Source organism: Lycium ferocissimum, chromosome 6, assembly GCF_029784015.1.
Source record: "Lycium ferocissimum isolate CSIRO_LF1 chromosome 6, AGI_CSIRO_Lferr_CH_V1, whole genome shotgun sequence".
In the NCBI taxonomy this organism is placed as follows: domain Eukaryota; kingdom Viridiplantae; phylum Streptophyta; class Magnoliopsida; order Solanales; family Solanaceae; genus Lycium; species Lycium ferocissimum.
Window position 1 is genome coordinate 8238350 of NC_081347.1, and position 139702 is coordinate 8378051.

A 139702-nucleotide genomic window follows, 5' to 3' on the forward strand; every position below is an offset into this window, starting at 1 on the left:
TATTCTACGTATGTTGAATTTTTAGAAACAATTGCAACACAACTGAAATTGGATAAATTCCGAAAGAACATATACGTAAACTACATTGTTGAAGGTGATGAAATCCCAATTGAAATTCACAATGATATGGGTGTAAAGGTGTATGTGGAGTTGAAGAAAGAGAATAAAGCATTACCGATGTATCCGCTGTGTATAACCTCAAGTGATAGGAGTTTGGAGATATGTTTATCCGGAGAGAGTTATGTTCATGGTAATCACTTGCAAATCGGTTACACGAATCAGTCATCATGGGGAGAAACAGTTGGTTCGGTAGAATTAGCATCATCTAGTTGTAGACAGGATGATGTGTTGTTTGAAAACAAACAATTCATGGTTATAGACGACCTAAACCAAAAGGTAGTTGCTGTCGATCAAGTTTACAAAGACAAGGATACTTTAAAAACTGTGATGGAGAATTATGCGATTACAAACCGATTCAACTTCCACACAGAAAGGTGTAATGCAATAAGGTATTTCATTTTACCATGTAGATTGTGTATTTGAAATTGTGACTATGCTTATTTCTAATGTCAGTAACTGTGCATGTTTAATTTACAGTGTATGTTTAGATTGTATTTTTTACAAATTTATACGTGCAAACAGTTTTCTTTTACATTATGTATTATATATTTCAGTATTTAATAATGATTTGATTATATTTATTTGTGGTCATTATTGTATTTGACTTTAATGTATTTTTAACGCATGCTCATTATATGTAGCTACACACTTGTCTGCGTATCTGATGATTGTGATTGGAAATTGAGGGCGTCAAGTATAGGGAAGTCTGAACTTTTTAGAATTAGAGAGTTTCAAGATAAACATACATGTCCCCTAAAGGAAAAGGTTTATTCCCAACGACAAGCTACGAGTCAATTGATAAGTGAAATTGTTAAACCAAAAATAGCAAATCATAAGAGGAAATACACTCCTAAAGACATTACAGAGGATATAAAAAATGATTTTGGCATGGATGTTTCATACATGGTTGCGTGGCGGGCAAAGGAAAAGGCGATGATTGATTTGAGGGGTACAATGGCTGAATCGTATAATCAGCTACCTGGTTACCTATATATATTGGATAAAACATATCTTGGTTCAAATATAAAAATGCGTAAAACTAGAGAGAATGAATTTCTGTATGTTTTTATTGCTCTCTATGCATTTATCAAGGGATTTGAGTGTTGTCGATCAATTGTGGTTGTTGATGGTAGCCACTTAAAAACACCGTTCAATGGGACATATGTATCTGCAAGCACATTAGATGGTGTAGGTATGTCTAAAATTCACGATGCCTTTTGTTTATTAATCTTAATAACTACAAATACAATATGTTTTTTTACGTAAGAAATACTTACATATATGCAGTAATATATCGCCCTAGCATATGGTGTGCTTGATTCTGAGAATGACAAATCTTGAATGTGGTTTTTCGAGCGTTTCAGAGAAACATACGGAGTAAGAGAGAACACGTGTATCGTATCTGATAGGCATGAGAGTATAAACAAAGCTATTTTCAGAATCTATCCAGAAGTCACACATTATGCATGTATATGGCATCTATGGGGTAATGTATGTAAAAAATACAGGAAAAGCCATGATATTTTGTCGCCTATTTTTTATTCAATGGCAAAAGCATATACGCAAGATGAGTTTGATGAGTTGATGCTTAAGGTTCAGAAAGTAGATATGCGGGTTGCAGAGTATTTGGATGAAGCTGGTAGGGATAGAGTTTATGCAACTGTTAACCGAGGTTGGACAATGACTTCTAACATTGCGGAGTGTATTAACAAACACCTTTTAGCTGCTAGAGAACTACCGATATATGACTTTCTGGAAGAGGTTCGAAAGATGTTTGATAGATATAATTACAATAATAGGAGAAATGGAACATACACGTTCACCACACTTGGTAAAAAATTCCTAGAGATCTTTGTCAATCAATGAGTATTTGTGTCTACGAATGACGGTATGTTTCAAAATCAAGTGTTTTTACAAAAAATTAAATATATTTATAAAAAAAAATTAATTCTAAATACTGTTTTTTAATAAGGAACTCTGTTTTTTTATTGAATGTATTTTTTATCTTAAAACGGTTTATATTGAAAAACCTTCAAATACATGGAGGTTTTTTTTTTTTTTTTTGTAATGATTGAAAAAAAAAACATTTTAGTTTTTTTAATCAAGATGTTCGATTTTACATAATGAAATCGTTTTTTTATTGAATGTATTTTGTTCTTAAAACGACATTTTTTATATTGAAAGAAATTTAAATACATAATGTTTTTTTTTGTTTGACGATTGAACCATCAACAGAATTTGTGTACACGGTACATGATGGACGAAGGCGTTTCATTATTAATCTGAGTAACAAAACATGCAGTTGTCATATCTTTCAATTAGACGAAATTCCATGTTCACACGCATGGGCTGTTATAAAACAGAAACATTTGGTTGTTGATGATTATTGCTCTAATTTATTCAAGCCGGAGATAGTTGTAAAGACATACGATATTGCTGTGGATCCTTTACTAGACGAGCGTAAATGGGAAATTCCAAAAGACATCTTGGATGAAGTGGTGTTGCCGCCGAGATACAAAAGACCACCTGGTAGGCCAAAGAAGAGGCGTAACAAACCTTTACATGAATTAATGGCTGGAAAAGAGACATGCTTGCAGTACTTGTGGACAACTTGGACACAACAGGCGTTCGTGTGGTTTTGAGCCTAGGAGGAAATGATTTGGTTTCAATTATGTTTTTATTATCGTACCCTTACTTAGGGAAATACTCCGGGTTTTTTTAAGAATAAGGACAAATGTGTCAATAATTTCTATTGACACTTATTATCTGTATTTCTATAATTCTTGTTTTGTATAAATGTTTGTCGTAAAATTCATTGATTACTATCAACATATGTACAAATACATCTAGTTTACAGTATAAAAATCATCAATAATTCATGAACAGAGGTTAAACAAACATTGAGATTAAATTTGGTATTATAACATACTTGAGTAAATAACTGTGTATGTCTGTTAAAGAAACTTAATGTGAATACTTGAAGATTATTTTTCTGTTCATTCAAACATACAACAAACATATAGTATGTGGATTACAAGAACATTAGGTTTTTATATCAAAAAAATGATATGTATTTTTAGCTGTTAAGTTAAAAAAACATTATGTATTTGTAAAATACATAGTTTACAGATGTTAATGATGTCAGTATTTGAAGGCCACTTTTTGATATTCAATGAAATTTTCTTGTTTCCGAATAGTATGTTCAACAGTTAAATAATTGTCAACATTAATAGTAATCTTTAAAAAAAAAGCTGCACATTCATTTCACAAAATTATAATCCAACATCAATCTAATACATCTAAAGCAACAAACTAGCTACTAAAGAAAAAAAAGAACAAAAACATCGTTTATCCTAACATAATTGTTCAAACATCATGAACATCAACAGTGTTGTAATATATCTCAGTCCTAATTGGTCTTGGTGGAACCTCACTATCACTCTCAGCATTGTTGGCCAACTTGACTTCGGTGTATCCCCACAAAAGAGTGCCATATCTCATACGCAGAATATGTGCATCAATATTATCTGGTATACTCCCAGCCGTGATCAAATACTCAGCATATGCTGCCACAAATACACCACAGTCCCTGTGATAAAAAGGGATATACATGTTAGTTTTTAATACTAACTATAATTAAGGATAAAAAATGTTGTAAATATTTTTTGTAATGAAACATACATATAACAGAATGTATTTGAAAAGAGTATTAAAATGTATGTTTATATAAATCTATATGACTTATCTATTTGGATATAAACACCATGTATGTTTTTTAAAATATTTATGTATTTGTGTGAATAGACATCGATGCATCCTACATGTATTTGTTGGTTAAAATAACTTTTTAATTTGGAAATACTTACATGCTATCATATTCTTGCTAAGGCAGATTTTCAACATAAACAACATCAAGGGTATCCATCTGCCCCTTATCGTAAGAAGTTGTATCCTTAACCAAACTGAGACGTCTTCGATTTACAAAGAATCCCGACATATTAAGGAAATGCGGTAGTAATGTGGCCAGTTTATCAACTTCAGTCCTCACAACTGCTGTGTGCCAAGCAAAATGGTACGAGTTGTAAACATAAAGACGCCTGTCAAAATTTTTATTCATTTTTAAAAAAGAAAAAGAAACAGGAATCAGAATATCAGTAAACATGTATTTTTTGTAATATTTAAAAGACAAGTGTTAACCAAAAATACCTGTCTAAGAATGACAAAACAACCAACACCCAATGATTTTCTTCTTTTATGTTGAATGGTATTAGCATATTGTCAACCGTATGCCATGGCACATTCGCAAGTAGTCTGTGGCCCTTGACATAATCGATCAAAGTAGACTCTTTGTTGGCAACATCGGTCTGTGTTCCAATGTTGTGGAATGCGTGATAACAAACATCAAAGTGCTGCTTGAAAACACAATCAACAGTGGTAAAAGTGTAGTTGTTGTTCATGTCATATTTTCCTTTCTTCCGAAAGTAGTAGAATATGACATCAATATGCTGAAATGATTCAAAAATACATGGGTTAACTTTAGGTATGAATTAATACATATTTTTGGTAATTAAAATTGTTATAAAAATTACCTCGTCATTCCACAACTGACCATCCATTGACAAAAGGTAAAACCAGTTCTTATCTTTAACAGTTGTGACAACAAAATCGTATTGGACACCATCCTCAAAAGCTGCCATGTTTTTCCTGTAATGATCTTCATAATTTTTCCTGGAAAAACAAAAAAGAAAACACAAATACATTATGAAAAAAGGGACACATTCATAATTATTCCAAAATTCATAAAAACCTTACAAACATACTTAGCATCATGCCTTTTGAGCATTCCCTTGTTAAGCCATTCGCAGAATTCTTCAAATACATCGAGGTCCAACACATCGGTAATGGGAAATTGATGAAAGGGGTGTTTCTTGTCAAACAAAGGCATTTGTTGCTTGCCCGAACTGCTACCTATTTATTTGTGAAAAAAAAATCAACAGTTGCTCCACTTTAAAAATGTACAACAAATAACATACCAAATTCTGTGCACCATGGTGAGGTCTGGTATTTTCCGGGCCATATAGTCCGAGGAACTGATGGATGAAGAATTGTTTCTTTTTCAGTTTCTTCTTCTTTCGCAATCTCTTTTCCAGGAGTTTGACTTGGCCAAGCTTCGTTGGGTAGATACCACTCAGATATAGGTTGAACGTCACAAACTTTTGCACCAGGATCCACAAAATCATTAAAGCTAGTGTTTCGCACATTCTTTTGTGGTGTAACTTGTTCTTTTGGATGCTCTTTTGCTATATCAGCCAATACCTATGCAATAACCTAACAAATACAGACATATAAAAATGGAAAAAAAATAGATTGGTTGCGAATTAAACGTATTCAAGTTTAATGCATACCTCTTTATCATTTGAATCATCGAATTCTTTTTTTCTTCCACAGTTTCTTTGGCTGTCTCAACAGCCGGACATTCATCGAGAATCTTTTGTTCTCCCGAAAGATTACCTCCTTCCAAAATCTCTTCTGTTGAAACTTTGACACTATCACCGCTTCCATTGTCATTATCCGCTTGTTTTTCATGATCATCACCCTTAATAAAAAATGCCATATAATATGAATAAAAAAAATGATTAAAAATAAATCAACAAAAACATAAAGAAATAAATCATGAGAGAAAATTAATTGAAAAATACTTGGCAAAATAATCTATAACATACCTCGGGAAAAGAAACATGAACAGTAGTAGTATCCATTTGGATACCATCATCATGGTCCATGTAGGCATCACCTGCTTGATGTATGTTCTCGTCACGAAATTGAGGATGTGTTTCACTATCAGCCCCCTACAAATACAATATGTATTTATCAAATAAATTTGAAAAAACATACTGATTCTATCATTATTGACAAATGTATTAGTTAAGTTAAGATACCTTTTCTGAATTTTGATTCAGTTTTTTATTTTTCAAAAGCTTTGTTAATTTTTCATCCATCGCAAGATGGAAATCCTTTAATTCAGTAAATACAGACTTGAATACATCAAGAACCTAGAAAAATCAGAAAACAAGATCAGGAAGATTATAAAAACATTTTTTTAAAAACATAAAATGCATCATATAGGACAAAAACATATTGTATTTTTAAACATAAAATGCATCATATATGATGGAAAAAATATAAAACTTACATCTTGTTTGAATTTGTTGAAATCTTCCCCCAAAGATTTGATGTCATCCGATTTGTTGGTGGATGAATCATCAACAGATGCGCAGTGTGTACTTGTACCAACTATTTCTTTTCCTTTTGATTGAACGGGCTGAACTGGGACAGAAACTCCTGTTGGAACTAACGGAGGGATGATAGTTTGTTGGACTGTTGATTGTCGATTTTCCATGGGCAACAGTGTCGTTGACATCTTCCTAGATTTCTTGCGTGGTGGAGACTTTGAAGCGTCTTTCCGTTCTTTTTCTTTGGCAGCAGCAACATGTGGTGGTGTTGTAGAGAAATCAGCATACTCATCCTCCGTTTCTTGTATTTGCGTAGGTGAAACAGGTCTGTCTACAAAGAATGGACGCAACCCGAGCTCTTCAACTTCATTGGTCAGAGGAACAATGTTCCTAAAGTTAATGTGATCCTGTAAATTTGGAAAACATTGCACATATCAGTCATGTATTTGTCAGACCTGTATTTGTCAGTCATGTATTTGTTAAAATACATTGAAATAGAAAAGCATGACTACTGTCAAACAATGTATTTCTGTGAAGATAGTAGTTAAGAAACATGTATTTGACAAAAACATATTATGAAGGATCTAATTTAGTAAAGGATTAAGTAATAAGAATGTATTTTATTTTAGAAATTCTACCTTGGAAACACCTTCTCTGAACATGCCCGACATGAGTAGGGAAACCGTTGGTTGTGTGTTAATTGTTTTCCAGTTGAACATTCTTGGAATTCGATTTCCTGTCTTAACAGCTAAATTGGGGTCAACGTTGGAACAACACTCGTATATCCAAACTTGCATAGCATACGGAAAACCCCGAAGACAGTGAAGTATGTTTTGCATCCTGTTGTGAACACTAACAATCAGATCATCGAATGCTTCTTTACCCCATGTATAATCTACATATTGTCCACTCACAACCAAATCAAAATGTTTTTTTTTGGTATCGTCACGTTTTCTCTTTTCACGGACAAGTAAATAATTATGGATGAAATATAATATCGCAGTCCTAACAGCATCTCTATCAGCATTAGCCCCGACACTCCAATCCTGATCTTTAAAACACTTGTTTAACGACATCTTTAAAACATTTTTTGTTGCCCCAGGAAAATACTTTGTCATGAATTTGTTCTCAACATCCGGAAATTCAATTTCCTCATCATAACACTTGAGCCCAGTAATTAATGCAAAATCAAATAGAGTAAACGTGAGTTCAGTCCCATTGATATCAATAACAAAAGCATCCTTCGAACTACGTTTCAACTCCCTAATCATCAGACATTTAAATAGTTGACACTGAACCTCGGATTCAACCGGCATATCCAAATATTTACCAAAAATAGCGTTCTTAAACACCTCAAACTATTCATCAGTAAGTTTGTCCCTCAAATCATCTCTGATTTTTTGATTCATGTATGCTTTAGTACGTACTGGAGCAGTTGGAGGACGTTTCAACATGAATTTAGATCCCTGAAAAAATAATTAATAATATGAGAACAAATACACATCGTATACTAAAATATACATATGACTGAATATTAAAAAAAAACAAAAAAACAAATTACTATTTCTTAAAATTTAAAAACTACAACACAAAATAAACATACATACTTTAGAAAAAATGTTCCCATAAGAAGCAAGTTAAAAAAACAACCAAAAATACATAAACAACAACACATATATATTTAGACCTAAGTTTTAGTTCCAGAAAAATAGACATACATATAATGAAAAAAAAATCAGAAAGCGAGAAAATCTTTGGATGTCAACAAATACACAAATACACAATAAAAACTGCAAAATACAACATCTATCTCGCAAAAACATACGAGTCTCACAACTAAAAAAAATGAACGCATACATTCATATAGATTAACGTATGTGTTTAAAACATAAATATAAACTGAAAATATGATAAATCCGACATAAACATGAAAATCAAAAAAAGAATAATCAAAACATACATTCATAAAAAATTACGTATGCATTCAAATACATAATCAAAAAATGAAAAAAAAATTTGAAAAAATACTTGATTCTTCACTGATAATTTTGCTGCTGGTAAATCTTCATCAACAACAACATTCTTCCCCTTTTTAGCAGAATCAACTTCAGATGTATTTCTCCTCTCTGATGTTGTAACATAAGCTTTTTTAGTCTCAGAAATACGTAGTTGAAGACTCACTTTTCTCTTAGGATCATGTATTTTCTTTGATCTAATCTCAGCATATTCTTTCTCAGCAGAAGTTGCATCAACATTGATTTTTTGTTGAGAAATACCCAAATCAAAGGTCGAAAAATCTAAATTTTGAACACTATGTGTTATGCCTCTAGTTACTCTCCTATTAGGTGTGGTTTGATCAGCTATTAGAATAATGATTTAGTGATTAACACCTGAAAATTAAACTTTGATTTAAGTTAAAATTATAAGAACAAAGAACATTAAAAAACGAAAAATACACAATATATATAAAAATACTTACACAAATACACAACCACCCGAGAATTTAGGGCACAAAATCGTGGTTGAATCGTGGATGAAACGTGATTGAAGGTTGAAAGTAATGGAAAAAAACTGAAGAGAAAAAAACGGCTAAAATTTTGATTAATTAAAGAGAGAGAATCCTAATTAATGTGTGAGTATGTAATTGTACCGTTAAAAGGGGAACAGGGATTGGGCAACGTGATTTTAGGTGTATTTGTGTATGTTGTACCTTTTTTTACCATGGTAGCTATAATTGGTAATATTGAAAAGTTTTAAGTTATTATTACTAATAAAAACAAATGGTAGTTATGTTAATTAAATATGGTTAAAAAGAAGCTATGGCAAGTAATTTTTACTATAAACTATGCCTTGTCCGGCATAGTTTTGTAGAAATTAAGTTATACTACAAAACTATGCCGGAAAAGGAACACTACTAGAAAAAGAGTTTTTCCCACCGACATTTAGTGGTAAATTTATGCTATAAAACATGATTTTCCCACCTCATTCCTATCGACAATCTCACTAGGAAAATGCATGATGAGAAATATATTCACATTGAAACGCTGGGAAACTTCATAATTTTTTCATGTGAAAATTCTACTATTTATGTTTTTCTCATCAACATTTAGTGAGAAATAGCCACTGAAAATTTTTCAGCAGGAAAATAGTCATTTTTTAGTAGTGGAACTATGTAGAAACTATGCTTTAAGGCATAACTTTTGCCCGAATAGGCATAGTTTGCTATGAAATCTTGCCTTGATTTTTTTTTTTTTGCCTCTGCTGAGGTTCGAACCCGAATCTCTGGTTTCATAGACCAACGAATAAGGGTACTTTGGCCCACAAATTTTCATTAAATGAGAAGTAGAGATCAATAATTAAAGAACACCGATTTGAGGAGCAAAAATTAAAGACCAATCCATACAAAGGCCAATCAGCGCAATTTTTTGCCAAAGTTTTTAGTTGAGAAAGAAATTCTATTTAGGAACCATATGATACAGCTCACTTTAGAACTTGAGGCACAAATATCTAAACTCAGGCACAATGCATAGCTTCAGACAAAATTATAACTTCAATAATTAAAATTGATACACGAGGAAAAACTGAATAATCATGTACCAAAGTTTTAGCTAACAAAATTTTTTGTTTAGGAATTATAATGATAAACTCACTTCAAAACTTTAGGTCCAAATGCATGAACTTCAGCAAATACATAAACTTTTGCACATATGCATAAGGTTCAAGCACAAATGCATGGACTTCAAGCACCAAAGCTGAACTTCAGACGTGTTTTGTCTGAAGCTTGTTTCTACAAACAATATGTCACGTTTCAGACAAAATTTATAATTTTATATGCGGATTTGTGCTACTTTCATGATGTTTGTCGAAAATTAATTATAAAGTGGTTAAACTTATAAAAATTATACTTCACGCATACTTGAAAAGACAAATACCGACTTTTCCTAAATATTATTTTGGAGAAAGAAAAAAAAAGTAAGTCAAGTAAGTCATGATTTATAAAGTAGGGCCAACTATTCAAAAAGTTCAATGATACCCCCAAGCCATTACAACCACAGAAAAAAGGAGAAAATGCAGAACAGTAAAAAAGAAAAGGCCAACACGAAGCCAGAGAAACATTATCTGATTTTCATAATGTCAACTCTTGAAACGTGATCATCAAAGGTTGTGACGGAGTAATAAATACATTTAATTAGAGGTTTCGATTTTAAACCTGAGTATACAATCGCCTTTTATAGAAAAAATTTCAATACAATTTGGATTAATCCGGTTCAAAACGAGCACTGAACACCAAGTAAAAAAAACCTTTTGAGACATGGAACGAAAATAAAACTTTTGAGACGTGGAGACTTGTCCGTAGCTGAAAGGGACGTGGTGAATAATATCTTCAACCCATTTCTTTCTTATGGGGGCAATTGCTTCTGGTGAAAGATTGTTCCATGTTGTACATGCCAATAATTTGCGGCTGCTGCTGCTAATAATAATAATAATCACTGTAATTGTGACATTTACAGATAGATAGATAATCGTCATTAGACCAAATTCTGTAATGAATAGACTGTGTCATATTTTAGAAATAAAATATGTAAGAATAATTTACTCTCTTTTGAGAGGCGAACTATGATTGTCATTTTGCATAAAAAAGGATTACACAATAAGAAAGTTGTTATTAATTTATTATTTATCATAAAATATTTTTTACACGTAAGATATTATGCTTGATTATGACAAGTGTTATTATATGATATCTAAAAATTCATGTGTGTATGTTTATGAATATTGAATAGACAAAAGGTATTCTTTTGTGTGGTACGCGAAAAAATTATATGCACTAGGTGCTTCTAACTAGGGCTGTTCACAGTTTTGGTTAAAACCAAAACCAAACCGAAAATTTAACCAAATCGAATAAAAAAACCGACATTTGGTTTGGTTTGGTTTGGTTTGGTTTTAAATTTGAAAAACCGATAGTAGTTGGTTTGGTTATGGTTATAGTAAAAAATAACCGAATAAATAACCGAACCAAACCGATAATTATATACATAAAATTTATAATTATTTATATGTATAATATTAACTTTTCATAAATAATTAAAGATATTTTATACCTTTTAATTATTAATTTAATTTTGGTCTACTTATTTTTAAGGCCATGTCTTAAAAAGAATATGTAAAATCAATAATCCGCCCAACTCTAATAAGTCGTATGCATAAGGGTAAAAAGTAAAAATCCTACTATCTCTTTTCATTTTACATTGCCATCGGCACGTATTTCCTCAATATCGACAAAGTTAGCCGCTTGTGGTAGTGAGAAAAAAAGCTTCATAAGAAATTTGAAGAATGTAGAGAGAGAATATTTGAATTGTCACTTTTGGTCATAAATTGAAAAACCGAACCAAACCGAACCAAACCGAAACAATAACCAAACCGGTGGTTATTATTTTACTTGGTTTGGTTATGGTTTTAGACATTTAAAAACCGACTAAATTGGTTTGGTTATGGTTTTAACCAATAACCGACCCAAACCGAACCATGAACACCCCTACTTCTAACAACAATAATAAGAGTCCGCGACTTAAGTGACACAAAAAAAAAAATTTGGAACCAAAATAACACAAAAAAGAAGAAGTTATAAAAGTAGGTTTCACGAACAGAACCTGTGCCTGAAAGAGGCTACTTTTTTTTTTTTTTTAAAGCTATCAAAATCACGTTTTTTTCATACTTTGGGCAAAGATTAGTTGTGTTTCAAAATCCCGAAATATCAATATTTTATATATAACTTAATATATTTTTTTACGTACAATAATGTCGGCTCATTACATCAAGTATAACTAAACGTTTGGATCGTCGTTTTAGGGGTTGTAAAGTGCCCCGAAGTAAGTTTTGTTTGTTTGGAAACTTGTCATCTTTAAGTTTAAGTGTCATATTTTATAGAGTTTTGATCTAAGTGTTTTATTATTTAGTCAAATCGAATGTACAAATAAAAATATTATATTAAAAAATAATTCATCCAATAGGAGAGGTTCAATCAAGGTATAATATATCTCATTCAATGCTCCCACCAAGGTTTGATCCCATGTTGTTGGCATAAAAAAGAAGTAAGTAAAAAAGAGAGGCTAAACCACCAAGCCAAATTGGTGAAAGCAATAAAGTAGACACTTTTTATTTTTTGTAATGTTCACTAATGCTATCTAGCTCGTTTTCATAAATTGAATTTCGAACCTCGAAATTGACATTCAAAACATCATTACCACGGGATTAGCATCTCGAAATAGATTTTTTATCATTAGATTTTTACTAAAGATGAATGAAATTTTTGCACAAATTTGGGGCAAAATTCAAATTGAATGGGATAACAAGTGTTTTTTTAAAAACCGGCTGGGGTATGGCGGTTTGCCCGGCTAGATCTCGAAAAAATACCCTGAGTCAAAAAAAAAAAATCGCGTAAATTGGACATCCGAGCACAAAGTTATGACCATTTAAAGTTTCAACAATTTACAACTAGTTTTCTACCTATGCTCCTATCCTTATTTTTTATTTACGTCAAATCTTCTATGATACATAAATTAATTAAGGTCATGCCACAATGTTAAGGGTTTGGAGCTACTCAAATTTAACATTTAACATGTGAATATGTCAATTTTTTTCGTCCCACTGTAAACATAATTCAACATTTGTTTCCATCAGCAATCATAAAAATGCAAATTTGTCTCCCTCTATTTGGATAATTTTCAATGTATATACCTCATATGTATGGGCAACACGTTTTTTAGCCTCTCATTTTTTGGCATCTCGTGTGGGCAACAAGGCCGTGGTGGCGCAAGTACGTCTCGTGGTGGCAGAACATCTCGGAGTAAAAGAGCCTCTCGTACTTGAAGTTTTATTTTGAATATTTTGGTATTGTAAAAAATGATGTATTACTTAATGCAATGAATTATTTTTGAATTATTTTGAACCTCTCGTATTGGATGAATTATTTTTTAATATAATATTTTTATTTGTACATTCGACTTGACTAAATAATAAAACACTTAAATCAAAACCCTATAAAATATGACACTTAGATCTAAAGATGACAAGTTTCCAAACAAACAAAACTTACTTCGGGGCACTTTACAACCCCCAAAACGACGATCCAAACGTTTAGGTATACTTGATGTAATGAGCCGAGGTTATTGTACTCAAAAAAAGATATTAAGTTTTATATAAAATATTGATATTTTGGAGTTTTGAAACATGACTAATCTTTGCCTAAAGTATGAAAAAAACGTGATTTTGATAGCTTAAAAAAAAAAAGTAGCCTCTTTCACGCACAAAATCTGTGGGTGAAACCTACTTTTTTAATTTTTTTGTGTTATTTTGGTTCCAATTTTTTTTTTATTTTTTTTTTGTCACTTAAGTTGCGGCCTCACAATAATAAAACAATCATCTTAAAAATCTAACTAATGAACCTACATGTCATTTAATTGTGGTTGAGTAACAAAAATGTATATGTATAATACATGTCTTGCATTCAGTAAATAATTTGATGTGAATATCAAATACTATATATTTCTTGAATTCTATTTGTCTTTCATTCCCAAAAAAATGTCCTATTTATATTTGAAGTACAGAAAAAATCCTTCTTTCATCAAGATTTTTCAATTACATATTTCTTTCACTACTTTTCTGACTTCTGAAATGTTTGTCTGAATTTGAAGCTCATAATTCATTTTTAAATCATTAAACAAAACAATTTAAGTTAAAAATATGTATTTTATTTTCATTAAACGAGTGAATATTAGCTACCAAAATTATTCATGATTCACAAAGTAAAAAGATTAATTCAAAATAAATGAACTCGTAAAAAAAATAAAAAAGGAGAGGGGAAAAAGAAAATAATGCACAACAAGTAAGAAATGATTTCTAAAATCAGCTTATTTTAAAAAGTGTTTTTCAAAAAAAGTACTTTTGAAGAAAAGTAATTTGTGTTTGACTAAATAATTTAAAAAACACTTTTGAGCTAAAATAAGTGTTTGACCAAGTTTTTAAAAGTGTTTCTAAATTTATTTTCTTCAAAAGTGCTTTTGAGCAAAAAATTTTTTTTTTAATTTCTGAAAAACAGCTTCTGTACATCAGCACTTATTTTCTCAAAACAGCGCTTATTAAAAAAAGAGGGAAAAAATAAACTTGACCAAATAGGCTATTAACAAATGACGTAGAGACAAAACTAACCATAACATTGTTTTGCATATTGATCAATCAATCAATTTGGTCACGTTTATTTGTTGAAGAAGAAAAAAGGGAAATTATTTTGTTCACGTTTGTAGAAATTGACAGCAATTATATACAGCTTGCAACTAAACTAAACAATAAAAATCTCACACATTTGTCCCAGGTCCTTTCAAGTTTCAATTTCTTCATCATATATTTATAAGGTAAATAAAAATCAAAATTCTAACTTTTTTTTCTTTAATTTTGTGAGATTTGTTTTTTTTTTTTTTTTTAAACCTTCATTGAAGCTTAATTGCTTAAAGTTTGGAACTTTAAGCTTGTTTTTTTCATTTGATTTTCATGCATGTCAATTGGGTTATTGTTACAATTCAAGATTCCATCTTTACTTGTTATTCTAAGAAGTAAATACCCATGTTGTTTAAGAATTTTTTGTTTTACTGTGGTAATTATGTGAAAATTTATTGGAAAAATTGGATTTTTAGATGACTTACTGTTGGTCTCATGTTAGTATGATTGCAATTTTTTTTATCAAGATTTTATTATTGAGTAGAACAATAGGATATTGATTTGTTTTTACCATTAGTGAAGGCTTAATTGCTCAAAGTTTAAAACTTTAAGCTTCTTTTTACATTTGATTTTCGTGCATGTCAATTGGATTATTGTTATACTTCAAGATTCCATGTGGGTCCATCTTTATTTGTTATTCTAAGAAGTAATTAGTCATATTGTTCAAGAAAATTGTGTTTTATTGTATACCCACTTGGAAATTAAGTTAAAATTATATTGGGCATGAGTAATTAATTGGAAAAATTGAATTTTTAGATGATGTAAGTGAATATTTTGATCAAGATTTTAGTATGAGCAGAAAAAATAGTATATTGATTTATTGTTCATTAGCAACTATGGGAGCTTGACTGAGTTCAGATCTTGTTCACTTTTATTTTTTATGATCTTGGTAAATGAGGAAATGCCTAGATTCTGTAGATTTATTGGCTTTAAATGAAATGTAATTTTGAATTCGAATTGTTTCGGTTGTCTGATGAAACAATGTCCTCCTTTTGAAGGTCTCATATGTTCAAGTAGTTGCAAGTAACTTATTCTGTTTTCAAATAGCACTTTATCAATATCTAGTGGACTTTTTAGCTCCATGAAGAATACTATAAAGAGGATTATTCTCCCATAATGGGATGCAATGAGAAGCAAATAGCTCAGCTCAGAATTTTATTCTATCTGCTTTATAAATCGACAAGTCTTTTTTTTTTTAATTTGGTTGAGAAGGTAAAAAAACAAACTATATAAATCGGCAAGTCTTGTATGACTATGTCCTTTTGGTCTTTGCTGCCAATCTCTTTTAGTGGACAGCAAATAATTGAATAGAGCCGAAAAGTACTCCCTCCGTCTCATAATAAGTGTCATCTAAGCCAAAAATACGCATATTAAAAAATCAATAATGCAATGTGAAGTTTACCAAATTACCCCTATATAATAAAAATAAATTATTTTATCTTTTGATTAGAGCATGCACAAGAAGTAAACCTTTTGACATTGGGAATCCAACAATACCAAATTACTATGTGGCTTTTCCAATCATCATTTAGAAGTTACTTTATTGTCTAAGGGTAGAATTGAAAAAATTTTGCCAATTTATATCTTGGTTTCCTAAGATGACACTTATTATGGGATAAATTTTTTTAGTTAAAATGATACTTATTATGAGACGGAGGGAGTAACAGTCAAAGTAACTCATGATGTGGGGCCAACTGTTCAAAAAGTTCAACCATATCCCCAAGCCATTACAACCACCCAAAAAGGAGAAAATGAAGAACAATAAACAATAAATTAAAAAAGAGGCGAACACCAAGAGGGTGTTTGAATTGGCTTATTTTAAGTGCTTATTGATTTTTAAGCTCTTTTTTATTTTTTATAGTGTTTGAGAAAAAAAAATTTAATCACTTACTTTTAGGCTTAAAAGTATAAAAATAAGTCAAAAATCAAAAGTTAGGTAATCAACTTATGACTTTTAACTTATAAACTATTTTTAAAAAGTCAATCTAAATATCCTCTAAGATAGAAACATTATCTTGTTTTCATAATCTCAACTCTTGAAACGTGATCATCAAAGGTTGCGACGAAATAGTAAATACTTTTCTATAATTTCAAGCCGCAAATCTCAATATACAATCACCTTTGATAATTTTTTTTTTTAATATAAGTTGTGTTAGTCGGGCTCAAAACAAGTACTCAACACCAAGTAAGAAAAAACTTTTGAGACGCGATAGGAAAAAGAAAAGTTTTGAGGCTTGGTGTCTTGTCAATAGTTGAAAGGGACGTGGGAGATCAATCCATTTTTAAGGGGCCATTGCTTTTGGTGAAAGATTGGTCCATGTTGTACATGTCAATTGTTGATATTTGAAGTATACGAAATGTTAATTATGGTTGAGTAACAGAAATGTATATGTAAAAATTAAAATACATGTTTTGCCTTCACTAAATAATTTGATGTGAATATCATTTTTTTAAATTTATTTGTCTTTCATTTCCAAAAAATTGTCCTATTTATATTTGAAGTACGCGAAATGACGAAATATCCTCCTTTCATCAAGATTTTCCAATTACATATTTCTTTTACAACTTTTGACTTCTGATATGTTTGTTTGAATTTGAAACCTTTTTCATTTAAAATCCTTAAGTAATACGATTTATGTTCATTAAAAAAAAGAAATTAATCAATATTCAACTATAATTAGATTAAACTTGATCACTTTGACTGTGCTGTTCAATGTACTTTTTTATTTTATTTTCATGGAACGAAGTGATTATTAGCTACCAAAATTATTCACTGTTTACAAAATAAAAAAGATTATTTCAAAATCAATAAACACGTAAATAAAAAAAGAAAAAGGAAAGGAGAAAAAGAACATAATGCACAGCAAGTAAGAAATGATTTCTAAAATCTTATTTTCAAAAGTGTTTTTCAAAAAAATACTTTTGGCGAAAAGTAGCTTGTATTTGACCAATTAATTTAAGAATCACTTTTAAGCAGCAATAAGTGTTTGAATAAGCTTTTAAAAAATATTTCTAAATATATTTTTCTCAAAAGTGCTTTCTGGCAGAAGCTATTTCTTTTAACTTCTGAAAAACAACTTCTGCACATAAACACTTAGGGCCCTTTTGGCCATGAATTTTTTTCACTTTTTTCCAAAAAACGTTTTCACTTTATTTGAAAATCAATATTTAATTTAAAAAGTACCAAAAAACTTGTTTTCACTTATTTAACACTTTCAATACATTCAAACAATCAAATATTCTTTGCAAAAACTATAACCAAACACAACTCCATCCTCAACTCCAACTCCAAAATACAAAATAAAGTGAAAAATATTTGGTTTTCATGGCCAAACGCCTACTTATTTTCTCTCACAAAATCACTTATTAAAAAACTAAGCACTTTTAGGGAAAAATAAAGGCTATTAAGAGAAACAAAAAGAAATATTAAAAGAAAAAAAACCAAATGACGTAGAGACAAAACTAACCATAGATTGTTCCCATATTGATCAATCAATTTGTTCACGTTTATTTGTTGAAGAAGCAAAAAGGGAATTGAAAGCAATTGTGTGTATATATATATAAGCTTGTAGCCATAACTTGCAAGTTGCAACTAGTAATAACTTATACGCCCGCCATTTATTTCTTTATTCATTTCCATCCTTAAACAATAAAAATCTCCCATATTTTTCCTAGTTCCTTTCAGGTTTCAATTTCTTCATCATATTTTTATAAGGTAAATAAAAATCAGATTCAATTTTTTTTCCCTTTATGTGAGATTTGATTTGTGTTTTTTACCTTCATTGAAGCTTAATTGCTAAAAGTTTGACACTTTAAGCTTTTTTTTTTTTCATTTGATTTTCATGCATGTCAATTGGGTTATTGTTACTGTTCAAGATTCCATCTTTACTTGTTATTCTAAGAAGTAAATATCCATATTGTTTAAGAATTTTTTGTTTTACTGTGGTAATTAAGTGAAAATTGATTGGAAAAATTGGATTTTTAGATGATTTACTGTTGGTTTCATGTTGGTATGATTGCAATTTTTTTTTTTTTTATCAAGATTTTAATATTGAGTAGAAACAATAGGATATTGATTTGTTTTTACCATTAGTGAAGGCTTAATTGCTCAAAGTTTGAAACTTTAAGCTTGTTCTTTCATTTAATTTTCATGCATGCCAATGGGGTTATTTGTTACAGTTCAAGATTCCATGTGGGTCCATCTTTATTTGTTATTCTAAGAAGTAATTAGTCATATTGTTCAAGAAAATTGTGTTTTGCTGTATACCCACTTAGAGATTAAGTTAAAATTATATTGGGGCATGAGTAATTAATTGGAAAAATTGAATTTTTAGATGATGTAAGTGAATATTTTGATCAAGATTTTAGTATGAGTAGAAAAAATAGTATATTGATTTATTGTTCATTAGCAACTATGGGAGCTTGACTGAGTTCAGATCTTGTTCACTTTTATTTTTTATGATCTTGGTAAATGAGGAAATGCCTATTTTCTGCTGTATTGTTGGGCTATAATGACATGTAATATTAAATTTAAAATGATTTGGTTGTCTTATGAAACAATGTCCTCCTTTTGAATGTCTCCTATGTTCAAGTAGTTGCGAGTAACTTATTCTGTTTTCGAATAGCACTTTATCAATATCTAGTAGACTTTTTAGCTCCATAAAGAATACCATGAAGGAGTAAATTTTTGGAGGCGTGTGCTCCCAAATGGGATGGAATGAGAAGCAAATAGCTAAGCTCAGAATTTTATTCTATTTACTTTATAAATCAACAGCTCTTGTATGACTGGTCTTCTTGGTGTTTGCTGCCAATCACTTTTAGTGCACAACAAATAATTCAATAGAGCCGAAAAATACAAGATTCTACCGGCAGTTTGCCGCGTATCATAAAAAATTACCTGGTTTGATTGTTTTGCTTTTAGTGGTTCCTGATATAATTCAGTGTTGTCAAAGGCGCGCTTAAGCCCTGAAGGGAGGCGCAACATGTTGAGCGCTTCACCTCGCTTAGGTGGCGCTCAGTGTTGTCAAAGGGCTTAAGAAGGGAGGCACAACATGTTGAGCGCTTCACCTCGCTTAGGTGGTGCTCAGTGTTGTCATCAAGGCTCTAAAGCATACTTTACCCTGCCAATGAACGTAATCCTGAAGAAGTGAGACTAAACAATTGATATTTCACTTTATCGTAATTGTTTTCAAATTTATTGTCCATATATTTTTTATTCATGCTTATAATTATTAGTCTTGGACTACAGATACATATTTGTTCTTTTTCCTCCATTTGCGCCTTTCATCAAAGCCCATGATTTATTTGCACTTTGCGCTCAAAGTCCCGATGGACCTTAGAGCTTTTTGCACTTTTTGCCTTTGATAACACTGTGATATATATGCTCCCTGTTTGATGGATTATTTTCAAGTGTCATTTCATTCTGATAGTAACCTATCCATGAATGTCCAGTATCATCAGGTATCTCTCATTGGAATTGGATGTATTGGATTCTTGAGAAGGATCCTGGGCTTCCTCGTCATTAATATCTTTGCTCGCGGCTCTGTTCCTTGCCTCGACATCAGGATAGATGGCCACATCTGAAGCAGTTCTGCAAGTTTTAGGTGGTTCGCTACCTAGTCTTTTTGGATCTGATAATTCTTTTAGGAAATTGGGATCATCACATAGCTCCAAATCCTTCATCAGATACAGAAAAAAGAGGGGTCCAAAGTTTGTGAATTTTCTCAACTGTTCAAACACAAGACGACCTGTGCATGGTAATGTTGCTCATTCCTATTCAAGATCTGTGAAGTGCAAATGCCAGCAAGCTGACAGTGCGAGTAGTATTGCATCAGAAAAGGGAAACGGGGCATGGTTTGTTGACAATGACCAGAGCTTCGATACAATCAATGGTAGTACACCAAGCATTCTGCAGTTTGAGACAGTACGAGAGGCTAAAGTAGGAGAGGAGGACTTTCAATCCAACGGGAGCTTACCTCCAAATGGCTCTGTACAAGATGTCTTGAATAGAATGGCTGGAAACTCCCTTGAGGATGAAGCATGGGAACTACTACGGGAGTCGATGGTTTATTATTGTGGTAGCCCTATAGGAACAATTGCTGCAAAGGACCCAAATAGTTCCGCCGCCAATGTACTAAACTACGATCAGGTCTTTATCCGTGACTTTATACCTTCTGGTATTGCTTTCCTACTGAAAGGAGAATATGAGATTGTTCGCAACTTCATCCTTCACACTCTTCAGCTGCAGGTATTATGCTACTTAACTTGCACAAAAGTTTGTTTTCTGTACAAAAAAAATCAGTTACTGATATTTTCTTATATAGTCATACATTTGTTGATTGCATTTTTCTTGCTTGTATCTCATCATCTAGTTTCGTATCTCATTGAGAAATCTTGCTATGGATGTTCCTCGATGGCATTGCAGTTAAGGATGGTGGGAGGAATAGCGTGTTGTGATATACCGCCCTTCTTATTTTCATCCATGGATAAATTCCTGGGAAAAATTCATGTTAATCACTGGAAATGTATGCTAGGATGCAACTTTTGTTTGAGTAATCTTCTGGAATTAATGGTTGGATACTTATATTCCTCTTAAAACATTCAGCTTGATGAGATAGTTGTATTGTGGGTATACACCTATTATGTTTTATGTCTGCCAAACAATTTAGATCACTGTTTTTTTAGCTTCTGCTGTTATACGTCCCTCTCAGCATTCTGATGGTTTTGCTTTTCTACTTCAAGGTAAAATAACAAATTTTTGGATTATACATTCCTTTATGTAAAGGATATTTTAAGCATAAGTCTTCCTCTGATTTATCAAGGTAATATTAACAACATGATTAAACTAAATGATGACTGCCTTATTTGTTTGTTGGCTGTTCTTTTACAATGAGGGAGGGAAGGGAAACCCCTAAGCTTTACATGAATGGTGTGTTCCATCAGGGAGGACAGGCTATTATCACCTAATTCCCTTAGTTGGTTCGAGCCCCACGGTGGGTTGTTTGCTGTTGATCTTTTTCCTTAGATTAAAAAAAAAGATGGCAGCAGTTAATTAGAGTAAGATATAGATAAAAAGATTCTTTATGAAAGGTTTATTATCTTCAGTTCCCTCAGTTGCACTGGGATACCTCTGTTGTGATTAGTTGGAGGCACTTGAACAGCATATTACAAGACTGTTTCAGGCAACCCCGGTGTTATTGGTTAATGGGTGGCTGAAATTTGCCTTTTCAAGGATTATATGATCTAGTTGCAGATAGGTGTCCGATATCCCTAGTGGTAGATGGTGATAAATAAAGCTGGTGGTAATCTGGCAAAAGTTTCCCATACCCTTAGTGCCCCAGTCCTTGGGAACGTTTCATTTTATGATTTTTTATTAATGTACTGGGGCACTCAAGGGTGTGCCTAGTGGTTAGTGAAGAGGGAAAAGGCTCTGGGAGACCACAGTTCAAATCCTAATAGAGACAAAGACACAAGGTGATTTCCTTCCATCTGCCTAAACCTAGTGGGCAACGTTACCCTGTACATGTGTGGATGGGAGATAGCAGGTACCGGGTGAATTAGTCGAGGTAAGCGCATGTTGGTCCATAAACCATCATTATGAAAAAAAAAAAAAAAAATTGCCAGGCATTCACCTGCAAGCATTGAGCGCGTATCTTTGCAATTTTTGTTTTTGTGATATTTGTATTAATAAAATATACAGCTCAACTTAACTTATTGAGAGTTGAAAAGCATAGTGGGTCCCAAACTCAGATACAAGAGGAGGGTTGTGGTAAGCTGACAGTCAGCGTAAAAATTGTTATACTTATGATGAAACCTCAGAAATACTTAACGTGATATGATGAACCATCGATTAATTCAAGATTGAGTCATAGCGAATTGATTGTATCAGAAAAATATGCCTGCAATGCCTAATCATATATTGGTAAAGGAAAGGGCCTTTTGCCCTATAGCTTGTCTTATATGATAAAATAGAGCTTGGGAAGAAATAAAATGATTCATCGTAAGTTCCTTGTGCTTTCATTGGGATTTCAGAAGTAAATGTCTTCAACTACCGGAATTTTGTAAAGTCCAACTCCACCGCAAATTAATGTTTCAGAGAAGTATACCGATTCATATGGATCTCCTTCTCTTCTGCCTACTCTCCTTTCAGACGGTTCTCAAAGCAAACAAGGAAAGGTGGCAGCTCCTGTTTATCCTGCATGGGTGCTAATTTACTTTTAAACTCTGTAGTAAATGATTGAGTACTGTGGGTTCAACCTGCTAAGTTGTTTTTAATTTCAATAAAAGATGCTTCATAGGCTATAAACCTGAACATTCTCAATATACTCCGTAATCTGGTTAGCACTTTGTGCAGTCCAAAAATTCTCTTAATGGAAGTGGTTAATCATACAATTAAGCTTATATCAAATGAAGTGATTTTGATGTCAAGAGTAAGCTGTATGATCAAGCATCTTGTCCAGATTTCAGGAAAAAAAAAAGGTTATAAAATGACAACTGATATGCCATTATTCTGCAGAGCTGGGAGAAAACTATGGATTGTCATAGTCCTGGTCAAGGGCTGATGCCTGCTAGTTTCAAAGTCCGGACAGTCCCATTGGATGGTGATGACTCTGCAACAGAAGAGGTACTGGATCCAGACTTTGGAGAGGCAGCAATTGGCCGAGTTGCGCCAGTTGATTCCGGTAGGAAAAAGGTTCTCTCTCCAAAAAGAAAAAGAAAAGTTTTTTTTTTTTTCTTTACCTTATCATTCTTGTACTTATAGAGACCTCTATCTATTGTAACTGATAATCCCAGGACTATGGTGGATTATCTTGTTACGTGCATATGGGAAGTCCTCTGGCGATCTCTCGGTACAGGAGAGAATTGATGTTCAGACTGGAATAAAAATGATACTGAGACTATGTCTTGCTGATGGCTTTGATATGTTCCCAACATTGTTGGTGACTGATGGTTCATGCATGATAGATCGCCGTATGGGAATTCATGGTCACCCTCTGGAGATTCAGGTTTGATTTCAATCACTGTAATAAAAGAGCTGCCATACCTGGCAGGTTAGTTTTTAGATGGGATGGAAAAAATAGTTGTATCAATTGTGGCTGATTCATCGTGAGTTATCTTGGTTTGCTCCCTAATAATGTTGTTTAAGATTACATTTTTATTTGTTGCAGGCACTGTTTCAGTCAGCACTGCTTTGTGCTCGAGAAATGCTTACACCAGAGGATGGATCATTTGACCTTATTCGAGCATTAAATAATCGTCTTGTTGCCTTATCGTTTCATATTAGAGAATACTATTGGATTGATATGAAAAAGCTAAACGAGATTTACCGGTACAAGACGGAGGAGTACTCCTACGATGCAGTTAACAAGTTCAATATTTATCCAGATCAGATTTCTCCTTGGCTGGTGGAATGGATGCCAAGCAAAGGAGGATATTTGATTGGAAATTTGCAACCTGCTCACATGGATTTTCGATTCTTTTCTCTAGGAAACTTGTGGTCTATAGTCTGCAGTCTTACAACAGATGATCAGTCACATGCTATATTGGATCTCATTGAGGCCAAGTGGACAGATCTGGTTGCTGAGATGCCTTTTAAAATATGCTATCCTGCTCTTGAGGGTCAAGAGTGGCAGATTATTACAGGATGTGATCCCAAGAACACGTAATGTTCTACCTCGGTTACATTAAAAAATTTACTTCTTTGTCTTCTATTGACTCTTAATGACTGGTCCATTATCTTTCCTCATCTCACGTTACCTTCTTGTGCCTGATGCAGGCCTTGGTCCTACCATAATGGAGGTGCCTGGCCAACTTTGCTCTGGCAGGTAACATCCTTTCTCGATCTTGAATTCGGAATTTGGTGCTTGTAGATCTGATCTTCGGGTGGGAGATCAGAACATTTCATTTTATTTTGTTTCTTTACCAAGTATCCTTTAAACCTTCCGAACCTGATCTTTTGTTACTGTGCATGATGTCGTTCATATTAACATATTGTTACAACTTACAGCTCTGTTTTGTGTTATGTAAGGGCTGTTTTTGCAAAAATAACCAGTTTGTTTCATTTTGTCTCTGTGTCCGTCCATTTTTGGCGAGACAACCTTAATCCTTCCATGAAAGTAGATAAGGGCTGTTTTTGAAAAAATAACCACTTTGTTCGGTTGTGTCTCCGCATCCAGCCATTTTTCCTGGATAGCCTTAATCTGTTCGTGGAAGAAGAAAAGGGCTGTTTTTGAAAAATAGCTTTTATTCCGTTTTGTCTCCACAACCGATCATTTTTGCTGAGACAACCTTAATCCTTCCGCGGAAATCGACAGTTGTGTTACAAAGAATTACTTGAACTGCAGTGCATTCTTAGTTTTTATCTTGTGGATCTCGTCATTCATCCTAGGAGTATTTCTTTTATCATGTTAGCATCTAATGAAGTTACATAAGTCCCTTTTTAAGACAGAAAGATAGTGCTGAAAGTTTTGAAATTAATCACGTGACATATGAGGTTTGCTCGTCTTTTGTCCAGTAACTGAATTAGTTTCCCTAAGATATTATTATAGAATAAGCTGGGAGGAAGTTGACGTAATATCTCTTGGAACTTTTGTAGCTGGCTGTTGCTTGTATTAAGATGAATAGACCGGAGATTGCTGCAAAAGCTGTTGAAGTGGCAGAGAAGCGCATTTCGCGAGACAAGTGGCCAGAATATTATGACACTAAAAAAGCGAGGTTCATAGGGAAACAAGCTCAACTTTTCCAGACTTGGTCAATAGCTGGATATCTCGTCGCCAAACTTCTCCTTGCCAATCCAAGCGCCGCGAATATTCTCATTACTCAAGAAGATTCCGAGCTTCTCAATGCCTTCTCTTGTGCTGTCAGTTCTAATCCTAGAAGAAAAAAGCGCGGCCCAAAAAGTTCCCAGAAGACCTACATAGTATGATAAAATCAACCCCACAAATTATTGGATGTACAGTTCATTGACTAAAATTGGGCATTGAGCCTATTAAAGTGTAGGATAGCTACATATAATTGTTTTGCCTGGTGTTAACAAGCTGAAATTCTTTTAACATTTCAGCTTATATTATAAAAAAGTGTTCTTCTGTAAACAATTTGCTAATTGCAGTCAATATTAAGAAGCTTTCAACCTTGGACGAGTATGATGCCTGAATATGAAATGATTCATTATGCATCTTATCTCATAGTTCTCCATATGGGAGTGCCTAAAATTGTTTTTGCATGAATTATGCTGTTTTACAGGAGAAGCCAGTCTGGGAGAGGCCTTATTTTATTGTTTTGGACATTTTCTACCAATTCCTATGTAATATTGTAATACATAAGTTATTCCTTTAGCTCTCGTACTTATGTTGAATCTGCTGAAGAAAGCATTCATATAAAAACAAGATTACTGTATATATTATGCAACAAAGCAAGAATAGCATCTAACATTACATTTCTATTAGAAGCTGTAGGTCAATAGTCAAAGTTCTAAACTACAAAATTGACCAAAGTAGAGAAACCTGAATCATTTGAGCTGTAACTTGCAAACACTAGAAGACAAACGAGTCATAGTTAACATTAGTAAAGGGACTTGAAATCATATTAACTGAAGGAAAATCCCGCAAAATATTTATCTGCACTCAGTATTTATATTAAACCAAATAATTTAACCACAAGAGTCACAAATAAAAAATGAGATTACATATTACTTAACCATGATTATCGTAATAAAAGCTATTAGCAAGACACATGTCTTGTATTCATTTGTTCGGTGTAAATAGAGGACATCTAAAAAATTTTGAAGAACTAATTAGGATGTCATTATATTCCTTAAGAACAATATAGGTAAATTGTTTTCAATTTATGTAGCTTTCAGTATCTGTAGCTTAGATGGCTCAGATATGCATAATTAAACTATAGTTAATATGCCACCAAAGATGTACCTGAAAAGTAATCTATCCATAGTACCAAATATCATAAACTCTTAAATTATAGCTCATCTATAGTGATATAAATCTGTCCGGGCCATAAATGGGGGCTGCCTCCAACAGCCGGCAATATGACCCACAACCATTTTGCCGGCCCAAAAATTTACATTTCTTTGATCCTTCTAACTACCCTTCAAAACCGAATGAATATTTTTCCTCGCCCCTCCATTATAACTCACCAAACAATATTTCCATCATTGTATCACATCTATTCTCCTTCCATTCTCATATTTTCTCTTCTTCTCTCTCAAAAACCATGGAAACATCTTCAGTCCACGAGGACGCCAGCTCCTCAGCATCGCCAGCTATCAGCTCGATCACGTTAGAGGTGGGAGAAGTTCGTCTTAGCGTGGACATGGAGGTGGAAACAACCATATACAATGCTCATACTTCAATCTCATCATCTGCGAAACCCCATGCAACGTCTAGTGATCCATGCTGGAAAGCCATGCGTTGTGTACTCCAGACAGAAGTCTCGGGTTTGAGCCTTGAAGACTTTTTCTTCATCCAGAAACTTGGGAGTGGTGACATTGGTTCTGTCTATCTTGTTGAGTTGAAGGGCAATAAAGGGTGTTTGTTTGCAGCTAAAGTGATGGATAAAGAGGAATTGGTTAGTAGGAGCAAAGAAGGTAGAGCCACGACAGAAAGGGAAATATTGGAAATGTTGGATCACCCTTTTTTGCCTACCCTTTATACCACTTTGGACACTGATAAATGGTCTCTTTTGTTGACTGAGTTTTGCCCCGGTGGTGATCTTCATGTTCTCCGGCAACGACTGCCGGAGAAGAGATTTGATGAAGCTGCCGTCCGGTTAGTACCTCCTCTACCATTTACATCTTTTTTGTTTAACCATTCATTATCCGAAACCTAATCATACCGACTAATTCAGATAAGCGCTGTGTAGGACCATTAACAATATGAAAAAACACTCCCTATCAGTAGTTTCTCCATTCCCACGGCGAACCCTAGAACTCTAATTAAAGTTGGAGAAAATCCAGTTTCATTTCATCTCGACCACTAAAGCTAGGTTATAGCAAGACAACAAATTGTTAGTTAATGCTTATCGTGTAAAAAGAGGGCTCGATCGAGTCATCCGATTAACTGATACACGTCGTGTAGGATCCATTAAGATGGAGAAGCATTCCCTTTCACCATTTCCAAGGTGGAAGCCTAAAAATAATTTGAGCTAACCCAAAAAAAAAAAAATTTAGCTACTAAATTTGTTACTATCTATTCTATAAATAGTCCGTAGCTGACAACAACTTTTTATAATCCGCAGCTAATCCGTCATTAAATAGGATTAGCAACTGATTTTCATCGTTTAGTAACAAAAGTTATCTGTTATTAATTCCTATTTTTTTTTACTGTTAGGATTAACGTAGTAGGAATTCCATCCATCCCGGCCACCACACTCATTAATAATTCCTCTACCATTAATCATATGCCAACTATTTTATTTATAAACTATGTCTTGATGATTGACGTATAGACAATGTGAATGTTTGTCCAGTTTGCCAATGGGCCATTTTGGTAGACTTCTAAGATAATGTGGGGAAATAGATTTCAATATATAACACGCATGATATTTTTGATGTGTCCTACTCTTATGTGCTTACCCTTCTATTTATTAGCTGACTAATTAAATGTAACATGTGAGTTTGTCTATTGATGTAACAGGTTCTACACATCAGAAGTTGTGGTTGCTTTAGAGTACCTACACATGATGGGGATAATTTATCGAGATTTAAAGCCTGAAAATGTGCTAGTAAGATCAGATGGTCATATTATGTTGACTGATTTTGATCTATCACTAAAATGTGATGATTCAACAGTAATGCCTGAACTTGTTCAAGAAAGTAGTCCAAAGCTAGATCATAATTCAAATGATCAATCCTCCAATAATTCACCTCCATATAATTCTTCGTCTTCTTCGTGCATCCTGCCCAATTGTATCGTGCCTCACGTCTCGTGCTGGTACTCCAAGCATAGGCGACGAAGAAGAACAAATAATCAACGACCCCTGAGGTTGGTAGCTGAGCCAATTGAGGCTCGATCGATGTCATTTGTTGGGACCCACGAGTACTTAGCCCCGGAAATCGTGTCGGGGGAAGGCCATGGCAATGCGGTGGATTGGTGGACACTAGGGATTTTCATGTACGAGTTGCTTTATGGTGTGACCCCTTTCAGAGGACTTGACAATGAGTTCACCCTTTCGAACATTGTGGCTCGAGCCTTTGAGTTCCCTAAGGAGCCAATGGTTCCAACCATAGCTAAGGACTTGATCACCCAACTCTTGGTCAAGGACCCCACCAGGAGAATGGGGTCCATGATGGGGGCCACAACAATCAAACAACATCCTTTCTTTGATGGTGTGAACTGGGCACTCTTGAGATGTACGACCCCACCTCATATTCCCCAAAATTCCAAAAGTACTAGAGACTTTGTCTCATCTTATGATGATGATGATGATTATGTAGATTATTATTAATGTTGCTTATAATTTAAGGGCTCGTTTCGTACGAGGGATAAGGATAAATAATCCTGGAATTATATTTGAGATGAGTTTACCCCATGTTTGGTTGGGATAAAATTGCGGTATAATTAATTCTGGGATTGTAGTGTTATTTTATACCTGTGGGAAGATGGAATAACTAATTTCGGAATGACTAATCCTGAGATAACTTGTTTCCAACCGAACGACCCCTAAGATTTTAACTTCTGCGCATGGGCTTATAATAAAGTCACTTTACACCGTCCAGTTAAGTTACGTACAATATGTCACTATTTGTAGTAAGTTTGATACGGTAGTCCAGGTGATACCATCTAGGGGAACCGTAGTAACAAAAGTGAGTCGATGCCTGCAATGGTTGTACCTGGTGCAACTGGTGTAGTCCGCAGTTGTTGGAGAGTTGGTTTACAGAAGCACAGAAATATATAGATCGTAGATTATCTGATGTAACATGTTGAAATATACTGACAGTGTAACTTTTCTTACATTGTTTATGTATGTAAGTTAAATTCATAATTTAATATCTTCACTTGATGATATTCGCTAATGAACTGTATATGCCACCATATTTGGCGTAACAGTCATACTAATAATGAATTTGTTATATGAAAATTGTCCTAATGCTGTAGTCGGGAAAGTAGTTTTATGATGCGTCATACTAGAAGAATTGTGTCAAAATAAAATATTCACACAAGTCAATCATGATTGCATTAGAAAAAATGAATTATCTACTAAAAATTGAAATGAATAACCAAGGAGAAATAAGTTTTTAATCTACATAGATTATTTTTACATGAACTAACTAACTTGGTTCAAGATGTTCTTTTTCCTATCTCAAATGGGTCAATATCAATTGGTTCCTAAAAAGCAAAGCAATTACATTAATTTTGACTCGTTACTGACTTACTGCTATGCTAGCCTTGTTTAGAAAGCTAGCACAGCTAATGTAAAATAATTTGTTGGTAGATTGTTTTATACAAGGTAAGAAAACTTACAGTCTAGATTACGGAGATTATTAATATTGAAAATATGACTTACGGAGATTATTAATATTGCTTCTACGATTGTCATAACTACAGGAAAAGGAAAGAGAACTGGTGGGGCAGAATGAAAATTCATAAAGTCTGTTTTCCACATTTAAGATTTAACCGTATACCATGTATTTTTATTCGTTAAACCCCAGTTTTAACCCCCACTAAAATATTCATGTTATATGTCCTTTACGTTTTTTAATGTTTCTTAAAAATATCATATTACTTAATAGCCTTAGTCATAAGAATATTTATCTAAACTATTATTTATTTCTTTAAATTTAAATATCGAACTTAATTAATGCTCTAATTAGAATAACAAAGAAAGCTTTTAAATTCATATTCATTCTTTTTTATGAAGAAAAAAAAGAGAGTTGATGTCAAATGATATTGTTATGAAATTTGCATCTGGTATTCAAATTACTAATCACTGAGTTTGAATTTGCGCATAAAGCTCTTTTAATTTTCCATAGCAGTTTTCTTTCATATGAGATACATAATTTTGCATGTACAAAACTCGCTAATTCATTAATATGTACTTGTGAAATAATTTGCTATTGGTGAAAATACTTGCTATCAAGCGTTTCACAATTAACATGATTTATACTTGAGATTTTGATTAACGATGAAAAAATACAATCATCCTGTTGTATTTTCATACTTCATATAAATAGTAGTACTTGTTAATTAAGTGAATTTTTCTTTTTGGATCTATCAATTCAGTAAAAGAAAAAGAAGAACGAACAATTCTTGTACTTTTTTTAAGTATGTTATCTAAAATGCTGCTAGTTCCTTACTTCTCAAATTGGTCTGTTCTTTGACTCTGGTAACCCAAATAATTATGGAAACAAGGTTGATAGAAATAAAACCAAACAAGGAAAGTAATTATGGGAACAAGTTTGAGAGAATTAAAACTAAGAAAGAGGAAAATAATTATGGGAACAAGTTTGAGATAAATAAAAAAAAAAGAAAAAAAAAGAAGGAAATAATTACGGGAACAAGTTTGAGAGAAATAAAACCAAAAAAGAGGAAAATAATTATGGGAACAAGTTAGAGAGAAATAAAAAAAAAATTATGGGAACAAGTTAGAGAGAAATAAAAATAATAATAATTATGGGAACAAGTTGAGAGAAATAAAACCAGAAAAGGAAAATAAATTTTAAACAAGCCAAAGAAGAGAGTTCGTTACTCAGTTTCGTATTTTCATATAAGGCAAGCTCTGTTGCAAGAGAGCCAAAAATTTGAAACAAATGAAACAGAAAATGGAAACGCCAAATTATAGGGTTGGAAATAAGCTCTTTGTCTCCTTTAACAATGTTCAACTTCTTACCATAATACAAAATATTCATGAAATCTGTTTGTCAATATATAATGGTAAAAGAGATAGTAATAATACACAACTCAATTTATATTTCCTCTACAATTTCTGTGTTCTAATTGACGAAAATGGATGAAGAAACCCTCGATCAAAAATTACTTGATTGTATTAAGTCTCTTGAGAAAGAGGTACGTTAATGTCGCTAGGGAAGGAACTATAGTTTTAGCTACGGATTTTACAGAACTCAGTAGTTTTGGCTCAAATTCTATATTTATGTTTAAAAATGTACTCTTGTTCTTTCAATTTATGCGACACTTTTGGCTTATAGAGAGTCAATTTGACTAATATTTAAAGTTAAATCGGATTCACTACTAAAAAATACTATTTGCTAACTGAAATTTCCCACTAAAAAAATACTCAGTGGCTATTCCCACAGATATTTTGATTCAATCAATGAGAAAAAATAGTAGTGTTTTCATATGAAAAAATTAGAAAGTTTCCTAGCATTTCAATAGAAACCTGAATCTCACCATACGTTTTTTCAGTGAGCTGATTCAGTGGGGATGAAGTGGGAAACTCATGTTTTCACCACAAATTTTCCACTGATTTGTAGGTGAGAAAAGCCTATGTTTTCTAGTAGTGATTAGATTGACTCATATTTTAAAGTTAAAATTTAAATATTAAAAAAACTATATGAATTTTTTTTCTCATAATAAAAAAACACATTTTAAAATGTTGATCAAGATTCAAACAGTTTGAATCTCGAAACTAAAAAAATGTCACGTAGATAGAGAGAGTAGCTAATATGAAGTATAAATACTTTATTAAGATCTAATAGCCGGCCATCTTTTCGAATTCAGAACTCATACCTCAAAATTCTAGCTCGACTTATGATAATGGCACCCAAATTTCTAGAAGTTTCTGCCATGATACACATTCACGTTTTATGTACAGGTAATGGACTACGAGGAAATGGATGATGATAATCAGGAATTAAACCAACAATTATCTGTAATCTGTAAGTCTTTGGAGAACGAGGTACGTTACACTTTATTGAAGCTTTTTAAAGTAATTCTGTATTTCGTAACTGATATTTTATCTCTCTATGCGTTACGTTACGGTGCATTAAACATGTGATCTAAAAAGTAACGTTTCTTGGAAGTATTTATTGATCATTTATGTGCATTAGTAACTTTCTTCGTTGTTCATTTGCTGAATATATCCTCTTCTTAGGTATTCTTTGTTTTGAGTTTCTGTTGATGATCAAAAACACACCTTAAGTAGGCGTTTGGCCATAGAAACCAAATATTTTTTTTACTGTATTTGGAATTTTTGAAGTTGGAGATGAAGAAAGAGTTGTGTTTGTTTATAGTTTTTGCAAAGAATATTTTGTTGTTTGAATGTACAGAAAGTGAAAAAAAAAGAAGTGAAAACAGGGTGTTAGGTGTTTTCCAAATGCTGATTTTCAAATAAAGTGAGAAAAATTTCCGGAAAAATGTGAATAATTTTCATGGCCAAACGGGTCGAACAATCACTTTTTCACGAGTTTCACATTCCATTTTGCTACATGAACTATCACGTAGGTGTGTTTTAATACATAGATGGTGATAGTTCAGGTAGAAAAAGGGAACGATGGATAGTTTGCGTGTGAAACTCACGAAAAAGTGATAGTGCATGTATGTTTTTGACCATTATCTCTTTTTCTTTTTCTACACTCTGTCTCTCTCTTACTCTCACAGTCACTCTCATTTTTTCTCTGTAATTTCTAGGTTTCCAATAGTCAGAAAATGGAGAAAAGTGCACTCATTCAACAACCAAGTGATCGCATTCAGTCCCTCCAGGATGAGGTATACCAATGATGCTGCACTTCCTAGTATCTTAGTCTTATTGACTCTCGATAAGCGAAAAGTTTCATATGGATAGAGGGAGTACTTAATATGGAGTGTAAATAATTTATTAAGATCAATAAGCTATACCATAAGTTATTTTGTTCATTTTTTGTACCTGAATTCTCTACGCAGTTTAATTACCTGTTGCATAAAGTGCACCACAAATATTGTGGGTAGCGGGAGAGTGAATGAATAATATCTGCAGCCTTGCCTTGCGTTTATGCCTTAAACTTGTGGACTTACATATCACTAATTGACACATTGAATAACTCAACTTAGAAACCTGCAGTGTATGGTTAAAGAATTTGTGTGTGTCACTAAGTTTTTTGTTTTAGTTAGGGTCCTTTATTTTTTGTCATCCAAAATTTCTTCGATGTTCATCTGCTGAAGATATCCTCTTCTTATATGCTTTTTTGTTTTTCTACACGCTGTCTCTCTCTCTCTTACTCGCACAGTCAATCTCATTTTTTCTCTGAAATTTCTAGGTTTCCAATAACCACAAAATGGATAAAAGTGCACTCATTCAACAACAACGTGATCGCATTAAGTCCCTTTTGGATGAGGTATACCAATGATGCTGCACTTCCTATTATCTTACCATAAGTTATTTTGTTCATTTTTTGTACCTGAATTCTCTACGGGTTTAATTACCTCTTGCATAAAGAGTGCTCCAATTGATTAGTGTGGATAAGGGTAGAGTGGATGAATAACATCTGCAGTATAATCTTGCATTTATGCAAAGCAACTGCTTTCACGCCTCGAACTTGTGAACTTACATGTCACTAAATGAGACATTGAGTAACTCAACTTAGAAACCTGCAGTGTATGGTTACAGAATTTGTGTGTGTCGAGGTGTTTATGATGAGATTTCTTATTATTAAATGATGTAGAAGTGTAAAAGGTATTTCATTCACTGGGGATGCTTTTTGCAGGGTTTGGTTGATTGCTATTTCCGACAAAGCTACTCATTGAAGGAGGACGTGCGTCCTTCTTTCTTCCTGGATCTAGTTCCGAGTTTTTTATGCGATGCTCGCAATGTTATGCGAGAAATGGCTACGGTTCTGTACGTTTTTGTTGTTGTTATGGATCAATTTTTTTGTTTTGATTATGGTTGTCGACTTATGTTACTTTCTCTCATTTATTTTAGTGAGTCACCAGTTGTGGACTTTGATGTTTTAAATGAGCATTGTATCAAGCTGAAAGGAGGTTCTTCATGGTGAGCTGTTATTTCTTAAAGTAGCCATAAGAGTTCTTCTTCATAAAATTTATGTAGATATTTGATATTCGGTACATAGTCTTACGTATTATATGACAAATGAAAAGTATTATAGCATTGCATCATAAAATGGAATGTGCAGAGAGAATTCATGTATCCAACTGTAACTAGTTTGCCGTTGAGGCATAGTTGATTGATTTTCTTTTTTCAGAGAGCAGCAGTTTCGTATGTGGTTTGTCTAAATGTTACTATCTCTTCATATCTTACTGAGATTTTTTTTCTTGAGTTTTTTTTCCACCAAAAATTCTCTGAAAAGTGGATCATCAGGCTTCGGCCTTCTGTTGAATATGCCACAGTTGGAATCTTAGGTTAACCTTTCGTTTTCGTAATCACTTGCCATAGGAAAGATCATAATGATTCTGCTCAACTTCTTTTGCAGCATTGGAGCCTGTAAGGTTGCGAATGTATGTTATGATTTTATCCGGGCAATTGACAAGAAATCCAAGGATGAGTATGATTCTTTCTACATCAGCTAGATTTGTCTACAACTTGTTAAAGGTTTTACTGTTCACTTTCTTGTTAGGTATTCTGTTTGGTTAGGGAAATGTTTAATGCATGTCCTTATTCATCTCAAAGTCTACTTTTCACATTAAAAATCAACTAGTTTTGAAATGATGGGATCTTGTTATATCTCACCAGCATTGATATAATTGTGATGGAGATAGAAAGCTGATGGTTGGGTGAACTTAATTGTACTTGGTTTGTTTAACATTGCTTCCATTTAGCTAGGCACTTTAGAGAGCATTCACTTGTCTTGAACATGCAAATAGTAATACTAACACTTCACTGCAAAGGAAAAATGAGTTTCATCTTGGCTGCATTTTATGAACCATTGAACTTTTTAATCTTCTTCCTTCTTTTTCCTTTCAGAAAGAAATAAATCTAGGGGTCAACTTTACAATCAACTTACTCTGTTAACCACTTATCCTGACAAAAGGAGGATATGGTGTATTTCTAATTTTCCATATTTGGGTAAAAATGTCAAAAGTAGTTTTTATTCATGTAAGCGCACTGCATAACTGATATGATGCTTACTATTGCTTCTTTTTCCTTCTTATTATAAGGTTTGGGGGAGAGGACTCTTAGAAGATGTATGACTTCACTTTATTTAAGAAAAAGTTTTTGGATATGGTTCAAGTTTATATGTGGGAAAAAGTGTTAAAGAAAAAGTTCGTTCTTATTTATTGAAGAATACTTCATAACTGTGTTTGCTTCAATCAAAACATCTTTTCACCTAATATTTAAGGTTCGATAAGAGTGGAATCTTTTAGGATTGTGATATCATAGGAGGGATTTTATATTTTATATAATAAAAAGAAGAAAACCAAAATTTTGTTCAAGGTATTATGAAAATGTGTGTAGACTCAGCATGGTCCAGGAGAAAATTGGAACTTCTTGCTGGTGAGCGCTTTTTCTTCTTGTTACCTTTCATGACGAAGGTGGATTACTGTTTCTCTCAGCAAGGTCATTTTTTTTACAAGGACATAAAATATGTGGGAATGCTTTTCAAAATATCCATTTAAATCCTGGATTCAGATCCCTGCTTGGTGCATGATATATTGGACTCATCTACATATCATTTGAAAAGAGAAAAAGGAAACAAAGAGTGGAGCCGTCCCTTTGGTCTATAATCTGGAGGTAATAATAAACTTATCATGCGATTAAGGAGAGAACTTAATTGTTTACAAGGCACTCAGGAGTAAACCTTAAGGTGGGGCATGGCCTAGTTTTCTTGAGGAACTCAGGTGTGGCATACAGGTCTTCGCTCTGCCTTAAGTGTATGTGTCACAAGCTTTTTCTTTCCCTTAATGTTCAAAATAACAAGATTTTATTATGATAACCAAAGTATTAAATATTTAAATAGTAAGAACAACAACAACAATAATAATAATAGCTTAGCTTCGCAAACAGGGATTACATGATCAGATTCACAACACCTGTAACTGTTAGCAATATATGGAATGACATAAAATTTCCATTTAGCGGATTCTTCTTATTTTTAGGTCTATTTTCGTATTGTATTTTTAATTTAGGCATTTCCAGTGCTCAAGAATTATAAATGATAATATGCCTTAGAGATTCCCTGGCAATCTAAAACACTGGGGCAGTTAGAACTGCGTAATCAAGTTAATTTAACATCTCAAGTACTTGTCCATACTGGTGTCTGTGTTTTTCTTCCTTACTTTGCGTCATGCTGGAATCATTCAATATTGTGTCGAGTAGCATGTCACCTGCAGCTTGTGTTCTGTAGGAAGAGCTAGAAGTCAATGAAGTTTGTCTGTTCTGGTCACTTGAAGTGCTTTATTTATTTTTTGTACATTTGGTGGTTGTACGAGTGGGTAACTCTCTCGTATATCCTCATGCATACTCGTCTGTGTGGTTTTCCTCTGCATGTGTATGTGTGAGTTGTATAAGAGATGCATTAATCCTTTGGCAATGATCAGAATAGTACTAACCTTATTCCTTGTTTTTTTTTCTGACGTAGAATATTTCAGCATTTAATTTTCTTATTGTGGTTAGAATTTCATGACTCTTGAGAATCTTTCTTTTTTCTCTTTTTGGGTTCACAAGCACTGATTTCCATGATTGGACTGCGTTTTCTCTAACAAGAAATCCTTAACCACTCTCTGTGAGAATGATCTTGTTGCTCATAGTAATTAGCAAATATCACGAAGATGTTTAGTCGTTGTCTGACAAAACTATTCCCTTTGTCTCTGTATATAGGTGTCTGCAGGCATTTAGAAACTTCACACGAGAATATCATGATCTTCAGAGCAAACTGGAAAGCATTATGCAGGTACTATATTATCATGCCTACATTTACTTGAAGTCGCTTGTGACATTTCAACCGTGTCATTTGGTAATGCTGGTCAACTTCTTCATGAGGAATTACATTTCTGACTTACACATACACCTATTCTTTAAATTTAATGTCTCAATAACATCTCATTCCAGAAACAGCAAGAACGCAAGTTCGATCTAGATCTTTTCTACGTCCTATCTACCTCAGAAAGTTTTGCTAATAATCAACATCAATCTTTCTAACAATTGTAGAAGTAAGGCCTTTCATGAATATGTCTAAAGAAGCTTAGTATGATTTTCTTAACTTATTTTGTTTACTCTTTAACCATCTATCAATTTTCTTCTGATACAATTCTATGTCTCTGTTCTACCACTTAGTCATCTTAACTTTTTCTCATGTTGAAGTGTGTGACCATCTCATCAAAAAGCTTAAGCTGTTAGAGATAGCACACTTTCATTTATTTAAATATGTCTTCAATGTCTCTTTCAATGGTTTGCTATATCCCATTGCTCTAATATTATAGTCCCTTTGTAATGCACTTAACTAATTATACTCCCGTAAAGATTATAAGCCAACTAACAGAAGTTACGAACCTGACATTGTAACCTCTTGAAATCATCCTGATATGAGTTATATTTTAAAAATTGAACTAGAGGGTAAATCTACTGGTATGTTGACCTACTACCTTTATCTTTTACTCCTATAGTTATATGCTATGCAATGTTGACTTCAGAAAGATGTCATATATCTAGCTCTTACACATTTTTTACTAGATATCCCGCGCTAAGATGTCCATAAGAACTATATCGAATTTTTTTTCCCCCCTGTTCTTGATAATGCCACCTAAAGATCTTTCGTGCATTTGATTGTATGAACATAGCCAGAGGAAAAAATAACACTAATATAAGAGGAGACAGAAAACTCAATGGGTGGAAAAGAAAGAAAATTGTTCAACTCTCGTCAGATAATCTAGGAATACTGTTTTGAGCTACTTGTTTTAAAGATCAAAGAAATAGCTGAGATTGGTAAAGTCTCTTCATTGCAGATGGAGTAGATCCCTTTTTAATGGCTATTCTTATCATGAAATGAACTGCAACCAAAAGGCAAACAATTCCGGACTTTAACAATAGTTTGGACTAACATATAACTCAAGAGGATTATATAAAACCTATTTACATATATGAGAGTTACTGTGGCTGCAACACAATAAGATACTTGATCAATGACTATTCCTATGGTGTTCCATTCTTTGATTGCAGTAAAAGAGTACATAAAACATGAAGTTACTAAATTTTGTCTCTTATATTTTGCGAATATGCTTAATTAGTCAGGAAATCACTGCTTCTTGCCAAAAGGCCATCATGATAAATAAGAATTTTGCTCGTACTTATTAATTCTTCTTACTTGTTAAGTCTAAACCATTCAATGGTTTTATATGGTAATCAACCTAATACCTTCATGCACTTATGTTTTCCGTTATAATTCCTAGTTGAAGTTGCATTACTTGTCTATTAACATTATTCTTTACATGCAAAATGAAGCTTGAGAGGGAAATCTTGTCTGCTGAGAGCTCAAAGTCCGTGATCGGTGAGCAGTGATTCTCTCATCATATTGGACTGGAGTAGCGGTAATATTCTGTAGTTTCTTTTTTGGTTTTCCTTGTGCACTGCTTTTTTCTTTGATCCTCCAAGTCTTTAACTATCATTTAATATCGTGAAGGATGTAAACAACTTGAATAAAATGATTACCAGTAAGAGGTATCTTACAATGTTTCCTATATTCTTAGTACTCCATGTTTGTCAAACGTGTAGAGGTCGTAAGGTCCATTGACATTGGTAAAACAGCATGTGAACCTATTTGTTTGATATACATCTTAGATATCAGATAAAAATGGATTTTTGATGGCTCTTTATCCATTTGCTAATGCACAAGATATTGTCAATAGCATAGTGTTAAAGAGTGCCTAAATATGCACATGTATGATTTCAGCCCTCTGATATGCAAGAAAACCACGGATAAATTACCGACAACGAGATTAACAAAAGCTTTAATGGTGTAATAAACTAAATAATAGCTGTTGTAAAATATTGCCAGTAAACAACTTGTTTTGACATAATAAAAGTGTGCTCCCTGTCTTTCTATTGCGGGCTCAATTTTTTTCTTGTTTTGTGAATAAAGGCTTCCATATTCGAAGATGAAGAATCAAGCAATGGCCTAGGCATGGACTTCTCTATTACAATTCTGCTGCTAGAAAAACTATGAAATATAATGTTTAAAACTTTTTAGTCACCATACAGGTGCAATGCGTTTGTATAAGACAACTGTAGTATCTTCACTTACTTATCTTGCTTTTTATTTTACTGTCTTTTTTATGACTGAAAAGTCTAGCTAAGCTAGGTAGTACGAGGATTCTTAAATAGTTTTCAAAGTGAAGCTTTATTAATGGTCGATCTATCCAATTTATAGAAGCTACACTTGTATGACACGTTGTCTTCATTCATAAGCGGTAACCAGCATAGAATCCATGTCCCAAGAGAAAAACAATTTGTCATTACCATGCACCAGTAAAATAAAAAGTATCACAATTTGCTCCCGTTAAGACGTGGTTATATCAACACAGCCGAGTGGGAACTATTTGAATGCATTAAAAGATGATAGAAGAGATGTTCCAATTGCAAAGCTAATAATTAACAAAGTAGGGAGTAGAAGAGCTTCTCAATACTTGTGCAAGGAGAAATTTGATCCATAAGGAATCGTTTGGTTGGTGGGATAAGGATAATAATTCCGGATAACGCGTGAGATTATTGTCACACCCCAACCTTGGGGAGTGTGGCCGGCACTCGGCAGCCGAAGGCCCGAACGAACCAACCATGGCATCTGTGACATGTAACATGAATAATAGGCCGACAAGGCTGCAATATGACACTAACAAGAACCAAATGTATAATCTCGCACGCGAGAAGAACCCAACAACAACTATATATATATATATATATATATATATATATATATATATATATATATATATATATATAGCCAAGACCAATAATATATATATCACGGTCATGCCAACCGTACGGGGGCCGACAAGGCCAAGCAAAACATATATATATGCGACAGGCGGTCCGCAAGCCTCTAAAAGAGCAACACAATATCAACGAGGTCGGGATAGGGCCCCGACATACCTCAAAACTATACATATACATATGTATACGTACCTATAGACTCACAACCAAGAACTGCGAAGAAGTGGAGTGCGATACTCAACCGCTGATCTCGGTGTCCTACTGCGGAGGCACGCCGGCCTGTCTATCAGCACCTGTGGGCATGAACACAGCGCACAAAAGGCATCAGTACGAAATATGTAGGGCGGTAAGCACAAGCACAAATAATGTAAATAATATGAGAAGAGATTTACAAACAACCTGAAACTCTGTTTAAAGCCACTGAGGGCGACCATAACCACAACATAAATGTAAATGCGTGCTCGTAAAATCATTCCTCCTTTGTGGAGGTATATATATCATATCATATAACAATAATAATAAATCCCTCTCGTGGGGTGAGCTCATCATCACAACATCATCTCTCGCCTTGTCGGTGGCGATGCACGCCCTACGTGCCTACCCGGCCGCCTACAGCATGGCTCGGTAAAGAAGAAACATGTCTAGGTGCACATATAAGTGCCTACCCGGCCGACTATAGCGCGGATCGGTAATGAAAATAAACACACATATATAAGTGCAATGCAAGACCAACCTCAGAAGAGATATCATGACAAGAGTCAAAGTGACCTATCGTCGTTATCCTTCGACTATCATTATTGTCCCTACATCCTTTGGTTTCCAATTATGAGACAACCAGCACAAGAAATATGAAAGTTACGTAGTATGGATTTGTTTGAAGTAGACATCATGTTCAAGCTATCAGTAACCATGATCAATATGAACGTCGAAAAAAGAATGAACAAAAGAATTTTAATTCTCTTTGAGCGACGAACAAGGAAGGATGAGAATACTTAAATCTTCTTCGATGTGAGTTATTCATGAGAAAAGGGCAGATTTAATCATATTTATCAATTTGAAGTGGAGCAATTCGAATTCGATGAAACAATCCAATAAACGTTCATTCGAGTTCTAGTCACGCCAAAAGATATAAAGAAGGACCCTACATACCTCGTTGATAGAGCTATACGCGTCTTCCGGGTCCTTGAATACCTTATGAACGACTACCTACACAAAACGAACTATTCAAGATCAAAATCAAACTCATAGCTCATGAAAATCTTCACTTAGACATTTAAGCAAACAACTCGCGAGCATAAGTTCGTAGGCTCTTTTGTAGCTCAATTTTCTCGCAAAACGCTACGAAATTTTACTTTCCTACTCCCCGTCATCAGTACCATCCTATACATACCACCATAACTCCAAGCAACATGTTAAAACTATATAAAACAGCCCAACAATCAACCCAAGTCCATAAGAGTTCATAAGAATTGCAAAAGCTTATTCTATGGGGTTTTCACCAAATTTCTAGGTTTAATTACTTGTAAGGCTCAAAGAGATGAAGAGAAGGTTAAATCATACCTCAAAAGTTGAATAATACTCTGCAACTTAAGTTATTTCAAGATGAAGCTTTCTTCCGAAAATCGAAACAACGAGAAATCTACGATTCTATGATTGTCATGTGATTCCTTATGTTGTAATCACTTGATTTGCCTTTGAACTTAGTTGTGATTGATGGAGAATAAATTTGGGAGAGTATAAGGGCTGTTCTAGGGTTTAATATTGATGAAAATGAGGGCCTAAAACGTTGGGGGCTCTATTTATATTACTTAAGTTGGGCCCACTGCCCTGTGGCAGTTTGCACCCTTGTACGGAAATGTGAATTTCTCTCTACTCGGATGTCGTATCAATAAACGATTAAATGCGCTGGAAACTAGACTCGTAGACCTTCAATTTGATAGGTGGATCACCCCATAACTCCAAGTATATTGAGAGAAAAGCTTTTTCACATCTGACCCAAATTTCAGTGAAATTTACAGACGTAACTTGCGACGACCTTTGTCGACTTCCGTATCACAACTCATTTGACTTCAAAACTTAACGTACTACTATCATACTATTTAAATACCTAAAAAAAAAAAACCTAAAATACCTTCTTACCATGTTAGTAACCTTACGATACGACAACGCACGAAAACACGAGGTGTAACATCCTTCCTCCCTTAAAAATATTCGTCCTCGAATGTTGAGGGATATCTCAACTCTCTCAAAATTTTTAAAAATTTCGGCAGAGTTTCCTCTGTAAACAGGACTATCCAAAACCTGTCAAGCAGCTCAAACCAACATCCAAAGCCACACAGGGCCACACAACCATAACAATCGCAATTTGGCCTCACACGACCATCTAAGTATGCAGAAATCAAAATAAGTTAGCCATAACTCACCTTAACTGTCATCTACCGTGGTCCGGGATGTACTCGCTGCACCTGACTCAGCAATAGCACCTAACGCAACATATATATATATATATATATATATATATATATATATATATATATATATATAGCCTGAGAAATAGAAATAAGAAAGGAAGTGTCATAGTACAGAAATGTCAATGTAAACCTGAAGATTGGAACAAATGGGGGTATCGGGCTTTCATATCTTCTTCTGCCTCCCACGTCATCTCTTCTACATTATTATTCCGCCACAATACCTTAACCGAAGCTATCTCTTTAGTTCGCAATTTACGAACTTGACGTTCTAAGATGGCAACAGGAACTTCCTCATACGACAAGTCCTCAGTAACTTGAATATCCTCAATAGGGGTGATACGAGAAGGATCGCCTAAGCATTTACGAAGCATGGAGACATGAAATACCGGATGGACTGCCTCTAGCTCTGGTGGCAAATCAAGTTTATAAGAAACTTGGGCAATTCTCTGCACGATCTGATACGGCCCGACATACCTGGGGCTAAGCTTGCCTTTCTTGCCAAATCTCATTATGCCTTTCATAGGCGATACCTTCAAAAATACCCAATCTCCCACGGCAAACTTCAGATCTCTACGTCGGTTATCTGAGTATGACTTCTGTCCGCTCTGAGCAGTCAATAACCTTTCTTGAATTAACTTAACTTTCTCTACCGCTTGTTGCACCAACTCAGGTCCTATTAACTTTGTTTCACCGACATCAAACCAAACAATAGGGGACCTGCACTTCCGCCCGTATAAAGCCTCATATGGCGCCATCTGTATACTAGAGTGGTAGCTATTATTGTAGGCAAACTTAATAAGTGGCAAATGATCTTCCCAGCTTCCTTTGAAGTCCAATACACAGGCTCGTAACATATCCTCGAGCATCTGAATAGTACGTTCGGCCTGTCCGTCTGTCTGTGGATGGAAAGCTGTGCTAAGACTAATATGAGTACCTAACCCTTCTTGGAAAGATCTCCAGAAATTAGCTGTAAACTGCGTACCTCTGTCAGATATGATAGAAACCGGAACTCCATGTAATCGAACTATCTCTTTAATATACAATCGGCATAATCTTTAACGCGCGTACGTAGTTCGACGAGTGCAAAAAGTGGTTCGGGCTGATTTTATGTTCGTCCATAATAATCCAGATGGAATCGAACTTTAGACGAGAACTGGGCAATCCTATAATAAAGTCCATATTAATAGCTTCCCACTTACATGTTGGGATCTCGATATTCTGAAGCAATCCACCAGGTTTCTGGTGTTCAACCTTAACCTGCTGACAATTTGGACACTGAGCCATAAACATAGCAATGTCATTTTTCATGCCATTCCACTAATATAACTGATGAAGGTCGAGGTACATCTTAGTAGAACCGGGATGAACCGAATACCGAGACTGGTGAATCTCCATCATAATTTGCTTGCAGAAGTTCCCCAACATTAGGTACACACCATTGACCTATATATTTAAGAACTCCGTCATCTGATATCTCGAACAATTGCTTTTTCTGAGAAGAGATGCCTTGATCTTAACCAATTCGGGATCTTCAAACTGTCGTGCTTTTACTTCAGCTACTAACGATGACTCCGCAGCTTCTTGAACCACAACACCCTCGTCACCTGTGTCAAGTAACCGCACACTCAGACTGGACAATCTATATAGATCCTTGGTCATTTCTAGCTTATCAGCTTCCACATGTTTCAAACTGCCCATGGACGCATCAGCTACGACGTTCGCCTTTCCCGGATGGTATAAGATATCAACATCACAGTCCTTCAGTAATTCTAGCCACCTTTGTTGTCTCAAGTTATGCTATTTTTGCTTGAATATATACTGCAAACTCTTATGATCTGTGTAAATATCAACATGAACTCCATAAAGATAATGACACCATATTTTCAGGGCTATAACGGCTGCCAACTCGAGATCATGAGTTGGGTAGTTCTGCTCGTGCTTCCTCAATTGCCTTGAAGCATATGCTATAACCTTGCCGTGCTGCATCAAAACACACCCCAATCCAACCCTCGATGCATCACAGTACACCACATAACCTTCGTATCCTCAGAAGTGCCGTAACGTGCGCCGACGTTAGTCGACTCTTCAATTCCTGAAAGCTCTTTTCACAAGCATCAGACCATTGAAACTTAGTTGCTTTATGTGTCAATTTCGTCAAGGGTGCAGCAATAGAATAGAAATTCTCCACAAACTTCCGATAATAGCCAGCTAAGCTCAAGAAACTACGAACTTCCATAGCAGTTGTAGGCCTCGGCCAATTCTTTACTGCCTCGATCTTCTGACCATCCACCTTGATACCCTCATCTGAGACGATATGTCCAAGAAACGCCACCGAATTCAACCAAAACTCGCATTTAGAGAATTTAGCATACAACCTATGATGTTGCAGCATCTGCAATACGACTCGCAAATGATATGCATGTTCTGCTTCTGACCTAGAGTATATTAGAATATCATCAATGAACATAATCACAAAGATGTCAAGAAATGGCTTGAAGACCCGATTCATTAAATCCATAAAAACTGCTGGCGCATTAGTGAGACCGAAGGACATGACAAGGAATTCATAATGGCCATATCTGGTCCGAAAAATCGTCTTTGGGATATCTTGCTCTTTGGCTCACAACTGGTGATGCCCAAATAGAAGATCGATCTGAGAAAAGTACTTCGTGTCCTGTAGCTGATCAAATAAATCATCGATTCGGGGAGGGTACTTGTTCTTAATAGTCACCTTGTTGAGCTAACGGTAATCAATACACATTCTCAACGAACCGTATTTATTACGAACAAACGAAAGGTGCACCCCATGGAGAAATCGGGCTCGATAAAACCATTATCCAGAAGATCCTTCAACTGAGCTTTCAATTCTTTTAATTCAGCAGGGGCCATTCTATACGGAGGAATAATATAGGCTGAGTATCTGGAAGTACATCAATAGCAAAGTCAATTTCCCTTTCTGGAGGAAGGCCAAGAAGTTCATCAGGAAATACATCGGGGAATTCATTAACAACAGGAATCGATTGAAGAGTTGGAGGTTCCGCCTCCACATCCTGCACTCGCACCAGATGGTAAATATATCCTTTTGCAATCATCTTCCGAGCCTTAAGGTAAGAAATAAACTTCCTCGCGCGCCGCAACATTGCCCTTCCACTCAATAACAGGCTCGCCTGGAAAATTAAAATAAACAATCTTCGTCCGGCAATCTACATTAGCATGATAAGAAGCCAACCAATCCATACCCATAATAATATCAAAATCAACCATCTACAGTTCATGCAAATCAACTAACGTATGGCGGTCATAAATCATCACATTGCAATCTCGATATACCCGTCTAACTATCACAGGCTCACCCACGGGTGTAGATACCTCAAATGACTTACGTAATAATTTAAGCCCTTTATTACACTTGCTAGCAACGAACGGAGAAATATACGACAATGTAGAATCGGGATCTATCAAGGCATACATATTAGTGGAAAAGACGGATAATATACCTGTAACCACATCCGGAGATGACTCTAAGTCCTGACGGCCCGATAATGCATATATACGATTCTGCTGACCGCCCGAACCGTACACCCTCCCCTCCTCGCCCTCTACCCCCGCCGTCGATGTCCCCCCCCCCCGGCGGCGGGCGCATTGAAGAAGAAGAAGCCACTACAAATGTTGTTGGCTGAGCCATACCACCTCCGCCTCCCCTCGGACAATATCTCATAACATGACCTGGCTGTCCACACGCATAAAATACATCAGCACCCTGATGACACATCCCCAAATGAGCCCTACCGCATCGATCACAACGGGGCACCGGAGGCCTGGTCTGGCTAAACTCACCTCTAAACTACGGGCCTGATGTCCGCGAACTTTGACTCTGACCCCGACCGTAATAAGCGGTCCAATCATGTCGCCGACCTTGAACCGCGTGGTGCACCGGTCGCCGTATAAGATGAACGTCTAGAAAACTCGCGCCTAGGTCCACCTCTCCCGAAATTCCCGAATCACTCGCAGACGCAGTCTCTCTTATACCGATCTCTATCCCGTCGTCGTCTCTTACGATCCTCTAAGTTCGTGCATGTGCCTCGTGATGCCAGCAATATCCATTCCCGAAGTGTACTCGTGGCACACTCATTGATCAAACGCGGTCCTAAACCACCCACGAACCAGACACTCGACGGGACATACACGCTACAACAAGAGCGTATTCGCATCCGGCCACAGCCAACCGCATGCTATATTCCCTAACACTCATATTACCTTGCTCCAAACGGTAAATCAATCCCCCGTCGGGCACGACGAACTTCAATAGGTAGATACCGCCGCATAAATGCCTCGTAAAATTCTCTCCATGTCGCCGGTGGAGCACGGGGTCCCTGGATCGGGCTTCCGTGTCTCGTACCAATCTATAGCAACATCCCGCGTACCCTCTATAAGCAGTAAAAGCTCTACCGACTCGCACGCAGCCCGCATAAGCCTCGCAGTCCGCCGTATACGATCTAAGAAATCCCGGGACGCATTCGGTTTGTCCCCGTACTCCCGGAGGTGACAAGTAAACGGCTCGTGCCCTTGCACTCACCGTCCGTCACCCGTATCCGGAGCTTCGACGCGTGGGCTTCGAGAGGCCACAGCCTAGTCAATAACCGCACCGCGCTCCCGCATATCCAAATCCCGATCGTGTGCAACGAGAGGAGAAAACCGGAGGTATATCGCTTCTTCCCCCCCCCAAGAGCGGGGCGGAGGTCTTCGCTCCAAAAGCCTGAGAGTCAGCCTCGTTCTGAGGCTCACGCTGATCCAAATTAGCAGGCGGCGCCTGACTGATGCCTCCCCCCACCTCGTCATCCAATCTCTGTATAAATTGCATAGCCGCCTGTCGTCTAGCAGTGGTAGGCATCACTGAGAATATAAAAAAATAAAGTTTAGAAGTGAACACTTACGGATCAGCTCTATCGCACGATCTAGATCAAGAAGAAAGGAATTTTTCCTACATATCCTGTAGCCTCCTGTTTATAAGTGTGGTGCACAACACACCCATAATCAAGACTTACTAGATACGGCTTGCAGCCTCCCTAGGACAGACCTGCTCTGATACCAAGTTTGTCACCCACCAACCTTGGGGAGTGTGGCCGGCACTCAGCAGCTGAAGGCTCGAGCGAACCAACCATGGCATCTGTGACATGTAACATGAATAATAGGCCGACAAGGCTGTAATATGACACTAACAAGAACCAAATGTATAATCTCGCATGCGAGAAAGAACCCAACAACAACCTATATATATATATATATATATATATATATATATATATATATATATATATATATATAGCCAAGACCAATAAGACTATATCACGGTCATGCCAACTGTACAGGGGGCCGACAAGGCCAAGCAAAACATATATATACTGACAACTGGTCTGCAAGCCTCTAAAAGAGCAACACAATATCAACAGGTCGGGATAGGGCCCCGACATACCTCAAAACAATGCATATACATATGCATCTGTACCTATAGAATCACAACCAGAAACTCCGAAGAAGTGGAGTGCGACACTCAACCGCTGAACTCGGTGTCCTACTGCGGAGGCACGCTGGCCTGTCTATCAGCACCTGTGGGCATGAACACAGCGCACAAAAGGCGTCAGTACGAAATATGTACTAAATATGTAGGGCGGTGAGCACAAGCACAAATAATGTAAATAATATGAGAAGAGATTTACAAACAACCTGAAACTCTGTTCAAAGCCACTGAGGGCGACCATAACCACAACATAAATGTAAATGCGTGCTCGTAAAATCATTCCTCATCGTGGAGGTAAATATATCATATCATATAACAATAATAATAAATCCTCCGTGGGGTGAGCTCATCATCACAACATCATCTCTCGCCTAATCGATCGCGTGGCGATGCACAGCCACGTGCCTACCCGGCCGCCTACAGCACGACTCGGTAAAGAAGAAACATGTCTAGATGCACATATAAGTGCCTACCCGGCCGACTATAGCGCGGCTCGGTAATGAAAATAAACATATATATATATATGACCAACCTCAGAAGAGATATCATGACAAGAGTCGAAGTGACCTATCGTCGTTATCCTTCGACTATCGTTATTGTCCCTACATCCTTTGGTTTCCAATTATGAGACAACCAACACAAGAAACATGGAAGTTACGTAGTATGGATTTGTTTGAAGTAGACATCATGTTCAAGCTAGCAGTAACCATGATCAATATGAACGTCCGAAAAAGAACGAACAAAAGAATTTTAATTCTCTTTGAAGCCGACTAACAAGGAAGGATGAGAATACTTAAATCTTCTTCGATGTGAGTTATTCATGAGAAAAGGGCAGATTTAATCATATTTATCAATTTGAAGTGGAGTAGTTCTAATTCGATGAAACAATCCAATAAACGTTCATTCGAGTTCTAGTCACGCCGAAAGATCTAAAGAAGGACCCTACATACCTCGTTGATAGAGCTATACGCGTCTTCCGGGTCCTTGAATGCCTTATGAACGACTACCTACACAAAAAGAACTATTCAAGATCAAAATCAAACTCATAGCTCATGAAAATCTTCACTTAGACATTTAAGCAAGCAACTCGCGGGCATAAGTTCGTAGGCTCTTTTGTAGCTCAATTTTCCCGCAAAACGCTACAAAATTTTACTTTCCTACTCCCCGTCATCAGTACCATCCTATCCATACCACCATAACTCCAAGCAACATGTTAAAACTATATAAAACAACCCAACAATCAAGCCAAGTCCATAAGAGTTCATAAGAATTGCAAAAGCTTATTCTATGGGGTTTCTACCTAATTTCTAGGTTTAATTACTTGTAAGGCTCAAAGAGATGAAGAGAAGGTTAAATCATACCTCAAAAGTTGAATAATACTCTGCAACTTAAGTTATTTCAAGATGAAGCTTTCTTCCGAAAATCGAAACAACGAGAAATCTACGATTCTATGATTGTCATGTGATTCCTTATGTTGTAATCACTTGATTTGCCTTTGAACTTAGTTGTGATTGATGGAGAATAAATTTGGGAGAGTATAAGGGCTGTTCTAGGGTTTAATATTGATGAAAACGAGGGCCTAAAACGTTGGGGGCTCTATTTATATCACTTACGTTGGGCCCACTGCCCTGTGGCAGTTTGCACCCTTGTACGGAAATGTGAATTTCTCTCTACTCGGATGTCGTATCGATAAACGGTTAAGTGCGCTGGAAACTAGACTCGTAGACCTTCGATTTGATAGGTGGATCACCCCATAACTCCAAGTATATTGAGAGAAAAGCTCTTTCACATCTGACCCAAATTTCAGTGAAATTTACAGACGTAACTTGCGACGACCTTTGTCGACTTCCGTATCACAACTCATTTGACTTCAAAACTTAACGTACGACTATCATACTATTTAAATACCTCAAAAAAAAAATACCTCTTACCATGTTAGAAACCTTACAATACGACAACGCACGAAAACACGAGGTGTAACAATTATTTTATCCTGCGTTTAGTTACTGGTATTAATTAGTCCTAGAATTATTTTATCCCCACCATTTGTACTAAAATGGGCAGATTAGCTATTCCATATGAAAGGTGGGATAACTAATCCCAGGATATCCTTATTTATCCCATCCTACCAACCAAACAACCCCTAAGAAGCTTAAATATACAATAATTATGAAGCATAAAATAAGTGAATTCAAAATTGACCCTAACCAGGCTAAGCATACAACTCAAAACTGTCCCTTTCTAAATGAGTAGTGATAGTAATATTCATTTACTTGGAAAGAGATAATTTATTAATTGGATCTAAGTTACCATGTTCAAGAAAAAGAATGAAGCTTGAGAAATGAAACGCTTGTTTCAAGATGTTTGAACAAAAATCCATTTCTTCGAAAGGGCAACTAATGCAGTTGTTCAATATCTTCCATTACATCGGACCTAGAAGATATAAGGGATCTTTACACGGCTAGTCGGCCGGATTTACTTTTTCTAATTAGTACACATATTATATATAGATTATACGTTTGCAACCTGTTTCTAATTTAAGTTGTTGGGTGAACGACTATTTGGTTAATTCTTCAAGATAGATATAATCACTTAGGGGTCGTTTGGTTGGAATTCCCAGGATAACTTATCTTGGGATTAGTTATTCTACCCTCCCACAGAGATAAAATAACAGTACAATTTCGGGATATTTATACCACCATTTTATCCCAACCAAACGTGGAATAAATTCATCTCAAATATAATCCCGGGATTATTTATCCTTATCCCTTGTACCAAACGAGCCCTTAGGTTGTAAGTATCCAAAGATGGTCAAGAAAACCAAGATCTTTTATCATTATTTTCGTGTCTATCGTCAGGTTTAACCAGCTATTGCAAAAGTATTTACTATTTTTATGTGTCACATCCTTTTGTAATTTGTACATCTTGAATAAATGATGTAGAATATCTTGATTTAATTTCTTAAACAGCCTCCTTATCTTTTAACTTTTCCCTTCACATCTTGTAGGTACAAAACTTGTTACTCATCGCTAGGATGGCAAACGGGCCGGTCGAGTCGGATATGAATCGGTCGAAAATGGGTTAAATCAAAACAGGTCAATTATCCGACCCCCCCCCCCCCCCCAATATTTTACAAGGATAAAAAACGAGTTAACCCACAAATAATATGGATAACCATATTATCCATGAATTCACGAATAGTTGGATGACAAGACAAGCTAAAAACCAAATAAGCTAAGATTCTAAGACAAAATCAATAAAAATTAAAAATTAAATATTTAAAAACAAAAAATAAAAATTAATTAATTTTTTTTTAATCTAGACTCCCAGAACTTTCTATGATGTACTAAGTACTAATGTATAATTAGCTTGAGGGGAGTGTAGTTGGTGGATAACCCATGGGTTTACCCATATTTTAAGTGGATAATATGATTGACTCGTATTGGATCTATTTTAAATTAGTTGGGTATCCAACCCATTTTAAATGGGTTAGGTCGGGCGGATAATCATTAATTTTACCCATTTTGCCACCCCTACTCATCACAACCATTCATTACCACGATCCGATGGCTTAACTTTTCCTGACATAATTTAGTACATATTGTGGACAAACATCCTCATTGTTGTGGAAATCAGCTTATTTAGATGATTGTTAGGTATCATTTCATAATGTATCATGTCGTATCATATTAGATCATATTATTTTGATAAATAAAATATTCAGATAGATAGTATCAGAGGCGAATTTAAGATTTTTAGAATATGAGTTCACCACTAAGAAAAAGAGGGAAAAAAGTGTGTTTAGTGAGAATTGATTCCTAAGTCCTCTAGGTAAATAACTCAACCTCCAACCAAGTGTACCATTTAGCCTTCTTCTAACATGTGTTCCAGCAGGTAATATTATAGCAATTTTTAAAAATATATACATAAAATATCTAGTTTTACGAAGAGACTATGTATTCACGTGCCTCAAATTTATTTCCTAAATTCGCCCCTGGATAGTACTATACATTTTACCATCATTACATATATACCAACAATATGAAGAATAAACCTACAATATCATAAACATAAATAAGGTAAGGAATAAAATTATTGTAATAAAGATAAGATAAAATGAAAACAAGGACAAGCCAATGCTAGCTCGATCAGCATGGAAAAGTGGGATCTTGAGCCTTGGCTGTCGGATGGTTGGAAACCACGGGCCCACCACCTCCAATCACGTCATCTTTCTTATCTTTTGCTGTCTCTTTCTTCAACGTTGTCATGCTCTCCCCTGTTAAAAATGTTTTAAGCCAGAATTTATTACATAGACGATTGGTGAAAGTGTTGATGACTTTGAATAGTAATAGGGGAAAGAGAATTGATTTGGTAAAACAGCATGTGAACCTATTTATTCGATATACACGTTACGTTAGATATCAGATAAAACTGGATTTTTGATGGCTCTTTATCTATTTGCTAATGCACAAGATATTGTCAATAGCATAGAGTTAAGAGTGCCAAAATATGTACATGTATGATTTTAGCCGTCTGATATGCAAAAAAACCCCGGATAAGTTACCGACAACTAGATCAACAAAAGCTTAATGATGTAATAATAGCTGTTTCTTGTAAAATCTTGCCAGTAAAAAACTTTTTTTGACATAAAAAAAAAAGTGCTCTATGTCTTTCTATTGCTGGCTCAAATTTTTCCTTTTATGTTTTGTGAATAAAGGCTTCCATATCCGAAGATGGGGAATCAAGCAAAGGCCTAGGCATGGACTTCTCTACTACAATTCTGCTGCTAGAAAAACTATGAAAAATAAATGTTTAAAACTTTTTAGTCACCATACAGGTGCAATGTGTTTGCATAAGACAATTGCAGTATCTTCACTAATTTATCTTTGTTTTATTTTACTATGTCTTTGTCATGGTTGAAAAGTTGTTAGCTAAGCTAGGTAGTACGAGGATTCTTAAATAGTTTTTAAAGTGTGGCTTTATTAATGGTTGTTCTATGCAATTTATAGAAGCTACACTTGTACTCCCCCGTCCCATATTCTTTGGCCACATTACTATAAATATATATTCCAAATTACTTGTTCATTTATAAAATCAAAATAAAATTAATTTTTTTTTCATCTTACCCTTAGTATTAAATGTTCTTGAAAATAGTCAATATTGACTAGAATGTGTTTATTGGAGAGATAGGGGTAAGGTAGTAAAATACATCTTTTATTTATGATTTCTTAAGGGACGTGCAAAAAGGAAAGTGAACAAGTAATATGGGACAGAGGGAGTATGACATATTGTCTTCATTCAAAAGCGGTAACCAGCATAGAATCCATGTCCCAAGAGAGTTAAACAATTTGTAATTACCACGCGCGAGTACAATAAAAAGTATCACAATTTGCTCCCGTTAAGACGTGGGTATATCAACACAAACCGAGTGGGAAATATTTGAATACATTAAAAGATGATATAAGAGATGTTCCAACTGCAAAGCTAGCTAATTAACAACGTAGGGAATAGAAGAGCTTCTCAATACTTCTGCATGGAGAATTTTGATCCATAAGGATTCGTTTGGTTGGTGGGATAATTAAGGATAATAATCCCGAATAACGCGTGAGATTATTTTATCCTACTAAATGTTTAGTTACTGATATTAATTAGTCCCAGAATTATTTTATCCCCACCATATGTACTAAAATGATGGGATTAGCTATTCCATATGGAAGGTGGGATAAGTAATCCCACAAGTTATCCTTATTTATCTCATCCTACCAACCAAACGACCCCTGAATGTATAGCCGCCCAACTCACCTGAATTTTAATGGGTTGGGTCAGCAACAAAGGTTGGGATCAAAGCTGACCTATCTTTTATCCGGGTCAATTTGAGTTGTTTCACAAGTTAGATAATGAAACGGTAGATGGACTTCTCATCTTCTGTGCCGGGTGATGCTTCTTTGAGGGCGTTGATTAATGTATTAAGTGATTATATATATTTTGAAGAATTAACCTAATAGCCGTTCACCCAACAACTTAAATTAGAAACAGCTCGCCAACGTATAATCTATATATAACATGTGTATAATCTATGTATACCAATTAGAAAAAAGTAATCTCGCCGACTAGCCGTGTGAGATCCCTTATATCTTCTTGGTCCGATGTAATGGAAGATATTGAACAACTGCATTAGTTTCCCTTTTGAAGAAATGGATTTTTGTTCAAACATCTTGTTTCAGAAGTGTTTCATTTCTCAAGCTTCATTCTTTTTCTTGAACATGGTAACTTAGATCCAATTAATAAATTATCTCTTTCCAATTAAAATGAACATTACTATCACTACTCATTTAGAAAGGGACAGTTTGAGTTGTATGCTTAGCCTGGTTAGGGTCGATTTGAAGTTGTCAATTATTTTATGCTTCATAATTATTGTATATTTAAGCTTCTTAGGTGGTAAGTGTCCAAAGATAGTCAAGAACACCAAGATCTTTGTCATTATTGCAAAGGTATTTACTATTTTTATGTGTTGCAGCCTTTTGTACATCTTGAACAAATGATAGAATATCTTGATTTAATTTCTTAATTAAACAGCCTCCTTATTTTTAACTTTTCTCTTCGCAGCTTGTAGTTACAAAACTTGTTATTCATCACAGCCATTCATTACCACGATCTGACGGCTTAACTTTTCCCGATATAATTTATCACATGTTATGGACAAAACAAACACCAAGCATCCTCATTGTTGTGGAATTAGGCTTATTTGGATGGTTGTTACATATAGTTTCGTGTCGTATTGTATTAGAGTGTATTATTTTGATAAAATGTCGTCTAGGCATTCCCTGTTGCTCTGATCTCCCTATGCCTAGGACGTATAAGTCTGGGCCAAGAGCCATAGTTAGTTGCTGTTCTGGTCAAATATTTAGATAAATGTATATACTTTTTCTGTCGTACATATACGAGCAATAGGAAGAATAAATCTAGAATATCATAAACAAAAATAAGATAGGAAATACAATTATTGTAAAAAAGATAGACAAAAGATAAAATAAAATTATTAAATAACAAGCAAAAAAGGAAATGAAAAGACTACAACGCGATCACATTAAATCATATCAATGTTACATAAAATGAGATTTATTGTCGTTATATAATGATGGATATAGTGATAGAATACAAGCCAATGCTAGCTCCATCAGCAAGGAAAAGAAGGATCTTGAGTCTTGCAAGTCGGATGGTCAAAAACCACCGGCCCTCCACCTCCAATCACGTCATCTTTCTTATCTGTTGTCGTCTCGTTCTTCAACGTTGTCATTCTCTCCCCCTGTTAAAAATGTTGCAAATTACTAGAGTTTATTACATATGATAAAGGCATTGATGACTTTGGCTAGTGGCGGAAGAAGAAGATCGAGTTGGTGCGTGGTAAGTTGGCATGCACATTTTGGCTAAAATAAACGGGGTTAACAGCAGAAAGACAAAGTAATTTGAGCCACTTTATAGCGTTAAGAGCATATATGAACGATAGTATAACATTAAAGACATATATGAACCGATCGATAGTATAACGAAGAGCAATGTATTAAACTTTTTTCAATAGTAAAAGAGTAAATGATGACCCTTTTTCCTAAAAACAAGAATAACAATTGGAGTTCACAAATTAAAACGACTAAGTTTAGTGTTCAGTTCGAACTTTTTATTAGAGCCATCCTTTATAACAGTATTTTATCATAATGATCCAATCTTATTCGACACCAATTTTCATTATGTTATATTATATGACTATATAATAATATTTATATATATAAAAAATATTCAAACAAACGAAACAAGATTTGACTGTATATACCTTTTCTTCAATGGTGGCCTTGGTCTTCTCCATGCCAGACTTTGCTGAGGCTGTCGCATCAGCTGTTTTCTCTTTAGCTGGCTGCATTTTATTTTGTCTACTATGATATGGTTTCTTCAGCTCTTTTAACGAGTTGCTTTAATTTGTGTTCTATAGTATTTATATTTGCGAGATGTAGAAAAAGAGAGAAATTTGTTACGTCTTTTATTGGCTTTGAATCAGAGAACGAAATGCTGCCACGTTGATTAGAAGAGTACGTGGAAAATTGAGCAAGTTAGGATTGTTGACCACTTGACTCGTTTCAATAGGTCATCATGCCTAATTCAGTAATTGTTGTTGAAGGAGTAACGTAACTTCACTTGTCATGGGTTCATTCGGTAGGATAAGCTATTCCATATAGATGGGATTTAGTGAGATAGAATGTGATAACTTATCTCACCCTTTATATGGAATAATTTGTCCCATCTTTTATCTCATATAAATGAGATTGGGTGGGATATTAAAGGAGTTATCCCACCAACCAAACATGTGATAATCCCAATCTCATGTTATTAGTAATCTCATCCCATCCAATCTCTCCTACCAAACGACTCATAAGAGGGAAATATATTAGTCTATTGATCTAACCCGTTTTGATCCAGATAAATTTTGAACAGGTTGAACTATAATTCGTTTATTAACTTGACTCATTTTGATCCTCCCATTTAACATCCTTACTTGTTCTCTTACGAGAAGTCTCTGTAAGAAAAAACTTAATTTGTACCTAATTGTCTACCAAAAATAGAAGATATTTTCAAGAAGTTATTAGAAAGAGAAATACATTGTCCTCAAAACAACATTATACAAGTAAATATTTACTTGGGACCTTCCTTCTTTATAATCATAAATTTATGTTGTCCGGATTCTTTAAAAATAATGACAGGTATATTTTTGGAGAATCTGTAGTGCAACAATATTTTGAGAAATTTGAACAATATGCCTACTCATCTAAGAGGGAATAAGTATTATATTCAGTCTGCATGAGCATACATATATTATATATACAACCAGCACGGTCTTAATAATTGTAAAATAACAGCAACAACTTTACATGGACTCTATGCAGTAGTATGCAACTCTGCATACACCAGACTATTATTTATTGAAAAATAAATGTGCTTAATATTCTAATCTGAGGAGGAATACTCATATCATAACTCGTTAGGTTACCGGATTATATAACCTTCATGTGGTTGCAGTTTTATTAGGAAATGTACTAATCAGAATATATCTTTTCTAGAAAACACTAAGTAAACTTCGTTGACTTTAATGAACAAAAGATAATTTTATATGACTTTAGTGATACAACGGGCGACCACTCGTGAAATTAACATGATGGACTTGGTGAAATAGATGATAAGTTTACGTAGTTCATCTGATAACTTGTTTGTGCAAATCAATGACAACCATGAAAGTATTGGAATCATACTTCTTTCATTTGTCTAAGAAAAAAATCTCTTCCCAGTTTAAAATTTGTATGCATCAATTGATTCTGTTTGGAGGTTTTATTCTTCTTTTTTATTAAGAAATAAAACTGATTTGATTGTCAAAAGAATTAGAAATGCATGAACAGGCCAGAGAGGGAAGGAAACTAGAGGTTTTTTTATACTATATATGATATGAGCATGAGTAAACTAGGGATCTGAGATAAAAGAAGACCAATATTTTTGCATACAAAACTTTAATCTGAGTAGAGATTTCATAAGCAAATAAAAAAAGGACTACGATTATAATATTTTCATTGTTGACATTGAATGAATTCCTTGCCCTCCCCTCATTTATTGTTGTGAGTTCTCTTCATCTGGTTGTCACATGAATTGAATTGAATTGAATTAAGGATGAAAATCTGGTAAAGAATAATGGTTTATATACAGGAGGCGTGGTACTTTAGTGTTATTTTCATTCCTTTTCACATAATTGCTAAATTGTATGTTGTTAAATTAAAAAAATATTAGTAAGTTGGTAATTTCAAGGGGAAATATTAGTAAGCTTATGATTTCGGGAGGGGGGGGGGGGGTGTGGAAATATTACTTAGTAAGTTGTTACAAAATTAAGTAGTATTTGATTTACATAATTCTTTATTACATAAAAGGGTGGGAGAAGGAAAAGAGAAAAAGAATCGTAACTTATGAAAATCAATTATTTACGATATTTATAAATTTTAAATTCTTTATTGGTATCAATTTGCTTTTATGTTTATTTGGTAAGTGTATTTATTATATTAAGAATTTAAGTGTATTATATTAAGAAGTTAGATGTGTGTAATCAAGTACTTTTGGGAGTCGCCTAATTGCTAATTGATAAATAGGAGACAACTTATATGCATGTTCTTTTGGAGAACACCTAACCATCCCTCCCTCCTCTAGACTTAGCACATTTTATTTAATGCACTAAACTTTGTTGGGAAGAAACAAACAATAACCAAATTGCACGACGAGGTAATAACGGAAGAAATACCCAAGTCAAAACTTCTCGTACTATTTGAACCAAAAGAAGACAATAAACACTAGCACAAATGGAAATCCGAGCAGCAGCTATACCAACAATAAAATAGCAAAGCAAGCAAAAATAAATTGAATGCAAGAGACACCAAATTTACGTGGTAAAACCCCTTCAAGGTGAAGAGAAAATATTCACGGGACCTCCAGCCCACAAAAGCTCCACTATAATCAACAAGAGTTACAACAATATCCTCCAAATGACTACAACAACAAAGCCAAGCACGGAGCAACAATACATAAAAGATAGCACCAAAACTAGTGAAGAAAAGAGAGAAATCACCCCCCAAAACGAGCTACTGTTCGTACTTGAAAACTGGAGCTACAGACCAAAAAATCCGATCTTTATCGTTGAAATTGAAGAACCAGATGTTGAGAACCTCCAGTTCAAATTTCAGCACGATCCAACGGTTAACGAATTAGGAAACACAATTTAAAGCGGACTCTTTGTAGCAGAAAATTTCTGGACGAAAATATGTTTTCTCTCTCACGTTTTTCTCTCTATATGGCCGCTATGAATTCACTCTTGTGTTCTAAAAATAAGACATAAATTGATCATATATATAGAGGAATTTTTTGGGGCAAAAGTGGCCTGGTCCAAATTGGATTGGATTTTCTAATCCAATTCCACATAGGAAGGGAAAATCCAAAAACCCAACAATTCTCCCCCTCCCGACTATGTGGAGGAAATTGCCATCCCGACTATCAAGCAACACTCTAAATCTAGACTTGCAGTCAAGCCCAGAACAACCTGAATGGATGACATCTTCACAACTGGAGAAAAGATTTCATCAAAATCAACTCCCTTCTTCTGATTAAAGCCCTTGACAACCAATCTAGCCTTGTACCGCGGCCCCGGGGTTACCATTTTCATGTTTCACCCTGAAAACCCACATGTTTTTCAAAGCTTTTCTATCTCTAGGAAGCTTAATCAGATCAAATGTACGATTATCATGCAAGGATTTAATCTCATCTTGCGTAGCATCAAACCACCTTTTTTTTTCCTTCACTATTCATGGCCTCATCAAAACTTTCAGGTTCTCCCCCATCAGTCAAGAGTACAAACTCATTGGGAGAATAACGAGATGAAGGTACTTTCTCTTTAATACATCTTCTGAGAGAACTTTCTGAAGCATCAATAGCGGGGTTCTTTGGCCAACCACATCATCTTCCACTGGAGCATCAACAACATCATGCTGGTCATTCTGAACATGATCATTATCTTCATTATCAACTTGATCTTCATTATTTGAAGATTTTCTTTAGGTGCAACAGTCACAGAAACTGGATCAATATCAACTAAGCTCTCATTGCTCTGAGAATCAACCTTTTCAGCTTTTTCAAAATCTTCAATTGTCTGGTCTTCAAAGAACATGACATCACGACTTCTAACAAGTTTCTTCTCAATTGGATCATAGAAACGATAGCCAAATTCGTCATGACCATAACCAATGAAGATACATTGCCTAGTTTTAGCTTTCAGCTTTGACCTCTCATCCTTAGGAACATACACAAAAGCCTTACACCCGAAGACTCTCAGATGAGCATAAGAGACATCCTTACCAAACCCAACTCTGTCAGGGACATCACCATCCAAAGCATCAATAGGAGATAAATTGATAACATAAGTAGCAGTATTAAGTGCTTCTGCCCAAAATGAATCTGGCAACTTAGCATCTGAAAGCAAACATTTAACCCTCTCAACTAGAGTTATGTTCATCCTCTCTGCTAAACTATTTAACTGAGGAGTCTTTGGAGGAGTTTTCTGATGCCGAATACCCTGATGTCTACAATAATTATCAAAAGGACCAATGTATTCACCACCATTGTCTGAGCGGACTCATTTTAGTTTCTTCCCTGTATGTCTCTCAACCAAGGCCAGAAAAGTCTTGAATACATCAAGTACTTGATCTTTAGACTTTAAAGGAAATACCCAGAGTTTGCGAGAATGATCATCAATAAAAGTCACAAAGTAAAGTGCACCACCACCAGAGCTTACTTTAAAAGGACCACATAAATCAGAATGTACCAACTCCAGCAAATCCAGCTTTTTTGAAGGTGAATGACTCTGAAAAGAAACTCTTTTCTGTTTCCTGGCTAAGCAATGAACACATCTCTTTAAATTTGCTTGTTTCACTCCAGAAAGCAAATTCTACTTAGCCAAATTATCAATCCTCTTCTCGCTCATATGACTCAGCCTTCTATGCCATAACTTTGATGAAGTATCATCCTCCACCAGATTTACTGAGTCACTACAAATGGAGCCCTGAAATAAGTACAAGTCAGATATCTTGTTACCTCGAGCCACAATCATTGAACCTCTAAGAAGCTTCCACTAGCCACCACCAACGGTTTGATCATAAACCTCATCATCAAGCTTTCCTACAGAAATCAAATTCAGACGAACATCTGGAGCATGCTTGACATTGTTAAGAACCAACCTAGAACCATTCTTACTTTTCAAGTAAACTATGCCAATATCAAATACCTCAACCTCACTATCATTGCCCGTTCGTAACATTCCAAAATTACCAGGAGTGTAAGAAGAAAATAATTCCTTCTTTGGCGTGACATGAGAAGTGGCACCTGAATCCACGAACCAGGTAGACTCATCACAAATAAGATTGATATCATTTTTACCACAAGTAAAAAGAAGATCATTTTCAGCAACAATAGCAACACATTTTTCATTATCTCCATCTTTCTTTTGCTTTTTCTGGTCTCTCTTAAACTTGTAGCAATGTTTCTTAATGTGCCCTTTCTAGTGACATTAGTCACATGTAAGATTCTTGTACCTGGAGGATCTTGACTTGCTTCTACTTTTGCCTATGGCATTTTGACCTCTGAAGTTACTTCTCCCCTTGTCTTCAGTAACCAAAACATCGGAGTGTGAAGTTGAAGAAGATGAAGTTTGAGATCTTCTTCTCATCTCTTCATTCAAAACACCACTCTTAGCATATTCCATAGTTACATCATCACTGGGAGCAGAATTAGTCAAAGAAACTCGAAGAGTTTTCCAAGAGTTTGGCAGGGTATTAAGAAGCCAAAGTCCCTGTATTTCTTCATCAAACTTGACACCCATTTCAGACAGCTGATCAAGGACACCCTAAAAATCATTTATATGATCAGAAATAGGACTGCCCTCTTTGTATCTAATATATATCAATTGTTTCAGTAGGAACAACTTATTATTACCGATCTTGAAGCATAAAGTGTCTCGAGCTTTTCCCACAAGCTTTTAGCATTTGTCTCATTCGCAATATGATTTCGAACATTATCTTCAACCCATTGCCTAATATAGCCATAAACCTGTAAGTGCTCAAATTTCCAATCCTCATCTTCAATAGACTCGGGTTTCTTAGAAGCAAACACAGGTAAATGTAATTTCTTGACAAATAGAATATCTTTCATCTTGCGTTTCCAAATATGGTAACTACTGCCTTTTAAAAAAACCATCTTGCTCATATTTGCCTCCATCATTCAAATAGATGATCAACACAACCAAATACAACCACAAGCTTTGATACCACTTTGTTAGGAAGAAACAAGCAATAACCAAATTGCACGACGAGGTAAGAACGGAAGAAATACCCAAGTCAAAACTTTCCACACTATTTGAACCAAGAGAAGACAATAAACACTATCACAAATAGAAATCCGAGCAGCAGCTATACCAACAATAAAATAGCAAAGCAAGCAAAAGTAAATCGAATGCAAGAAACACCAAATTTACATGGTAAAACCCCTTCAAGGTGAAGAGGAAATATCCACGGGACATCCGGCCCACAAAAGCTCCACTATAATCAACAAGAGTTACAACAATGTTCTCCAAATGGCTACAACAACAAAGCCAAGCACTGAGCAACAATACATAAAAGATAGCACCAACTAGTGAAGAAAAGAGAGAAATCACCCCCAAAAATGAGCTACTGTTTGTACTCGAAAACTGGAGCTACAGACCATAAAATCCGATCTCCATTGTTGAAATTGAAGAACCAGATGTTGATGTTCAAATTTCAGCACGATCCAACGGTTAACGAATTGGGAAACACAATTTAAAGCGAATTCTTTATGTAACAGAAAATTTCTGAACGAAAATCTGCTTTCTCTCTCATGGTTTTTCTCTCTATATGGCTGCTATGAATTCACTCTTGTGTTCTGAAAATAAGACCTAAATTGATCCTATATATAAAGGAATTTTTTTGGGCAAAAGTGGTCTGGTCCAAATTGGATTGGGTTTTATTAATCCAATTTCACATAGGAAGGGAAAACCCAATAAACTTTGTGTTGTCTTATTTACTCTAAGGATGTGACTTATTTTGATCGATTTGGTACGATTTTTAGTACTTTGATTTGGTCTTTTTTTATATTTAATTATAAAATGTTATACCAATATCATATCTAATTAAATTCGTATCCATGATTTGATTCTCTTTTTGGTGTTGGTTTATTTGATTCGATGACTTAGATTTATTCAGCTTGGATAAAAAATTATAATCTCTTTTCATCTTTAAGAGGTACAACAAAATCTTAAACAAAATACTAAATCAAATAAATGTCCGCAAGAACTTTCAGTTTTCGCAAGAATTTTATTTTCGGCATAAGTAATACATATATTAAATTTAAACCCAAGGAGGAGGGCAAGCTCATATAATTAAGAGCTAGTTCGGTCACCAGAATTATGAAAATTATATCGATATAAAATTCAGAATTATTTTACCGTTTCTTTGATTGTATTTTTATTTTCAGCATAAGTAATACAGACATAATTTCTTCTAATACCCGGGTTGAAGTTAATGTCTAACCCAAACTGCAATGGTGGTCTTTTAAATTAAAAAGAAAAAAACAGAGATATTGCTTTAAGTCTTAGAATCCATCATGAGACAAAAGAAAAAAAATATGTGTCAAGATTAGTCGTGTGTCAAGACTCCGAAATATCAGGTTTCGGGACTCGTGTTAAGTAGACACATGACTAATCGTTGGTCAAAGTATGGAAAAAACACTAAGTTTTTTCAAACAAAACTTACTTCGAGCACCTTTTGAACCCCTAAAATGACGATCCGAACGTCTACGTATCCTTGATGTATTGAGCCTACATTATTGTACGCAGAAAAAAATATCAGGTTCTATATAAAATATTGACGTTTCGAAGTCTTGACACACGACTAATCGTTGGTCAAAGAATGGAAAAAACACTAAGTTTTTTCAAACAAAACTTACTTCGGCCACCTTTTGAACCCCTAAAATAACGATCCGAACGTCTACGTATCCTTGATGTATTGAGCCTACATTATTGTACGCAGAAAAAAATATCAGGTTCTATATAAAATATTGACGTTTCGGAGTCTTGACACACGACTAATCGTTGGTCAAAGTATGGAAAAAACACTAAGTTTTTTCAAACAAAACTTACTTGCCACCTTTTGAACCCCTAAAATGACGATTCGAACGTCTACGTATCCTTGATGTATTGAGCCTACATTATTGTACGCAGAAAAAATATCAGGTTCTATATAAAATATTGAAGTTTCGGAGTCTTGACACACGACTAATCATTAGTCAAAGTATGGAAAAAACACTAAGTAGGCTCCGATTACTAAGTGTTGCAAAAAAAAAAAAAAAAAAAAGTTTACCAAATTTTTTTTTATTTTAGTGCTAGCTATAGCGCAGTAAAATACTGCGCTATGAAAAAAAAAAATTCTTTAGTGCAGTAAAATACCGCGCTAAAGATAGTTTTGTAACTTTTTTTTTTTGTTGGGGTATTTTGGTTCACTTGGTTTTTTATTGAGTCATTTTGGTTCCGAACTCGTGTTAAGTAGATGTAAGTACACATGAATATATAATTAATTGGATTAGTATAATACCGAGTGTTTATAAATTATTTTCCATAAATATATGGACAACTAATTCTCTTATGACTTTTGGAATAGGAAGAAAAATAACTAGTGCAAAGCAATTATGGAGTATTGCTCTTTCACGCACAAATTTTAATGCGTGAAAGCCCAAATCATTGTTTTGCGGTTTGGTCTTTCACGCACTAAATTAGTGCGTTAATACTACTTATTTTTTTTTTTTTTTTTTGTATTTGTTTGGTTTAAATTTTTTTTTTTTGTCCTACAAAAGTCGCGGATTCTTTGCTTTATACATGGACTGAAGATCATCTCAATAGAACTTAAAAGAACATCATCGTCAAATAAATTAAAGAAAGCGACAATGAAGAAAAGATATACATAGTTTAGTAAATCATTGATTCAAATTTGATGACTCCATACAAAGAATTAAATGGTGGAAGGAAGGGGAGTGTGGATTGTAAATCCATCCATCATATAGTTACAACTTGTTTAGATGTCTGTTACCATTTATATTGTATCATATTGTTACTTTAAATATGATGTTTGTTTGGATATTGTTAATTAAATTTTACTGAATCATATCGTTTAGTCCATTGTTATTTAACGAAGAAAAGTCTCATTTTATATAATAGTTGACTTGTATAGTTCACATCATTACCTTTATTATTTCTCTCATTTTTTTGTTATTTTATACTCCTATTTTATCAGTTACTTTACTTAATAACTCTACCATATACCTATATTCTATAAAATTATTACTTTATTCTTCAGATTCTTGATGCATGACATTATGTAACGATTGAAACAATAAGCTCTATTCAATATTTATCAAAGTAATACACTATAATACAATATCGTATACGATACATTATGAAATAATATATAAAAACAATCCAAACAAGCTGTTATTAACCTCATAAAAATACCTCTGTTGTATAATCATCCTCTCATTCTATACAAAAATAAACTGATCATTCTAATAATCTAAGTCTATATCATTTGCAAGATATTTACGCAAGCCATTCTATAGTTGTGCATTATTATCATTTTAATGGATACAATCAAAAGAAAAAGATATGCAAATGTGCTAATTAGAATATATTTTCTCTAAAAAAGGTTAACATAAAGTTCTGGACTCTAATAATACAAAAAATAATTTTACGACTTTATTGATATAATGAGTGATCGTGTGTGAAATTAACACGATGAACTTGATGAAAAACTGATGATAAGTGATCGTGGAGTTCATGTGACAACTTGTTGCACACATCAATGGTAACAATGAAAGTATTGGAATCATACTACTTCTTTCATTTGCCTATGAAGTCTCTACTCATGAGATCAAAATTTGTATGCAAAAATTATCTTCTTTTGATCTCAGATCCCTACTTTAGTCATGCTCATACCATATTATATAGATAAAAAAGAATCTCAGTTTTCTTTCCCCTTCTGATGCTTCTTCTAACTCATTTGATAATCAAATCAATTTTTTTTAATCCATGAGAAGAACAAAACCTTCTTACTTCCAGTTGGTCTTCTTTGGAAGTTTTATTCTTCTTTTGGATTTAAAAAATAAAACTGATTCGATTATCAAAATGATTAGAAATGAAGAAAACTGAAGGAGAAGGAAAATTGAGATTTTCTTAATACTACATATGGTATGAGCATGACTAAATAGAGATCTGAGATAAAAGATAATCAATATTTGCATGTAAACAATAATTTGAGTAGAAATTTCATAGGCAAATGAAAAAAGAACTATGAATGCGATACTTTCATCGTTATCATTGATGTATGCAGACAAGTTATCAGTTGAATTCCATGTCTCCCCTCATTTATTGTTGTGAATTCTCTTCATTTAGTTGTCACTTGAGTTGTGTTAAGGATGAAAAGCTAATAAAGAATAGTAGTTTATATATAGGAGGCGTGGTACTTTACGATTTATGTTCTTTCCTTTTCTCATAATTGCTAAAAGTAATAGGATAGTAAGTTGTTCCATTAAGAAAAAAGATATAAGCGTTAAATTTGAGGGGAAAACGTAGTAAGTTGTTAAATTCAAGGGGGAAAATAGTACTTTACTTAACAAGTTGTTACAAGATTGAGTAAAATTAGATTTACATAATTTTTGTATTTTTTAATTACATAAAAGGGGCGGAAGAAAGAAAAGATTAAAAAAATGGGACAACTACGTATATATACATCACAAGGAGAAATATTTATGAAACGTGACGATAGTTTTATATTTACAAAACATAACATTACAAACCCTATACAAAACATGCTTTTTTTAAGGATTTTTTTTTTTAGAATTTTTTTTTTTTTTTTAAAATATTTATTTTATTTTTAAAAAAAATATTTTTTCCCTCAAAAATTTATGTATGAAAGTTGTATGAAATGTGTATATCTCACTCAAGGCTTAAAAAGTTCGCTCAAAATTTAGTGTATGAAAACGGTATGAAAAACGTATATCTCGTTCAAGGTTTAAAAAATCCGCTCAAAATTGTGTGTATGAAAACAGTATAAAATTTATATCTCGCTCAAGTCTTAAAATTTCGCTCACATTTTCGTGTATAAAGTTTATGTTAGATTTTTGTAAAATTAATACAACTACAACAACCACTACTAACAAAACAGGATTTCCCGACCTCAATAAACCGACCTCAGTTGAGGTCGGAAAAAAACTGACCTCATAAGGTCGGAAAAAAACCGACCTCATGAGTTCGGTAAAGTCGTAATATTTATTTTTTCAATTTTTTTAAAAAATAAACCAACCTCATGAGGTCGGTAATATTGTACCAAAATTTGAAAAAATAATGTACCGACCTCACTAGGTCGGAAATTTATTTGATGCTAAATATTATAATTTTATTTTTAATTTAAAAGAATACCGACCTCACGAGGTCGGTTTATTAAAAATAATTGAAAAATTATTTTTGATAAACCGACCTGTGAGGTCGGTATGGTTTTAAATTAAAAATAAAATAATTAATATACCGACCTCATGAGGTCGGTAATATTAGCCAAATAAAATTAAAACAGCCCCAATTAAACCCTTCTCTTTCCCTCTCACGTTTTTGAGGTCCCTCTCTCTCTAAACCTAATACACCGTCGACATCACCATCAGTGCAGGGAGCCACCGTCGCCGTCGTCCACACCCAGTACCGCGGTTGCCGTCGCCAGTTATCATCAAAGAGGTATGCTTTCTTTCTTTTCTTGACTAAGAAATTTGTTACTGAGTTGAGTTGTTAGAGCTTCAGTTACTGAGTTGTTAGACCTTCGCCATTACTGAACTTGACATTATATACTTCAATTTGCTGAATAAAAGAAGAGTAAACACAATTACAAATAGAGGGTCTTCCATAAATTCTCAGAAAAATTACTTTGGCCATTTGGGGATACAAAATAATGAAATTACTTTGGCTATATGGGGAATCAGAGAAAATGGTGAAGATGTTAAATGCAATTACCAATAAGGGATCTTGAATAAATTCTCCAAATATTACTATGGCCATTTGGGGATACAAAATAATGAAATAACACTCAATTGGAGTGGAAAATCAAGAAAGATGAGAATAAAGATGGGATTTTTTTTTTACATGCTTCAAAGTTGACATTATGTACTTCAATTTCTTTGAAAGAAATAAGAGCTAAACGCAATTACACATAAATGGTATTAAATAAATTCTGGAAAACCCACTTTGAAAATGGAATCAGTGTTCAATTTTGAGTGTAAGTAGTTGGCAATAAATTTTGAGTGGAAGTAGCTGGCAATAAATTATATTGCTAAATATAGCTTGCACCTCATAAGATTTATTATCAAAATACAAATCAGAGCTAGTGACTAAACACCTAATTTGTGTGAAGTAGTCCTGTTATATCTCGCATTTTGTACGTCGGAATATTTTAGGTTAGTTGTGACAAGTTAAAGACAAGGCTATTTTCCGACTTTGTTTCAAGGTACAAGTCGTTTATGATTGTATTGGTATGGAATATTAAGGAAGTTGGAGTTAAAAGTGAATTTATGGGAAGTTAGACATTTCATGGAAATTAAGGGCCAAAAATGAAAAAAAATATTTCATGATAATAGCCACATGTGGCCGGCCAAGGATGTGGGCCATAGGCCACATGTATTAATTATTTAAGTGGCTAAGATGATAATGAAAATCATCTTCATCATTTCTATGCCTAGAAAGTTCAAGAAATATGGAGAAAAAAAAAAAGGCCATTCGGCCATGGTTGAACCGAGAGAGAGCCAAGAAATTTGATCATGAAAAATTATTTCCTTATAGTTTTCATATCAATTAAAGGGTCCTCTACACCATGGAGTAATTGTTGGGACATGCAAAACATTCTTTCTTGCAAAACACAAGCTAGCCGAAAGATGAAGTGGGGTGGAAAAAGGTATGGTTCAATCTTATTTTTCATGTCTTATGGATGATTTGTACATGTTGTAGTATGTAGAAACGAATGAAAATCACGAAATTGGGGTATTGTTGTTGTGGCCGTGGATGTGCCATATGTTGTAGGAATAATGAATTAAAGTTATTTAGTGTTTTAGTTGTTGTTGTTATGGATTATGTGATGAAGAGAGGAATGAAATTTATGAAAGTTGGTATATTGAGACTAGGCCGTGTGTATGTACCATTATGTAGAAGTGAAGAACTAAATTTATTTAGTATGTTTGGATTGTTGTGTTGTGGATTCCATGATGAAAAATGAAGTTTTAATGATTCAAGTTAAGGTTATAATTGTGTGGGCTGAATTGGAAGATAATGTGATCTCGATGTGGTTTCTTGAATTTATGAAAATGAAATTGTAAACGTATGTATTGTTGACATAATTTATGATTGTGGAGGAAGGAAATGTGTTAGTCTTTGTTTTCGGGTTTGGGAGTGATTTCGGGTGAGTTGGAGTTTTGTTTGGGTTGTTTGAAATATTGTATGAATTGTTTAAAGCATTCTCGAATATTGTTTGAATGGGTTCGGATTAGAAATTGAATGTATGAGTGGTTATGTTGATTTGAATGCAAGCAGTCGAATTGAATTTAATGAAATGTTGAAGTATGTGAGAAAGAGTTATTAATGTTAGAATGCGTTTTGAATGGATCGTCGATATTGTTATTATGATTGGTGGTATTGTTGATGTTGATTTGGCCGAGTTGAATTCTCGGGGTTGACGAATTTATAGGGGAATTCTTTGCCGAAATTTCTGTAGAAAAAGTAATGGCTTGGAATTGGATTCTTCGATGTTTATGACTAATATTCGATATCCATTGACGTTGTGTAGACCTTGGAGAGTTGAGACTTGAGTTGGATTAGCTTAGGAAGCGATCGAGGTATGTAAGCTTAACCCTTCTTTCTTTGGCATGTCTTAGTGAAAAGTAAGTTATGACACGTACCCCGAGGTTATTCTACTCTTGCGGTCCGAGCATGTTTATGATCCATATTTGTTTCTTGATATTCATATTCTTAATATAGTCAAATTATGGTCTTTATGTTTTTCGCATGAATGGATTTCAAAGATTGCATAAAAGTTTGTTTTCAAAAAGGGTTGGTTTCCTAAACGATTCCGAAACTACGAACGTCCGTAACTTTCGCAGAAAGGCTCGGATCGCTTCGATTTGTTCGTAGAAAGTTTTAAAATGAATAACGTTCGTAATCTTCCGAGGCGGACTCGGATTGGTTTGGCATATGACTATGATCCCTATGGTTTTGTTAATACGTGTATGATATATGCTATGTTTCCGAAAGATATTTGATATAACTATGGTCCGATTTTTCAAATGACATTCCGTTTAGACTACTTCATTGAGTCTGTGAGTATGATTTTATGTGCATATGGTTTCTCACTACTCTGCTCGTGCAAGCTCAATATGTCTTTCACCGAGTCCCGGGCCGGGTACGTATTCGTGCACATTCCTTTGCATTATTCACCGAGTCCCGAAAGGGCCGGGTACGGTATATGATGATATGATTATTCACCGAGTCCCGAAAGGGCCGGGTACGACCGAGTCCCGAAAGAAGTAGTATGACCGAGTCCCGAAAGGGCCGGGTACGGCCGAGTCCCGAGATGTGATGATATGGGGATGGCGGCCAGGATGGCATACCGAGTCCCTTCCTAGCGGGGCCGGGACACGCTCTTCACCGAGTCCCCTGACTGTAGGGGGTGGTATATATGTATATATATATATATGTTTATGCATGCATACATGATGATGACATGATTTTGTTTACCGCGCCCTCAAAACGGGGCGGGCACGTTATATGTATACTTTATCTATGCATATTATGATTTTACTTACCGAGTCCCTCATTAGAGGGCGTATACATATGTACTATGATATAATGACATGATTATGATATGAATTTTGCTTCCGAGCATAAGTATTTGCATGATAGATGTTTTCAAAGGCAAGTCTTCCGATTTCTCTGTACTTTACTTCAGTATGATCCCGCTTATTGTATTTCATGGTTTACATACTCAGTACATATTCCGTACTGACCCCCTTTCTTCGGGGGCTGCGTTTCATGCCGCGGGTACGCCTGACGAGTTGAAGATATTAGCGGATGATGTTCCATGTGGGATTGGCGAGCTCCATTTTCTCCGAGTCTTTCTGAGTCCGAGCACTATGATACGGATTCATGTTCCATGTTAGAGACTTTGCGGAACGGTGTCGCGGTATGTAGTATGTCGGTTTTGTAAGCGGCTCCATGCGGATGTATTGTGATGTATTATTTTACGGGTTTTATATGATTACGGGTTTTATTTGATTTGAAAAAGATAAAAAGCAAATTTGTTTTACGTAAATCTTCCATTATGTATTTATGCTACGCTATGAGGGTCCAATATGGTTATGAGTGTCACGAGTCGGGTTCGCTCGGCCTAGGTAGGGGTCGGGTGCCCATCACACCACAGCGGATTAAGGGTGTGACAAATTGGTATCGGAGCAGTTTGTCCTTGGGGTTGTCTGTAAAGTCGTGTCCGGTAGAGTCCTGTTTATGGTGTGAAGCGCGCCACATTTATAAACAGGAGGCTACGGGGCATTTAGGGCGCCACATTTATAAACAGGAGGCTACGGGGCATCTAGGATGGTTACTCTTCTTTGACATCTTAGATCGTGCGATAGAGCCAAGTCATAGGAAATGAGATTTCCGACACTGACCTTTGACTTCAGCAGAGAAATGGCATCGACGGAAGAAAGCGACTAGCGACATCGGAAGCTACGAAGTACGCAGGTAAGCAAAGGTATGAAAGATATATGTCGGGTAAGATATTAAAGTACGATTGGAATACAAGTCGAAGGTTAAAAAGGAAAGTAAATAAGAAAGTGTGACAAAGCCGATTGAGTTGGGGCGTACAAGGTATGTTTATTATTTTTGTCCGTCGATGATGTTGGGAGCCCGTGTGGCTATAATATGATGTGATATGCATATATGTATGTTGGCCCTGTGAGGCATTGTTGGTATTTCTTGTGTACAGGTTTTGAGATAGTAACAGTTACAGAGGAAACTCTGCCGAAATTTTTCCAGGAATAAAGAAAGAATGAGATTTAGGTTGTGATATGTCTGGAAACGGGGTCGTGCCAATAGTAATGAAATTTTTTTTTGACTAAGATACGAGCGCGGAACACTCGGGAAAGAAGTTAGTTGCGGAATTGGGGATAACAATAATTGGAAGTTCGATGTCGATACGGTAAAAAGAATTTGGAAGGAATAAAGTTGGTTTAAAAGATAAAGGGTTAAAGAGTGTTACATTACTGGAATGATCACGAACAAGATATGATGCGAGTGTAACGAGGATTATTATGAAAATAAGAAAAGCCTAGTGAGAAAGTGGCTAAAGCTACGATATGATCTATGTCGCTAGAATCTAACGACGAGTGTGAAACGGAAAAGCGAGCTATAAAACGAATAGGAAAGGCTTATCAAGTTGGTAGGGGAAGTTTGGAATAAGGATTATATAATAACGAAATGATAGCGAGTATGAGAAAGGAAAGGGTAATCGGAACAAGGAAATAAGAAGGGAGCGAGACAACAGTGTAGTAATAGGCCATGATATGTGTAGTCAAGGATACGAGTACTGTAAGTGATGGGACTATGAAAGACACGGATATAGAAAGGACGAGGAACAAGGTAAAATGGGGGCAGAAATCCAAGGACCGCCAACCGAGTATCTGTAAGTAACGATGATCGAGGTGTACTCCGCGCCATTGAAATCTGGGGGTCTAAGATGGAAAAGTAGTCATGTCTAGAGGTGAAACGGGAATATTGAGGATTAAAGGGAGTTGAAATAGAACTTGTGATGTCAGGAGACTAAGAAACCCTTCTAATTCGGAGGGAAACGTGTTATGGGGACGTTTCGAAATCCGTTAAGACTTCGATTTACTCTAAAATACGTGACAAAGGTGATGCGGTAGGGTGGACGCAGTTATACAAGCGTTAAAGCGTCGTATTCCGTCAGAGTTTCAAAGTTAAGCGTGCTGAAGTGAGGGAAATTTTAGGATGGGTGACCCCCCTGGGAAGTTTCTGAAAGTCTTACCAATTCAGACGCAAGAAGTAAATGAGAAGCTAGAGTGATTCAAGGACAAATTAAGAGTCGGAGGAGTGGGCAGAAACCTTAAGAGGTCGCGCAGAACGGGGCAAATTGGACCGATAAAGAGAAAAAGGTACATCACAGCTCTAGAATTAGGGTGAGTCGGAATAGTGTATGGAGATATCTTGTAAGCAAGATAGTAAGGACTATATGTGTACATAGGTACGCACAGGATATCCTGTACATGGTTAGATCAGCGGATATATGTATTCCGGTAATCAACGTGGCGGTATTTGGAAGGTATTAACCGAACAGAGTAACGAGGTTCAAGTGGAAAAATATATAAAGAGTGCAAATGATACAAGGCAAGCGGATGTTGTTTTCACTACAGGATAAGCTTGGGGAGTGTTAATACAACGATATTTGGAAAGGAAAGAAAGTGAATAGATAAACGGCAAGGGAATCTAAATGCCGAAATAAAAGTGCCGCCTCATTGAGAGTGGAAATGCAAACAGAGGGCAAAGTAGAATTGGGCGATAGTATAAGTACACCCCTAAAGGGGGGAAGCGAGGGAGAGATATAAGTGTAAGACGAAGACAATCGACGCTACAATGCCCTGAATACGAATGCTTGGGCCGCAGGTGAAGCTCTTTGCTGAGACAAGTTAGAGAGATTGAAAGGCCAGTAGTAAAGGGATAGAAGTCAGGGTAATAATCGAAATGGCGCTGAGAATTAATTGTAAGTATCCAGAATAACGTGATATTAGGAAATGGAGACTTAAAGAGAGGATACGACAAAGGAAAGTAACGAGTAGCTTACGGAGACATTGTGAAAGGTGGAACGGCTATACGGGATCAAAGAGTAAAATGTAGGCAATAGAGTGGTTGCTAGCAGTAGAAAATTTCCTATGGTAGAAAGTAAGAAAAGCGGGGAAAAGAAGTATGATAAGGTAGACTCCTAGCAAATACAAGCACGGGAGTAAGATCTGGAATAGTACGAATCAGGAAAAGGAACGATCGTGACTAAGATTAAATATGCAGGTCGTGCAAGGGCAGTCATGTTACCTATGAATATTATACACTGGAGGTGAGACCAAGTGAATTCTTAACGAGAAAAGTTTAGGGTCGGTAACAACAATACGGGGATAATACTTTAGGTGCATTAAGGAAAGATGTTAGGATGGTTGGAGACAAATTACCGAGGTGAAACTAGTACTGAGAACGAACAGGACATGCTTGTGGTTGAACCAAAAATGTATTCCGACGTTGGTGGTAGGAGAAGAGAGGCAAAGATAAAGTGAAACATAGGGATTAGTGAAGCTACGCTGAGGCGATTCTTAGAATAATTTGACTCCCTTCGTACATTCGGGTAAAGATTGCAACATCACGTGTGATAGGAAAGTTGAGAGCAAGATTTGAGCAAAGGGACGATAGAAGAGTTCGGATTAAAGATAAGGTAATGACATGAGACAATGTGCTAAAAATGTAACAAGATGAGTAAAGAAAGATTGTAAGACGATTTAAGCAAGTGATCAGAACTAGTTGGCCGCAAAAAGGAGGGTGAATTTATACGCTAACCTCTTTCAGAATTGTATCAGGAGATAATGGTTAAGGCAGGGAACGGCTATTAGTAGCTCAGAAATGACAGAAATCATATGACGACAATCGGTATCGACACTTAGAATTCCAGACTGGTGAATGGGTATGCTTGAAGATATCATCCGTGAAGAACGTGATCAGATTCGACAAGAAGGAAGAGCTTAACTCGGGGTGCACCGAATCTTATTACACTAATTGTAAGGCAAGAAGGTAGCGTGCTAAAGATGTAGCTTCCGTTAAGGTACCGTGGCGGAATAATAACAGAAAGGAAATGACTTGCGAGCCGAGGAGGAAATGAAAGAGAAATATGATTGTTAAATGGGATTACATGTTATGGTAGTAAAGGGAACCCCCCCCCCCTCGAGATCCTTAAGACCCTATACGACTAGTTGAACATTCGAGGACGAATGTTCTAAAGGGGGGAAGGATGTTATATCTCGCATTTTGTACGTCGGAATATTTTAGGTTAGTTGTGACAAGTTAAAGACAAGGCTATTTTCCGACTTTGTTTCAAGGTACAAGTCATTTATGATTGTATTGGTATGGAATATTAAGGAAGTTGGAGTTAAAAGTGAATTTATGGGAAGTTAGACATTTCATGGAAATTAAGGGCCAAAAATGGAAAAAAATATTTCATGATAATAGCCACATGTGGTTTTAAACTAGGCCAATGATGTGGGCCATAGGCCACATGTATTAATTATTTAAGTGGCTATATATATAATGTGAAAATCATTTCATCATTTCTATGTAATTAGAAAGTTCAAGAAATATGGAGAGAAAAAAAAAAAAAAAAAAAAAAGGCCATTCGGCCATGGTTGAACCGAGAGAGAGCCAAGAAATTTGATCATGAAAAATTATTTCCTTCTAGTTTTCATATCAATTAAAGGGTCCAACTACACCATGGAGTAATTGTTGGGAAAAACATTCTTTCTTGCAAAACACAAGCTAACCGAAAGGGAGAGAGGGGTGGAAAAAGGTATGGTTGATCTTATTTTTCATGTCTTATGGATGATTTACCAATTGTACATGTTGTAGTATGTAGAAATGAATGAAAATTAGAAATTAGGGTATTGTTGTTGTGGCTAGTGGATGTGCCATATGTTGTAGGAATAATGAATTAAAAAGTTATTTAGGGTTTTATTGTTGTTGTTGTGGTTATGTGATGAAGAGAGGAATGAAATTTATGAAAGTTGGTATATTGAGACTGTGGCCGGATGTGTGTATGTACCATTATGTAGAAGTGAAGAACTAAATTTATTTAATATGTTTGGATTGTTGTTTGTGTGTGGATTCCATGATGAAAAATGAAGTTTTAATTATTCATAGGAAGTTATAATTGTGTGGGCTGATTTGGAAGATAATGTGATCTCGATGTGCTTGAATTTATGAAAATGAATGTTGTAAATGTATGGATTGTTGACATAATTTATGAATTGTGGAAGAAAGAAATGTGTTAGTGTTGTTTGGAACCGGGTGATTTCGGTGTTCCATGGAGTTTTGTTTGGGTTGTTTGAAATATTGTATGAATTGGTTAAAGAATTGGTAATCGAATATTGTTTGAGCGTTGGATTAGAAATTGATCGTATAGTGGTTATGTTGATTTGAATGCAAATTGAAATGAATTTAATGAAATTCAAGTAGAAAGGAGTTATTAATGTTAGAATGAGTTTTGAATGGATTATGGATATTGTTATTATGATTGGTGGTTTGTTGATGTTGATTTGGCGGAGTTGAATTCTCGAGGTTGATGAATTTATAGGGGAAATGCTTCGCCAAATTCAGAGAAAAAGTAATGGCCGGAATTGGATTCTTCGAATGTTTATGGCTAATATTCGATATCCATTGATGTTGTGTAGACCTTGGAGAGTCGAGACTTGAGTTGGATTAGCTTAGAAAGCGATCGAGGTATGTAAGCTTAACCCTCCTTTCTTTGGCATGTCTTAGTGAAAAGTAAGTTATGACACGTATCCGAGGTAATTCTACTTAGCGGTCCGAGCATGTTTATGATCCATATTTGTTTCTTGATATTCATATTCTTAATATAGTCAAATTATGGTCTTTATGTTTTTCGCATGAATGGATTTCAAAGATTGCATAAAAGTTTGTTTTCAAAAAGGGTTTGTTTCCTAAACGATTCGAAACACGAACGTCCGTAACTCAGTAAAGGCCTGACGCTTTCGATTTGTTCGTAGAAAGTTTTAAAATGAATAACGTTCGTAATCTTCCGAGGGACTCGGATTGGTTTGGCATATGACTATGATCCCTATGGTTTTGTTAATATGTTTATGATATATGCTATGTTTCCGAAAGATATTTGATATAACTATGGTCCGATTTTTCAAATGACATTCCGTTTAGACTACTTCATCGAGTCCGTGAGTATGATTTTATGTGCATATGGTTTCTCACTACTTCGCTTTCGTGCAAGATCAATATGTCTTTCACCGAGTCCCGGCTCGGTACGTATTCGTGCACATTCCTTTGCATTATTCACCGAGTCCCTCAAAAGGGCCGGCACGACCGAGTCCCGATGATGTGATGATATGGGGATGGCGGCCAGATGGCATACCGAGTCCCTTTCTAGCGGGGCCGGGACACGCTCTTCACGAGTCCCTCACTAGAGGGCCGGGTATGGTATATGTATATATATATATATATGTTTATGCATGCATACATGATGATGACATGATTTTTTTTACCGCGCCCCTCAAATGAGGGCCGGGGCACGTTATATGTATACTTTATCTATGCATATTATGATTTTACTTACCGAGTCCCTCATTAGAGGACCGGGTACGGTACATATGTACTATGATATAATGACATGATTATGATATGAATTTTGCTTCCGACATAAGTATTTGCATGATAGATGTTTTCAAAGGCAAGTCTTCCGATTTCTCTGTACTCTCTACTTCAGTATGATCCCGCTTATTGTATTTCATGGTTTACATACTCGACATATTCCGCATCGACCCCCTTTCTTCGGGTCGCGTTTTCATGCCGCGCGTGTACACCCGGACGAGTTGAAGATATTAGCGATGATGTTCCAGCGGGATTGGCGAGCTCCATTTTCTCCGAGTGCCGCCGAGTCCGAGCACTATGATACGGATTCATGTTCCATGTTAGAGACTGCGTACGATTTGTCGCGTATGTAGTATGTCGGCTTTTGTAAGCGGCTCCATAAGCCGATGTATTGTGATGTATTATTTTACGGGTTTTATATGATTACGTGTTTTATTTGATTTGAAAAAGATAAAAAGCAAAGTTTGTTTTCCGAAAATCTTCCATTATGTATTTATGCTACGCTATGAGGGTCCAATATGGTTATGAGTGTCACGAGAGTCAGCGGGTTCGCTCGGCCCTAGGTAAGGGTCGAGTGCCCATCACACCCTAGCGGATTAAGGGTGTGACAAGTTCAAAATACGAGAGTCAGAATACTTACCTTTTAAGGTCGAAGTTTGATCATTTTTTATTAAGGTCAATTTGCTCTTTACTTTTGTGTTCTTTAGCTTTCAGTCGTTTCTCGCTACATGTTTTCTTATGTTTTGATTTCGATATTCGGGTAAGAGATCAAGCAAATGGTTTGGCATGTTTCCTTGAGGTTCTTTTTTTTGTGTGTGTATGATTAATTTTTGGGGCAAATTTTCATGTGTTTGGTTTTAAATTTAATGAATTTGTGATGGTTTCTTGATTCTAAGGCACATTTAGCCAAAGGAGTACTTCAATCTCTTGCTCTCTAAGGTCCATATACCCTTGTTTTAGTGACTTAGGTTTATGGTGCAAATTTTCATGGGTTTGGTTTGAAATTTTCTGAGTTTTGATGAGTTTGTGATTCTAAGGTCCATTTTAGCCTAAGGGTACTTATAAGACTGAAATGTTGCTCTATAAGATTTATGTAATGTGCTATAGGCAACTGGTTATTTGGGTCTCTGTTGAATAATTAGTAAAATTTTCCTAGTCTGAAGCTTTAAGTTGGTTGTTAGGGCAACTGGTGATTTAGGTTTTGAACATTGAATTAAATTATTCATTGAATTTGTTCCTTAACAATTTCAAATTTGGTGTTATTTGTGTAGGTGGAATCTCGTAGTTGGATGTATAATAGGACAAATGACGGCCGAGGGGGGATGAGGCAAGCATTTGTAGACGGTGTTGATGCTTTTGTTGACTATGAAATGACACTTGAAACTTTTCAAATTCATGGCTTGATTAGGTGCCCTTGTGTGAAATGTCAATGTAGGAATTACGAGACACCAGAGATTGTTAGGCTTCATCTCTATAAAGACGGCTTTGAAAAAAATTATACAGAGTGGACTAGTCATGGAGAAACGGATAATAGTTTTGGTAGATTTTAAAACTTTGTTGTTGGTGAAAGTAGTAGGGCGGTGGAACCTAATGTCCAAAATTCTAGAACGCACGACATGGTTCAAGATGCTTATAGGATACATTCCGATTTTGAATCCGGTAACCATGATGAAGAAGCTCCAAATGAAGAAGCTAGTCGTTTTTTTTTTTTAACAGTTGTAAAATGCTAGTCGGCCTTTATATGAAGGGAGTCCCCACTCTCAATTGTCTATTGTTGTTAGATTATTAAGCATCAAAGCAGGTTGAAATGTTCCTCAAGGTGCAATGGATGCTGTGATTGGCCTTATATATGAATTAGTTGACCCGAAATTAGAGATACCTGAAAATTACTATAAGGCAAAAAGATTAGTGTCTAAGTTAGGACTCTCGTCGATGAGAATTGATTGTTGTGAAAATGGATGCATGTTATACTATAAGGGTGACGACGGTCTAGAATCTTGTAAGTTTTGTGCAAGAGCTCGTTTTAAGTCGTTAAGACGATGCATTACTTACCTCTTACACCAAGGTTAAAGAGGTTGTCCGCATCAAATAGCTCTGCTCCTCATATGAGATGGCACAGTGAAAATAGAAGGCCGCCTGGTGTTATGTGTCATCCATCAGACGGAGAGGCTTGGAAGCATTTTGACACAACATATCCAGACTTTGCGGCTGAACCACGAAACATTAGGTTGGGTTTATGTTCAGATGGATTCACTCCACATTATGTTTCTGCTACACCATATTCTTACTGGCCGGTTTTCTTAACACCGTATAATCTTCCACCTGAGTTGTGTATGACTAGTCCATATATATTCCGTAATTGCATCATTCCTGGCCCACGTAATCCAAAAGTTTTAATTGATGTATACTTGAAACCTTTGATTGATGAGTTGAAAATATTATGGCTTGAAGGGGTTGAGACGTTTGGCGTTTCTCTTAAGCAGAATTTTTTAATTTGGGGGCCACCTTAATGTGGACTATTAATGATTTCCTGCCTACGAGATGTTGTCCTGGTGGATGGCTTTGGAAAGTTAGCTTGTCCTTCTCGCATGGAGAATACTAAATCGTTCACTTTAAAACATGGCAAGAAAAATTCATGGTTTGATTGTCATAGTCAGTTCTTGCCAATGGATCATGAGTTTAGGAGTATGAAAAATGCATTTAGGAAGAACACAATTGAACAAAAATATCCACCTCCAAGACTTTCAGGAGAGGAAATTTGGGATAGGTTGAGAACTTTCCGAAAGTTACTGAAGAACCATCGTACAAGTTCGATGGGTATGGGCTTGCACATAACTGGACTAAACAGAGCATATTTTGGGAGTTACCATATTGGAAGGATAATCTTCTCCGGCATAATCTTGATGTCATACACATTGAAAAAAATACTTTGATAATTTGTTCAACACAGTGATGGATGTCAAGGGCAAGACAAAGATAATCCAAAGGCTAGATTGGACTTACAGGAATATTGTAGGCGTGACAAGCATTTAATGCGGGACAAACGGAATAGGGTGTTCAAACCCCTAGGTGCTAGTTATTCATTCACAATGGATCGGAAGAAATATTTGTGAATGGGTTGAGAACTTGAAGATGCCTGAGGTATCATGCGTCAAATTTGGAAAAACGTATTGATATGGCGCAAGGAAAGTTACATGGGATGAAAAGCTATGATTGTCAAAGTGTTCATGGAAACTTTGCTCCCCATTGCATTGGTAGTTTGCCTACCGAACTTTGGAAGCCTATGATACAAATTAGTTTGTTCTTCAAAGACTTATGTTCAAAGACGTTGAGGGTGACAACTTTGGATCGGATGCATCGAATATTCCCGTAATAACAAGTAAGTTGGAAAATTCTTCCACCGGGGTTCTTCGATGTGATGGAACATCTTCCAATTCCACCTTCGGAGAAGCGAATTCGGAGGCCCTGATTCATTGTGGTTGGATGTATCTCTTGGTAATAAGTGTAATTTTTATTTATTACTCAGACTAATTTATTTTAAAGAAATTCACGCTTAACATAACATTATGCAAAACAACCGCAAGTCTAAACTAGAGTATCGTTGAAACATAGAGTTGAAGGCTCAATTTGCGAAGCCTATCTTGCTAAGGATACAACTCATTTCTGTTCTTACTACTTTGGGGATGATGTGATATGCTTGCGAAACAGACCCAATCGACATTATGAAGGAGGTGAGAATGATGCCTTAGCGAAGCCGATATCAATCTTCAATCGACCTGGTTCGGGTTCAAAAAAACGTACAAGAGAATTTAATGATATGAAGTCTCAATCTGCATCGATACATGCCTTGCTGAATTGCCCAGAAGTTCAACAATATTATGAGTAAGTTGTTATTATTTTGCACTAAATATCCAAGCACAAGGCATACCAACTAACTTAAACTCCATTTTGTCGGACAGTTACTTTGCGCATTTAAATGGCGTTGAAAAAGTGTATGACCAGTTTGGGAAGTGGTTTAACGATTATGTAAGTGTTACAACCTTTTCACAAGACTAACATAATTTGAAAAGTGCACATTATATTATTGCTAACTTACTATTTCTTAACTGTTAATAGGTTTACTATACATAATATGGTTACCATGACCAACTTTTAAAGGACATATCTTGGGGACCCAGTATGGTCTATTCTATGGACAAATATGGGGTAAATGGTTTCAAATTTACTACCGAAGAATGATCTAAGCGTATGAAAACTAACAACAGTGGGGTTTGGGTTAAAGGTGGGGATGGAAACCAAGCGGGGGTTGATTATTATGGTGTAATTAAGGAGATCCTAGAACTGGAGTACTCTGGTGGTGGCAAAAAAAGAATTGTACTTTTTCGGTGCAAGTGGTTTGATCCAACCCCAAATAGAGGTACAAGGGTACTCAAGCAACATAACACCATAGAAGTAAACCACACGAGGGAGTATGCGGCTTATGATCCTTTCATTATTGCACAAAATGTTAGACAAATGTACTATGTGATGTGCCGTGAAATTATGGCACATTCGATACCTTTTGGCTATAAGTTTTACTTGTTTTTGAGCAAGTCTTGGTCGTTTTGATGTGTTTGTGACATGTTGCAGATGTTTAACGTGATTCGGGAGCAAATCGTGAAAATGGAGTGAAAAAGATGTTCAGAAAAAGAAACTAGCGAAGACGAGTTATACGGAGGAACATACGGACGAAAGTAAAATATTCACGGTCGCGAATTCCCATCGTGAATGCTCAACAGAATGGGTCTTTGTATGAAGCGGATGTCGAAACGAATGGACCGTATAATATTTACGATCCGTAAAACCCACCGTATGTTGGTTCCAGAAGTGTTGTCAAGACAAGAGGTTTTACGGGCAAAGTATACGGACCGTATAATATTTACGGTCTGTGAAAGTTGATCGTACATCGAATGACTGGAAGAGATTTCACGGAAGGCATCCAACGATTCTAAGGACCGTATAAAAAGTACGGTCCGTACATTGGACCGTCGAGGGTAATTTTGTCGATCCAAACTTTGCACGGCTTTGACTCTTATAAATACCTGATTTTAGGTTTCCTGCATTATTATTCAATAGAGAACTCAGTCTTATTTTTCCCTAGTATAAGCTATTCATAATTTTGAAATCTTTTGGGAGATTACAAACAATTACAATTCAATTCTCTTCAATTCCAAACAATCAATTGCAAGCATTATGATTTCTATTACTTCTTATTGTTCTTCTCCTTCTATGAGTAGCTAATTTTCCTTACTAGGGTTGTGAACCCAATTGATGGGTGTTTTGTGATTGGATTTGTGATTGATATACAAATAATGGATTATTAGGGTTTGGTTATTCTTCATTCTTCATTCATAATTAATGGTTGCAAACATTGATTAAAGCCATAGACCTTGATTTATTTGGGAAAATAATTAGGGTTGGTAAGAATAAACAACAAGAACTCAAAGCTTTTAAACTTTGTTTAATAAATTCACTTAGGAATAAGAAGAATTTACTTGGCATGATTAATCGTTCTTCATAGTTACTTTCTTATATTTGGGAAAATCATAGAAAGAAATAATCTTTATTTATTGGAAAATAGTAGAGATTCATATAGTGATTAAGTGCATTCATATAATGATCCATTAGAAGTATATCAAGATCAATGCCCATGATCATACACTCTATCTAACGGGGACACAACCTTAGTTTCTTTTACCATAAATTCACAACCAAAGCAATATTTAGCAATTAGTTACTAAAAAACTCAACTTTTACCAAAATCATCGGATTAAGACATTAGACACTAAACTTAGCATTCTACGAATTTAGTACCACTTTTCACCCTATTCCTGTGCGATTCGACCCCAACCTTGTTGGGTTACTATATTTGACAACGTCCGCATTATACCATTAATAGGTGTAATTTGAGCGTATCAAATTTTGGCGTCGTGGCCGGGTAAGTCTTCTTGGTGGGTGGTAATTAAAGTCAAGCTTGTGGGTCGAGTGGAAGTGGAGAATGTGTTGCCAGTTGCGTTCCGGGCTGACGACATATCAATCGTTCACCAAATAGTTGACAATGAGTTAGAAGATGATTTAGAGCATGCAGAACACATATTAGAAGAAATAAATACAGAAGAAATTAATGCGAGAGGTGAATGAATAATCAAAACGAAACAGCAATGAGGAAGAATGGTCAAAAGAGGGAGATAGGGATGAGGATTAATAGCAATTAGTAAGTATTTTTTTTATACTTTCATATTTTCTTTACATGTTTGAAATTAGTGCTGATTGTTTACTTCTTATTTATAGGTTCTATCTGGAATGGTTTAAGCTTTATTACTCTATTTTTGAATACTATCATTGTTTTGAAGTTGTCATGTTAATGAATAGCTTTACTACTTTTTTTGGATCCATAAACTCATTTTCTGATTTGAATTTGCAAGTGGCATAGTTAGCATAATTATCTTATGTTTATGTGTTTCCTTGCAAATATCGCAAAGAACATAAGCAATGAGTTAGTAAAAATAACCACCATGTTCTCTTCCCATGGTGGTTTGAGCATGATATAGCATGGAAGTAAGCGATTTTGATAAAACAATTGGCCAATATTTGCTTATATAAGTACATATGTTCTCGAAAAATCTACGATGGTTAAGATCTTGTATGAGTAGCCTCTTTGTGATCATATTGTGAATAGCCATTTGCTGCGTATCACACCGGCAAACTCGTTATTTCGATCTATAGTGACCTTCCAAAAGCTATGAAATAAGCCGGCTGAACCAAAAAGTGTCTTGCCTCTTGAAATCCTGTATGCGTGAATTTGGCCAGTAATGTGCATACCAACTGCTGGTTCTAATACATCAGCTTGTATTTGATATTCCATATCATTTGCTATTTCTTCTATTTGTTAGTGTAATCGATACTTACTAGGAATTATTCAATAAATTTCTATTACTCAATAAATAACTTTCTTGTGTTCCTACTAGCTACCATGCAATTTCAGAGAATTTTATTTTTTCAATGCCCTACTTTTGTAAGATTAAATAGATTTGGGGTTTCACAAATGGGATTCTTTTAGTTCCAAAGATTTGACCTTGTAAGTTGGTGATGTACTCAATTTTTCTCTATGTGATATTCTGTTTCAGGGTCAAGATTGATAAAGAAGAAAGGTTTTAAAGGATTCTTTGGGGAAGCAGCAGCTTCGGCAAAGGTATTTATTTCCAGTTGTGTGTAGCCTGTGTCCCATATGAATTTCTGTAGAACAATGCCAAATTTCATACTGCAAGAAAACAATTGCAATAATCAATAGTGTCTGAATTTCCTTCTTCCATGATGAACTAGTTGTCCCAAACTAGTTTCTTACGTTAAAGTATAAGCTTGAATCACATCATTTCCTAGACTAAGATCAGTGATACTAGCTTTTTTTGATATTGTATTAATTGTGAATCAATGTTGCACCATCTTATTTCCTAGTAGCTGATAACTGATAATCAATATAATAGATGTCCTCATTTCCTTCCACAACTGGCATAATCCAGCTTCATGAACGTAATTTCAGCTTAATGTTTTTAGTACTTACAATAAGGTAATATTGTCTATTCGTGGACTTACATCTCAATAATCATGAACCATTAGAAAAGGTTCGGATGTTGTGGAAATGATTAAATCATTTTTTTCTTTCTTCCATAAGAGTTGATTTTTAGATCCTAACATGCTTAACTACCTGTATGTATGTATTTTAGTGAGTTATCTGCCACTTAAGTATGTTCAATTTAGAAGTATAGTGGGAGATTAATAAAAAGGTGCAACCGTAGATACATTTTCTCGTCTATGACCATCATACTATGATACGATCCAAATATGGCAAGTTTCCAATTTTAGCTTCTCTTCCCTTTCAGTAAGTCTAATAAGTCTGGATGGTTGTTGAAAATCAGTTAGAGAGGTCACTTGATATGAACTTGTTAGTTAAGGGACTGCTTCATTTTTAGAATTAGTTATAACTAACTTATGAATTCCCCCTTCCCAATCTTTCCCTCTATATATAGTTGCGATTCCTCTCCATTGTAAGGCGTCTTGGAATGAAAAAGGTCAATAAAATCTGATTCTAAGCTCAGCTCTAGATCTTGAGCAAGCTATTCAAGAACTATTCTTAATCAGCACTAATATTGGAAGCAATAATCGTTGCTCTCCTCGTTTCTTCAGTTGGACAGAAACAGTAACCTTAGCAACCATTGTTATACGAATTCCAACTGTACGAAGCTTGGAGAAACTTTCCTTTGTGCAAAGAAACAGCAATAATATTCTACTTTGAGCCATGTTTCAACCAAGTCATGCCCTCTGGTAAAAACACCAGCAAATATCTTTATGTAATGAGGTTTTTATTTTCCTTTGTAACTACAAACCAGAAAACATAAGTGCTGCTTTTGATTATTTGGATTCTCTGTAGTAATGAAAAGTTTGTGCATCTTTCCCATCGCCATCAGTCTTGTCAGTTTGCAAATCATGTCTAATTATGCAAGTTCCCGTTAAGCAGTTTGAATGTTAGGCCTAAACATTTTTAGTTTAAGTATCTCATGAAATGACGTATATTGTTTTCAGCTTCAGCAGACTAATTCAAGAATAGACAATGTATAGTTCTTGTTTCCATTCTGGACCACTTGTAGGATAAGTTTTAACAGTTGCAAATGGTTAACTGGCAAAGCATTTGCATTGTTATCTATTTGATTGATGCAACTTGCCATTCCTAACCCTTCACCATCTTATCCCCTAGTAGTTGAAGTTCCTTTTGTAATTATCCCCAGTAACTCTGCTTTTGGATCTTTGGTAGTGTCATTTTGTTGCTTGATTGCCGGCCTATTCTAATAGATGAAGGCGTTTGGATAATGTATGATGTAAGATTAAAAAAGAAGTCATTAAAGTCTAAGGTGTTAAAGGATTTTCCAAGTATAGCCTTCACTTCTATGATTGAACAACACGCTTTTCTATTAATTTATATTTGCGATACTTACATATATTATTGTGTAAATGGCAGGTGAAAAGAGGGGTAAGAAAACAAAGAAGGGTAAGGAGATGAGAGTTCCCCAGAGACCACCAGAAAACCTTATGATTAGAGATAGAAGCTTGTCGCCAAGTCTCCCACCACGCGGCGCTCCATTGCCTCATGACCCCCTCATTAATGACATTGCATATAGTCTTCCACCTCCATACAGCTTTGGCCTGCCCTATATGGCTCCACGACAGGGCTTTACTGAGGCGTCTCTCTTGATCCCCTCAATGATGTCCACACTAGGTTATGCTACCCCACAGGGCTTCACTCGGTATACTCTCGGATCTCAGCGGGCGGCGCCTAGTAGTACTCCGACAGCTACGCCCAGCCCGACTGTATCACATCATTCTTCATCATCTACTGAACAGAATGATATTAAGGGTCCTGACCTTCAAGAAAGTAGTTTTGCACCTCACACTCCTAGCACGAATGACTTACCTGGAGGTGTAAGTGCTCCACAACTGGAATCTTATGACTCATCAGGGCTACTCATCATCGAGCCTGCAGGATACGGGTATAAGTTATCCTTCTGCGAGGTTTTCTTTGTTTATGGTTTTGTTTGTTCTCTAAGTGTTTAACTTTTGGTAGTTGGTTACCGGACAAAGCTTCAAGACTCCTTACAGATGAGATAGAAAAACTATTTAAAGACTCACCTACTTAGGGCCAGATGCCACCAAATCGTCAGAGACAGATCTTTTATGCGTTAAAGGTATATGCATTTATTATTTTTATTTAAGGGAAAAAGGTCAATTATATTTCAACTTTCCTGGGTGCGCAGATTGAAAATTGTCTCATTGCTGTCCCATTACATAAATAACTCAAAAAATTTCCGAGCTCACATGAAATTACTGTGCCATTTGATTGAACTAGAGAATACTCATATTTGCAAATTGTGAGCTGCATTGGTGAAGGTCTAATTTATCAATTGGCAAGTCCTTCAGATGCTAAATAGGAAAGTTAAATGTTGTATGCATCTTTGAGCTCGACCAATACTTACGAAATAATAGGCCTCCGCAACGTATCTCTCGACCGACCTTGAGGCCATTAAAGTTGCTCTTCTTATGCTTTCGAATCAAATGTTCCTTTTACGCTCTCATCTACTATCTCAAATGCACCTGCCTGCAAGTATGGCTTTGCCTGAAATTCAGAGCAACATATGAGTGTTATTGGAAGTCAATAAAGTGTTTTCTATTATGTTTGCTATGAAACACATTATAAGATTTGTTTTTACCTATAGAACCAAATTGAAGGAATCTGGAGACCCCGAGTGGCTAAGTGGTTCGCGGCCACAAATTAGTTCAAGAAGAATGACTCCAAAATTGTAGATGTCACTCTTTTCTGTGAGTTATCGAGTGGAATAGTATTTGTAGACAAGTAGTAAGAGAGGTTTAAGATAGGAAGGACCAACGATTAAACTTGATACATGGATAATAAATGATTTAAAGCTTACTCGGGATCAAGATAACCAAGAAGCGTTCTCTCGACAACAGTGCTTACATGTGTTGCATCTGATTGAGTTACTTGCTTAGAAAGGCCAAAGTTAGATACCTTAGCATTCATCTCTGCATCCAGAAGTATATTGCTGCTCTTCAAATCGCGGTGTATGATTCTTGGCTTAGTTCTATTGTGCAAGTAATCCAAACCTTTAAAAGTAACAATCAACCATTATACACTATGTAAAACTTAATGCTACATCATCTGGGCTATATGGATCATTTGGTTATAGAAAACCAAGCTTTTTGGCACACAACTGAGATGAACTCACAATACTCTTTCAAGTAATAATTTGTTTTCACAATTTATTTTTTTCAAGTACAGAAGAAATTTGTTGTTCATGGTAGTCTCCAATTAAACATGTCTCACTACACACATACCTTTAAAAGATCAATCGCAATTTTAAATCAAAGCGCACCCGGCTTAGTGTCAATTTCTTGCTCATTGCTCCCAGACAGCTTATTGTCCCATTGTCTTTTCCCTCGTAGAATTTCAATACACATTCTTGTCCCATTGTCGCTTTCCTCTATAGAATCCAACTGCTGCACTGCAAGTCATATTTCAACTTTCCCGAAGAGTTTAGACTGCCGTAGAACTTAAACCTGCAAAAAAGAAGCTACAGTTAGTGTAAAAATTTATCACCATGCCTGATGTTTGTTTTAATCAAGCTTTCCAAATTTCCTCTTGTCGCTTTTATTGCATGCAATCTGCATTTCCAATTTCCTTGGCAAAACACCAGCCATTTTCTAAAGGAAATTCCTCCATACTTGTCCACGAAGACTCAATTGGCAACTCTTCGCCAAAAAATTACATGTAGGAGGGTCAATTTTTTTATGTACATATACTATATGTTGAATCTGCTTGGCTTCTTAGTATGTTTCCAGTATTTTTCTGCCCTTGTGCAACTGGATTCTGCTTCTTTCCAGTACTTTGAAGATCATGCTGCATGTTTTGCTTCTGTACTTTTTGCTGCTGCTTATTTACTGATTTTTCTGGTGTTGAAACAGGAATCTTATCTACCTCTTGGCTAATTTCTTGTTCACGTGCATCAACCTGATTCATTTCCTGCATATGCCCATCTACATCTTGCATATTAGCACCAATCTATGCCTTGGTGCTAAATTCCACATAGGAACCACAATCTGTTCCTCAGAATTGTTCTTGTCTTCAATCTCTTCACTTGAATTCTTGCCAAACATAATTTCCACTGGATCTGCTGATGTTGAAGAATCACTAGATTGCTCTTGTTCAACATCATGCCCTCTTGCAATCTCACCTTTTTCAACCTTGTCACTCTAGAATTTTCTATCACCACTAAACTCATTTACTTTTCATTCATAGAAAAATGTGGTCGGCCCTAACAGGAGAAGAAGCTAACTCAAAATTTCAAGAAGAAAGCTCAGCGCTTACTATGTGACATGTTAGAAAGGGTTCGCGAATCTAACAAGAAGCCTTAGTGGATCCTTCCTGAAAACTATGACAAGTTACTGCATTACTGGGCAACTAATGAAAGATTCTTACAACTGAGTGAAATAGGGAAGAAAGATAGAAATTCAATGAAGGGTGGCTCCCTACACACTAGTGGGGCTATGAGCCACCTGAGGAGGAAGCTGGCAAGTCTACCTCTACTTTTCATTGCAGGATTGTGAATTTACTTTATTTTCTTTATGTCTTATCAATTTATTCTTTTGCATGAACTAAAACGGGGGATGCCAGTGCCTCAAGATGAGGCGTTCAAGATCACTCACGTAAAGAAAAAGACAAACACTAATGATCCAGATGAGTCTTTTTGTGAGGAACGGGCTAAGCAGACCTATGTAAGCTTCCTTTTATTTTTCATATTTGTTTGTTAGATTAAGTTGTCTGTAGCGAGTGGCTTACTTGAAAACTGCTTGGTTAATGCATAAAGTAACTAAAGAAAATAGCTATAGTAATTCATCAGTATTTGAAGATCTAGTAAAAACTATGCAGGTTGGCTTTCCCCGAATGCAAGTTGATATTAAAGGAAAGAAAAAATTATTGGTAGTACTGTTTTGTTTTCCTTTTAGTAATATTTATTTTAACCCTGTTTTAGTTGAATTGTTAGTAGTATTGATTTCAACCATGTTCTATTTTGGTTGTTTACTAAATGTTTGATAGCTTTTTCTATTGAATTCGAGATTTAAGTTGGTTGCTAATTTTACCTTCTAATTTCAGAATCAATATCAACATTCAAAGGCAGAGTTTCTTTGTACTCAGCCACCCAACACATAGCTGACAGAAGAACAAATAGAGGAAAGGAGGCTTGGGAGTGTTGGTGGTCCCACTAGGTTTGGCATAGCTTACAGAATGCCACATCCTGCATTTCGTCAATACTGGTCGCCCCCGGAAGGCCTACATTCTTCCAATACCGAGTCGTTCGATAGAGTGAGTGCTATGACCATGGAGCAAAAGATTGCTGAGCTATCTAGCCAGCTACGATGTGCCTCAGAGGAAAGGGAGAGGCGGAAGGACATGCAGTTTGACGGTATGAGGGCCCAATTAGACGCATTACTTGCTTCGAGAGGGATTCCCTCATGTCCTAATGATGCTCGTAACCCCCATACTCAATCTAGTGGTGCGGATGATGATGGGACTCACGTGTCAAACACACAAAGGCATGTTTGAATGTTAATGTTGTGGTGGATTTGTGGAATGTGTAAGTGTTTTGTGGATGTTTACGAGGGGTGAAGTAATCTAATGTTGTAAACTAAATTAGTGTAGACTAGTTTAATGTTTTTTGGATGTTTGCAAATGTTGAAGTAGTTTAATGTTGTGTTGATGTTTGCGAAGGTTGAATTAGTAGCTAATGTCTCTTTTGAATGTTTGAATGACATTTTGGTTCAACTTTGAAGTAGTTTCGAATTGAATTTGATGTATTGGTGGTCGTAATATATGTGTTTGTTGAAGTAGCTTAATGTTTTATGTATTTGTAGTAGTTTGGTGAATTGTTGGCAGCTATTTGAGCTGGTTTTAGTTGAATATAAAATTGTTTTCAACTTGACAAGGGGCGATTGGAATAAGCAAATTTGGATCCTACCAATTTTTTTGCAGCATGAGGTCGGTTTTCTGCAAAATTTACCCAGAAACTGCAAATTACCGACCTCATGAGGTCGGTTTTCTACAAAAAATTTCAAGAAATTGAAAATTAACGACCTCATGAGGTCGGTATTATGCAAAAATTTCCCAGAAGCTGCAAATTACCGACCTCATGATGTCGGTTTTCTACAAAATTTTCTAGAAATTGCAAATTACCGACCTCATGAGGTCGGTTTTCTACAAAAATTTCCCACAAAATACGAATTACCAACCTCATGAGGTCGGGTTTCTGCAAATATATTGCAGAAATTGTGAAATACCGATCTCACGACGACGAAAATCTAAAACAATATATTATGTATTCATATAAATTACCGACCTCAGGAGTTCAGTAAACTTATATCGTTATATTATTAATTTAATTTACCGACCTAATGAGGCCGGTACGTTATCTAATTAATATCCGACTCAAAAAATTTTATCGACCTCGTGAGGTCGGTTTTTTTGCCACCTCATGAGGTCGGTAATATTTCCGACCTGATTTTGAGATAGGTTTTTAGGTCGGTTTTTTTCCAAAACCGACCTCATGAGGTCGGAAATAGCCATTTTTTTAGGTCGGAAAATTCTTTTTTTTTTAGTAGTGAACATTGTATACAACTTTGATACAACATTTAAGATTTAAAATAATCGCTCAAATTTTTGTGTATGAAATGTGTATATCTTGCTCAAGGCTTAAAAAGTTCGCTCAAATTTTATGTATGAAGAACGCATGAAATGTGTATATCTCGATCAAGGCTTAAACATTACGCTCAAAATTTTATGTATGAGAATGGTATGAAATGTATATATCTTGCTCAAGACTTAGAATTTCATTCACATTTTTCGTATATAAAGTTCACATTAGGTTTCTGGAAAATTAATACAACTACAACAACATTGTAACAACTTTCATACAATATTCAAGGCTTAAAGTTTTCGCACAATTTTGTGTATGAAAATTATATTAAAAATTTCGCTCACACATACACATTTCATACATTTTTCATACAGCTTTCACACACAAAATTTGAGGTAACTTTTTAAGCCTTAGAGAAAAAAAAATTAATTTTTTTAAATATAAAAATTATTTTTTAAAAAAAATATATAATTATTTTTAAAAAAATATATAAAAGTTATTTTTTTTTAAAAAAATTATTTTAAAAAAAATATATATATATATTTTCTAGAAAAAAATTAAAAAAAAAGAAAAATATATGAAAATCCGTCATGTTTTGCAATATATCGTTATGTTTTATAAATAGGGAAAACTATCAATATATTTTGTAATAAAGAGTCTTAAGTAGGTACCCTATATAATTTTTCCTAAAAAAAATCGTAATTTACGAAATTCGATTCTTTAGGGTATTTGTAAATTTCAAATTCTTTTTTGGTTTCAATTTGCTTCTATGCTTATTTGGTAAGTGTATTCTATTAAGAAGTTAGATTTAACTATATCATATTGATTTATTACTAACTATATAGTATTGATTTATTACACAAAATAAGGGTGTAATAAATTTTTGGGAGTCACCTTACTAATTGATAAACAATTTATATGCACACGGCTATAGCAGGTTAATTTCATTACATCAATGGTAACATTAATCTGCTATAGCAGGTTACCAACTTTTTCATTTTTTTTTTCTTTCTATTTTTAAAATTTGCTCACTGATTTTTCTCTCTTCCCTTCTGGACCTGCCTACGCTCAGCAAAAATTGGGCACACGGCCCAGCTCTACATGAGTTGTGTTAGAGCCCGTTTGAATTGGCTTATAAGTTGGTCAAACCAGCTTATAAGTCATTTTTAACTTATTTGAGTGTTTGACAAAAATAGAAAACAACTTTAATTAAGTTAAAAAGTGCTTAAAATAAGCCAAAATCAAGAAGTTGCTCAACCACAACTTATTTTTTTTTGGCGTTAAAGCCATTTTGGTTTGATCAACAACTTTACCCTTTTACCCCTTATGTTTTATGTCAATTCCAATACTACCCTTACTTCTAAAACCCTTTAAACACTTTTATCCAAATACGTAACTGCTTATTTATAAAATAACTTTCAGCACTTATGCTTAAAAGCCACTTTTTTTCAGCTAATCCAAACGGGCTCTTAGTCTTAACAAAACAACAAATTAAGAATCATTTTTTTGGGCAGATTGTCCTTCAAAATCACTGATCTTTATTTTTTGGCCCTCAAATTGTTGGTCTTTAATTTTTGCCCTTTGCTTAAAAAAGTGACCGAAAATATCTCGAGGTTCTGGATTCGAACCCCGCTCAATTAAACAAAAAAAAAAAAAGAATTTCGAAGGACAAGGCTTTCAAGAAACCTCTACCTTAAGGCCTAACATTTGCCCAAAATTAGGCCTATTCGGGCAAAAGTTTGGCCTTAAGGCAGAGGTTTGCGAGATTTGCCTTAAGGCCTAATTTTGGGCAACTAAGGCAAACCTCTGCCTTAAGGCCTAAATTTTCCCTGAATAGACCTAATTTTACTATGAAACTCTTCCTTGCAATTTTTTTTTTTTTTTTTTTTTTTTTGAGCCAGGCTTCAAACCCAGAACCTCTGGATATTAGGTGAAGGACAAAAATTAAAGACCACCCAAGAATAAGGACAGTCGTGCAAATTTGGGCTAAAGCTCGAGGGGTCCCAAGGCTGCGGGAACTTAACTGGAGGCCCAAAACCATTAGGCCCACACCTGGTGAAGAAGGAACCTCGACTCCATTCAAGCGTGCCTATTGGGTCCAATTCCAACACACAATTTTTTTAAAAAAAAAATAAAAAAATCCTTCGATAGTCGACCTGCATTTTATCTTTGCTTCTTCCACCACTATAAGCCTCTATTTATCCATTAACCTCAGAATTACTTTGTTTCATGAAGAATTTCTGCCAGCCTAATTTTGAATGAAGAATTTAATTTCGCATGCATCAGAAGCATCTCTTCTTTAACATTGAAAATTTAGTTTCATTGTTAAAATATACAACATTAATGAAACATCAATTCCTAAAGTTCTATCCCAACGACAACCTAAAGATTCCACAATTTAAGATTGTACAGTAATTCTTTAGATACTTGTAGACAAAAGAAAAAAAAAAGTTAAAAATTTGTTAGAAAATGCATATGGATTACCGTTCACAATATCTAAAGTTTGAAAAGGACATAATTTGGTTACAGAATCAAAATTGTAAACAAAGTTTCAAAAGGACATAATTTGGTTACAGTAAAAGAATAGAAATATTTTTGGTTAGAGTAACTTCATAAAGAAAAGTTACAGTATACTTTTAAAGTTACCCTAATAATGTAAAAGATTTTGTACGTAGACAGGCACAAAATTTAAACTCGTATAGATATACATAAAATAAAATATAACTCAGATTCTGACCTTTATTTAATTTCCATGGGTATGGAATGAAGCATTTTGCATGGCACGTACGTGGACAGTCAAAAGATTTGCCACATTTCTAGTTAACAAACATGTATATATGTACGTGTCAATACATCACGCCGACCATACGTTCGAACTTTTGATTCTTATTTTTGTTCGATACTCCATATTGGAATGCATTTCTCTATCTCTTTTAAAGTGTCCCCAAAAATAATAAAGTGTCATTTTAATGACAACTCCACTTAGCTTAAGTGTTAGTTCAACAAAGAAAAGGTCGCCTGACGAGGAGGATGAATTAGCCATGGAGAAAGAAAAGCAAGAGGAGGAGGCTAGCCAGAGGGAACACCAACCACCATATATTTCGAGGATGCAACCACTTACAAAGGAAGTGTTACAACATCCATAATATATATATATATATATATATATATATGTGTGTGTGTGTACGTATAAGTATTTACAAATAATATACATCATTGTATTATCTTCTTGTTGTTCTGCTCGTTGCTACTGTCTTCTTTTTTTACCTTTCTTTTGCCTTTCTATCACCGTTTCACTACAAAAAAAATGGTAACTTGCGGAGGTTGAAAGTTGTAATTCGTGGAGGTTTTAGCGTCTTCTAATTATTAGAGGCTAAACCCTCCGCGAAATGCAACTTTCAACCCCCGCAAATTACCCATTTTTTTAAGTATTTTCAGACCTCACACTAAACTGATCGAGTTTGTTATTATTATTTATTAATAATAATATGATATTAGTAATATTTAAATAATCAGTAAAACTGATTTAGATAAGTGGCTTTTCTTAAAAGGTGTCTTTCTTCATATCTAAGGTAGTAACCAACTTATATTTAAATTTGATTTGAACGATTATGTTGTTTGAGAACAAAAAAGCACCCGTTGGGTGCCTAAGATGGAGAACAAGTTTTTGCCTATAAAAGGCTTTTGTGCAGAAGCCTTAAAATGACTTCTGAATGGCAATCCTCTTAAAATAATGTTTCTGTGTTCATACTAACAAAGCTGAGGAATAGTCATCTCTGGTAGTAGTTGACCCTTTATATAGTGTATTTAAATTTGTTATAAATATACTACCAACTTCGATCACTCTTTTTTTTTTTTTTTCTTTTCTTTTTTGAGTTGAGTTCTTGTAGTAGAAAAATTCAAAAAGTGTAACTTTAATTTCTAGAGTTTCTAGGGTAGGCATTGTATAATAATTGAATGATTTGTCTTTCATATTTGATATTTGATTAGCTCATCAATCAATACGTAATGGAACTCTTTTCGCTTTTCTGATTGATATATAAAACAATAGAATTAGGAAATACATTCTGAGGATAGAAGTTTCATTTAAGCATCTACATCGTGTGGATAGACTTTCCTTTAACCATTTACATTGTGTGGGAGAAATTACAATCTTAAAATGCCTAATGTACTCGTTCTGAATTTTTCATTAAATTCTTATTACTATTGTTTTCTCATTGTTTATCGACTTAACTTTGCTTGATTTTACTCCATTGGACTGATTTGAGTATTTCTACAACAGGAAGCATACGGTGGTGGCATGTATGGGAAGGATGATGAAACTCCGGCCACGAAAGTGGATAAGGCACCGGCAAGTGAAACACAAAGTGCTGATGGACCAAAGGAAGCAGCCTCTATTCAGCCGGAAAATAAACCTCCACAGTCTTCCGGCCACCGTGACATTGATATCACCGGACAATCCTACATTCAATAGCTTAGGATTGACAGGAGAGTCTAAACTTTGTTTGCACGGTTGTTACGTGTCGTTTTATAATGTATCGTGTTATATAGTATCGCGTTGTGTTGTACTTTATTGTATATACGGAAAAGGCTCAAATATGTCATCCATCTATCAGAAATGGCTCATTTATGTCACTCGTCAATAGTTTGGCTCATTTATGCCATCGAACTACAGGAAATGGCTAATTTATGCCACTCATCAATAGTTTGACTCATTTATGCCATCACCTGTTACCAAAATGACTCATCCATATCATATTTCATTAAAGCTGGTTTTACAATATCATATATGACATGTGGCCTCCAACTAGATTATGATTGTGGGTGGGTAAGGTGTATGGGTCGGATTTTTTATTAATTTGGTATTTAAAATTGGGCTGGTTTAATTAAACAACATAGACCTCTAATTGGAGGCTAGGTGTCATATCTGGTATTATAAAATCGGCGTTAATGAAAAATGGCATGGATGAGTCATTTTAATAATGGGAGATGGCATAAATGAGTCAAACTATTGATGAGTGGCATAAATGAGTCATTTCCTATAGTTAGATGACATAAATGAGTCATTTCCTATAGTTCGATGGCATAAATAAGCCAAACTATTGACGAGTGGCATAAATGAGTCATTTTTGATAGTTAGATGGCATATTTGAGCCTTTTTCGTTGTATATATTTTGAATCGTGTTATATTGTATTGTTTTTGTTGTACTTTATTGTTTTAATAAATACAATGTTTGGATAGATTGAATTGTTTTCCGTAGTTATATGATGTTACATATCAGCAATTTGATGGATAAACCTACAAGAAAAGTAGGCCACAGGGTAAAATTATTATAAGAGAGTAGTTAAAGAATAAAATACTATTAGTAGATGAGAATAACGACGTAATTGTTATAAAATGTGATTTGTCGTCGTTACATTATGAAAGATTTAATTTAAGTCATTTAATGATACGATGCTATAAAACTTAAAAGTACCAATCTCACATTCATGAGCGCCTTAGGACCGACACATGAGTCTCTTTGGGTGTTATAATGTATCGTATTATATTGTATTGTATTATATTTTATTATTTTAATAAAAATTATAATGTTTAGATAGATCGTATCGTTTTCGTTCTTAAATCAGATCTGGTAAGGAACGATAATATATCGTATTATATTGTATTGTATTATACTTTATTGTTTTAATAAAAATTATAATGTTTGGATAGATCGTATCGTTTTCGTTCTTAAATCAGATCAGGTAAGGAATGGTGTTGTAGTATGCAAAATAAAGTTGATTGGATTTTTATATATATGTGATGCAAAATGTTGTCTAGCTGGCTCTTGATTACCTTGAACTATACAAGTAAAACATCAACATTACCCGTCTGCAAAAGCCCTTTTCTATGGATTATTGAAGATCAAGGCCAAAAATTGGAAACAAAAGTTTATCCAGTTTAAAATCAAATACAAGTTTTGGATTATACACCGTATATCACATTTATTTTTAATGTAATGAACCAAATAAATCATAAGTATTAAAAAATCCAAGAATTATGAATCCCTGCATAATTTTGTCCACAAACCAAGCGAGCCCCTGGCATCAATGTCTCAGGGATGTTCAACTGGAGTAGACCCAAGAATGGATGTCTTGCTGACTAGCCTCAGGCAGAGCTCAAGCTTCCAAAATTTGTTTGACCTCTCAATAGTCAATCAACTATGCCTTAATAGCAAATTGGTTAAGGTCGATTAAATGAATCTTATTGCATCTACGAAGAGGATCGTCGTAGTTCTGCCTGCCAACTGACTGTAATCCTTCTCCTCTATTCGGGTTTGGGACCGAGTTTTCTTGAGGCATACCAAGTCATGGAGTTAGCCTTGTCGACCTCTCACATAATAAGATTTCAACCAAGAAGTTCCTCTGACTGAACCCTTTTTTTTTTTCTGTATCACTGTTGATTCTTCTAGTCTGATTATGAGTTATCCAAACACAGATGAAGATTCTTCGCTCTTCTTGCGTGTCACCTACCAATCATCGGTGGATGTATCTGTGCAGATACTATCTCTTATACTTAGTCCTCAAAATTCAACGAAAACACGAAATCAGGCATATAGCCTGAATCAAACAATTGGGCTGTCAAGCCAGTCAAAACTTGCTGCAGATAGCTTTCTTGAAGGGACATGATATGACATGCTGAGAATGTATACAATTTATTCTGCAGTTCAATCCAACTATGTCCAGTTGCCTTCTTTAATGCCTTCTCCTTTATCACCTTTCTAATCTTAGCTGTTTCATCCCACATCTGTAACTCCGCGTAAATGTTAGACAATACGATATAGGCTGAAGTATCATCTGGATCGATACTTAGAATCTTTTCAGCAGCATATTTTCCCAATATGAAGTCTCTGTTAGCTTTGCAACCGGACAATAGGCAACGCCACACTACCTTATCTGGTTCCCCTGAAAAGCTCTTTATAAAACCATAAGCTTCTTTCGTTTTTCCTTTTCGTGCAAACAGACTGACTATACAAGCCAAGTGATCGGTCCTCGGAATGGTTCCATGCACCTTAGTCATGCTAGTAAAGTGGTGAAGTCCCTCATCTAAAAGTCCAACATGTCCACAAGCAGATAATACTCCAAGAAATGTGATATCATTAGGTTTAACCCCATGGCTCTGCATCATAGCATAAATTTCTAAAGCTTCTTTCCCGAACCCATGTTGGGCATATCCGACAACCATGGTGTTCCAAGATACCAAGTTCTTCTCGGGAAGGATGTCGAAAACTCTACGTGCGTAACCAAGTCGTCCACATTTAGCATACATATCAACTAAAGCGCTGTCAACGACCACATTGGAATCAAATCTAGACTTCAGTACACGGCAATGGGTTTGCTTGCCCCATTCAATAGCTGGTAAATCTCCACAAATGCTCAAAATGCTAGAGTACGTGTATAGACTTGGTTCGAAACCCTCAAGCAACATCTCCCTGAGAAATCTCATAGCTTCTTCATACTGACCTGAGCTCACACATCCAGAAATTAGCGTATTCCAGCTAACAACATCATGTTCTTTCATTTCTTGAAAGAGGTTTAACGATTCCATAAACAGGTCGTTTTTGGAGTAAAAGTCCAATAAAGCATTCAATACGAAACTAAAGGAGTTGAACCCTAATTTTACAATCCGGCAATGGATCTGTTTCCCAACTCTGAGTTCTTTTACATCAACAAAAGCTCCAAGAACTGATGAAAATGTTCTCTCACTCGGTTTCAAGTCCGACGAAAGCAACATACAGAAAAGATCAATGGCCTCTTTTCCACTCCCTAACTGCACACAGCCTCCAATTACAGCAGTCCAAGCATGCAACTCCGGTGCCTCTGCCTCATCAAAAGCTCGACGTGCCAAGTCCAATAGACCACATTTTGCGTAAAAATTAATCAAACCAGTCACCACAAACTGATCCATACTCCCCAAACTAGACTTGACAATCAAACTATGAATTTGCATCCCAAGTTGCAAACTTTTTATCGCAGCAGAAGCTCCCAAAACGCTCCCACAGATAAACTCATTCACTATAACTCCTTTCCTCAACGCCAAAACGAACATGTTCAATCCTTCTTGATACTCCTCACAATGGAAATAACAAGAAATGAGAGAAGCCCAAGTAACAGAATTTGGTTCCATAATTCCATCAAAAACTATCCTAGCTGATTTCAACAACCCACATTTACCATAAAAGTTAACCAAACAGTTAGTTACAAAACTATTAAGGTTTTCCTCAGTTTTTAACATCTTTCCATGTAACTCTTTCCCTGTTTTTTCAGCTCTTAAGTTAGTACAACCTGATAAAGCAGCTACATATGTATAACAATTTGGAGCAAACCCATCTTCAAGAACCATTGATTTAAACCAATCCAAAGCTTTTTCAGACATACCCAAATGAGAATATGTGGAAATCAAGGTTGTCCAAGAAATGATGTTTCTTTCAGGCATTTTGTCGAACATTTGCTGTGCATCATTGAGTTGGTTGAGTTTTAAGTACATGGTGAGTAAGTGATTGTTTGTGAAAACATCTTGTTTGGACCCAAATTTGAGTAGTTGTGCATGGATTGCTTTGCCATTGAAGAGGGACTTTGAATTGGTGCATGCTCGAAGGCGTTGAGTAAAGGACATAGAAAGAAAATATACAGTAATAATGAAACTTCAAAATTTTAGATATGATAAATAAATTTAGGCTAGACAAGTAATTTCTTCAAAAAAAAATTGTAAACATATAAGTTTGCCAAAGATGTCAGAAAGTAGAGTTGTGACTACAAGAAGATTAAAATTCTAGTACGACCTTTTTATGGTTTTGATGACTTAGTATTTTTTAAGGAAATTGGCTCATCTTAATTAGGGGTCGTTAGGTAGTTTGGTTTGGAGGTGAGTTACCTAGGTATTACTTACCATGTTTGGTACTACTTAAGCCATACTTACCATGTTTAGTAGCCGGATAAAAGGTAAGTTATTCAAGTATTAAATTAAGGAAAAACATCATTGAATACTTCTAAAATATAAAATATTTACCTGTTCATACCTCCTCCCAAACTATTTCCCCTTCTATCCCCATCGGCTGGAAATATTTATTCGACATACCTCTCGGCCAAACCCCTTCCTCTGTGATTCTATCGCAGTATATTTATATATCACGATGGTATCATGAAGGACTAAGAGAAGGATTGAAATAGTCTTTCATGATACCATCTCAGTATATTTATATATCATGATGGTACCATGGTCCTAAGGAGTGTCTCAAGGACTGAAGCAGTCCTTCATGATACTATCACGGTATATGTATATAAGACGACGGTAACATAGAGGATTTTTTCGAGAAAAGTGTGTCTTTTTTAATAAATGAACATCTTCTCGCAAAATCAAGTCCTTCATCTTCAAAATCCAAACCATATTTCCGGTAATTGCCACGATAGTTGAACTTGAAAGAGCATTGAAATAATTTCTTGCAGTTCAAGACCTACGATTTAAACCTTTACAGTTGAAGAACAGTTGCAGGTTTGAAACCCTAATTTTTTATTTTTCCTATTTTATTCGAGTTCAATCTGTTGTTCTGCATGCCTTGTAATTGTGATTTTTCTGAGTTTACAATCATTGTACTAACAAGAGGACACGGGGGATCACTTTGGCTAGTTAAAATACTTTCCTTCAACTAAAAGTAAATCAGGGTCGCGATCCACTGGTACTGCCTCAAAATGGGTAAGAGGAGTAATTGTGGAGCCATAAAATGTTGAAGGACTAAGAGAAGGACCAACCATCTTCCATGATACCATCTCAGTATATTTATATATCATGAGGGTATCATGGAGGACTAAGAGAAGGGCTGAAGCATCTAGCATGATACCATCTCGGTATATTTATATACCATGTTGGTATCATAACTAGGGGGCATCTCGGGTAAATATTTTTAATTTTTTCTGGGGGTACGAATATAATAGGGGTATGGGCGGGTAATTATTTTGATTTGAGGGGCATCCGTGATCTTTTCCCTAAAATTAATACGGTGTTTGATTTGTAATTTAGAAACTCGCATAATTTATCCCGGCATGAAATAACAAACTCTCTCATAACTAATCACCGTATTACTAATATACTTGCATAACTCTAACCAGCTACCAAACTACCCCTCAATGTATAACTTATTCCGGAGAAAAATTTAACTTATACCGAGTATTTAATTCAAAAACTTATTCCGGATAAAAATAAACTTAAATCGAGTATTTAATTCAAGAGGTTAAAATTCTTCTCTTTTTGTCATATCTTTTTTTGGTTTTCCACTCGGTGTCCAGTGAAGCCCGACTATATCTTTGATTTGCGCCGCGTAGAGCCCCATTCGGGGTGGGGTGGGGGGGGGGGGGGGGCGCGCCTCCCTATCAAAAGTTTTTTCATACTCAGAGCTCGAACCCTAGACTTCTATTAAGGAAGGAGCAGCTTATCCGCTGCACCACATCCCTCTTTTTGTGATATCAAGATATCAAATGAGCAAATTCGGCTACATTTTGGTGGGAATAAAGTGGCTTAGGTCATAACTCTTCCAATGTTTACTTGGGTCTACATGGGCAAGTGAGTTTGGGAATTATAATCGAACCTACTAAGGCCTCATTTGTTTGCATTTAATGGAGGCCTGAATTTGAATTATTCAGACTTCAGCCCATTAAGTGCATTTGTTTTTTTTTTTTTTTTCAATTCTATCACTTATTGAGTCTTAAGAGGTCTGATTCGGTCAGATCTGGTACAAAGTCTGAAAATCGTTCAGACCTTTCCTTCTTTTTTTTTTTTTTTTTTTTTTTTAAAAAAAAATTAATTAAATGCTCCGCTTCCAATCTGTAACCGTATAGCAACTCTTGGACATCATCCACGACCTCCATCTCTCTTCTGCCTCCCACTTCATCATCGTCACCTCTTCCAATTAATTATTTTTAAAAAAAAAATATGTCCGACGTAAATTCATAGGAAGATGGTCCAGATAAATGCAATGGGTGAATCTGGTGTATTCGAGTGGTGATACTCTGGAAAATGGAGGACCGCCGTCGAATAAGGTGGTTCCGGAGGTAAAATGTGGTAGAGTGGAATTTGGGATTGAGAAAAAATGTGTGAAAACTTGAATCTGTTTTCTACTTTCTCTTATCTGAAACTGGAGCTTTTTAGGTTAAAAATTTAATGGAGGTTTGGAATTTCCAAAATTGTTTGGTTGAAATTATTGTGTCGTCGGCGGCGGAGAACTTGGTTCCGATTGTTGAAATTTGAATTGATGACTTCACTGAAAACAAGTGTAAATCATATCTCTGCAAACATTTTGTTTCTCCGTCTATAGTGATATCCAAATTCAAATTCAAGGATTCTATTTCTCTTTATTATGTTAATTAATAATAATAATTTTGATATAAGAAAGATTATACTTTCTCTGTCTAATTTATGTGATACAGTTCGCATTTCGAGAATAAAACTTCTTAATTTTGATGTGAATTCGGACATACAATAAGCTTTTGAAAATTAATTTACATACTCAAATTCTACATAAAAAGTACTATAAATCACAATAATTAATAATTTAAATTATTTAAATGACATACAAATAAAACGCGGTTAAAAAATTTGTTGTTCGACTCTCGAAACGTGAATTGTATGGCATAAATTGAGACAGAGGAAGTATATATTCAGACGCTTAAAAACAAACCGTCTTAATCATTCGGTGTTTAGATCTAGAGACAACATCTTAATCATTCAGATTCAGACGTCTTAATCTTAATGAAAACAAATGCAGCCTAAGTCAAGTTATTTTTATTTTTTATAATTCGCGTAACTACCAAACCAAATTAATAAAAAAGCCTTTTCTAGTATATCATAACTAGATTAGATTGCACGGGCCCAACACATGATGCATGTAATTTAAGGTGATCTATGTAAAAGTTAAATCTTGCTTGTTTGGGTCTAACTCTTAATTAGTTTGATCATTTTTATTTTTTAAGTAACAATTTTAGAACACCTCCTCTTAACTCTTCACATCAAATTCCGAAAGAGTTGAATACTCACTACATTCAAGCAAAGCGCAAAAAAAAAAAAAAAAAACCTTTGTTAAATAAAAAGCTTATTTTCTTAATTTTTTGTCTTACTTTAACTTCAACTAAACTTACTTTTATCTAGTTTTATTTTTTTTCCAGGTTTTCAAATGTGATCTAAACGAACTTCTCATTAATTCATCATTTTATATGCAAAACATTAGAAAATTTTGAATTACATTTTTTTCACGTGCACTTGTATAACAGTTTGCTAAAAATAAATTATAGTATTTTAAATTTAAAGAAATACTTTGCTCTTATTTTTAAGACAAAGCATAAAGAATCATACAATATATCCTTTTTAAATTGAAGTAAAATTCTTTTACACGTTTTGGGATATGGCGTTTAATTATTGAAATTTGGAAAACATTATTTGGAAACTTGTATTTTATATATTATTGAAAATAATATGTCTGAAAATTCTTGATTTAACTATTGAAGTTATATAAACATAATTTTGTTCAGATAGAAATGCAAGTGAAAGTTCAATATTGTTTTCAACCACATGCCTGGATTTTTCACGTGCACTTGTATAAAAGTTTGCTAAAAATAAATCATAGTATTTTAAATTTAAAGAAATACTTTGCTCTTATTTTTAAGATAAAGCATAAAGAATCATACAATATATCCTTTTTAAATTGAAGTAAAAAATTTTTACACGTTTTAGGGTATGACGTTTAATTGTTGAAATTTGGAAAACATTATTTGGAAACTTGTATTTTATATGTTATTGAAAATAAAATATATTTCTCTTAATGGAATTACTTATGGTGTTTATTATTTTAGACGTGTTTCCCTTTGAAAAAAAGCTATTCTATGCTTATTAAAAGTTATCATTACATAAATAATTTTCAATACAACTTCTCTACATGATATATGAAACATGTATTCTCATACACTCTTAATAATAAATCATAGTTAATCTATACATATTCTCACACTAATTTTTACCTAACTATGATAAATTAGTATGATTTATTTTAAGCTCGGATGTAAATAATTTTTTATCATAATAAGAGTTCCATCACCATAACATTTACCAGATTTATATCATTAAAATGATTCGAGAAGTTACTTCTATTTCGTTAAATATTCAAGACATTTTATATTATGTCTGAAAATTCTTGATTTAAATATTGAAGATATATAAACATAATTTTGTTCAGATAGAAATGGAAGTGAAAGTTCAATATTGTTTTCAACCACATGCCTGGATTTTTTTGGTTTAAATAATTATTAAAATATATTTTAAAAAATTTTCTTCCATTCTTAAACTTTGTGAGGGGTGGAGTAGTTATTTTGTACCGTAATCAAATGTGTAAATAAAAATTAATTCTAACTTTTCTTTGGACACACTTTCGCTACTCATTAGATTATAAAACAAAATTGAAGTTTTACCTCATAAAAAAGGAATAGAAATGAGTTTTGCACGGAATGCAATCCTCCCTAGAGAAATAGATAGCCAATAGTGACACAACATTTACGACCAAGCTTTGAGGCTCAGCGCATAAGCAAGCAATGCAGAGCTTTTGTGAAATTACTGTGATGCCCTTGATCGTCCCACCTCTTCACTCTTCTATATAGTAGAAATCATACCAAGCAAATACTAACACAAAAAGAATGTTTTTCATATGAGTCAATTTGAATTACAGAAACTCAAATTAGGCCAAGCTTTTAGATGGCTAACTTTGGCTATGCTCAAAATGATTTGCCACAAAGTGTACACCTAGCTTAATGCCTTAATCCCTCTAAGTTTGGACATATTGACCTATCATATTTTTATGGGCTAAATTTAACATTTCAATCCTACTTCTCAGACACATGGAATTTTTGGATTTGATAAAAGATAGAAATGTAACAGAACCCAAAATCATTTTGTGGACCTCAATAGTCGTGTGTTGAATTGAATTTTAATTAAGGACCTAACCGTTGAACATGTGACATTTAGGATCTTTTGTGCTATTTGCTCTTGGGGAAAACATTCTAGTTTTCGCGGTGCATGCTAAAAAATGTAGCAAAACTCTTGCAAATTTATCACTAATTAATATCCATATCTGGTTGGGGAAAAAAAGAAAATAGTGGGAGAATGAGAAGTAATTGGGAAGATTATTATGGGTGTTTTCTTGTTTTGGTACTTAAAAAATAAAAAAAAATAAAAAAAAGTGGCGCCGAAACTAGATTTCTCAGCTTGTGTGGCTTAAAAATGAGAAGTTCACTTTCACCATTCAATTTATTTTTTTACACCATTCAATTAACTCGGGAACTCATTAAGAAAAGAAGTTAAGTTCCTTTGTATTGGCATGAAGAATAGTAGTTTGTATGTTATGGTTGAGCACTCTCGAAATAGTATAGAATGATGCAATTTGCACGTATGCTTTATTTGATCTACTTGGTACTTTTTCTTCTTTAGAAGTGTAATAATATATGTAAGTACTTGTAAGAGGAATCTTTCTTTTTCTTCTAATTAAATCCAGACAAGCAAAGAATCAAGCTTTTTTCTTCTATTTTTCTTGCACTACTTGCTACAGAATAGGAATATTTGATTTTGTGGACTAAGTTTAACAAAATACTAACAAGATGAAAGAGGAAAGTCAAATTCTCATTTGCAAATTAAGAAAGCTATCACAATGAGTTGACACGACAGTGGGGCAATGCACCAACATATCTTACACATACGGGGGACCAACTAATCAAATAAATAAGCCAACTCAATCTCCAAGTGAAACTTGTTTTTCCAGCACCATATTAGAAACCAGAAATTACCATTTCGATTTTATGCACGATACTAATAATGATTCTTTATTCAATCATCTCTGCCAGCCTATCATGAGCACTATTCTTCACCCTTTGTTTCATTTTAAGGGGCAGTATTTGACTGAACATGTAATTAAGAAAGATATACTTTTAAAACTTGTGATTTTAAATATATCATGAGATTTCAGTGGCCAAAACAGCATGCTATTATAAGGACAGGAGTGGACCTTAGGGAGTGCAAGGGGTTCATCCGAACCTTCACTTTACATTGTATATGTAAGGTCAAAATTACTTTTTATGCATATATAACATATGTTGAATTCAACTTCTTTATATTTCAAATCCTTTGGTGAAAATTATGGCTCCACGGCTAACTAAGCGTAAAATGAGAAGTTTAAAATTGAATTGTTTTCAAATACAAAAAATATCATTCTCTTTAAAATGTACTAATACAATATATAATGCCACTTAAAATGGAACAGAGCAAGTAAGGCCGGAATTAAGGGAAAATAGAGCGTCAACCTATATAGTTCATGGATGACATAATAAGGTGGTAGCTGAGGAATTCATCAAAGGTCAGACAAGCTCAAGAATGCTTCAAAAACGTAGTTGGCATTAGAGGCAATCATTTTCGTTTTGTTCCATAAGAACTGTTCCTTCTAAAAATATAGACTTCTTCACTTAATTTCTCAAACTATAAATACTTCAACAATGTTCTTAAGTTATATCCATCCCTTGAGTAGAGAGTCAATTAAGAAAAAGCCAAAGTGTCTATAGCTATTATTGAATCATAAAATCATGGATTCCAAAGGCATCAACCTTTCAGTCATAGCACTTTTTGCTTACCTGATTTTATCATTTTCAACATCTATTCTTGCCTATCGAACACCATGGCCACCAATTAAAGTAGGCTACTATAGATATAGTTGTCCACCTGCTGAAGGCATTATTAAAAATGTTGTTAACAAAGCTGTGTCTCGTAATCCAGGCATTGCTGCTGGCCTTATCAGGTTACATTTTCACGATTGCTTCGTTAGGGTACGTGTGAAATCAATTCTCCAACATGAATATGCACGCTAATATTTTCATTTTCTTAATTTGATTATTGCATTATTATCTTAAGCTAACATGTCATGTACTTTAATTAGGGGTGTGATGCATCCGTATTATTGGATGGACCAACTTCCGAGAAGGAAGGTATTCCCAACAAGAACAGTTTACGAGGTTTCGAGGTGGTTGATGCTGCCAAAGCACAACTTGAGGCTGCATGCCCTGGAACCGTCTCGTGTGCAGACATACTTGCATATGCTGCTCGTGACAGTTCCTACAAAGTTGGAAAAATATACTATGATGTCCAAGCTGGACGTCGAGATGGGCGTGTTTCTATTGATTCTGAAACATTGGCCAATCTTCCTTCTCCATTCATCGGTGCCAGGGAACTCATCCAGAATTTTGCCAGAAAAGGAATGTCAGCTGATGAAATGGTAACCCTTTCTGGCGCGCATTCCATTGGTATTGCTCACTGCGCAGTGTTTGCTAACCGTTTGTACCCTCAAAACAATCAACAAAATCTGCCAATTGATCCTGAATATGCAAACTTCTTGAAGTCCATTTGTCCACCAGAAGCACTTACAAATGGGACAGCAGTTGCTAATCCTGCAAACCTTGATGTCTTTACACCAAACAAGTTGGATAACAAATACTATTTGGCTTTAAAGAGTCAAAAGGGATTGTTGGTTTCTGATCAAACATTGATGGCACACCCTACAACTGCTAAGATGGTGAACTTCAATGCTAGATATGGTTCGGTTTGGGCAAAGAAGTATGCAGCTGCAATGATTCATATGGGTACTTTGGATGTTCTCACAGGTCGAAAGGGAGAGATCAGGAAGAATTGTCACTTCGTGAACTAATATGATCTCTACGTGTTGCCTTCCGAAATTGAGAAGGTTTTCAGCACTATTTCAACTTTTTCATCCAACTAAAGCTACTAGGATGGTTCAATTCTTGCCCAATTGCTTTTGCTTTTTTTCTTCCAAATATTTGTCCAGTTGTATTTGTTTTTTTCCGAATATTTGTCCATTTGTATTTGTTTATTTCCTAATGTTTGTTGAATTGATTGAAGGAGTTTTTTGAACAATTCTTATAAGTGATTCATATAGTTAATGTTGGAATAGAAATTTAGATGAAGACCATTATCTTCCTAAAATCTATTATGTCGAATCCTCAAAAGATAATAAAGTAGATGCAGAAGAGATCATTGAAAAGCAGATGAATGTTTTCTAATGTTATCACCTAGCCTACAATATTAAAAATTAAATCAGGTGATACCCCTGGTGTAAATAAGACAAGTTCAGTCGCAAGCAATTGAAGAGTTAGTTTGAAACTACGGAAATGCATATGATTTCCCTAGGCTTCAGTAACAAAAAGTTTGATGTATTCTCAGGTTTGTACGACATATATAACTGGATAAGAGCCAAATACCTTCTATAAGGACCTAATATGACAAGACAAATATTTTTGTTAGCTAGCTGTATAGGTAGTCTAATTTTTGCTGAGGGATGGAATGTCTGCTTTTCTAGCTTCACCTCCCTCTTTTTGAAGGATAAAAGTTTTATCCTTGTATTGTAATCAAAAGTTAAGGCCAAGTCCACCTCATGTGTACTTTCTTCCTGATTTATAACAACCCATACGACCTTGGAAATTTCATTTAAAAAAAATACTATTGCGTACATTGTTAAAATGCTAGGCATATCGATATTAAGCAATCTGAGAATTGATCACTGAAAAGCAGCCAAATGAGTCATGTGGAATATATTTATAAGGAGAATAAAATGTCACATACTCACATACAAAAGTTTGAGTAAGTTAGAAATATTTGGATATCCAGACATCGATCGGCTTTGTTGGATATTGCTAAGATAGTGTGATATCTATATCGGGCTACATGTACCTACTTGTTGATAAACTATTTCCTTGAAGTGTTAAACACTCTCGTTGCTAAAAGAGTTTCCATATCGTCCGTAGCACCTTTTCTTAAATTGTCTTCTTTGATAAAGTGGGAATATGGACAAATAGAGACATATAGGAGCATAAATGATCTTGTCCAGATGTTTTTTTTGCCAAGGTAAATGTGGTGCAGGTGAACGGAGGCAGTGGATATTGTGGTAGACGTTTCATTCGTTGTGTTCTTCACTACCGTTACATGGGGTCAACATTTCAAAATTAGCCAGGTTAATTAAGTTCTGACCATAGTTGCAAGCTTGCAACCTATCTCATATTTGGCGGCCCTTGATCACAAATTAGATAATTTTAAGATAAGTAGGAAAAAAATGAATTTCGGCTAGGTTGAAGCTGGTATGGCCACAGGTATGCAGCATTCTGATCGATTCAATTGGCGGTCATTCTGATTTGGCAGAAAGGTGACAAGCACTGATCTTTCTATCTGGTTAGTGTACAAGGGTGAGGCGAATCCACACTATGGTAGAGAGAAAATGAAGAGATTGGGGGGAAAAAATAGATCTTTCACATGTCACTCGCTCAAATTAAAATTATTGTATTACAGATACGATGGCATGTCAGCAGCGTGCATTTTTTGCAACAAGCCATCCTACCAGGCTTTCAATAGGCACAACTTGACTTGAATTCAGATGTTCAATATATAGGTACAAAATCTTGGTTCAGGTATTTAAATGAAAAATTTTAACAAGTTTATAGTGATGTTGACGTGTTCTGTCTAGTCAATTTTAAGGGAGCTTGTAGCCTTTTAAATGATCTTTTTAATATATAAATATACTCCAATTGTTTTAAGTTTATGGTTTTCATTTATGGATATTTAATTTTGAGGCAATGTCTATAAAAGTAAAGTATTAAGTTGGACAAAAACTTATGCTACATAAATCATTAAAAATTATTCAATAAAAAAAAATCCTTTCAATCAATTGGATAAACATTAGGAAAAAACAATTACACAATTGCACCAACATTGGGAAGAAAAAAGCAAAACAAATATTGAACAAGCATTGAACCATCCCTGCAGCTTGAATAGGATGGAAACGTTGAAAATACAATGAAAAGCTTTTCAAAAGATAGACATGTTAATTAGTTCACGAAGTGACAGTTCCTCCTGATTTCTCCCTTTCGGCCTGTCAGGACATCCAAAGTACCCATATGAATCATTGCAGCTGCATATTTCTTAGCCCAAACCGAACCATATCTAGCATTGTAGTTCACCATCTTAGCAGTTGTAGGGTGTGCCATCAATGTTTGATCTGAAACCAACAGTCCCTTTTGACTCTTTAAAGCCAAGTAGTATTTGTTATCCAACTTGTTTGGTGTAAAGACATCAAGGTTCGCGGGATTAGCAACTCCTGTCCCATTTGTAAGTGCTTCTGGTGGACAAATGGACTTCAAGAAGTTTGCATATTCAGGATCAATTGGCAAATTTTGTTGGTTGTTTTGAGGGTACAAACGGTTAGCAAAAACAGCACAATGTGCAATACCAATGGAATGCACGCCAGATAGGGTTACCATTTCATCAGCTGACATACCTTTTCTGGCAAAATTTTGGATGAGTTCCCTGGCACCGACGAATGGAGAAGGAAGATTGGCCAATGTTTCAGAATCAATAGAAACACGACCATCACGGCGTCCAGCTTGGACATCATAATATATTTTCCCTACTTTGTAGGAACTGTCCCGAGCAGCATATGCAAGTATGTCTGCACATGAGACAGTTCCAGGGCATGCAGCCTCAAGTTGTGCTTTAGCAGCATCAACCACCTCGAAACCTCGTAAACTGTTCTTGTTTGGAATACCTTCCTTCTCGGAATTTGGTCCATCCAATAACACCGATGCATCACATCCCTGATTAAAGCACACGACTTGTTACCATAAGATAATAATGTAATTATCAAATTAAGAAAATAAAATTATTAACAAGCATATACATGTCAGAAAATTAATTTCATACGTACCCTGACGAAGCAGTCGTGAAAATGTAACCTGATAAGGCCAGCAGCAATGCCTGGATTACGAGACACAGCTTTGTTTACAACATTTTTAATGATTGCTTCAGCAGGGGGACAACTATATCTATAGTAGCCTACTTTAATTGGTGGCCATGGTGTTCGATAGGCAAGAATAGATGATGAAAATGATAAAATCAGGCAAGCAAAAAGTGCTATAACTGAACGATTGATGCCTTTCGAATCCATTCTTAATTTTGAGGCTCAAAGTTGCTATAGACTCTTTGGTTTTTTCTTAGTAATTGGCTTTCCAGTGATGGATAACTTATGAACATTGTTGAGTATTTATAGTTTGAGAAACTCCTTGGAGGAACTATTCGTTTTAACAATTTAACACATGATTGGTTGTATAATGCCAACTGTATGGTTGATGCATTCTTGGGCTTGTCTGACCTTTGAAGAACTCCACAACTACCATCTTATGTCATCGACGAATAGGTTGACATTCTTTTTATTCTTAATTTTTTTTCAAGTTACCAATTAGACCTAGAAAAAGATGTAAGAAAATAGAAAAAGATTACAATTTGAGTTGTGTGAACTATTCTATTTCCTTGGTAATTGCTTGTGCTCATAAGAGTCATAGGTATGATAGGTTATCACAATTGCTAGAGTATTATGTACGTACTAATGCATTCTACGTTTCAATTTATATGACATAGTTTGAATTGAGACGGAGTTTAAAAAGGACATGAAAACTTCTGAAATTTGTGGTCTTAAACATGTCAAAGCATCTAAGGTGACTAGCTTTTTTTTTTGTGAAAAGAAAGCTTTATTAATCACCAGAACAAAAACAAAGAACTCTACTCTGCCAAGGAGACTAAGTCTATAAAACTTTTGGAACTTGTATATGACACAACAGTTATATGGTTATAAAAGCTTCTCATCAAGGGTAAAGCGGAAAGTGTAAAATTAGTTATTTCCAAATTTAAAAGTATGTCATTTTTTTGTGACGAACTATATAAACTAGAAAGTATGTCACATAAACCGAAATAAACAAGTATTATTCTCCCTCCTTTGTTCTCTCTAGAAGAAATTCGAAATGGTAATTTTTTGTTTTTCATTTGACTGCAGAATATATTGTGTCTGTACTGGAAAAACAAGTCCCACTTGGAGATTGAATTGGCTTGCCTATTTGATTAGTTGGTTGCATGTATGTGTTGTATAGTATATTTGTGCATGTCCCATATGTTATAAACAACGCATTAAGATAGCTTTCTTAGTTTGTAAATACGGGTTTGACTTTCCTCTTTCCATCTTGTTAGTACTAATTTTCTGATATTTAGTCCACAAGCTCCAATATTCCTATTCTATAACAAGTAGAGTGAAACAAAAATAGAAGTAATTAAACTTGATTCTTCCCTTTTTAGATTAACAAAAGAAAAGAAAGAGTCTGATTAATAATGTCTAAGAAGAAAATTAGAACTACCAAGTCGAAGTAGATTAAATTAGGTATATATGTGCAAATTGCATCATTTAGTTATATGATCTAATATAGCATGTAGGTTCTAGCGATGACTCATTGTATTCTCTACTATTTGGAGAGTGCTCAACCATAAACATATAGGGGCGACAAATGCCGAATACATGGGCAATCTCTTGAACTTGCCAAGAATTCATTTAGACACTGGAACTAAAACTTGTTCAGATTGATCAGCACTTGAACGCATGATAAAGTGTTCTTATTAGACACTTTCTGCTCAAATTTTGAAAAAATTTATGCTAGTGTTTTCAAACGCCGCCTCCTTTAATTATACGCAGTAACCTCAATAAGCTATAAAACCTCAGCCCTGTTTCAATTGAGGTTGATGTGTATAAATAAAGGAGGTGACATGTTTTATAAGGTTAATTATCTACATAATAGGCGCATGAGAACACGCACAAAAGTTTTAAAAAAAATTGAGCTGGAAGTGCCTAATAGGAACAATAATCATGTGTTCAGGGGCTCAATTGAAATATATTGTAGTTCAAGTACTGTTTAAATGAAATTTACTGGCAAGTTTTAAGGGGCTTTCAATGTATTCCGCCAAAAACATGTTCATGGATCTTAAGAACACCTATCTGAAATAGATAATGCAGTTACGCCTGAAGGAATTTGACTTTTTTCCTAGAAATTACACCCAATGATCAAACTTTTGGTCCCGCTTGCCCTGTAGGCAAACCTTCAAGGTCAAATGTTAGAGTTTTGCCCATTGGAAAAAAAACATACCATTAAACTTGAAGTTTTGCCTATGAAGCAAGCAGAGTCAAAATTCAAGACCACTCACCTCCAAAGCCATTCTTATAATATCACCCACCTTTTCTTAGTGAGTTCTTGTTAACAGAGGCCCAAGTTCTGTATAGCAGTCCAGATATATAGCAGGCCCAAAGTACTGTTGTAATTAGCTCTTACACTTGTAGCCAGTATTTCATTTGTATTTTGTCCATTCTTGCAATTTGTATCATGACATGTATATAATAGATTCATTTTCTGATCTGATGAATAACAAATATATATCCTCTTTCTTCTCTCTATATCTCTATATTAGGGTTTTTCTCTTCCAATTTTATTTTGGCAATTCAATTTGTGTGATCAAACAGTTCCCAAATGATGAAAGTGAAAATCGGAGTCAATAATCATGCCAGTGTCCAAGCATTTTAAACCATAGAAGCTGAAAATTATAGTTAATTGTAATGACTTGGACGTTGAAAATATGTTTGTGCTTATCGAATGTCTTGTAAACTTCGAGAAGATACACATTTCTTTACTTAATTATATCTTCAACGAGAGTTCTTAGGTGATTCTTTTTCATAGGTCAATCATGTGAAAGTTCATTTTAAACATAAATGGACATGAGAAATGATGCCACATAAATTGAAATCTAAAGTTCTACGGGCACTAATACCGAGCATGAGTGCCACAATATTTGTGTGTCTTATAAGACTTTTGACACTTAACGTCAAAAATATTCTATAATATCTGTGTGGCTAAAAACTCTTCTCATTAAAGGTAAAACAACAAGTTTTCGAATTCTTTTCAACTTTAGAAAAACTTGTCAATATTTTCATAACAAACCAAAAAAAAAAAAAAAAAATTGGCAGTCACATAAATAGAAAGGAGTACTTTTTTAGGATATAAAACTCTCATTTTCTTAGGACTAGTAATTTTGGGAAAGCTCTTTAGTTTTGCTTCATTTGAACTCTTAAGAATTCTTAGCCTAGAGTGTTAATAGCAAGACGTTCCACATATTATGAAAAAAAATGCTACAGTACAATGGGAAGAGGTGAACCCAATTGGACAGTTAATAATGATCAGCTAGCAACGAGATTCCAAATTGTAATCAACGTAATTTGATTTTTTGAAATGAAAGATTGAACAACTATTAAAGATAGAAATGACTATATGAATAGATTGTTCCTTTATGTAAGATAACAGGACTTGCTATCCACATTACAAGAAAATTACCAAATGCAGAAAATTAGAAAGACAATTATTTCGTCTCTGATTAATTGTTACATATCACACTCTGCTATAGTCATAAAGTTGCATAAATCATAAGCATGGTTTAAGTTTTCACTACATTAAGCTATCATCAGGCAAGAACGCTTTTCATGGCTTTTCATGGCTTTAGTTCCCACTCAAGTGTATCTGTTGTGCTTTTCTTCTCAGGCTTTTCTTCTAGGGCTTTGCGCTGGCTTTGTTTCGGGTACGCTTGTGTGTGTCCAGCTTTTCTTCTGTGGGCTTTTCTTCTACGGGCTTTGTTTCTGCGGGCTTTGTTTCGGGTACAGTGGTCTTTGGTCTTTTGTCTTCTGAAAAGAAGTCTTCTTTCCAGTCTTTAGCAAATTGAAAACAGCTTAAGTTCAACATTTCCCTTTACTGTCACTTTTTGCTCCTTTATATCGATGTCAAATGATTCAACACCTACAATATATTCGTAGAGAACATTTGAGTCAAATTAGTTGTTCACAATATTACTCGCTTCATTTCACTTTATGCATACACTCAAGGGCAAATGTTCTGTTTATAGTACAGATATGTTCCGTTTGTAGTACGTATTTGGCAGAACCTAATGACTTTGATCCAGATCATTGTATTTATCATTAAAAAATCATCTGATATGTACAAATTATAATTTCAGAAATGACAGATTATATATTTAGAAATTCTAAGCAACATATATAGGTGTCAACTGTAACAGGCTAGGATAACAAGGATAAATGTAGCAAAGGATAAAAAAGCAAATATATATTTTGTAAATGTACCTTCCATTTTGCCCAAAACCCTGTTCACAGCTCCGACACAGCCTTGGCATGACATGCCAACCTTGAGAACAACGGTCTGCCATATCATTTAGGGAAAAAAGAAGTTTGATCAAGATTTTGAAGTTTAATCTTTATACACTGATAATTTTATGTCACATAAAAGATGATTATGTAACTATTCATATATAATGAGTGGTTAATAAGTGGAACATTATATGTTACAACATTTTACAATAAAGGTATAATTAAATAATGGGATACACTTTTAGTCATTCAGTTATTAATAAATTCTTATTTTTGTCTTTGTGATATTTGACCGACACATTTAACCTTTTATTTAATTTAAATGTATGCTTTTGGTCCCTTTAGATAGTATATATGTTATATACATTGTACTATCTGTAGAACTATATAACCATCAAATATGAAGTACCAATACAATCTTATCGTAACACAAGAGTAATTAAGTAGTGGAATGGTGAATAATTATGAAAAAAATTGTGAATATTCACTAGCAACAGAATCAAACGTGGACATTTCATAATTAATTAAAAGTAAATGTACTTAGTAAGATATCACAATGCCCAAAATCAAAATTTCTTTAATAATTGAGGGATCAGTTAACCCTCAAACAATTGTCAGTGTATGCGAGTTAAATCCTTAGTCAATTAGGTGAGTATAGCAATGTAAGAGTGAGCTTTCAAAGGATTTATCAATTTTAATAGTATTGCAAAGACTCGAGAGAGTCAACTCATCTCTGCCTCAATTAACAAAAAGGGAAAAGGATTGGTTTGGGGGGTAATCCTATTTCATTCTTTGTAAGTTTCTTCGATCAAATTCATTAATCCAATGATAATTGATTAGTTTCGGGGAAACTATGCTTTAGTGAAAAAAAAATCAGCACTGACAATTGTTTTCAGACAGACCAATTGGTCAACAAGAAAAACATTCACCACAAACCCATAATTGATCAATTTTAAGCTCCAAAGAGAGAAGATTGTCTTTGATATATAGATCATTAACAAAACTAGCTACTTTAAATTTATAATTCACACCAAGAACTCTTTTTTTTTTTTTTTTTTCATTCCAAGTCATGATCTTATTACCATTTGGGTTTGCAAAATTCACACCAAGAACTCAGCTCAAGTGAGAAAGTTTAAATCAGAATTTGAGTTATACAATCACAACTTCATCAAGCCCTTCAGAGAATCCCAAGATTATTGTTGGCTTAAAATAATTAATTAGCAAAACAGACAACATGAGTATAAATGGAATATTATCAACACATGATCTAGAAAAAATAATGAAGAGTTAAAAAAAGGGGTGGGGGGGGGGGGGGGGCGGGGGGGGTTGTACATACCTGAGACATGATGATGAAATTTTAGGATGAGAAGAAAAAACTGAAAGAGATCTTGCTTTCCTATGAAGAAAAAATATATTTGGCCTTTGAAGTTATGGTAGAGTTGAGCATGTCAAAGTCTATTTATAGAACAAGAAAAAGGGTCAAAAGTATACAATATACTTTAATTCTTTTTCGTTCCAAGTGTTACGTTGTTTTAGTAATTCAAATTCTATTCAGAATCTTTGGACTTTGGCAAGTTGCTTATTACTCCCTCTTATTTTTTCTTTTTACTCCCTCCATCGCCCCTTAAGAAACTATTTATTAAATTCCCTTATTTATTATGTTTTAAAAATTTAAGTCCGACCTAGTACATTATGTAATTACTTAATGATAAGGGTGATTGTAAAAATAAAAAATAAAAATTCTCTTTTGATTTGTTAAAGTGGACGAGTAAAAATGATAATCTATTTTTAATATAAGAGACAGGTAAAAAGGAACAGAGGGAGTAGTTTTTAAAAGAATGCATCTGTTTATATTTAGCAAGTTTTTCCCTCACTGTTTTGGATACTTGGTGAATCTTAGTAGCTCAGTTGGTTGGCTACCTGAATTTTCACCTTATTAGTGAGGGTTCGATTCCCCACCGCGTAATCCCCTCTCCCATTTCCCCGACCCCTACCCCCAATTTTAAAAATAAAAAAAATAAGTTTTTAGTTCTAATTTTTTACTGTTAGTGACGCTTTCTTGTAGGCATGACATATTCTTAAAGCCATAAAATTCTAGTATTGGAAGAACAAATAGAGGGGAGGGTAAAATCGGTTAGGGGTGGTAAGGTGGCATCTTAGCGTGACATTCACCTCATTAAATGTTAGTATCACGTAGGATTGGATGTCCACATTAGACAACTTTAACAGAGGATGGTATATTTGAACCAATTTAACGGAAGAAAGATATATTTGAACCAATAATATAAGACATGAGTATATTTAGACTCAAAGTATAATGGGAAATATATTTGGCTCTTTTCCAATAGTACAGGGGTATATTTGGCCCTTTTCCGTAATATAAATAAGAGAGAATATATACCAAGAACCTATGGAGTAATAATGTTGTTGAAAATGTGTAGATGTGACTGGGCACTAGGGAGGTAAATGAATAGTAGCTAGTGGTTAGTTGGTTGGGTGGACCAAATTATTATAAGTACCAAATATTATCATGTTCTTACGTAACGTAAACGCATGCGTAGCCTCGTCCTTTTTATCTTTTCTTTTCTTTTTCAATTGATTTTTGGACATGAATCTCTTTTCTTCTTCTTTTTTGGGACTAGTAGTCGCTCCTAGTAATTTTTGGGGGGCTCTTTAGTCTTTATTTGCTCCTTTTTGTTATGAAAATGTTCTTTATATAATGATAAGTAAGGAAATCATTAAATAATTTTCAATTCTTAACGCATATCTCTTCATGATTGAACTATACTAAGGACATAGACGTATGAGTCAACCATAAGAAATATAGGAAATTGACGATTTTTTTTTCATAATAAGAAATTTATTGTTGGTGTTGTCGACTCGAATGGACTTTGATAAAATGAAAAAATGTCTATTGCAGAGGAGGATTTGGTCATAGAAAGGAGACTATGAGAATTGACTCACACTTATTTTAGGCAAGACTCGTGTCTATACCATTACAATTGCACATCTTTGTGGTGGGTATGAGTTATAATTAAGACTGATTTTTTGTTTAACCATCAAATATTAAAAAATTACTGACTCGATTAAGTCGGACTCGCGTTATATAAGACTCACTAATTAAAGGGGAAACACTTCATCTAGGAGATCTTTTCATTTTCATATGGCTCGAAGCCAAGATTTTTGGATAAGAGTGGAGCTCTTATTTCGGGGCAGATCTATAATATTAGACTATTAGGTATAGATTTATGTGAAGTCAATAATTTTTGTTTAAAATCCTACATTTGTATTAAAACTCGCATAAGAATATTCAGCTCGGAACCCAGTTTATTGTTATGGTTATTATTGTATACTTTCCTTTGTAAGTTGACCAAGAAAAATTATTCTTCTTTATTTAAAAATAATTTAATTTTAAGACTTTCCATTTACCTTTAATGAGATATCTGAATCACACAAATCCATGACTTATTTTAGACCAAAATTTTTAAAATTCTTTCTTTCTTTCTTTCTGGAAACTTCATGCTTGGTCAAACACCGATATATAAATTAAAACGGATGAAACATTAACTTGAAATCGTTGTAAAATTCATAAACTTCAAATTTTTGAATCTCTCTCTCGATAGTCTCATCCATCCCACCATACCCTTGGCAATATTATAAGGTCATATTCGTCCAAAGGTTTTTGCTTTTCATTTCTTTATAGTTTTTGGGGGTCACCAACTGTTAGAAGATTCCATTGGACGGCGTATTGGGTATTGGTTGGACCAAACTTACATTATCACTCTAACGACATTAAGATATGTTCCAGGAGTACAAGTTTCTTCAACTTTTAATTTGTTCTTCTGGTAGTACACACACTTTGTGTTGCAGTACCATATCTAGCATGCAGTACGAAGCTTCGAACGTGTATGCAAAGTGGTTTGTCAGTCCCTACTAAGATAAATTAAAATAGATAAATAAGTTTTTTATAATTATTTGGTATCCGAAATTTACTGGCCCAACTAATCTAGTTTTGCATTGCCTAACGTTTTCTATTAAGAGTTTCTCCATTTTTAGGGTTTAAATCCGAAACTTTTAATTTAGGGTGGAGGGATCACATTCATCTCAAGATGGCTAGGTGAAGGATCTAAGATATAGGGTGGGGGTTTCTAGGACCCGATGCATTTTATGGAACCTTTTATTTATACTGGAAAATATATAAATATACAATAAATATCTGTTGGGCTTGAATAATAAAGAAGTCTCTTGGTGCAACATCAATAACGGTACATACTACTAGAAACAGAGGTGTTTCCCACTGACATTCAATGGTAAATTTGAGCTATAAAACATGATTTTCTCACCTCATTCTCACAGACCCAACTGACTATAAAAACGCATGGAGTGAAACAGGTTCGATTGAAACGCTCAAAAACTTTCTAATTTTTCCGTGTAAAGACACTACGATTTAGGTTTTTCTCATTCGGTAGAAAATAACCACTAGACATTTTTCAGTGAGAAATCAGAGATTTTTTTAGTAGTGACTGCTTAAGGTTAGCTGGCCTTCTAGATAGGGCTTTGATTCCCCTTGGGCACATATAAAGAAGTTTTCTTTTAAATTTAAAATTATTGGGGTAATTCGCAGAATTGCCCTTCGTTTGGGGTGGTCTTTAAATTTTGCCCTCATATTTGAAATCTTTAAATTTTGCCTTCGCATAAACCGTAGGTTCCAGGTTCGAACCCACGCGCGATCAAAATTTTAAAAAAAAAATCGAAGCGTTAAGCTTTAAATTTATTTATGCACAATGACCGCATACACTTGTGAAGAAATTATCAAAGTTATGCCGGACTCGGCATACTTATGCCTTATGGGCAGACTTAGATAAGTATCCGGTCCGCATAACTTTGATAATTCATTCAAAAAGTTATCTTGGGATCCGCATAAAAGTTTGCCCATTAAAAAAAGTATGCACCGTAGCTAACTTTGTGAAGGGTGAATTATCAAAGTTGTCTTGGGACCGATCTGTGCCTTATGGGCGGACTTGGCTTAAGTATCTTAGGGTCCGCATAACTCGATAATTCCTTCTCACAAAGTTATGCGGTCAGGCATAAAGTTTGCCCATTAAAAGTATGCCCCACCGCGTAACTTTGTGAAGGAATTATCAAAGTTATCTTGTCGAATCTTGCATACTTATGCCAAGTCCGCCCATAAGGCATGAGTATGCGGCCCGCATAAAATGTGTAATTCCTTAACTCAAGTTGTATCTTTGTTCGCGCATAGCGAAATTTAAATTCGCCTTGCGAATTTTTTTTTAAAATTTCGACCGCGCGTGGGTTCGAACACGGGACCTATGGGTGTTAAAAAAGACAAAATTTAAGCATTTCAAATATGAAAGAAAATTTAAAAACCCTGAAAAGAAGGGCACTCACCAAGTAAAAAATGAAATTATTGAGAACTCATAAATTTTAAATTTTAATGTGGCTCGAGCTCAAGGGGGTAAATTCACAGATCCGGAGATCAGTTCGGATAACTTTGACCTAAATTCTTTACTTATTTTAAGAAACACATTTAATATTAATTTAAAGCGTACGAATTCATAAATTTCTAACTTTTGAATTCGTCTCTGCACGCGGCACCTCCTTGGTGGTAGAATAATTTGGATTCCTTTTCCCAAAGAAAAATCCACTTATACAGCTTTTTTTTTTTTTTCTTAGGTCATGAAATTCACATGGGACAGTACAATTAAACTAAGTTTGACTCTTGAAAACCACAAACCCGTTGATTTTATTGGCTGGACAGTTTTTAAAGGTCGAACTGTTATGGTATCCAATTTAGTTACGCACTTACGTGAGTAAAGGAAATAGCAAAAGGACAATAGCTGCAACTTTTTTAAAATTACAACCTATTTATACTTTATTCAGTTGGAGTGATGATCACTCCACTAAGTGATGATCGTTCCACTAACAATTATTATTTCAGAAAGACACATTTTTTTTCATTTCAATTTTTTTTAACAAAGAAAATAACTTTTTGAGATAATAGTTATAGTTAAGTAACTATCTAAGAAATCAATTCTTATTCACTTTGCTAATCTGAAAGTAAGAATAATACTTTGGTACTTGAGAAAATATTTTTTATAAATGAGAAAAAAAAAATTCCTTTCTACAAGTTTCGAATCACCACGGAAAAGAAACACCTTAATTTCCCCTTATATAGACAATTTTATGATTTCGCGAGAGTAGTGAGGTGGAAAAAATTGACTCCCACCAATTAAATGTACACAAACACCACGTCAATTCACAATAGTTAAATGTATAATTTAAGTTTATACAACAATTATATGTTAATTAAACATTTATTGATTTGGTCTGAGTAAGCTTGAGGTTTTTTACTTTTTCCATGTACCATGAGATATAGTGGAGCAAAATATTTTCTTTCTATCTTCCTAATTTGAGTGCTCAACAGTGCCAAACTTAACATACTATTTTCAAGGAAGCGATTGTACGTTTGCCCTTCGAATGTGATGATTTTTAATTTTTGGCCTTCAAATGGATTGATCTTTAATTTTTGGCCTTTAGCAATCTAACTTATGCCTTAAGGACAAAGGCATAATTTATGAGATATTGTGATGCGGAAATATAAATTTCTCTCGTTAACTTATCGTGTTCCCGTATGAAATAGGGGCATAAGTGCCAATGAACCATTTTCAAGTTCTAATTCGAACTTTGCATTTACATACAAACATTTCAGAATGAAAAATTTACCTGTCATAGCTAACTTAAGAGTTATTTATGGATAATAATTGCCTTTTAATTTAATTACTTTTCATATCTATAACGAGTTTTCAATTTACCCATCATAGCTATACCAAATACATAGAGTTATTCCACTGTATCAATCTTTTCCCTCAACCCTCGCTCTCTTCTCCCTTGACTCTCTCTCATTTTTCCTTCTCTCTTCTCCCTCGGCCAGCCGCCATACAACTCTGTCACTACTATCAACCACTCCATCTCTTTCCTCCTTCTCGTTCTTCATCATTACAGAAGAGAGAGATGGACGGACACAGCAAAAACAGAGAAAAAGCGAGCAGTAGCAACGGAGAAGTGTCGCGCCAAGAAACAGAGAAGTCGCGCGCCGCCCTCGTCTTCTCCGTGAGTTCCCACGAGCCCAACCAAACAACCGCCTTTATCCCTCTCCTCCCTTTGCTCATCTCCACACATCACCACCCTCCGCGGTCTTCGCAAATCACCACCGTCGAACCAAACCCATCACCTCCCACTAGCAAACCACTACGCCTTTCATCGCGAATCACCTTTAAACACCGTCGCCACTCATCGTCAGATCCAGATCTGAAATCACGAAATTGCGATCAATCCATTACCGGATTTAAATACAATGTATACTTTATATACCAAATCACGAATTTTTCAGTGTATTTATATACAATTTTTCAGTGTATTTATATACAATTTTGATGTATCCTTTGAGTGTATTATTCATTTTCTTAATATATACATTGTTCGACAAGGTCGCATTTGTATGATCTCTGGTGGAGTTGTTGCATATCTGTAAGAATACAGTGTATCTTAATTTATTCATTTTAGTAAATACAGTGTATTTTTAAAAGGATTTGAATGTATTCTTCAGTGTATCTTAATTTATTCATTTTAGTAAATACAGTGTATTTTTAAAAGGATTTGAATGTATTCTTCATTTATTTGAGTGTAAATACATTCAACACAATATAAAAGAATTTTTTGTGTAAATACATTCAAATACAGTCGAATACATTCAAAATGATTGTTAGTTATTAATTAAAAGAATTTCTGAGTGTAATTAAATTCAAATACAGTCGAATACATTCAACTTTGTGACACCATTGGCGACCTTGTTGATCGGAGCTCGAATACACTCAAACACAGCCAAAACAAAAGGATATATAAATTATAAATACACTAAAATAGACAGCTCCGTCGTGTATTTAAATGCACTGGAATACAATCATTTTAGATACAAGTGTATTCAGAGAAATTAAGATTGCATGTATTCAAATACAGTCAAATACACGTGACCTCAGATAAGGTTGGATACAACTGAACAATGAATTCAAATACACGCAAATTGCCGAAATGTAGCTGCAAACTGTAAATAGGTAAAAAGTAGGTATTATTTGTTAAAAGCTCATAAAATATAGTTATTTGTGTAAGTTGCCCTTTGAGAATAGACTTAAGGGAAATTTACTTGGTGTAGCTACCCCTAAGACTTATTTATGTATAGTAATTACCCTTTCTAATATTTAAGTTTAGTAGCTATATTATTCAAATTTTACAATTCATAGCTGCATTTTGCTTACTAATTAATTGGTGGGGCCCATATCCCTACAATCCTACATGCACGCTACATGTTTATCTCTCTTCCTAAATATACTCTCTCTTCCTAAATACACTGCAATTAACTCCCCGATTCTCTCAATTTCTTCCATTATTCAAATCAGTTTCTATCACATCTTCAATTCTCATATCCGTTTTTCACTCTCCCATATCTCCTCATTATTTGCTAGCTTTCTATCACATCTTCAATTCTCATATCCGTTTTTCAATTCTCATATCGTTTCTTGTTGCGAAGATTTGAGCAACTAACAATTTTTTAAGTGGGTACATGACTCGTATCGAGAGTGTTGATGAAATTAGTGAAGGAAAGAGAAAAAATATGAAGGTCAAGGAGAAACAATGTTGTTAATGGATTTCTGTTTTGGATGACCAAGGAAATAGAGATGTCGAATAAGAGAAAATGGAGAGCTAAAGCATGTTTTATTACAATGTTAATAGTTCCTTAGGTGGTGTAGCATCATCTAGAGCAAGAGAATAGGCAGACGTTGTATAGAAACACATTGATGAGTTGTGGAGTTTCATGCCCACCAAGTGTTTGATAAAATGTTTCAGTATATTTCAGTGTATTTCTATGTATTAACAAACAATATATTTAATTTTCAGTATATTTCAGTGTATTACTTCGCTGTATTTCAATGTATTTTTTTTTCTTTTTGACGTAAATATAGTGAATGTTCCAAATATATAGCCTATTTTTGCTCCACTTTGGTTTCACAATTTTGTATCTCGCTGTTTTTCAATGTATTTCTGCATTTTGTATTTCTAATTTATGAAACAATTCTGATATATTTCATTATATTCCATTGTATATACACATACTACAACTTTATATTTCTTAAACAATCAACCATATTTTATTGTATTCCAGTGTATATTTTTTTGTCTTTGGAAGTTTTTAGATCTTTAGTGGTTTTTTAATTCAAAAAGTTTTGATTGTGATAAAAGTTGAGAGAGATTTGTGAGCAGTTATGGAAGAACAGCCGTTATGCGTGATTTATGGGAAGTTTTAAATTGAATCCGCATTTTTTTAATTTTTTTTTTCCATAAATAGGGCCTAATTTTACTCTCTAGCGACTTGCGTTTCTTGTATTTCACTATATTTCATTATATTCCATTGTATATATGCATACTACAACTTTTGAATGGAGTGATTTTGTTGCGCTTTTTTGAATTCAAAAACTTTTGAATGAAGTGATTTTGATTGACAGATGTGAGCTGTTATGGAACCTCATAAGGTTTGCGTGAATCATGGAAGCATTAATACAAATTACCATTTAATTTGGAAAAGATTTTTATTGCCTTATTGCCTTAAATAGAGCCGTTCTTTACTTAACAGCATCGCTGTATTTCTCTGTATTTCGAAAACTCCAAATTTACTGGAAATACAGCCAAAAACAGTTACGAATTGTAATTTTTCAACTTGTAACTATAAATTGTTAGAAGTTATTAAAAGGTAGCCATTTGTGTAAGTTTCACTTTAAACCCAAATTAAAGCCCATAAAGTTAATAGGCCCAAATGGGAAATTTCACCCGCGTGATTTGCACAAAAGTGATACTTTTGGGGAGCTATATAAATTTTGTGTCCGCTTTTGACATTTGTGCAGAACTAACCGTTTTAAGCTTAACAAAAAAAAAATCCTGGACTAGGGAAAACAAAATTCTGGACTAAAATACCTTGAAGTTGAGCAAAAAATGGTAGAGATATGCTGTCAATAAAATGGAATAGATTTATTCAAAGTATTATTCTCTCAAATTGCATGAGTAAAATATTTAGACAATTATTTTCTCAGGTACGATTTTTAAGTCCAAGTATATATATAAGAGTCGGATCAATTGCAAATGTTTGTCATTCGCTCTTCAGACAGGAGTTCATCAACGACTTTGAGGAACAAGAGAAAGTAGAATTCTATGAAAGAGTCTCCGGAATCAAGATGCATTTGAATTCCATATAGCCAGATTGAATGGTACAAAATTTATCTCGTCTTATGTATATATTGATTGATTTACACAATACTTTGACAAATTAGAAGATACGTCAATTGACAATTACACATGAAAACAACGATTAGCGGATATTTAGTTGTCAGAATGCATTTCATCAATTTCATACGGTCAGATTGAATGGCACAAAATTTATCTCGTCTTATGTATAAATATTGATTGATTTGCACAGTCATTTGTCAAATTAGAAGACATGTTAACCAACAATCGCACATGAAAAGTGATTAGTGGATATTTAGGTGTCAGTGTCATGTCTAATGCTTGAGTTCTTGCTCCTCAAAATTAGAGAGCTCGATGTGTACGTCCATTCTCATACCTCAAAACTGTTTTCAGTCAAGTCTGATCAGATCTTATAGGCCTCAAATGCCAATACCCATGTTTAGATATTTTGTTGATATTTTTAATTAATAAATGTTCACAAAAAATTAAATTTTAAAATCAACAAATATCTGGAAATTCTATTGAAATTCTTTTCAAAAACTTTTTATTTTATTTACGGTTTGGTGTGTGGTATTCGTATTGGGCTCAATCAAATCTGAATTCGCTCTGGAAAGTCCCACATTGAAGGATAAAATCTTTCCCTAACAAAGGCAATTTCATACCCAAAAATTCGAACCCGAAAAACTTTAGTTAAAAAGAAAGTAGTACTTTCTATCCACCGCAATCCTAATTGGTTATTTTCGAAAACCTTATCCATGGACAGAGGATATCATAAACTAGTTAAAACTATTAATGCCTTGAATCTAGAGAAGAAAAAAAAAGGATATCAATGCTTTATTTATGCATTACTTTGCATGTTTAAATTGTGTGGCGTTGTGGCCCCACAGATCAGAAATTGGATGCTACCAAATTTGTAGGGCATTAACTTTAATTTTGTAGGACGCGCGGTGGGGGACATGTTTTGTTTGATTTTTATTGGCGGCCGTATTTGACATGTAACAAAAGTATATATTTATGAATTTAATTTAAGTTATATAAAGTATAAAGATTTTTTACATTATTAGCAGGACCGGCTTAGGGGTAAAGCAAATAAAGCGACTGTGTTAGGGCTCCAAATCTTTTCTAGTAATAGACTTGCAGATTAACCTTTTTGTTTTTAATCATTGAGTATTTTAAGGTAGAAGAAGTATAAACTTTTTATGAAAGTGGATACTATATAATTTTATAGATGAATACTAAACCTCAATTTCGTAATTAACGTGCATATTTAAAAAACAATTAATGAGAATATTAATAATAAAATCACAAAATCACTTGATTTAAAAATAAAAAATAAAAAAATCTGGCTTTAAGCTACCAATTCTCACTCTTCTAATAAGATATCCTTGAGACCTTTCCTATTTCTTCTTTCACGATCTTATCTACTTGAAATGCTTACTTGTAAGTGCAGAGAAGGTACCCGGGGCCCTTTTTCAACTTTTCCGTACTTGCTTAATAAAGTTTTACCTTCCTTAAATTTTGAGCCTCAGAAACCAAAAAGTTGAGTAGTGGTCCATGTCGAATATATGCTCCCTCCGGATCAAAAAGAGTATTCATTTAGTCATTTACATACCCCTTAAGAAAATACTAATTCCTAGACAAATAGAAGTAATTTGACTAAACTGCCCCTAATTAAATATGTATTGGGATTTGATCACCTAGCACTTAATAGGGGTAAATCTGAAAAAATAAGGTTAATTCTTTCTTGATTTGATAAGTGAACGCTCTTTTTGACTCAAGAAAAAAAGGTTAAGTGGACACTCTTTTTTATTAGGAGGGAGTACCATAAGTTACAAATGAGATAATTGGGTGGAAAATATCTCCATGAATTAGTAGGCTTTAGGACATGCGATTTGAAACCATGGTTTGACATCAGCGTTTGGACATGCGATTTCATCCCATGGTTTCAAATCATGGGATGAAATCCCAATCATCCGAAAAGGCATGATTTGGGGTTTCAAACCATGTCCAAACGACACCTTAAAGTTAAAAGTATTGATAACTACCTTCCATGTCCCTCATAGCTAGCTTTTAATGTTGTTTAAATTTTATACACAAACGGCCGATATAATTTACTTTCTCCATTCACTTTTACTTGTGCCATTCGGACTTTCCAAACAACAATTGCTATGGGTATTTTACTACAATACTCATATTAATTGATGTTTAGTCTTAGATATTGGGAGATTTGGGGAATAAGTAATTAATGCTAAGGGTAAAATATGAAGAAAAAAAAATTCTCTTGATATACTAAAAGACAAGTAAAAATGAAATATATTTTTAATGTGGATAAGTAAAAATGAACAGAGGGAGTAATTGATTGTGACAATAACAAAATAGCAACACTCTTCTTTTCAGAAGTGACCAACGTCCCATGCATGTTTAGAGTAAACGCTTATCCACGATTGACCTTTTAAACTCCTTTAACATTTACTAATAAAAAACAAGATTAAGTCCCACAAAGAGAGATGATAACATTGTATAATGATTAAATCACTTTAATTTAATTAAGAGGAAATAGACAATTTCCCAATAATAAAATATTCAGCTAGGATTATCATAGGGTGGAAACTGGTGCCACCTTTTGTGTGCATTCATGTATTAAGACATAACATAAAGCCAATAACTCCACGTTAACCATATTGTAGAAATCACAAATGACTGTTGGTGGGGCCATCCACCCTCAACTAGAGGCTTTGGGTTCGATTTTAAATGGAGATATTCTTGGTAAGAAGCGCTTCTTACTTAAATTCGCCTTATGCGGTGCGAATTTGAATTAGTCGAGACAGTAAATTTCGGATACCAAATGGTTATTCCAAAAGAAAAAAAACTAATATTAGGGGCCACGTACTAGCTAAAAACTTCAAAAGCCCCTCCTCCGCCTAACCACCACCGGAAGCCCGCCTCTCACGGTTGCCGTCAGCCCTGGATCGAACCGGAGATCCCCGCCGGCCGCCACAGCCCGAATGTCGAAGTGTTGCAACATAGAAGCCACTACACACTTCATTTCCGTTAGTGCCAGTTCCTTTCCCAAACACACCCTAATTCCACCTTGAAAAACAGGGTATTTAAAAGGACTTTCTTGACAAAAAATGCCATTTTTCAACCACCGTTCTGGCTTGAACTCCATATAATCGTGGCCCCATATAGTTTCCATTCTCCCCATCGCATACGCATGGTATGTCACCCTATCATTTTTGCCCACAAATGTGCCGTCTGGAAATACATCATTTTCACTAGCAAATTTTGAATCAAATTGCACTGGTGGATATAGCCTCATGCTCTCATGAACCACTGCATTCAAGTAATGCATTTGATTTATCTGTTCAAACTTCAGGAATTCTTGATTTTGTTGCATAACACAACTCGTTTCTTCCCGGATTCTTAATTCAACGTCGGGGTGACTCGTTAGTAGCCAAAAGATGCTTGTTAGGGCGGATGCCACGGTGTCACGCCCCGCCAATATAAAACTTATCACAATGTCCCTTAAGTAGACTTCATTGTCAACCATAGTCATGAATCTTGATAAAAGATCTTGATGATTGGAACATTCCAATTTTCTTTTTTGCCTTATGACTTCCCTAGCAAGAACATCAATATTTTCAATGGCCTTCCTTAATTTCTTCTCATTTCCAATGTTCAAAAGCCTTTTGATCTTCCAAATCAATGGTGATGCTGCCATTGCCCTCTCTGCTGACAATTTTGTTGCCAAATCAAACGATTGCGCGAAATGGGAAAGAGGAAGGGATAGTTCAAGACAACCAGGGTCTAAACCAAAAGAAAATTTGCATATGTTATCAAAAGAAAATCTTCTAAAAACATCTTGCAAGTCCAAAGTTGTCCCTCCAAGATCTTGTTGAGATACAACAGAAGATAAAAGTGGGAGGAGCCTAAACTTGATCTCATTTTTCACGTTGTTAAATGCATAAGATCTAATGGACATGCTACCAAGTTCAAGACTAGCCATTTTCCTTTGGAACATCCATAAATCTCCATCAACATTGAAAATTCCATCCCCTAAAAGGTCACCAAGAATCATTGAGAAAGGCTTCCCTTTAGGGTAATTCAAGAAGTTGGTTTTGAGCATATACTCCACATTTCTTGGATTGGCTGTGATTATGTTGCCAAGAACATGGATTTGTATAGTTTGCGATGGCGAGTTTCGGAGAAGATGAGCATACCAATCACCAAGATTAGTAAATTCTTTTCTCCAACTAGATGTAAGGTAACAATGGCAAATGTCACAATTGCACCATAACTTATTTTTCAAGAAGAGCAAAACAGAGAAAAAAGAGAAGGCAATGGCAAAAGAGAAGAGAAAGTAGCCTATGGACACTTGCAAATATTGCAACAAAGTGTATACTTGTGACTCCATTAAAGAAGAAAGCAAAATTTTATTTCCTAGATGGGACTTGGAAAAAAGAGAGAAAATAACTAGGAAACATGAATTTGGAGTTTTGGCCTAAGTGCATTGCATTCTTATAAAACAGTTTTTTGGGGCCTATTGTAGCACATGAAAGATGAGGGCATGTGGTGTTTGGCAATCAATTACCATGAGGGAAGAATTCTGAGCTGTACAAGATTGCAAATCCCTAATGCCATCACTTTCATATACTTTTTTCCATCTGGTACAAAATTAAGGACCCGTTTGGCCATAAGAGTTATTCACTTTTTTCCGGAAATATTTTTTACCTTTTTTTAAAATTAGTGTTTGGCCATGAAAATTACAAATACAAGTTCGTTTTTCACTTTTTTCACAACCAAAACAAGTACATTTCAAAAAAAAAATATTATTTGCAAAAACTTTGGTCAACTCCAACTCCAACTCCAAAATTCCAAAAAAAGTGAAAAAGTTTTTGATTTCTACGGCCAAACGCCTACTAAAGTAAAGATTTTTCTATACTTGAGACACATGGAGCATGTGTTTTAATATTTCAACTTTTATCATTTTCCCTTCTTAGTCAGTTTTCCCTATTTTACCTCTGTGTGAGGATAAGACTTAGTATGCAAGTTTAACTACTACTGTACACTATGATACTGCAAATTCTTTTTCTTTACTTTTTAGGTTATTTAAAAGATTAAGATAACCGTCCACAAAGAGTGAGCTAGACTGCATCCATTTGTCTGGTGAACTAAGCACTGCATCCATTTGTCTGGTGAACTAAGCACTGCATCCATTTGTCTGGTGAACTAACTTGTAGCTGCAAGCAATTTATCCTTTTATTAGGGGTAGGATTTACTAAACGACCACATTACTTCCCTAGTCATCTTCTTGCTTTTTTCCCCCACCCGGTGCCTATATTTGTATTGGGCCCACTCAAATCGGAATTCACATCGGGAAGTCCCACATTGGGGGTAAAGCGCTCTCTAACATATGTATTTTTATACTCAGGACTTGAATTTGAAACGTTTGATTAAGGATGAAGGAGTACTTACCACTCCACCACAATATTTGTTGGTTAGTTTTCAGTCTTGCTTCATTAAATAAAGTGGCTTCACTAATAAATTGATAAAATTGCTTACTAGAACAAAGTATCAACATAAGATATACTCCCTCCGTTCACTTTTACTTGTCCACTATGGACTTTGCACACCCTTTGAGAAATAATAAATAAAGTGTATAATTTACAATAATGCCGTATTAATTGGTGCATAGTTCTAATAGACTTGAAAAATGATTTGAAATGAGTAATTAATACTATGGGTAAGATTGGAAAAAAGAATTTGTCTTCTCTCGATATGCTAAGTGACAAGTAAAAGTGAAAATCTATTTTTAAATCTTTGGACAAGTAAAAGTGAACGAAGGGAGTATAATAGATGTGTAAGGTATTGACTTTTTATATTGTCAATAGGGGTGTATATGGACCGGGTTGGTTCGGATTTTTTAAACACCAAACCAAACCAATTGCGTCGGGTTTTAAAATTTATACACCAAACCAAGCCAATAAAATTTGAATTTTTCAATCTCGGATTTTCTCGGGTTATTCAATTTTTTCGGGTTTTTCGGATTTTTTTTTTCCGGAATAGTCTTGATACAAAACATATACACTTTTACTTCAAATATTTCTTTAGTCCTAGTAAGATACAACTATATAATTAAGGTGTTTCTTAAGAAAAATAACACAAAATGTGAGAAGAGTGATGACATTGTATTAAAATATTCAACAAAAGATAATAAAATTGGTTAAAATAAATAGTGCTAATTAATAAGCCATAAAGAAAATGACCATAATCTAAAAATACTAAGTCATGTTAAAATAAGTACGGCTAACAATTATTAGTTACATGACAAAGAAAAAAAAACTTACGTTATGTATTTTCACTCTCTAAACCAATTATGCAAAACTAAAGAATAGATATCCAACATTATTGTCATTCTTGGTGGTAAATTGAATTTCTTTTGTTAGCATTAGTGTTGAGTTGGTTTTGGTTTGGACTTTATTTGAGTTACTAACATCCATAGGATATAAAACTTATTGACATTCAAAATTCAAGTTCGAGCTTGAATAATATGATAATCGATAAAAACTATGAAAAAAAATTTAAGAAATATTTATAAATTACATTACAAATAAATATTTTTATGTATAAAATATTTTAAAAATTGAATACATGTAATGTCGGGTTGGTTTGATTCGGTTTGACTTTTTTTAGCTAAAACCAAACCAAACCAATTATGGTCGGTTTTTTTTTTTCAACACCAAACCAAGTCAAACCAAACCACTAGTCGGGTTTTTTTCTCGGGTTGACTCGGTTTATCGGTTTGGTGCGATTTGTCGGTTTACTTTGTACACCCCTAATTGTCAATATGGACACGCAGCCTATTACAATGTACTCCATGTATTTATATTCATGCCTGTATATTGTAGTACTAGATGGAGTGCCCGTGCTACGCACGGGAGCCCGATGTCCCTTTTTTTTGGTTCTAACCCAAAGTAGCATATACGTATGTTGAATTTCAAGATGTTCTTAATTAGGAGAAGGATGCCAAAATCTATTTACGTAAGAAAATACTGCAATGTTCTCCAATCCCTCCCCTTGTTGCTTCAGCAGAAGAAAGGCCTGATTAGCTGCATAAGACAAAAAGGCACAATCAGCCATTGCAAAGTTTCTTACTAATACTGTTGCAAATCTACAGCTTCAAATAAATATACTCCTAATCCTAAAAGATTACATTTCAAGATATAAAATGTATGGCACCTCAGAGGTAACACATTATTTCAACAGTAGAAATCACTAAATTTTTAGCTCGATAATAGAACAGTATAATACCTCAACATCTATTAAATTCATTTGGCTGATAAAGTTCTCTCTCTAGCTATGAGGTTGCCTTCCTACAGTCGTTTGCTCATGTGCCTGTTAAACCAGTATGTACACATCAATTTCTTTCCAAGTCAACATAGCTACATTCAACTCAAAAAAGATACAACTACATTCTAAGTGACATGAAAAATTAAAGTGTGAAGCTAAAATGTAGCACTGTTGCTAGACCATCACTCACACAAAACTAGATTAACTATAAACCCATAGCAGAGAGAACTGTGGCAACAACAGTAGAGTACAAAGTCGTCATTTTCCTTCCACTACAGAAAAATTAGTTTTCAATAATATTTGTCTCTTCTCCAACAAACAACATGAAATGAAACTTAATTGGATAGATGTGCAGTCAAAAATCCTCAATAGGAAGTCTAATATCCTATCAAAACCTCTCAAGTAGTTGCAACACTACTAGGCAATTAAGTAAATTTGAAAAATGAAAATCAGATTTGATCAAAGAAAAATACGGTCTTACAAGCACCACCTGTTATGTGGATTCTGATTAGCTTCCTAATCCTATTACCCAACTAAATGCAAAACATGGCAAGGGACACCCCATGAGACGCAATTACAGTAATTATCTAAGAAGAAAACAACACAAACTTAGAGCAAGAAGTCACCTACTTAGAAAATAGCCACACCAAATCCCAAGTTGATTATATAATGGAGTAACAGAGGAAATTGTATGTAAATAAACCTTTTTTCTTCTTCTTCTTTTCCCCCTAAATAATAGGCCCATTATGCATATCACATTAGCCAAGTAATGTGACACCAACAAAAGAATGCTCGTGAAAACCAAGCAAAAATCATGGACCTCATAGCGTCTTACCAGTCAGCTGAAAGTAATTCAATTCTGAATCCGCAGCATAGGAGAGAGCAACTCCTACACGTCAAATTCTTTCACACATTATGACTTTCACACTTTTTTTTGCTAGGAGCAAGATGTAATAATTGATGATTGAATACTGTCCAACCATCTTGTTTAAGACAGAATATGCACGAGAAGAATAGTCAAGCAACAAACTTCTACGGTGAAGAGACTACTTCATTACAACAACAACATACCTAGTGAAATCCCACAATGTGGGGTCTGGGGAGCGTAAAGTGTATGCAGAGCTTGCCCCTATCTCGGAAGATAGGGAGACTACTTCATTAAGTTGTTGATTTGCAAAAGGATACCTACCGTATTATATTTTAAGTATCAATGTCTAAATTGTCTACAAAAAAGGAATTGTTATGTAATGGTAAAATATTTAGCAATAACCTTTGGAAAGATGCATTTGCTGGATTTGCTATTTCAAACTGCAAGTAATCTAATAGTGCATATTCCATTTGCTAGACCAGCACTATACAGAGTGCCTAATATATGCCACCACAAAGTTTAGAACTTGCGAGGTCGTGTGGATCAAAAAGCCAAGCTTACATGCTTCCTGGAGTATAGTATTTTATGAAGCAGACTCTTGCACTTGAAGTGCACAAGCTTCATACTTGCTACAAGCATTCTCATACTAATAATCAAAATCAATCTCTTACAATGTTATCATGCAAAACTGCTCCTAGATATTATCATAGTTGTCTATCCATCATACCCTCACATCACAAGAAAGATACCGATCAACGTAGCCAACAGTCAGATCCAGCATAATACAAAGCAATGCATAAAACTCAAGAATAGACTCACCCTCTAACTCGCAGTAGATTTCTTCAATGATTGCAAACGAACAACTTAAAAAGCTTCCGGTAGAATGATCTTTAAAATGGGAAAGATTTAACATATTAAAATTTGTAAATACTAAGAATGCGAAGCATCCACCAGGAAGTTGTACAAATACTTGAGCATGAAGGAACCTCAGAAGGATTTCTCAAAGAAAATAATGCCACATCTTCAATCCATGAAAGCCAAGAAGTTTTATAAAAAATAAAAAAAAAACTTATTACATCGCTAAAAAAATCCAGTAGAAGAAACAATAAGAAAATGTTGATAGTGTCTGTATTAAAATATTAAAATCCATAGCATTTATAATCTATTAAAGTATAAAAATTAGTAAAATATGGGAATGAAGTCTTTTTTTACTGCAACATTTCTTTGAAGAGGAAATTGGTAATGAATCTCAAAAACAAAATAGGAAAAAATGGCAATCGGCTCCCAACGAAGTTCATTCCATCATGTTATTACAACAACAAACTCTTGACTTTGCTCAATTATTAGTTGAAAAAGAACAGGAACTATTTTAACAAGCACATGTATACATTAAAAGAACTGTGAGAATAACAAAAGGAATCAAACCCTCAGGAATTAGAAATATGGTGCCCTGAGTATGTAACATAGTTTCATTCCTCTTTCCTGATCAATTGCATTTATTAGTAGAAGATAATCACATTCACTTGGTGAGCATAGCAGTCTTTTTCAAGCCATTTTGATGATGTTGTCACTTGGTACACACTTAAAATACTTTGATTGCAATATGCAAACGCATGTCAAAAGAGTAAGTAATTAAGGAGCAAGATAGTACCAAACCTGATTTATACTTAAAATATATGTTATATATAGTACATATAGTCAAAGCTAAGGTAGATTTCATTTTCAAATCATTTGTCGCTGCTCCTATGAGCAAAACTTAGTCTTTACCAAAGTTTTAAAAAAGGAGAGGAAATTGGCCCAGGTAAAATGCAACAAATAGGTGCAGAAATAGCTGAAGTCTCAAATTAAGTTAGATAAGTCGATATGTTCACCTTCATTTTTGGTTTTGCTATAAAGTTCTCATCTTCCGGTTGCCGTATGTCCTCTAAATGGAAGTGGTGACTGAGATCCATTAGTTGCTGTAACATCCTCCATAAAGTAAGAAAGAGATTGGACACCCTTTTATGGAGATCTCCTTTTCGATATATCAATCTTTTTTGGATCATCTGCTACAAGAATAGGACAACCTATACATTCACAATAGATAAAAGAGCAACCTTAACATTTCTCTGATACATTTAGATACAAAATTTGAAATGACAAACTTGAGAAACTCACAATTTGGAGGTGTTACAAGTCCTATTCTCTGTATTGCTTCATATATTTTACTGCTTTTGTCACAAAGGGCTCCATGTTAAGAACGGAAGATAAATGCAGATTCCCATTCTGAAACGTAAAAAGTATAGGTTTCTAATTAATTTTTGAAACAAAAATTGGCAATAACAAGATCATACATACTACTTCCAGCTTCAGAAACCGCCATGGTTCCATTAACCATAAAGGTAGTGAACTTCTGAAAGAGGGTAACGTTTAATTTGCATTTAGACTCAAAATACTAAATATGCTAAGATTACCAATTGGGTTCTTCAATGATAGTCGCATTGTTCATTACCACAAACTCCTCATCCTCAAAAACTCGAAACAAGCGAATGCTTCCGTAAATATGGCAGAGGAAACAAAAGCAAGAACGCGTGAAATAGTTAACTAAAGAGAAAAGTACAATAGATGACTGGCAAGACCAAGCATGAAATAACAAAAGTGATTAGAATGAGCATACCCCAAATAATTCCAGCCACAAGAACGAACCGATTAGAATCCCTTTTCCATATAATCTTCATTGGGGAAGCTTGGTATTATTTCTTACTTGCAAGGAAGCCTTCCTTACTATCTGCATTCACCGTTAATTTTTCTTATTCAATTTCAAGAGTAATACAGAGGCTACCACTACAATGCAAGACATCCTTTATCATAGTTATACAAATTGCCAGTTCAAAAGTGACACGAAGCACTACTATTTTAGTGCCACAATGCAAGACACTCTTCGTCATAATTGTACTGATTTCCAATTCAGTTTCAACGGTGATGGAGGTACCATTGGAATGCAGGACACCCCTTTATCATACTTATGAGACACGGAGAATAAATTTCTCTATATAACTAAAATTTTTGAAGAATTCAAAATCATTTAACTAACTGCATAGTGTCAAATATTTTGGACATTTCAAGCTGAAAAATGCATCATATAAATTGAATGATCGATTTTTCATCCTTGTAAGGAAAAACACGGGGTTGAGAATTGAGATATCACCTAAATATCAGAATTTGACACGTATCAACAATTAGCAAGAAAAATTTGATACTTTAAATAATCTCAAAGACGGATTAATTTTGTCATACTCATTTTATAGCGAGAATACTGACAAATTGCTATTAGAGGATTTCGATCAGTAATTTTCTCAAGCAATTAAGCCATTAGAGAATTAATCAAAACACGCATTGAGTATCTATTTCTAGATATGCATGTGAAGATTGGAAGAAAATACTGATAGACAAACGTTTAGAATTCTGGGTAAAAGAATGGGACCTTGTAGTGGGACACGTGTTTATTTTTCAAGGCAGACAAACGTTTAGAATTTAGCCATAAAAGAAGTTTAAATTTACTTAAATACCCTTCATCGTATCTAAGCTTCACTTATTAATAGTAGAAATAAAAAAGATACTGTTTGCTAATTCCAAGGATTATAAAGTTGACTGGAGATTGTAAATTGAAAGAATTCACGCATGCCATATTGCCATCGCATCACGTACTCTTTCATTATATAGAGAAAAAGAGTATTTATTTTTGCTCATTGTATAAATACATATATAAAATTAAATAATACTTTCCTTCAAAAATAATTTGTAGTCCTTAATAATCGTCACCGTTCTGAAAAAGTGAAAATGAGGCAAAATACTCCCTCGATCTGTTTATTTTTACTCAGTGAAAATGAGGCAAAATACTCGCTCGATCTGTTTATTTTTACTTGTCCACTTTTGACTTTGTACGCCCTTTAAAAATTAACAAAGTAAAGTATATATGTTACCATAATATCCATATTAATTGGTGGATTGTCTCAATTATATAGACTTGGGAAATGATTTAGTAATTAATGTTAAGGTAAAATTAGAAAAAAAATTATCTTTCTCTTGATATGCTAAAGTGGACAAATAAAGTGAAATTTTATTTTTGGTATCGTTGACAAGTAAAAATAACCGGAAGGAGTAACATTAATTTCAGATAAGAAGTAGAGTTTCGGAACCTCTACAACTTCATACCCCGACAAATGATCGAATTCCCTCCATTCACTTTTAATTGTTCATTTTAACATCTTAAGAAAAAAAATCTTCATGTTTTACTCTTAAAATTAATTACTCATTCTTCAAATATTTGTCAAGATTTAAGATTATATATCAACTAATATGAGTATTATTATAAAGTACACACTTTATTATTTTTTAAAGGAAGTATAAAGTTCATTGTCGACAAGTAAAAGTGAACGGAAGGAAAACTATTTACACAAAATCCTACTTTAAGTCACTATTCGTAACATTATTTTCTTGAGAGTCAAACCTAGATTTTTTTTTTCTCTAAAAACCTAGTGTTACTTTTCTGTATATATATTCTTCGGACCAAAATATATAGATATCTGTTCTCAGTCAAGTTGTTCACATAGTATTGTATTACGAGAAGAAATACCAAAAAAAAACGACTAGATATAGAGAACTGCTGGGAACTTGGATTTAAAAAAAAAAAAAAAAAAAAAGCTCCCATCGGTTATTGTATATTTGTAGTTGTTATAAAGGTTGTAATTAAATTTAATTAGGTGACTCTGCTGTTTTGTGGTCCCAATTTCACTACTCTCTAAAACTGAATTTCTTCTATCCCAATACAATCTACTGTAAAACGTTTCTGACTTTCTTTAATTTTTCGTTTTTGTTTTTCAATTTGGACCACAAAGAATTGAAGAAAGACTTAATTTTCTACTAACAAATTTTCAATTTTTAGAAGAAATCTGACAATAATACAAATTATTACACATTATAGTTTTGTAGCAGTGAGCAGTCCAATGACTTCTTCCATGTATCTCCTCGTTATGAAGATTTAAGTTGTTAAACGGAGTTTATTCTCAGAAATCCTACTGACACATCAGTTTAGGAGGAAAGTCCCATATCGGTATAACACAGGAGAGGTCTTTGGATATATAAGTAAGCATGCTTTACCTCCTAGTGAC

General features: G+C 34.7%; 11 protein-coding genes and 3 long non-coding RNA genes across 20 annotated transcripts; 6 read left to right on the top strand and 8 right to left on the bottom strand.

The window, feature by feature from the left end:
• Positions 1 to 3486: 3486 nt before the first annotated feature.
• On the bottom strand, positions 3487 to 7669 carry LOC132061068 (uncharacterized). The gene is made up of 10 exons (XM_059453944.1): positions 6992 to 7669; positions 6314 to 6760; positions 6060 to 6173; positions 5844 to 5969; positions 5567 to 5716; positions 5154 to 5436; positions 4941 to 5088; positions 4710 to 4848; positions 4327 to 4625; positions 3487 to 3709 (listed from the first exon to the last, which is right to left on the bottom strand). Exons 1-10 carry the CDS (start codon positions 7667 to 7669, stop codon positions 3487 to 3489), a joined length of 2607 nt encoding a protein of 868 aa, XP_059309927.1.
• A 6954-nt stretch (positions 7670 to 14623) lies between these two features.
• Positions 14624 to 25768, top strand: LOC132059183 (neutral/alkaline invertase 3, chloroplastic). 2 transcript variants are annotated; one of them, XM_059451717.1, is made up of 7 exons: positions 14624 to 14764; positions 20079 to 20874; positions 23143 to 23308; positions 23421 to 23632; positions 23795 to 24288; positions 24403 to 24451; positions 25222 to 25768. In XM_059451717.1, the coding sequence occupies exons 2-7, from the start codon at positions 20197 to 20199 to the stop codon at positions 25549 to 25551; spliced, it is 1929 nt and encodes a 642-aa protein (XP_059307700.1). In that variant the 5' UTR covers positions 14624 to 14764; positions 20079 to 20196; the 3' UTR covers positions 25552 to 25768. The 2 variants fall into 2 exon arrangements, with proteins under 2 accessions (XP_059307700.1, XP_059307699.1); XM_059451716.1 differs by lacking the exon at positions 14624 to 14764 and adding an exon at positions 18196 to 18342.
• A 983-nt stretch (positions 25769 to 26751) lies between these two features.
• LOC132059184 (protein kinase G11A-like) lies at positions 26752 to 29153 on the top strand. Its single transcript, XM_059451719.1, has 2 exons — positions 26752 to 27406; positions 28274 to 29153. Exons 1-2 carry the CDS (start codon positions 26853 to 26855, stop codon positions 29082 to 29084), a joined length of 1365 nt encoding a protein of 454 aa, XP_059307702.1. The 5' UTR covers positions 26752 to 26852; the 3' UTR covers positions 29085 to 29153.
• A 3496-nt stretch (positions 29154 to 32649) lies between these two features.
• LOC132060610 (histidine-containing phosphotransfer protein 1-like) lies at positions 32650 to 39782 on the top strand. 2 transcript variants are annotated; one of them, XM_059453601.1, is made up of 9 exons: positions 32654 to 32687; positions 33224 to 33301; positions 33829 to 33906; positions 34276 to 34406; positions 34491 to 34559; positions 34999 to 35070; positions 37344 to 37416; positions 38964 to 39049; positions 39601 to 39782. In XM_059453601.1, the coding sequence occupies exons 2-8, from the start codon at positions 33242 to 33244 to the stop codon at positions 39018 to 39020; spliced, it is 540 nt and encodes a 179-aa protein (XP_059309584.1). In that variant the 5' UTR covers positions 32654 to 32687; positions 33224 to 33241; the 3' UTR covers positions 39021 to 39049; positions 39601 to 39782. The 2 variants fall into 2 exon arrangements, with proteins under 2 accessions (XP_059309585.1, XP_059309584.1); XM_059453602.1 differs by lacking the exons at positions 38964 to 39049; positions 39601 to 39782 and having other exon boundaries at positions 32650 to 32687; positions 34999 to 35117.
• Positions 39783 to 40611: 829 nt separating this feature from the next.
• LOC132060611 (uncharacterized) lies at positions 40612 to 42254 on the bottom strand. The gene is made up of 3 exons (XR_009415961.1): positions 42009 to 42254; positions 41598 to 41654; positions 40612 to 40741 (listed from the first exon to the last, which is right to left on the bottom strand). It is a non-coding gene; the product is annotated as an uncharacterized LOC132060611 (long non-coding RNA).
• A 6156-nt stretch (positions 42255 to 48410) lies between these two features.
• Positions 48411 to 49986, bottom strand: LOC132060612 (uncharacterized). Its single transcript, XR_009415962.1, has 3 exons — positions 49799 to 49986; positions 49388 to 49444; positions 48411 to 48526 (listed from the first exon to the last, which is right to left on the bottom strand). It is a non-coding gene; the product is annotated as an uncharacterized LOC132060612 (long non-coding RNA).
• Positions 49987 to 67703: 17717 nt separating this feature from the next.
• On the top strand, positions 67704 to 87737 carry LOC132059185 (uncharacterized). Of its 5 annotated transcripts, none has more exons than XM_059451720.1 (4): positions 67704 to 67848; positions 84759 to 84823; positions 86645 to 87173; positions 87248 to 87736. In XM_059451720.1, the coding sequence occupies exons 3-4, from the start codon at positions 86683 to 86685 to the stop codon at positions 87318 to 87320; spliced, it is 564 nt and encodes a 187-aa protein (XP_059307703.1). In that variant the 5' UTR covers positions 67704 to 67848; positions 84759 to 84823; positions 86645 to 86682; the 3' UTR covers positions 87321 to 87736. The 5 variants fall into 5 exon arrangements, with proteins under 5 accessions (XP_059307703.1, XP_059307708.1, XP_059307705.1 ...); XM_059451725.1 differs by having other exon boundaries at positions 87283 to 87735; XM_059451722.1 differs by lacking the exon at positions 67704 to 67848 and adding an exon at positions 81202 to 81323 and having other exon boundaries at positions 87248 to 87737.
• LOC132061069 (probable LRR receptor-like serine/threonine-protein kinase At5g48740) lies at positions 87719 to 88656 on the bottom strand. The gene is made up of 3 exons (XM_059453945.1): positions 88572 to 88656; positions 88157 to 88302; positions 87719 to 87796 (listed from the first exon to the last, which is right to left on the bottom strand). Exons 1-3 carry the CDS (start codon positions 88654 to 88656, stop codon positions 87719 to 87721), a joined length of 309 nt encoding a protein of 102 aa, XP_059309928.1.
• A 6085-nt stretch (positions 88657 to 94741) lies between these two features.
• LOC132059186 (uncharacterized) lies at positions 94742 to 97063 on the top strand. The gene is made up of 2 exons (XM_059451726.1): positions 94742 to 95014; positions 96173 to 97063. Exon 2 carries the CDS (start codon positions 96187 to 96189, stop codon positions 96358 to 96360), a length of 174 nt encoding a protein of 57 aa, XP_059307709.1. The 5' UTR covers positions 94742 to 95014; positions 96173 to 96186; the 3' UTR covers positions 96361 to 97063.
• Positions 97064 to 97754: 691 nt separating this feature from the next.
• Positions 97755 to 100880, bottom strand: LOC132059187 (pentatricopeptide repeat-containing protein At3g53360, mitochondrial-like). The gene has a single exon (XM_059451727.1). It carries the CDS (start codon positions 100540 to 100542, stop codon positions 98443 to 98445), a length of 2100 nt encoding a protein of 699 aa, XP_059307710.1. The 5' UTR covers positions 100543 to 100880; the 3' UTR covers positions 97755 to 98442.
• Positions 100881 to 107393: 6513 nt separating this feature from the next.
• LOC132060614 (peroxidase 5-like) lies at positions 107394 to 108936 on the top strand. The gene is made up of 2 exons (XM_059453603.1): positions 107394 to 107771; positions 107882 to 108936. Exons 1-2 carry the CDS (start codon positions 107532 to 107534, stop codon positions 108644 to 108646), a joined length of 1005 nt encoding a protein of 334 aa, XP_059309586.1. The 5' UTR covers positions 107394 to 107531; the 3' UTR covers positions 108647 to 108936.
• Positions 108937 to 110567: 1631 nt separating this feature from the next.
• On the bottom strand, positions 110568 to 112007 carry LOC132060615 (peroxidase 5-like). Its single transcript, XM_059453604.1, has 2 exons — positions 111710 to 112007; positions 110568 to 111599 (listed from the first exon to the last, which is right to left on the bottom strand). The coding sequence occupies exons 1-2, from the start codon at positions 111947 to 111949 to the stop codon at positions 110835 to 110837; spliced, it is 1005 nt and encodes a 334-aa protein (XP_059309587.1). The 5' UTR covers positions 111950 to 112007; the 3' UTR covers positions 110568 to 110834.
• A 16926-nt stretch (positions 112008 to 128933) lies between these two features.
• On the bottom strand, positions 128934 to 130844 carry LOC132059189 (cytochrome P450 94C1-like). Its single transcript, XM_059451728.1, has one exon. The coding sequence runs from the start codon at positions 130746 to 130748 to the stop codon at positions 129237 to 129239; it is 1512 nt and encodes a 503-aa protein (XP_059307711.1). The 5' UTR covers positions 130749 to 130844; the 3' UTR covers positions 128934 to 129236.
• A 5574-nt stretch (positions 130845 to 136418) lies between these two features.
• On the bottom strand, positions 136419 to 137555 carry LOC132060616 (uncharacterized). Its single transcript, XR_009415963.1, has 3 exons — positions 137209 to 137555; positions 136710 to 136817; positions 136419 to 136618 (listed from the first exon to the last, which is right to left on the bottom strand). It is a non-coding gene; the product is annotated as an uncharacterized LOC132060616 (long non-coding RNA).
• Between the last annotated feature and the right edge of the window lie 2147 nt (positions 137556 to 139702).

What these genes read in the sequence shown, in the direction of transcription:
- LOC132061068 (XM_059453944.1), bottom strand. Translation starts at nt 7,669, where the DNA reads ATGCCGGTTGAATCCGAGGTTCAGTGTCAACTATTTAAATGTCTGATG. An exon ending in TCAGAGAAGGTGTTTCCAAG is followed by an intron (nt 6,761 to 6,991) that starts GTAGAATTTCTA and finishes CCAAATTTACAG; the next exon opens with GATCACATTAACTTTAGGAA. An exon ending in TTGAGACAGCCAAAGAAACT is followed by an intron (nt 5,437 to 5,566) that starts GTGGAAGAAAAA and finishes GTTATTGCATAG; the next exon opens with GTATTGGCTGATATAGCAAA.
- LOC132059183 (XM_059451717.1), top strand. Translation starts at nt 20,197, where the DNA reads ATGGCCACATCTGAAGCAGTTCTGCAAGTTTTAGGTGGTTCGCTACCT. An exon ending in TTCACACTCTTCAGCTGCAG is followed by an intron (nt 20,875 to 23,142) that starts GTATTATGCTAC and finishes ATTATTCTGCAG; the next exon opens with AGCTGGGAGAAAACTATGGA. An exon ending in AGTTGCGCCAGTTGATTCCG is followed by an intron (nt 23,309 to 23,420) that starts GTAGGAAAAAGG and finishes TGATAATCCCAG; the next exon opens with GACTATGGTGGATTATCTTG.
- LOC132059184 (XM_059451719.1), top strand. Translation starts at nt 26,853, where the DNA reads ATGGAAACATCTTCAGTCCACGAGGACGCCAGCTCCTCAGCATCGCCA. An exon ending in TTTGATGAAGCTGCCGTCCG is followed by an intron (nt 27,407 to 28,273) that starts GTTAGTACCTCC and finishes TTGATGTAACAG; the next exon opens with GTTCTACACATCAGAAGTTG.
- LOC132060610 (XM_059453601.1), top strand. Translation starts at nt 33,242, where the DNA reads ATGGAGAAAAGTGCACTCATTCAACAACCAAGTGATCGCATTCAGTCC. An exon ending in TTAAGTCCCTTTTGGATGAG is followed by an intron (nt 33,907 to 34,275) that starts GTATACCAATGA and finishes TGCTTTTTGCAG; the next exon opens with GGTTTGGTTGATTGCTATTT. An exon ending in CGAGAAATGGCTACGGTTCT is followed by an intron (nt 34,407 to 34,490) that starts GTACGTTTTTGT and finishes CATTTATTTTAG; the next exon opens with TGAGTCACCAGTTGTGGACT.
- LOC132059185 (XM_059451720.1), top strand. Translation starts at nt 86,683, where the DNA reads ATGAGAGTTCCCCAGAGACCACCAGAAAACCTTATGATTAGAGATAGA. An exon ending in ATCGAGCCTGCAGGATACGG is followed by an intron (nt 87,174 to 87,247) that starts GTATAAGTTATC and finishes AACTTTTGGTAG; the next exon opens with TTGGTTACCGGACAAAGCTT.
- LOC132061069 (XM_059453945.1), bottom strand. Translation starts at nt 88,656, where the DNA reads ATGTGTATTGAAATTCTACGAGGGAAAAGACAATGGGACAATAAGCTG. An exon ending in AGAAATTGACACTAAGCCGG is followed by an intron (nt 88,303 to 88,571) that starts GTGCGCTTTGAT and finishes TTACTTTTAAAG; the next exon opens with GTTTGGATTACTTGCACAAT. An exon ending in CTCAATCAGATGCAACACAT is followed by an intron (nt 87,797 to 88,156) that starts GTAAGCACTGTT and finishes TCTGAATTTCAG; the next exon opens with GCAAAGCCATACTTGCAGGC.
- LOC132059186 (XM_059451726.1), top strand. Translation starts at nt 96,187, where the DNA reads ATGTATGGGAAGGATGATGAAACTCCGGCCACGAAAGTGGATAAGGCA.
- LOC132059187 (XM_059451727.1), bottom strand. Translation starts at nt 100,542, where the DNA reads ATGTCCTTTACTCAACGCCTTCGAGCATGCACCAATTCAAAGTCCCTC.
- LOC132060614 (XM_059453603.1), top strand. Translation starts at nt 107,532, where the DNA reads ATGGATTCCAAAGGCATCAACCTTTCAGTCATAGCACTTTTTGCTTAC. An exon ending in TTCACGATTGCTTCGTTAGG is followed by an intron (nt 107,772 to 107,881) that starts GTACGTGTGAAA and finishes TACTTTAATTAG; the next exon opens with GGGTGTGATGCATCCGTATT.
- LOC132060615 (XM_059453604.1), bottom strand. Translation starts at nt 111,949, where the DNA reads ATGGATTCGAAAGGCATCAATCGTTCAGTTATAGCACTTTTTGCTTGC. An exon ending in TTCACGACTGCTTCGTCAGG is followed by an intron (nt 111,600 to 111,709) that starts GTACGTATGAAA and finishes TGCTTTAATCAG; the next exon opens with GGATGTGATGCATCGGTGTT.
- LOC132059189 (XM_059451728.1), bottom strand. Translation starts at nt 130,748, where the DNA reads ATGGAGTCACAAGTATACACTTTGTTGCAATATTTGCAAGTGTCCATA.